The following is a 143,230-nucleotide window of genomic DNA, read 5'->3' on the forward strand; positions in this document are numbered from 1 at the left end:
CAACCCATTTCCTTTTTCTCAAAATGATCTTTCACTTAAAAAGAATCATCTCCCACAGAACACCTCCCCCTAAAAAGAAAAAATGCTAGAAAAAAACAAACCTAGAACTTTAGGTAAAGGCCCATACATCTACAAATCATGTTCTATAAACAAACACCTACATTGCTACTTGATGTAATGGATGGGTAAATTTTGTCTCAGCTATGGTATGGGTTGATATCTACATATATATATAATAATATATGCAGCTTCAAATGGTTTTACTCAGTACTCACAATCCAACCATCTATTTGATCAGAAAAAGAAAATCATCAGTTGGAGGTTCCTCATTGAACATTACCAATTCTCATCAAACTAAACAGTAAACAGAGTCGGTGGAGGCAACTTAATTTCAATATTATTATATAATCATTTCGAAGGCCAAGCTGTTGAGCAAAATTATGTACAGTAAATAACAAAAAGTGGAATCTTTTTAGCATTTCAGAAAGGAAAAAAAAAGAAGGGAAATCAGAAGACTAGAGATGGCATTTTAAAGCCATGGAATCTACAGCTAAGTGGGTGTAGGGGAGAGGTCATAACACTTCATAGCCAACCTCATAGAATCCAACCAATGCAGAATTTCAGCATTTGGGTCGTCTTCAACCACAACATCTGACACTGTAATCTGCACCATTCCCCTATAGCTGCTCAATTTCCCTCGAACCCTAACAACAATCCCAACCCTAATTTGAGCTGCGAAATGGGTCGCCATATCTCCCAGAATACGAACATCTTGGTGATGGCGTGAAGCAAAATAAGACGATGTGAGATGATTTAGCCACAGGATACAACCAACACAGGCAGTACCATCGTCAACGGAGAATTTAAGAAACCTGTTAGGTTTCAGGTCACGGAAGACCACAACGCCAACAATCTCTGTACAGGAAACGGCATAGCCTTTGCGAGAGAAAGAAACTGAATCAGAAGAGGAAGTTTGGTTGAGGGAATTTAAGTCGAAAGCAAGAAGCTTGACATGGGTTTGGTAGAGGGAGAAGGAGAAACGTCGCCGTTGGTTCATCGGAAACCAAATGTGCAGTTTCTCCGATTGTGGTTGATTTAAATTTGTAGCCCATTGGGCTTTTTTATTGAAGGATCAAGAGAGCCCAATTGAAGTTCATAGATAGGCCCATTAAGAAGATTGAGAAAGGGCTACACCCTACAAAGGGAAAAGAAGAGACATCTGACAAACGAAGCCAATATCTTTAGGAGGGGCCACCTCTTACTTTACTCTATTCCTAAGTCCTAACACCATCATCACTATCTTTCAATTTTTCAACTTTCTATCTATTTCTCTTTCATAGCTTAACAATTTTCTCATCATTTTGCTTTCAATTTGAGGTTACCCAGATTTTTCTTTGTAATTTTCTATCATCTATGATTCTTGATCTCTTACCTAGATTAGCTTGGTTATCTCCTTTATGGCAACTATATATTCTGTTCTTTTAACTATTACTGTCTAACTTGTTTTTCCCTTTGTAAACAATCTATACATTCATGAAAAGTATATACACAGATTTCAACATATGGCTATTAGTTGACCTATAATATAAATTCGGTATGTTTAACTATAATTTAGAAATAATTCAGTCCCAACTTAGTTCCATAGTCTGCTAATGGAAAACTAAGCCTATGGTATTTTGTGGAACGGTTTAAAACTTGATTAGAATGAATGTTTGTCTCTGCAAAGTGACTTCTGATTTATTGGATGACGAGACGATGTGATTGGCTAAATGTTATGTGATTTATAAATACTTACAATATGATTATGTTATTATATGTTTGTCTTCTTTTGTGTTATACTATTTTTTAATATTGTATTTTTATTCGATAGAAATATCTATAAAAGAAATTATAAATATTGTTAAAAGAAAATGTATCTTTGAAAAACATTTTTTTTAAAACAAAATTTTATGCATAAATAAGCAAACTAATTAGAGACTCTATTTTTATAAAATACAAAACCTAACTAAATTATTACAAATTGAAAAATGTAAGAACTGAATTGGTACTAATTTGAGAGTACAAATGCAACATTATTACAAAACAAAGTTCAGCAACATGTCGTTGAAATTTATTGTTTATAAATAATCATGGTAGCTTTTTAAATAATAATAATAAAAAGAATAGTAAGAAATAATTGAACATCATTTTAAATATTAATCAATATTTTAAAAAAGTAAAAAGAAAAAAAAGAAATAGAGGCAGAGGAGAAAACAAGAAGAAAGACAAAAAAGAAGCATTTTGTATAGTTCCAAATGCCAATATTTGGGGAAGAAAAGTGTGAGTATCATTTTAATTTTTGTTTTGTGCATAGGACAGATGTACTCAAACAAAGTTCCCCCCAAGACATGGGAGCAATGCCTAGTGGATCACCAACCCAATAACAATTATACATTCATAAATAAATAGCTATTCAAATCTCATTCTCCTTCCTATATATTTTAGTGTTTCTTTCCTCAATTTTAGTCTCCATTCTCTACTACTAGTTTACTCAACAACAAGTTTCTTTATTTTTTATTAGTATTTTTATTATAAATTTTAAAAATATATTCACATAAAAATTATTATCACTATTTTATTCAATTTCAATTAAAAAAAATAACGTTGAAGAAACTAAATTTAAGAGTGCAAATGAGAGGTTGAGGAGAATTGTTAAGAGTGAGTGTGGATGCGAGAATACGAGACGTGTAAGAGTAAGAAAGAAAACAAGAGCGTGAGGAAGTGAGGAAGGAAGAGCCCTTAATTGTGAAATCATCATTTTATTGAATAAATTGATGCATACACATACAAGTGCAGGGGAGGGAGGAGGAGCGTGAACGTGATCACAAGATAGAGAGGAAGAAGTCTAACATGTGAGAGTACTATTGTTGTACGAAAGACTTCAATTTTACTTTCAATAAAATCATGAGAGAGTACTCTTGACAATTAACACGCTCTAATTAAGTGCATTGATCTGACATTAATAGCATAGAGTTATCCTTCGTTACTAAAAAAAAAAATTAGAGCAAATGATATTAACTATCTAAAAATAGGTCATTTATACAAATGAAATTAAGAAAATCAATGTAGGTATTGATATATCTCATAAATAATTTCATTTTGTACATTCATCGAGCAACTTCATTTTTCAATCATTTTCCATCTTCCTCTCATTTTCACATTTATCGAATAATTTTACTTTTCTCTTATTCTCTACCGTGACTCAATCTTACAACAATATAGTCTAAACACAAACTTTCTAACTCTATTGAGTGTACAAAATGAGCCAAAGATATTAAAAAGCATAGTTTCTTTTATTACACACGTGGAGATGCAACAAATGAATTTAGAAACCAATATAGTATGAAAGAAAGCATAATCCTACCATGGAGGGTGGTCATTGGACCATATCCTAAAAAAAAATGAAATCTTTGAGTGTGCTAAACAAAGTTATGAGTAACATAATTAGTACTCTTGCGATTGACAAAAAAAAAAAAAAAAAGAGGAAGCATTTAATAGATACAAAGGTACAAATCGAGGTCACAAATGGAATTAAGAAAAACAAATGAAAAGAAGTAATTTATGCCATATATTAAATTAGACAAAGTTATCACTAAATTGGCAATGCAATTAAAATTGAAGAGACTATAGAGAAAATGTTGATGAATGAATTGGATGGACGTGAGCTATTTATGTTAGACATTAATGCCTTGACTAAGCAATAATAAATGCTTGGTAGCATATATGGTGCTAAGATGGAACACATGAGTAGCACTCTATAGATTAAAGTGAGCAAGCTAGTTTCGTATAATAAATTCAATTCATAATTATATTATATGGTCAAAAAGTTTATAATTTTATATAGATCAAATTGAGCCACGTGCTTGAGTATTGATGGTCAACAATCTTATGGCACACGAAATTACATGTCTTCATCTCCACAAATTCTTTCCTTTTTCAAAATCTTAATTAATAATCTATATACCTCAATTGAATTTCCAATTCTTTTCTTCTTCTTACCCTTTATTTATTCCTCACTTGTGATGACTTTCCAATGCAATGTTTCCATTCTCATCTTTTTCTTTTTCCTTTTTATGGAAAATGGGTGAAAAGTTGCCTTCAAATTTTTTTATCCTTCCCAATTAGTTTTTTTTCTTTTCTTCTACTAATTTGCTCAAATAGTTCTCGAATTTTAACCGAAACCACTTGCAACATTCTAATATAACTTTAACTTCTTTTCGTCCTGCATCCAAACTATTGATTTTTTTTTTTTGCAATCTCGATAAAATGGAGACTAGGATATCATATATCTTTCTAAAGCTAGCTCACTAAATTAATGAAGGTCCAATAGCCAAATTCATGAACCAATTAATCCCAAGTTCATAAAGTTCACTTGAGAACTCTATAAATAGAGAAGTTCTCTTCAACTATGAGATTTCATAAAATTTTACTTCAGAGAATTCTCCCAACAATAAGAAGATTTTGTAGCTCTCTTGAAAATTGACCACTCTTTGAAGATTTCTTGGAGATACAAATATTCTTTTTAGACTTCAACTTCAAGAACACCGCACATTCTACTTCCTCAAGTCAATCATACACACTCAGTCGAGAGAGAATCAAAGGATCAAGTTATAGAGATTGAACCACATTGCATCAAATCAAAACACGTTTTCTCTAAAAACCTTGTGCAAACTGTGGATGTTGGATTATAAATAAAATATTATTAATTAGTTTATGTTTTATTTTTTTAGCTTTTGTATGATTGTAATTTGAAAAATGATGGTAAATGACAAATTAAATTACTGAAAAATATTTTAACATTTATCAATGATAGACAAGTGTAATGAACACTAGAAAAACGTATCGACACTTATGATCATAGCTAGATAGATTATGGTGAATTTTATAAATATTTTGATTAATTTAAACAACCTTTATACTCTTTTCACTTTGATAGAATTTATTTTAAATTTAGATTTTTGAAAAATCATAAAAAGACTCTGTTTCTAAAATGTGTTCTTTCGTTTACAAAAATCTAAAAAGAGTTTTCATGAAAACAAAATCTACATTTTCCATCGGCAATATTCACTACCGAAATTAACTACGAAATAATTCTTAAAATTTTGTTCATAGACGGACATTTGTACATGCGTATGAGTTTGTGATTGAGCATAAGGATGCATGATATTGCCATTTTTATCATAGAAAAATCAACAAAATATCATCAATAATGTGGTCATAATATTACCCATAAGACACTTTTATCTTATTTACAAATATGAAATACTTATTTGTTAATTTAAATATTTGACAAATAAGTTTTATCCATTTATAACTCCAAATTAATAATTAATTTAAAGATATAAATTAAAAATAAGAAAATGAAAAAAAGAGGGTAGAAAATGAATGAATAAAATAGAAAAGGAAAAGTTGGAACAATATAATTAAGAGTAATAGGCATTTGAAGATGATAAAAATGGAGTGAGTGAGTGAATGGTGGTGTGTTGTGTGTTTATAATGAATAATGAGAATAATGGAAAGCAACCATGTTTGGGTCAAATGATTATGTTGTCTCTTCTCAAATAACTTATACACTCACTTATTCTCTCTCTCTCTCTCACACACACACACACATATATTTTCTATAGTTCTTGGAATTTCCAAAACCCTTTCTTTTCAATATTTTATTACACTATAAAACAAACAAACCTAAGCATGCCTACACACATATATATTTCTAAAGCAAAGTATGATATCAAAGCCCTCTTTATATTGTTTAAAATAGATAATAATAATAATAATATAAAACCTCTATGCTTCTCATCATTTTCACTTTTTTGTTTTCTTTTCTTAGAAGAGTAAGGCAAAAGTAATCACAACATGGAGGTCATATACGTCTTAGCCAAAAGACAGAGTGAAGTTACCAAAATTATGGTACGCCCACTAACAATAACATCTCCACCTCATCTATTCCTCAATGGCTGCCAATCTTATTATTGTGTTTTTCAATTTTTATTGTTTTCTCTTACTTTCTCTATTATTTTTCTACTAAATATGGATTTCATATTCTCAACATACTACATGAATTCTAATTAATTACCTATGGTGTGTTTGGTTTCTGGTTGGAAACTACTTGATATGAAATCCCTATTGTTTTGAAATTAGAAATCCTTTGGGATGAGAACTCCTTTTCCAACCACTATATAACTCTCAAATCGATTCGATTTCACTTGTTATCTTGTGGAAGCCCACTTGTTAGAAAACGAACTCTTTGGCTATCCTTGTGAAAATAGAGGAAGGAGTAGGGTTTTCTTATTAACCGAAAGTTAACTAAGACATACACACAAATCAAGTTTATATAGGTATAGGAAGCAAATAAACAATAAGAAAAAGACTAATCTGACCTAATAAATAAATAAATCATATATGTTAACAATTCTTCCAAGTTTTCAACGAACTCACATTTTTTTCTTTTCTCTCATCAATGTTTGCACATTTTTCTTGTTCATATATTTCTATATAATTTTTTTCTTGTCTCAATCTAATACCTTTTGTCTTCCAATTCACACGCAACAAATTTTTCTTACTTTGGAAGCAATAATACAAAAGTAGAATAAAATATTACTTTGGGCTTTAATCGACTTCAAATGTATGCCCAAAGTATGTCGGTATCAAGTTCACTACCACACCCTAATTTTTCTACCCTACTACTATTAACTACTTCTCCATGGGTCCTAGACCCAAAAGCTCTAATTTTAGGTAGAGTTTGTGGCATCTAAATGTTGCGTCCCCATAAAAATCCTTACAGCGTCAAAGATGGTTATACACAGTGCCACAACGTCCAACTGTAGCACCACGATGCTACGAACTTTATGGTCGCATAAACATGCATAATTTGCATGCCTCAGCGTCGCATCCCTATATAAAGAGTGGCGGAGCGTAAAAAATAGTTGTGCACGGTACTATAATTAACATCCAACCGTAGCACCATGACACTACAAACTTTATATGGCTGTGTGTCAATGTGCACACCTTAACCCTTCAATTCATTATAAACTCCCATTTCTTTGTAATTTCTTCATAACTACTCCACTCCCACATTCAATCCCAAATAGTTAAAAGGTACTTCAATGTGTAACTTTTCTCTTCAAATTCATCAATAGAATTTCTCTCTTTCATTGTTTGAAAATGTCTTTTGTGTTCAACTTTCCTCTTGATAAGACACCAAGATCAATGAACTAAAAGGTATCATCTTGGAAATGAGTTTTTAGTTTATTTCTGTTGAAAATCTTATGTTTTAATTGCAATATTTTCTATCTTTAATTGAACTCTAATATTGTTTTTACCTGAGTTCTTATTTGAATGACTTGATCAATAATAATACTAGAGCATGAAACTTTCTTTAATTTCTAAATGCAACAAACATAATTTTGAAACAAGATTGATTGATCATTCTTGAATTGATTTTAAACATGTCTTTCATTTTAATTTTTGCTTAAACAACCCAATTTGAACTCAATTAATTAATCATTTTAAGATAGAGGCTCCTTTCCTTTTGAATGTCGCAGCATTAAAATTTGAGATCTTAATGCAAACTTAAAAAATAATGCATATGAAATTAAAATTGCTAAGATAAAAATGCATTTAGTAAGTTTAGTATGATTTTTGATGCAATTCTTCTTCATTAATTGAGGTTATTATTTTTTCAAAGATAGAAAGATTGGTTACAATACCCATTTTCACTTTTATTATTATTGATTGAGAGAAATAATTATCATTTGTGCCCAAATTTTATAAAAACAAAAAAGAATTACTATACTTTCTTTACTTCCCATTAATTCCCATAAAATCCCCCTTTTACAATTAGAATTCTGGCTTCTTTGATTAAGGCTTGATACCTAAACAAAATTTTATTGGTTTTGACCCCTAACTTTTCGTATGCATTTTTGCTTATCTTCTTATGCTTTCGTACTTTGTATATCTTCTTATACTTTTGTACATTGGGAGACTCTCATTTTCTTGTAGTGGTTTCTTGATTTGAGCTTACAAATTATATATCTTTGTTGTTTATAATTTGAGTAATCTTTAACCATTTTCCTTTCTAATTACGTAGGTTTTGTCCTATCCAACAATAACTTAGTTTTAATCCTAAGTACATTATGAACTTATGTTCACGAGAGATTGTCCTTTGATATGTATGAGTGAGAATGACTAAATTTTTGACCCAATAAGCCTACAATTTTGGTGACAAAATTGAGTGGCAGCTGAAAACATAATTACACAAGATATAATTCAAGTATTCATGACTCAATGATAAATAGATGAGTGTTTCCTTAAATGATGTTTCCGAAATTTGAATAAAGGGTCCTACCCTCTCTTTGGGATGAGAGAGGTTTCTGCTTACTAGTTAGATCATAAACAAGTTGGTCATTGGAGGAACACCAGTATTTAAAAACTAAGAAGTAACCTAGGGTAAAACGGTAATTCAATCTAGCTGGTGTTAGTATACTCGTGAAGAGGTAACTTGTTGTTATTGGTCTATATTTGTGAACACAAAAACATATACTGTGAGTCTTGAATGGAGTGAATACACAACTAACGAATATTGATTCATGTAGTTAATGAGTTTAACTAATTAATCATATAATTACGTAGCTATTGATTTGTAGGTTCATTAGGTCACTTTTCTAACTTGTAAAGATAATAAGATTATCATATCTTCGATGGAATTTGAATGGTTCAAATTCACTTAAGGAAATAACATAATATTTGATGCTACATTAATTTTGATATTTGTTTAAAATTGGTTTACGAATGAATAAAATATGAATTTAGTGTAAATTAAATTCAATTAAAATTGATGCATATATATAACTCAAGGTTGAAACTATAGGTTACGAAAAAAAATATTTATTTAAATATGAACCAAATATGGATTAAATTAAATATAAAATATTTAATTTAGTAAGTAATTAATACGATAATTAATTAATTATTTAATTTAATACATTTTAATTAATAAATTGAATTAAAGCTATAGTTGGTGTAAGGGATGTTAACATGATTTAAGTAAAATATTAATTAAATATAATTTAATCAACTTACATTAATTTACTTTGAAATTAAATTAAACCAAAAAATATTTTTAAAAATAATAAAAAAAATTGGTAAACTATTTAACATTAGTAAAAAAAATCACTAAAAAATAAAATTTATTACACTTAGTTTTGATGAAATGTTTATTTTTAACCCTTTTTCATAATTTTTTTTAAATGTGAAGGAGATAATCATATAACACATTATCTCCCTCCATAAATGTGAAACTCTCCCACGTGCGATCGCCCACTTCTTCTTGTTCCATAACTGGGAGAAGATAGGAAGGTGAATGTGAAGGTAATTGGTGAATTACACAATACAAAAATTCTCTCACAACTTTTTTCTCTAAAAAAAATTATTCCAATCCTAATTTGTTTCCTACCCACCAAAAACCTCAAATTACTTAGAGTCATAGGTTGGTTTCTAATTGTAATTTGGAAGAAAAATACACCACACAATCTTGCTTCACAAGGAGAATAATTTTTGTCAGAGACTACAACGTGACTAAGTGTATATTCTTCTCTTGAAATTAATTTGAACAACATGCTTAATCTATTTAAATATGAGAATTGAATTCTATAAATGTATTTTCCATATTTGGTGAATTATAATATTTACAAGTTAAAACTAAAACATATATATTTTTAATAATAGCCGACATTCGTAAATTCAAATTTTCAATCTAATTCAATTTAAAATTAAAACTAGTCCAATACAACTATAAAATTATTGGATTATTTAAAAGCAGATGTGAAATATTATAATATATTTTAGTTTTTAACAAAAAAAGAAAAATATTAAAATGATACCACACACATGCCATTCCATTCCATGCTATTAAAGATGATTTATTTATTAGATTAGATTGAGAGAAGATTTGGTGATATAAATACCTCCATATGCCCTCTCTCCATTTCCCTATATACTATTAATGCTCAAATCATTATTCTACATTTTTTTCTATTTCTTCTTTAAGATTTGTATCTTTTTAAAGATTTTTATTTGAAGGAACTTTTAAGAATGAATTAATAAAAAAGAAGAATGAAAAAAACAAAACAAAACAAAACAAAGAGAGTTACATTTTGAGTATACAAATGTTTATTTTTCAAATGAAAAGAAATAAATAAATAAAAGATGTTGAATTTGACAAAAATGTATAAATACTAATATGGCAAATTACAAATATTGGCTTTGGTTAGTCATGAGTTTAATTTCCTTTACTCCTAATTAAATTCAATTAATGGATATAAAATCTTAGAACAAAATAAGGCAACTTTATTGTTTTTCATTTTAAAATATATTTTTCTAGCTAAAATTATGGAGACTAAAATCATGAAAATTATTTTTTTAAAAAAAAGAAGTCAAACTCTTAAAAGTAGATCAAAACCAACGAAAGTTTTCTATTTAATTTTTTATTTTTTTAGCCAATCGATTAAAAGGCCAAGAAATCGGCAAAATCTTAATTATGTACTCTCTCTCTCTTTGTATCACATTTGGAAAATAAATTTAATACATTTTTAGTAAAATAATTGGAATTAGAACGTTTGAACCATAAACCTTGTAATTATTAGTAAAATACATTTTTTTTTTTGCTTTTTTTCATTTTGATGTTTGATTTTTTTTTGTAAGATTATCCATTTTGTCTCTTAAAAATAATAATATGAAATGAATAAATGAAAATAATCATTTTTAAAGTAGAAATGTCAAGATGAATCAATTTTTTTTAAATGAAAAAAAAAAGAAAATTAAAAGTACAAGAATTAAAAACTAAAATTAAGGAGTTTTTTAAAAAATATAACAAAGTGTGAAAATATTTACACAATTTTAAAATTAAAAAAATCTCACCGTAAAATACCAAAATTAGGTCATAAGAGGCAATGAATCTTATTTTGATACTGTGCATGTCCTGAGATGCTCATGGATGAAAGAATTCTTCATTTACTTATTAGATTTCGAGCCTTAAGTTATTAAGATAACTCGAAATGAAAGAATTTTGTGTTTATTTTATTCGATCTCGAGCATACAGGGCCTTGAGATGTCTTAGAGGAAAGAATTCTTCCTTTAGTTATTGGATTTGGGTCTTAGTGACACCAAGATGGTCTGGGATGAAAGAATTTTATGTTTATTTTATTCGATCTTAGGCATAAATTGCCCCAAGATGCCTTAAGATGAAATATTTATACCTTTAGTTATTCGATTTTGAGTCTTAATTATACCGAGATGACCTATGATTAAGAAGATACAAATGGCAATCACAAATAAAGAATTTATGAAAAAAATGATCATAGTCATGAACTTTTCTGATTGTGTTGGTAAATATTTAGGATTTTGTTGATTTACTTAAACTATTCTAAAAGTAAATAAAAAAATGAAGAAGAAAAAAAAAAGTAAAGAAACATAAAAGAAAACAAATTTGAAGTATGGAAGAGAGTAATTATTGTACCTCTAAAGTCTAACGTATTAAACCATTACACCCCACAATCAAATGTCAAACTATTCCCAAAATCTTACCTTTTCTTTTTTCTTCTCTCTTCAACAAATAAAAATTGAGTAAATCTGAAGGAATTCATTTACATTTTTAAATATGACAAAAGAAGAAAAAAAAAATCAATTCTTTGCTTTCTTTAAAGTAATAAAAGCAGACATGTTGCTTCTCTTCCCTTTCTATCTCATGTAATCTCTCTCTCTCTCTCTCCTTTTTTTCCTTAACGGTGGTATTTTTCTTTCATTTTTGAACACCAACAGTTTGTAAAAGCTGAAAATATGAGCACTAGACTGCCTAAAAAGCAAGAAAAGAAAAACCCAGAAGAGAGAGAGAAGAACATAAAAGAGCCTTGAAGACAGGCACTGAGTTAACCAGTAAACATGGTGGAATTGGAGCTAAAGCAAAAGCAACAGTAACTATTCCAGAATAAACAACAAACCCCTCTTTTTTTTTCTTTTTTTTTTTTTTATTAAAGAAGAAAAAGAATCTCTTTGGTAAGTTCTTTGATTTGATTCCTTCATGTTTTTTTTTGTAGTACCGTTATAATGTATACTCTCTTGAATTTTCATTCCTTGTTTCTTGTTTTGTGTGAAAATTTTGGTGTTAATCATTCAGGTTTGCACAAACCACTGAGTTGAAGAAGATTATTGAACATAACTCTCATCATGTTCAGTAGGTAGTGCTTATCATTCTCTTTTTTCTTTCATCTTCAAGATTTCTCCTAAATTGAGTATGGAAAAATCTAACTTCTGGGGGTTTCATTTCTTTTTTAAAGAACTTTGCTTCAGATAACAAGAAAGCCAGAGAGAATGGCTTGATGGTTCACATTTTCAAGATTTTGGGTCAAATATTCTATCTGGGTTGAATCCAACCATGGAAACCCCCTCAGCTTCAGATTCAAAACGCTCTTATTCATGGTGGTGGGACAGCCACATTAGCCCAAAGACTTCTAAATGGCTTCAAGAAAGTCTTTCAGGTACTTTTTTCTTGTTCCTGGTAGTGCAATTTTCTGTACTTTTTTTTTTGGTCCTATGGCCGTTGTTTTTGGCCGTTTTTGCTCTATTTATGAGTACTCATTTCAACTGCTCTATGTTCTTGACAGATATGGATGAAAAAATCAAGCAGATGATCAAAGTTATTGAAGAAGATGCAGATTCCTTTGCAAAGAGGGCTGAGATGTATTACAAGAAGCGTCCAGAGCTTATGAAACTGGTGGAAGAGTTTTATCGGGCGTACCGTGCGTTGGCTGAAAGATACGATCATGCAACCGTGGTGATTCACCAGGCTCATCGAACGATGGCAGAAGCTTTTCCTAATCATATATCCATTGGTAATCCCGATGATGGTTCTGTTGGTTCTGCTTCTGATGTCAATTTTCGTACACCTGATAAATTGTCCCATGTTTGCACCTCGTTCGATTTTGACGCCATGGAACGAGATGCTTTCGACTCACCTGCATTTCATGCTGGCACTGGGGATAAAAACCAAACTTCCAGCAAAGGCTCCAATTTGATGGCAAGGGAGAAATGGTTGAAGCATCTTAATGAGTTGTTTAATTCAGGAGCAACTAAGAAACTTTCAAATTCTGAAGATCGGACGTTGAGAAAAGGTCTCAATTTTCATGATCTCGATCTGAAAGAAAAGAAAATAGAAAGTAACGGGAGCCATGATCTTAAGCATCAAGTATATGTTGAGTCTGAAAGGGTGGACAAAGCTGAGACTGAAATTATATCCTTAAAGAATTCCCTTAGTAAATTAGAAGCTGAAAAGGAAGTAGGTTTGGTTCAATATAACAACAGTTTACAGAGGTTGTCTAAATTAGAGTCCGAAGTCTCCCGAACGCAAGAAGATTCGAGGGGTTTAAACGAAAGAGCTGGTAAGGCAGAGACTGAGGTTCTGATATTGAAAGAGTCTCTTGCAAAGCTAGAGACTGAAAGAGAAACAAGTCTTTTAAGATACCAGCAATGTTTAGATAAGTTATCTACTTTACAAGACAGCATCTTGTGTGTTCAAAAGAACGTTGAAAATACGGAGAGAGCAAGTAAAGCTGAAACTGAAGTTGAAAGACTAAAATGGGAAATTTCAAGAGTTGAATCTCAAAGAGAAGCTGCTCTTGTCCAGTACAGAGAATCTTCTGATATAATTGTAAACTTAGAGGAAAGAGTAGTTCATGCAGAAGAGGATGCTAGAAGGTACAAGGTGCAATCGGATGAAGCTCAGATTGAAGTTCTTACTATTAGGGAAGCGCTCGCACAATTAGTGGAAGAAACAAAAGCTGCTGGTCTCAAACATCATTTATGTACAGAGAAGATTGCTGGTTTGGAACATCAAATCTCTAATGCACAAGATGAGCTAGAAAGGCTACAAGATGAAAAGGATAATGGGTTTGCAAAGTTGAAGGGTGCTGAAGAAAGGTGCCTTCATTTGCAAAGGTCAAATCAAATTCTCCAATCTGAGATGGAGTCTATGGTGCAGAAGATCGGCTCACAAAGTGTAGAATTAATTGAGAAGCAGAAGGAGTTAGGAAGGCTTTGGACTTCCATACAGGATGAGCGTATGCGATATGTAGAGAACAAAACTGCTTTCAGAGCATTGCAAGAACAGCATTCAAAATCTCAGGAAGAAATCAGATCAATGGCTGAAGATAGACAAATTCAGATAAAGACTTTGAAGGAGATGGAAACTCGAAATCAAGTGCTAGAGGATGAAGTTCAGAAGATTGAGGAGGAGAGAAGGAGCTTGAAGGATCTTAACTTGTCTTCAGAGGTGTCGATAAATTGTTTGCGGGATGAGATGTCAAACATGACCACAAATTTGGAAAAACTTGAAGCAAACCTTGAGTTTCAACTCAACCAAAAGAACGCTCTTGAGAAAGAGATTTTATGTCTAAAAGAAGAGCTTAGCGATCTGAAACGGAAGAATTTGATTATGTTGGAGCAGATCCAGTTTGGTGGCTTTGCTCCCGAGAACTTTGGATCGTCTGTTAAAGAACTACGTGATGAGAATTCAAAGATGATAGAGACAATTGAAGTGGAGAAGAGAGAAAAATCAGCTCTCTTGGAGAAATTGAAAGACATGGAAGAACACAGTGAGAAAAATACTCTTCTAGAGAATGCTATCTCAAATTTACACATCGAATTAGAAAGCGAACAGACGAAAGTAAAGGTATTGGAAGAATGCTGTCAACTTCTCTCAGAAGAGAAATCCACTCTTGTAACCGAGAAGGCCTTCTTGTCTTCTCAATTGCAAATGGCTACTGAAAACTTAGAGGGACAGTCAGAGAAGAACACCCTTCTAGAGAGTTCACTTTCTGATGCAAATTTGGAAAGAAAACAACTTGCTGAAAATGTGGAAAAGCTTCACTGTTTGAACAATGATCTTGAAGAGAAAGTAAGATTGTTGGAAGGCAATCTGGAAGATGTGCAATTGAAAAACTTGCATCTCAGGAAGTCATTAGAGAGGTCAGAGCAAGAGCTTTTGGAAGCAGAACAGATTCTGATCATGATGCAGAATGAGAAGTCAGAGTTGCATAAGCGGGTGAAAGAGCTTAGCATTGTGTGCGAAGAGGCTAAAGCGATTGTTGAAGAGAAAGAGAGTGTAATTGTGAAGCTTTCTGGTGATAGCAAACATCTAGTCAGAGAGATAGCATCCCAGCGGGAGCGAAACTGTACTTTGGAAGAGGAACTTGGAAAAGTTCAAGAAGATATTAAGCAGCATAAACACAGGGAGAAAAGTTTGAGGTGTGAGCTAGTGAAGAAGAGAATGGAAGTTGAGATATGTGAGACTCAGGCCGATGAACTGTTTGGTGAGCTCCAAATCTCTAATGTTCATGAAATAGTATTCAAGGAAAAGCTTCTTGAGCTTGATGAAGCGTATGTGAACCTCGAAACTAGAAGTAATTACAGAGATGTGAAGACTGATACGACGAGAGAGAGAATTAATAACATAACCGATCTAAATGGAGAACTAGGAGTCCATTTGGCCAAATATACATCAGCAGTCACATCTTTGAACGATTCCGTATCCTATCTGGAGAATCATACTCTTCTGGGCAGAAAAACACATAAATATGAGAAACAAGAGGTAAAGGTAATCTTATAAGCTTATAAATTTTGGATTTCTATACCCCCTCATTTTGTTGGGAGAATTTGCTAATTGCTTGAGAAAACCTGGAGTTTCTTACAAATATGAAAAGTACGTGTACTTTCTTTTCAGTTTAACCTTAAAAGTAATATTTAACTAGTAGTTTGGATTTAAAGTTCGTGCTTTTTAATTTCAACAATTAGTCAACTGTAATAAGATATCGTTGCAACTTTATTCTATTCTATCATGTCACTTGCTGTGATCTCATATGCTTTCATGCACTGTATTGTTTTATTTCTTGGTGTGCAACTTATACTCTCTGTTTTCAGGATACTCATTCAGTAAATCATCAGTATTCTGAAGGCTATCAGCAAAGATATCACGATCTGATTTCAACACTGCACAATGGAACATTTGAATTGAAGGATTTGCATAGAAGGATTCAGGCTGTGGAAATGGCTGTAATAGAAAAAGTGAAACTTGAAACTCTAGATAACTTGAACTCCGCTGGGAAACAAGAGATGGTGACAAGAAGAATCGAGGAAGCAGCTTGTGGAAATAGTTTGGTCAGAGAAAATGACCAAACAAGGCCTACAACTCCAAGAAGAGAGATTGAACTTGGAAATGAATTGCAGAGATCAATGACAAAAGTCTTTGAAGTTAGTGGTGAAGTATTGACGAAGGACATCATTCTTGATCAAATGGCCAAATGCTCTAATGGGGTTGACAAGAGAGAAGAGAATCTAGATGCTTACAATCAAATGCTGGAACTATGGGAGGCAACTGATGAGGATGGGAGCATTGATCTCATGGTTTGCAAATCTCAGAACATGGCCACTTCCTCAACTAACTATAACAGATTTGAAGTAGTAAAGGAACAGAATAAACGTCGCTCTACCGACTCATTGTTTGAGAAAGAGGTGGGAGTGGACATATTAGAGACCTCAAGTAGATTGTCAGTGCCTCTCCACAGACGAAAAGAGAGGAAGCTTCTTGAAAGGCTTGATTCTGATATGCAGAAATTGACGAACCTTCAAATAACCGTCCAAGATTTAACACGGATTGTGCTTACAAAGCAGAGTAGAAGGAATAATACAGGAGAATATGACACCATGAAAGAGCAACTTGAAGAAGTCGAGGCCGCTGTTATGAAGCTGTTTAATGCCAATTGCAAATTGATGAAGAATGTACAAGATGGCACCCTGTCTTCTGATGGAGCGTCCACCATTGTATCTGATGAAGGTGGAAACGTCCGCAAAAGAATAATATCAGCACAAGCAAGAAGAGGGTCCAAAAAAATTGGGCAGCTGCAACTCGAAGTGCAGAGGTTACAGTTTCTTCTACTTAAACAAGATGAAGAAAAAGAAACGAAGACAAAGACAAAGACGATTGAACGACCTAAAATTCGACTGCAGGATTATCTTTATGGTAGCATTAGAAGCAAGAATAAGAACAAGAAAGCTGCATTCTGTGGATGCATGCATGCCACAATGTCTCCAAGTCCAACAATAGGTGAATGGAGCTATTCAACTTCATTGGTAGGTAATCAGCATAGATTACGTAACTGAAACTGGTAATTTCAAACTGAGTTTCATATTCACATATTTACTTCTCTTTTCATACACTAGATCTACTTCTTTTTTCTTTTTCTGTAGCTTTCAGAATATCCTGTACATTTCAACTACCATCTAAATTAGAGGAAGCTATTCTAACATAGGATTTGCTTCCAGTTCATCACTTCCATCTAGAATGTCATTACATTTGATATTCTATATATTTTTGTTATTGCTATCAATAAGATGATTAGTTAACGTTTCCAATTATAATGAAAGGGAACAATACTGGCATCAGAATATCTATCAAACTTATTTCTATACATAATATCAGAGGAATTGTAACATATTCAAGTAAATGCAGTTTCTATGAAGTCTTAATTTTCTTAACTCTCACCTATGCCTCTAGTCCTATAAAGTCAAAACTGAAATGAAAAAACTAGTTGAAAGAATTGGGAATTACTGTCAAAGTCGTAGACATCTATAAACACTAGGCCAGCTCTAAAGACAAGACCTTTTGATAAAGCAGGTCCATTTTGAACCAAAGACAAGTGACATTCATCCCAAGGCATCCAAATTTTGATGTCATGGAATATTGTGTATTTTTTGTTACCTGATTTTGATGCAAAAAGGACTAGTTTTGAACAAGAATCTACCTATACTCCCTTTATCTTATCCTATTCCTACTTTTCTCAGGAGGGTTTTGTAAGACCACAAACATAAAAACAGGTAATCGTTATGAAAAAGAAAATAGAGAGTGAGAAAGCATAAGGGGTAAAAATCGTCATAGACATTTAGTGGCTCACAATAGTGTGTTTGCAACGTAGGTAGATAGAAAATTTATTATTAGAGAGAAATATCAAATGATACATAATACATATCGGAGAGGTGCCAATAGAATAAAAAAGTTTGACAGAGATTTAACTAATACAAAATTTAGATTTAGATTTCAAGGATGTTGCTTCCAATCATCCAGGGTGCTTAGATAAAAACATTCCAACAAATGTTTTTAAACAAATATTAAGGGAAGAAAAAAGTAACAGACATTAAACTAATACAAAATTTGGTCAAGGGCTAATTCCTCTTTTTCTTCTTGAAAATTTTATTTTATTGGGTCCTGCTTCATAATTATCTTCTTTTAAGTTTTCTTTTTCAAGTCCCTTCTTTAATTTCTCCTTTTCGATGTCACTTTTGAAAGTTTTTTTTTTCTTTTTTTTCTAAAAATACCTTTCTAGTTTTCTAGTTTTCAAATTTGAAGGAGTGCTCAAAACTTTTTCAAGTTGTAGATTACCATTTACCAAAAAGTAAATTTTGATAAACAACATACTGTTTCAAAAACAGAACTCTACTGCCCTATTTTTATTTTTGGTGTTATAGTTGTTGATAATTAAGATTTAAGCCCATATCAGTCTAAAGTCACTTGTGTTTTCAAAAACCAACTAAAGAACATTGTTTTCTTTTATGAAATTTGCCTAAATCTAAAAATCCAAAGTATCACTGAACAAAGTAAAAAAACATACAAAATACAAAATGGGCCAACAATAACAAAAAAAAATCATCACTAAACGCTCTTAAATGTGGAATTGGAGTAAATGATAGATAGATTTTATGAACTAACATGTGGAATTAGATAAAGTTCCAACCCCAACCTTAACTTTACTGCAGTTCAGTTTCTGCTGTAATTGATTACACTATTCTGGACCATTTTTTCTTGCCTCAATTATTTGTCTTCTTGCAGTTAACTCTACATCTGATTCTCATTTATCTCAAAGAACTATTAACTTTCTTAAAGCATTACAATCATTTTTGTCCTTCAAAAATCAATTAACCTTCCCATTATCCAATTAATCTTCCTACTGAGAACCACAAAAAAAGACTTTGTTTTTTGGCCGGTTCGCAAGGTCATCCTTAGCGCGATGCCAATGGGAACATGTTTAAAAAAAAAAAAAAAAAAGTTTTGTATGTTGTTTATGTATATATAGTCTTCAGCAAAGAGGATTTGTAATGGAAGATTATTTGTTTTAATGATTTTCATGGTTTCAACATACAAATCTTCTTATCTTTTGTATTTATATATCCGTTGTAATAGTAAAAAAAGAAAGAAGAAAAAAAGAAGAAAAAGCTGGTGTTTTTACCACGCCTTGTGACATCTATTTGTGGTGTTTCATTCAGAGATTGGAATCTGAGAATGTGTCTTTTAATTCCGATAATATGGACAGTGTTTCAGAATTACTTTTGGCTTCTTTTGTATACACTGTTCTTCTCTTTCTCATTTCATTGAGACGTCATCAACCATTCCCTCAAACTAAAACCCGTTTTTGCTTCAATATAACTCCTCTTGTATACTATTCTTCTTTTGTCTTTTAGTTCTTGTAAAGGGAAACTAAGAGAAGAGAAGACAGTACAATTCCCTTCTTCCCACCCCCAATAGTAAAACCATGGCCTTGCGATTCAAAATTTTCATCAAATATTACTATTGTTTTTGTTACAACTTCTTTTCATAAACACAAAACCAACCATATAGTTCTGTGGGCTGAACAGTTCAAAAACTATAATCTCTAAATGGAATTTTACACATCATATCATAAATAATTGTAACATTCTAACCTATGATATGACTAAGCAAATTCTGCCATTTCAGAGCTTCTGTTTTCTTTTCTCTCTCTTTCAAAATGAACATTTTGACATGGGTTGAAGGGAAAATGTTCAAAAAATCAAAGACAGTGTTCATCCATTCCAAGTTCTGTCAAGTAAAATACCACCCAAGAATAATAATTAAATCCCACTTAAAGAATCTATAAGAAGACAAAAAGAATGTTTAATTGATCAAAGTCTTGATGGGAATTATGACACAAGAGAAGTCATAAAGAAAATTCTTTTTGGGGATTTTCACAACTCAATTATGGACTGTCATTTTATTTTATTTTTACATGGGCCTATAGTCTGTCATAGCCACAGCCATTGCCTATAACAAAATGTGTAATAACATAAAAGAGCAACAAAACAATAGAATAGTAAGACATGTCTAAACGACCATAGAGAAAATGAGGCAAAAGGAATAAAGGTGTTCCCTTTTTGTTCAAAAGCACACAACTAAGAAACAAAACCACTTTCAGTAAAGAGAGAGAATTAAAACCAAGGGGTAATTATTGCATAATTGTATTAAATTTTCATCATATGGTAGGAAAAATCCACAATATAAATATTAGACATTTAACTTGCTTAAAAAGCCATAAAAGTTATGTTACTAGTTCACATCTACTTCTTGAAATCTTGTTCTCCTAACATTGATGTTTTAAAGATATTTTCATAGAAAAATATGTTAGTGATAAATTTTTATTTACATTGGTTTGTTACCTATAAACTTTTATTAGAATTTGTAGTGTGTTTCATGTGATACTATATGTGCTAAAGGTTTGAATATGATTGGAAAAGATAAGTTTGATCCATGAAGGGCAGAAAATAATGAAAAGTGATGTGGGGGTGAAAAACAGAGAGGAGAAGGGGTGATCGATCTGATGATGAAGATGGTACAAAGAGGCACGCGGATTATAGCATAGGTCACTCTCTCCATTCTCAATCCTCAATAGCTTTGTCATTCAAAGGCTGCTGTGTGGGATCACCCCCATTTTTGTCTCAACCTTATAACATTTTTGCCTTTTGACATTGCCAACACCTATCACAATGTACCCATAAAACTATGCAATCCACACACATCTCTGCTGCTGCTCTCAAATTAAATTATTCACCCAACCCATTCCATCTCCACCTTCTTTCTTGAATATGTTATCTAGCTTTTTAAGTCATCAAACATCAAGTTTATCATATGTTATATTTACGGTTTTACACCCTACTAAATAGATTGTGATGAGTTAGGATCTTTAATTTATTTGTAGGTGTGGGCCAAATATGTGGCAGAGGTTGATGGGATGTTGTTTGAGTTGAAGTTGAATTCAAAGTTTGAAAATGGGTTTGTGGGTTAGGGCTTCTCCTATATGCACACAGGGATTTGTTCATTTCAAACATTGGAAGAGAAAAGGATAAGAAAATAAATGATTGATTTTGGGATCTCGGGACATTTCCAAAAAGAAAACAATGGAATTTCACTCATTTTAATGAAAATCCACTTTCATTCGTCAACTTTACCATTATATCAACATTATTCCTTTCTTTTCTTTATTTCAAAACAATTCATACTCATTCGTACACATGAATGAAGTTACCAAACTCTCCATCTACGTCTATGTTTGATTTTTGCCGTTACCTATTTTAAGTTTAAACCACATTTGTTTAAGGTTTCGAATGATTATTCACTCGAAAAAACTATGAGTGCAAGACCAAAATTATAATGCAAGTCGGAAAGAATACGGTAACGTTTTATAATCGTTCTTTTTTCTTTTGAAAAAGAAGAAAAGTGTATTGGTTAGTTGTAGGCTGGCAACCCATTTCCCATGTTGCAACCCTAGCATATAGATATAGGTTATATATTGTATACACTTTCAATCATTCCATCTTGTGACCTATATATTAAAGTCATTCCCTCTCCTTTGAAATTTATTTTACAACATCCTAAAAAGTGATCATTTTACAGCTCATCATATCACATTTAGTGAAAAACAAAAAAAGAAAAGTGGTTGCTAGTTAAATGACATAAATCTTACATAAATTGAGTAAAAAAATCATTAACTAATAATTAATTATCTTTTAAAAAAATTAGTACTTTTATTAAATAAAAGCACATTCACATATTAATTTGAACTATATGAAGATACGTATTTTGGGGTAATAACTTTTGTTTTGTTTTATATAATGGGGTGATTGAGTTCTACCTTTTTCTAATACAATGATGCTTTAGTTTGGTTAAAGTAGATTACTTTCTCACTAAACTCCCAAATCCCTCGTCTGGGTTCATCTCAATAAATACTACTTTGCTTAAACTCATCACCTTTTTCTTCTCTTTCATTCCACTTGGAAAATAATATGCTTTCCTTTTTATTTCTCTTCTTCATTTTTATCTTTTCTCTATCCTTTATCACACTGTGTTGCAAAAAATAGAACCAATTACATATTCAATCATTTTTACATTAACTTTGCTGGCTGAAAAAGAAAAAGAATTTCAAGTACTTAACAAAGACAAACACAGTACAATATTATATATCATTATTCCAAATCATGTATATATGTTTTTTTCTGTTTAAAACTTGAGTTTGATATTTGGATGGTCATCATCTTATTAATGGTTTGGACTTGGTTACTCTCTAATATTCAAATATTCAAATTCTTCTTGAGTATATTTCTTTGGTGGAAAGTTTGTTTGTTATAGACATCCTAAATGAGCCATAAACAATTAAATATGTTTAATCATTCAAGGTATCGTACAACCGATTCAAGCCGTTTCAATACTATTAATAATATCTCTCATTTGTTCATGAGAAAAACAAAGTCGTTCATGTCATTGCAACTTTAGAGTCATTCTTTGACAATTTAGAAAGATTCTTTTACGAGATATCATTCTCTCTATTACTTTTAGTGGTGAAATTAGGTTAAATTTGACCACTCAACATGTTATAGAAATGAATTGAAAAAAAGAAGAGGGAAAAGAAATGTAGCCATTTTTCCAAAGGATTCTCATTGCATTGCTAGTTGGAATTTCTTGTCCAAACCTCCTTACCCACTTTTTCTAACGAACAAGTGATGGGACTATCCATCTCTCTCTCTCTCTACTTTTTTTTTAAAAAAATTATTGTTACCAATTTCATCATTATACATTATTAATATAAATACACACAAAACAATGCAAAAGACTTAAAATGATGTATGTGTTATCCTAAATCTTCAATTCAGTATCATTTTCTTAACAATAATGGTAATTATAGGTGGGGTAAAATCATCCCATAATGTCATTTTCCATCATTATAATAATAACTATAGATGTGAATAAAAATGGAAATGAAACCATAGAAGGAAGGAATATATGATTAAAGGTGAGATATATACGACGTTAGTGTACATATAATATATATATATAAAAACTAATATAGAGGGAGCCACTTGACTTTTTGACTTGTCCAAAGCTCATTTTGAGAAAGACTCTTAGGGATGTGTGCATTTGGCCATTAGCTTCTCTTTCTCTTTTTCTCTTTCTAAAGGAAGAAGGCTATGAAAATACCAACTAACTAAAGCTCTTTTTCATTATCCCTCAATTATTTCTTCCATATCTCACCCCTTCCTTCTCTAATAAATATGAAATTATTTTTTAAAAACTAATCACATACTTATCATTAAACTCTTACAAACACTACCATTCGATGATGATCATTTTAACTTTCTTCTAATTTATAAAAAAAAAGAAAGATTTGATTTATATTTTAGTATCACTTTTGAGTAGTACAAACGTTCTAAAACCATGGAATACAATCTATCGAAAAAAAATTAAGATCTAAAGTAGGGTTGTGGTCCCGATCTTGGTTGTAGATCTCATCATACTTTTTTGAGTTAATTTACATTAAGATTCTAATAAATTTGGAAGCTGAAACATAGTTTTAATTAAACTTTTGAAATAAAACCCAATACTTTTTCAATGTCATAAACAGAGTAAAGCTTAGCTTTAATTTACTTATATCATCAAGAGAGTGAAAGACTTTATCTTTATTTATATTTTCCTTCTCATTCTATCTATCCTTTTGTTTTTCCTTTAAAGGCCACATGCAAAATTTGACTAACCTATACCCCACATTGTATTCCCAATTTGACCATTTTCTTCATACTTTTAACAAACATTAAAACCCCAAAAAAACAGACCATAAAACCCAAACCCACCACAGATCAGACCCTCACATACTCTGTTTTTCTTCGTTCATATTCTCCAACTATTTTACACTTCAATGGATGATTCTTACTCATTTAAACCTTCTAGAACTCACTTACCAGAAAGCCCAAGAGCTCCAATGGAGTTCCTGTCTCGTTCATGGAGTGCCTCTGCTCTTGAAGTCTCTAAAGCCTTAGCCGCTCCTTCTCCTTCAATTCCTTTGCCTCCAAAATCTGCTAGCAGCTCTTCCTGTACTACGTCCTCTATACCCGAAGATGTCACTGGAGAATTCGAAGAGTTTCCTCTTCCTCACTCCAATGGAAATCACTTCTCTTTCTCTTCTTCCGCTACTTCTCAGCTTGTGCTTGATCGCATTATGTCACAGTCTGTTAGAGAGGTCAGAAAATTATATCATAATCAAAACAAATGGCTGAATTTCTATCTGAATTTGGATTTGTTTTTTGGGTTACTTTCTTTTCTGAAATTTTGGTTTTGTGTTGCTCTATGTTTTTTATTTTTTATTTACAGGAAGTCTCGCCGTTGACGTCCGGGAGGCTTTCGCATAGCAGTGGGCCGTTGAACGGTGGGTCTTTGACGGAAACGGACAGTCCGCCGGTGTCACCGTCCGATGAATTTGACGACGTAGTTAAGGTAAAAAAGAAAATTCTGTAGAATTTGGAATGTAGGAGACAATCATTCTGTTTTTCTCTGTTTTTAGCAGCCTTTTGTTTGGCACTCTGCTTTGTAGTGTGTTCTAAGGCAACTCGCCTGTTCTCTCTTCCTTTTTTGCAGCTTTTCTTTTTTCTTTTTTCTTTTCTCATTTTTATTTCAAAATTTTCAGATAATACTTTAAAATAATATTTTTACGTAAATTTCGTAATTTTTTTTATTATTTATTTATGTCTTATACTTTAAAATTTTATTTTAATTCCTAATTTGTTAAACAAACAAAATAAAGTTTAAATTGAGATTACAAATTAAACTTCAACAACACTCAAATTTCAAGTTTTTATAGTCAAAATTTGAACTAAAAGACGAGTAGTTTATCTTATTCCATCATCATTTATCCTAATACACTATAGTTTGTAAATATAATATTTTTGAAATATGCTTGTTGGAAGTCCGTAAAGATTAGTATATAACAAGTTATAAAATTATAAAGCTACGTTGGAGATGGGAAATTAAAAGTAGTTATTGCTGAGGCTCTTATGCAGAAGCAAGCAGTAAAAGAAAAGAAAAGAAAGATAAGAGTAACTCAGGCGATTCTACTTTTACCGCATCCGTCTCTTTCTATCTTCATATGCATCGGCAGCCGGCAATTTTCTGCCTCACTTGCTTTGTTTTGCTTTGCTTTGTTTGCTGTGCCCTCTCTTTATTCTATCAATTATTACGTAACCATTGCTTTTCTTTTTTATTCTAATTTTTTCTTTTCTGTAATATCAAATATAAATGCAGACCTTCACAATAAACACACCATATCCTATTAAATAAATAAAGAAAGAAAATTTGCTACATGATGTTAGTAACTAGTGCAACTCCAGATACAAACTACCCATCAATATACGAAAACTGAAAATATAAAAATGTCCAGATTACTGGACATGGTTATTTCACCCTAGAACCGATTTCTTTAAACACTGATTGGTTAACTTCAATCCTCCTCTATTCATAGTTCTTTCGAGCCAATCACAGCATTCAACCCCTTTTCACAAATGGCCGTGCCAGTGCTGGCAATGTTGGAGGAACTACCGGGGGTGGATCAAAAACGGTGGGAAGGTGGCTGAAGGACAGAAAAGAGAAGAAAAAGGAAGAACATAGAGCCCACAATGCGCAACTACACGCTGCGGTTTCGGTTGCTGCAGTGGCTGCCGCTGTGGCGGCCATTGCAGCTTTCCAAGCTGCCTCTTCTTCGTCAAAGAAGAACGAGCACACGGCTAAGACTGATATGGCTGTGGCCTCAGCCGCCACCTTGGTGGCTGCTCAGTGTGTGGAGGCAGCTGAGGCGATGGGGGCTGAAAGAGATCACCTTGCTTCGGTTATTAGCTCTGCCGTCAATGTTAGATCTCATGATGATATCTCTACTCTTACTGCTGCAGCAGCCACGGGTAAGACCTTAATCTTCTAGATGAAAAATACTTCTAATCTCAATCTTTCACAAAAATAACAAAACTTTAATTATATAACAATTGTGAAAACTTCATAAAATAATTTTAACTAAGTGAACTTTTATATATATTTTATAAATTTATCGAATCTCTAATTTATCAGTTTATTTAGGCAAAAAAATTATACCTAGATCTGAACATAGCAACTAAATTGATACCAATTTTAAAATATAAGAATTAAATAATTGGATGGTAAAGTTCAAACTAAATTTCGCACAAACTTGAAATAAAATTTAACATAATCTTTACTTCGATGAATAATAAAGATGTGCGACTACAAAACCCCAAAACCCCAAAACAGAGGAAGTGACAATAAAAACAAAAAAATTGAAGTATCATCATTTTGTAGCTCTACGAGGAGCAGCAACACTGAAAGCAAGAGCACTAAAGGAAGTATGGAATATCTCATCAGTATTACCAGTAGAGAAAGGAATACCAACGGGTACTAATGGTAACAAAGGCCACATTCATCATTCCAACGATGGTCATAACCAAGATCCAGAGCATCATCAACCTGAGAATTTCCTCTTTGCTCACACTCAAGATTTCCTTGCAAGAGGCACCGAGCTCCTCAAGCGCACTCGAAAAGGTACCTAATTTTCTCAATGTGGAAACAAAAAATGTTGAAGTTCAAGACAGTCAATTGATGGGTTTGGAATGCAGGGGATCTTCACTGGAAAATAGTGTCTGTTTACATTCACCGCACTGGACAAGTGATGTTGAAGATGAAGAGCAGACATGTTGCAGGAACAATCACAAAGAAGAAAAAGAGTGAGTTTTTCTACTGTCTTGGAAACAACTTAGGTATTGGAGTTAGACCGTGGTGTTGATGTGTTTTTTGGCACCGCAGATGTGGTGTTGGGTGTATGCAGGAATGTACCCGCATGGCCAGGACGACACTTGTTCGAGGGAGGGGAGCAGCGGCGTTACTTTGGATTGAAGACAGAAATGCGAGGCATAGTAGAGTTTGAGTGCAGGAGCCAGAGAGAGTATGATCAGTGGACACAAGGCGTATCTAAACTTCTTTCAATGGTAGCTGATTCAAAGGGCAGATATTAGGAATGCTTTAATGTATTATCTCTCTTGTGACTTAGATAGCTCGTAGTTTAGTTCAAGGTGGTTGGTTCTAGTACTCTGACTTGTCCTAGGAAGAGTGGATACAGGAAAAGAGGGGGAAGGCAGGGGAGATCTGAATCACAATAAATACCATTAATTTGGTTAGTCTAATTCTCAAGAAGAGCCTGAGGATTGTGATATCAGATTTGTGAAGTTGAACATTTCTTGAATCCAACATGCTAGAGGTTTAAGATGCAAAAATTTTATCACAAGTAAAACGTAGCAACTAATCGAAACCCCTGTTATGGTTGAAAATACTCTAGAGAAGATGTAAATTCAAACCAACAATATCATTTGATAAAAGACAATCTTTCATGACTTTTCATTCTAATTTCATTTCAACCCCGCTTAATTAACAACCATTCTCTTCATGGTAAATGCTTTGAGAATGACTTAGAACACCATAAACAACACGAAAAAAGTACAGATCTAATTCCATTCAGATTGAGTGATACATCAACACAGGCACATAGAGAAGTAGCAAGTAAGTAGTATGTGCATTTCACACAAGGGCATAGGGAAGTAGAAAGCAAGTAAGACGTATGTGCATTTCGGAATACTATATGTTTAGCTACAACTTACAATTGGTGTGAGATTCAATCCATCAACTGGTCTCTAGCAATAGAAACCTTACAATTTGATTTTTTCTATAATGATCTATTAACCATAGAGGAAGAGAGATATGAAGCATACCATGACATTTATTAATAATAATGATCCTGTTTCACAAGGGGAAAAACCGGGGAACATCTAACTACATAGCAAACCAAAAACCCTCTTCAATTGTCAGCTGCTCGGAAGATTGACAGTAGGGAGAGGAAAAGGTTGATGATGTCTAAATACAAGGCAATGGATGCCCATATGTACTCATCGTATGAGTATCTTTTTATGAGATTGTCCGTGTCGTAGACAATGTATCCACAGAAAATGATGGACGCCAGACATCCATAAACCATAACAGAAGCCCGACCCATTGGAAAGAAGGCCTGCACCCGATGAATGAAGTTCAAATTATGTTAATAAGAAAGTAATTTCAATGTACATCCATATCATCTTTGAACTGAGGGTTATGATTATGAGCATACCTGAATCAGACCAAATATCAGGAGGACAATCAGAGCACCAAATAGAAATGGACCAAGAAAGCTGAAGTCATGGCCTCTTTTGGCAGCCCAAAATGTGTACAGAGTGAGACTCACCACAACCACAGCAGTTAGAGCTGCAGCCTCGAGAATGACTTTCCCTGTTCATGATCCGTTCAAAGCTCAGATACAAGGAACTATTTGGCATTTGCAAACCAAGTACAAAACATCATATTCCAAAAGGCGATACTTAATTTTTCAAAAAAAACAAGAACTCAACTGAAAACTTACACCAACATTAAATTTACAGCCATATGTTGAGAATGAAAAGACAAAGCACCTCACTCTTCATAAGATAAGATAAGATAGATTAGGTAGTCCTCTCAATGGTAATTAATATTGAAATGGAATCTGTATAATATAACATAGTAGGAAGGTCCATCGACTCCCATTCTGTCCAAATATAAAACTAAGATCCAAACTAAGAATGGTGAACCCAAAGGAGGTACCATTCTGGGGAGCATGACAAGCAACTCACACTTTTCCTAAGATAGATAGATACCCCTATCATTGAGGACTGGCTTAAGATGGAATCTATGTTATCTAATACCAATTCCTTACTCCTATAGGCGGAATGCAAAAGGTACAAAAAAAAACTTGTAATTCGAACTGCTTTAATTAGTATACTACACTCGAGGGGAAATGACATTTTTACCATATATACAGCATAACTTGTGAAGCTATTCAAGAATAAGCAACTTACAAAGCGTCACTCAACCAAAAAGGCAAAAACTTACACTCTAATCTCAACTCACCTAAAGGCAGAAGCTACTAAGAAATATTAACTGAAAAAAAAAAAGGGGTTAAATTGAAGAATACTCTAACTCACCGCTTGTATACGCGCAAGTCAACCCAATCGCGAACGCAAAAGATATGGTAAAAATACCCAAAAGAAGAAGATTGACGGGATGCCTCTGATAGTAACAAGAGAGTGGTATCATCGCTGTGGAGAATTCCAAACAAAAACCCAAAACAGAAATGAGTAAAACCCTTTAAAAAGAAAATAATAATAATAATCAATTTCAGTAGTAAAGGAAAAACCCTAACTTATAAAAGGTGTAAGAATGAGAAGGATGTATAAAGCCAAGCCCGCCCCAGTTGAGCTAAAGAAAGTAGAAATTGGTCGGACGTAAACAACAGTAGCGGCAACGGCAACGGTGGCGAGCAGTTGTATGGTAATAATAGAGTAAATCTTCCGAATGAAAGCCCATCGGAGCTGTGGACTCTCCAACATCGTGGGATACAGAGGTGTTGCTCCGCCCTCGACATCATACTTCCGCTGATGATTCCACATTTCTGAAACGCCAAATACAAGAAAAACAGAGAAAGAAAGATTTGAATCAAAAAGCAAAGTTTGTTAGAGGATAAATGGACTCCCAAAATCGAGTTCCGGTTGGATTACTGGAGAGGGTATAAAATGGAAGAATTCTGGTAACAAACCGAGAGTTCTCGAGAAATCGTGTATAAACCAGAAAGTACTTTTGGTTTAATTTAGTTATCCTTTATTTATTCAATTTTAGTTTTTTTTTTAAAAAAAGAAGTTTTCTTAAGATGGAAGAAATGAAAAATAATGTTTATAACAATACAACTTAGTTACTTAGATATGGATGTAATAGTTTTAAATTTGTTTCTAACTTGAATTTTGGAAGGTTTTTGTCCATTTTTTAAAATTTAATTTTGACCATTTTTGTTGAATTTTTCTATCAATTTATACACAGGCTTGAGTTGTGTGTGGATGTGTGCTTACACTTCTGGAAACATGTTCTTTACGTGTTAGCTCTAGGGTTCATGACTTTAAACCGTTGTGATATGTTGCTTGTGGTTAAAGGTGCATGTATCATTTGATACGTGATTGTTTGACGATGATATGATGAATGGTTTTGCTATGGTGTTTTGATGAAACGTTCTTTTCTCAAACTTTGTATTTATTACTTTTAAGCATTTAGAAAGGTTATTTGACTGTCAACGATGTTTGTGTTTACAAACTTCTTTATTATGCTTAACTATTTTATAAAGTTTGTCACTCGCAATTTCTCTTGTCTCCTTTTGGTAGCGAACGAGTTCAACAGACATAACAACTTTTGTCTATCTATTGTAATTTCTAACATTTACATAGTTTGACTTTATTGTATATATCTTAATAGTGGAGATTCTTTGGGATATGTTGCGTATTCATATGTTAGCTATGTAATTGTTGTATCCGTTTTGGATGACGTATAAGTTTCGTTATCCAATAAGGTTGTTATATAAATAAATATGTGTGTATAGTTCTTGCAAATCTTGTTAATTGTCAAATAAGTTGTTTGACGATGGGTGCTATTACGAGTGGTGGCATTCACTGTCTTCACGTCCTCTCTTAGGTCGTATAGGATTACCTTTAGAAGGGGGTGTGATATAAACCTTCCAACTTTATGAATATAGATTGAAGTTTAGATTCAGTAGTATTTTGGTCATTGCCACATATTTTTCATTAACAAGTGCAAATTGTTTCCACATGTATTTTTGTAATTTACGAAAATAAAAGTATTTTACAATTCCTTTTTTTTTTTTTTCATTTTTGTTCCTTTTATTTCATTTCTCTTCTTTCTCCTCTTATTTTCAATAAAAGGAATATATAATATTAAATTTACTTCATCAGATTAACGGCAAAAGATTTCAACATGAGGGATTGTGTGTTATCCAACTTTTGGGGACCTATTATATTGAATTGGGCCAGCGGCCCATAGCCTCAGTTAGAAGGCTCGTAGGCTCAGCCCAACTCCTTCCCATTGAACATGCATAGCATACACACGAGGTGATGCTATGGAGTCACCTAAAGGTGCTAATCCCTAGGCGATCCTTGTGTACGGTTAAACGCTAGAGCCGTAATGGTATGATGTAATTTTTAGACTCAATCAAATTGATCACCTTTCACTTGTTGATCAGTTTTGCGCTTTTTGTTTACAGATTTGGATGTGGATCTCATGTGTTAGTAAGAATGCACGACACATGTAAACAACACCAAATGTAATGAAATAAAATCCACTTTTTAAATTACTATTAATTTAATTACCACTAGATTTAAGCAAACATGACATATGTCGAGTCCTAGGTTGTGCAAATAATGGTCGGGTTGACCCAACCCCGACCTGGTTATGCATATAATATATATATAAAATCCTGACATGTGTCATTTACTCATTTAGTCTCATCTCAGTTTCAAATCTAAAGCATAGTGTTGACTAGGTAAGCGATCATTTAGACCATATCTACACAATCGACGTATAGTTCTTTTTAAACGATGAAAAAATTGCTTTAAATCTAAAAGATCATGTTGACCATGCTAAACGATCGTGTTGACTTGGTAAGTGTTCGTTTAGATTGTATCTACACGATCATGTAGTTCTTTTTAAATGATGAAAAAAGAGCTTCAAATCTAAGCAAATCATATTGACCATGCTAAATAAGTGTGTTTACTAGGTAAACGATTGTTTAGAATGATGCCAAAGTAAAAATTTGAAAAAGAATAATAGAAAATTTATGTACACCCGAATGATAGAAAATTTATGTCACGTTTACAAGAATATATCATCCAAAAAGAAAAACAAGTAATTAGAAGAGAAAAATGAGTAAAGATAAGAAAGAGGAATGCAAGGTGAAGAGTTTCTCACACGTTTACAACATTAATCTCAAATAATAAATAAAAAAGAGGGGTAGTTTAGGAAGAAGAGTGTAAGGTTGAGAATTATTTGTATCACATTGACGACATTATCTTTGTAGATGAGAATTCCAACTCAAACTATGTATCTTTAGAAAACAAACAAAATTCATGTAGAAGGAAGATGCCAAAATGTCAATTGCGTTAAGAGGACTCCCAATGTTATTATGTTATTACGTTGAGATGCTAAGGATGTAGTTCAATATGATATTAATTAATATCATCAACTTTTGTTGTATTCATCACTAAATTAGTTTTCTACTTTTCTCATTAACGTTTAATTTGAGTCAATTTTCAGTTCACTTCCTAAGTTCCCACATTTTAAATTAAAATTTTATGATTTTTTAAAAATTGGTTAATTAGAAAATTATGATAAGGATGAATAGATTGAAAATATTTATATAATATAACAAAATTTTAGATACTTATAGACTTCTTGATAGACACAAATAACCTATCCACGTCTACCATTGATAGAATATGAAATTATATAATATTTTGTAAATATTTTAGTTTATTTTACTATATTTAAAAATGTGTCTAGTTACTAAACATGAACGTTAAAAGAAAAAACTAACCATTTAAAAAAAAATTGAAATTAAATATGTAAACCTTACAACTTAGGAATTAGATTAAAATAAAATTGAAATGGTGGAAGTTAAAATTTGAATATTTTTTTAAAAACTAAATTGAAACTAAAAATTATATTTTGTTTTTAAAAATTAAAAATTTCATGTTTGATTATATTATTAACTAAATTCTAAAAAAGTAAAAAAAAAAAGAATATTTTAAAAACTATTTTTTAGTTTTTAGAATTTGACTTAAGCATTTTAAAATATGGGTAGAATGTTAATAAAAAAACAGTAGAGATAAAATTAGTGTCTACCTATACTATACTAAATAGAAACAAAGTTAACTATTTATTCATATCTCGATTAAAGTGATTCTATTTCTTGTCAGACAAAATAACAATAATAATAATTGAAAAGGATAACCCCTATGCGGTAAAAACCCATGTTTCACTTTTCTCCATCTTTTTATGTTCATTGTTACTACCAATATTTGAGTCCGTCTCAATTAGAAACAAGTTTTGTTTCGTATAATTAGTTTACGTAATTTTGGATTTTATTTATTGTCTATTACAGAATTTGTTATATTTTGTAAATATGATCTTAATAATTTAAATCATATATAGTTTTTTTCTTAAATTTTCATAATAGTAAGAATGAAATCAAATTTTATAGTGGATCCCAATTGATTAGATCATTTCTCTCGTAATCTCGTATAATCAAACTCAAACACAATCTACCCAACAAAAATAAAGATGAAGAGCATTAGCTTTTCAATAATTACATTTTTTTTCTAATACTTATATAGTAAGGTGTGGTAGTACAACTTATGATACATATGTGTGTATAGTTTTCAAATATAACAAACTAAAATAAGTTTATTTTTTAAAATGATTCTCTTTTTTAGAAAATAAAATAAGTTTATTTTCATAAAAATAAAAAAAAATGGAATCCATAGTGGGGGCAAGTAGTAGCAGATATTTTGGCTATATAAATCAATCTCCCTCTCAGAATTAGAAGCATTGAAGAAGGTTAAATTTCAAAGGTTATTAATAATTAGTATATAGAGAGAGCATGAATGGCGGCAGCAGCAGTGGTGAAAGAAGAAGGTAAATCAGTATCATGTGCAGTGGATCCAAGTGAAGTTTTTGAAAAAGGAAAATATGAAGTAAGATCAATGACCAAGAAATCAGGCATGTTTATCTTCACACCCACAACTCCAGGTTCCCATCCACTCATATTGTTCTTCCATGGCTTCACCTGTTCTGGATCCTTCTAATCTGATTTTCTCACCCTTGTAGCTTCCCATGGCTACGTCATTGCTGCCCCACAGGTAAAACCAAACCCCTTACCAACCTATTTGTATTTAGTTATCTCTAAACACTCCTACGCACACTGCCACTATCCTTAATTGTTGTGCTGATAATGAAGTATTTATTTCAACTCTCAATTTTCATGAAACAAAATTTTAGATTTAATGATCTCTACCATACTATTTTATTACTTTTTCAAACAATAATACGTTCTTTCCAAAACATACAGGGCAAAGATATATATTTCCAACAATTATGAATGTACCAATCAAACTTATCAAACTTGACTTATTACTGTATTAGCATGTATTACCCCCAAACCAAAAATACAATTACAAATATAATAAAATTTAGTTTCTAACATACAACAGTTCAATCTTGTGGATTTTTCTATAATTGCAAGATAATATTTTTTTAAAATGTTAACTTAATTTAGTCCTAAAATAGCTATTTATTGTAATTATCAATTTTTCTTACTAGTTTTAGATTCAAAGGTTTGAAGATTGAATAGGTTGTTTTCTCATTCATGGTTTCTTTATTGTAGTTCTCGACGTTTGATGAATAGAGACGTTCGGTCCCAAATTTTTAAAATACGTTCATTTTTCATAAATTTTTTAACTTATTTTAAATTTTAAACCGTTTTACAATTATTTAAACATTTCATGATCATTTTAAACCTACTCTTAAAAATTTAAAAGACAAGAAGAATGTATATATTAAAAGTTTATGAACCAAACTAGCCATGAAGAGATTGTAAATAAAAATAGATATTTTAAAAATTGATATGTCAAGTTAAAAAGGTATATAATAAGTATGATTGAAAATTTTGATTTAAATTTCAGTTGTATGTGATGCCAACTACAAGTGAAATGCAAGAAGTAAAGTCAGCAACAGAAGTAATAAAATGGTTAGCATCAGGACTTAACCCATTACTCCCAACCAACGTGGAAGGAGACATTTCAAAGCTAAGTCTAGTAGGCCACAGCCGAGGTGGAAAGACCGCCTTCTCCTTAGCCTTAGGCATCTGTCGCCCTTCCCTCCCCTTCTCTGCCGTAATCGGCATCGACCCAGTCGCCGGAACCAAATGCTTCCAACCCCAACCCCACATCCTACCACCTCTCTCTGAACCCTTCAAAATTTCTGCACCCATCACAGTCATTGGGACCGGGCTGGGTCCCAAGTCGGCGAGTCCGATCACATGCCCCTGCGCCCCTGATGGCTTCAACCATGTTGCGTTTTTCTCAAAAAATGTAGGCCTACTTGCGCCCATTTTGTGGCTGTGGACTATGGTCATATGGACATGTTGAACGACAATCCGTCCGGGATTACTGGGTTATTGACGAATATTGCTTGTAAGAATGGTAAGGGCTCAAGGAAACTTATGAGGGAGTGCTGTAGTGGGCTTGTGGTTGCTTCTTTGAAGGCTTATCTTGACAATGACGAATCGTTTCTTAATGCTATTTATGTTGATCCTTCTATTGCTCCGGTTGATCTAAACCCTCAGAAAGTTATGTACAAAACATCCTCCCCATAAAATTCACCTTTCGGCCAACACTTGATATGTACTAAACTTTAATTAGTTTCAAAATTAAATCACAAAATTGAGTTGTTTGGGCCTCAAACGCTTGGTCATAGTGAGCTCCTCATTTCACTTCCTCGGCCCATTTTGTAAACAGTTTGTGTGGCCGAAGCCCAATATTTGTGTAAGGGGAAAGCCCAAAACAATTCAAATAGGTAGAATTTTCGTTTGACTTTCATATGCTCGTCAGTCGTCTTCTTCAATTTTTCTTAACTCATTTGAAAAGATTTGAGTGATCATTTTTCTCACTACTTTTGTAGAAGAATAATTTTGTTTAAGTGACTATGGGTTGATCTTAATTAGAATGAAAGTGAAAATAGCTATATATCAGTAACAAATAAAATATTCTAAATTGATTCCTAGTAGAAAATAAAGTTTAATTTTCTTTTTGAAAAAAAAACAGTTTAAATAAATACAATTATTACTTTAAATTTGTATTTATTTAGTGTATCAATTGATTTTTTTTTCCAGCAGCTACTGCTGCATCAAAAGTATCTTCTGCCAAAAGTCTTATCTAATATAACAATTTGCATATTATTTATGTACCTCCATTCTCTTCATTACTATCACCTCATATCAAATACAAAACCAAACCGTGTTTATAAATCATTATGATCTAACTCTAAAACAGTAGATTAACGAATGAAGTAAATAAATACTGAATTCACACAGTGTAGTAAATAAAATTTCTTCCATAAATTATCTTTATTTAATGGTTGTGTAATAGTACGGCTAACAATATCGTCAATAACATGAATGTCAGATTGAGGTCTCCATAAGTAGAAATTAAGTTTTTTTATTGTGTCAACTCACACACAAACTACATTCACACCAAGTGGTATATGTCGCTGCCCCTACCTCAATAAATAAACTCACTCACGAGTCTTTTGAGACTGATTTGAGTAAATTTGCATCGATTTGTAAGGAACCTTGCATTGTCTAACATTTAACACCTCCTGATTGTTGAAATCTAAGTGTTTACATGTCATGACACTTGGAATTCCACTCCACCTCTTGTTCAAAACGTCTTGGAACTCTCTTACCCGTAAGATCTATCTCACGTGGCCCTCGCACGCTTTCTTCTTGTCTTGGCCGCATGGTGCAACTCATCGAGCACACTCATCCTTGGCCGCTTGCCTCACTTACACGCCTAGCATGACTCTTCTCCCCTAGCCAAGCTTGTCAACCCTTGGCGGCATACTTGACTGCATAGCCTTGCCTTAGACGTTAGCCACCTAGCACAACTTTCCTTGCCTAAGGTGTGTCTTTGTTGCCCAACATTTTGTCCTTGGAGGTTTTTTTGACACGGTTGGTCATCCAACCATACTCGACACTTAACACTTGTGGTCACTTAATTACTTCATGTTCTTGGAGGTTCTTTTGAAAACTTTGGTTGTCTAGCCTTGTCTCAAAACGCCTAGTTAACAACTTGGCCTCTTCCCCCCTTGCTAACCTCTTTTTAACTCCAAACTTAGTCAATTTTTCTTCCTCAAGACCACCTTGGCTACAATAACATACAAACCAATAACACTTGGGTAACAAACAACTTTTAATAAGAATTTATTTCCATCTTTTCTACTAAACTCAAAACAAACTTCAACTTTCAAACTCCTCCACTATAGCTCTTGAAAGACCTAGGAATGCTTAAATCAAGGGGGTTGGATCATGTTGCATTAGAGGTCTCAAGTAAAGAGACCTATATATCTAAAATAAGCCCCAAAAAGAGGGGCATGTTCGCCTCAACTTCAAAAGCTAAGGCAGCCAATTGGTCCAATTGTCTTGTCCTCTCTTCTAAGGTGTATGGCCGAGTTGGTCAAAGTGAGTCTATTTGGTCAAACGATCAATTGCTTTGATCGATTTATCCAAAACACTTGTATGTCTCTTAGGTTTGTTTGTTATCCGTTTAAAATTCCTTGAGATAAAGTAACTTTTTATATTTCTCCTTCAAATTCTTAGATTTTTTTTTCCACGTCCAAAATTACTCATAACATGTCAAACCTATTATAATCTACACTGGACAAAATTTGGAATCTCTATCCAATAGAATATAAAGCCATGCATAATGAGGCAAAATGGCCAAAGCTCATTACTTGTGCAAATTAAAGAGGATATTCAATAAATTTAAACAGGAAAATTTCCACCAAAAAAAATTCAAACTTTCTCAAAATCAAATATTTACATCTCATAGATCACATCACAAACAAACCAAGTAAAGTTAGAGCCAAGATTTGCTAATAAAAGGAACGCAAATCTTCATTCCTCAACACAACCTCGCTAGATTAAGAAGGAAAAATTAGAAAAAGGATAGCCAAAAGAAGAAGCTGTTACAATTATACAATATCTATTCTACAGAAATCTGAGGTCAAATTTTGGACACAGCGACTTCATTTTTAATTTGTAAAAGGAAACTCATCCAAATTAAAGAGTTTGGTTCAAATGTTGAGCACCAAAAATATGTACAAAAGAAGCACCAACACCAATCCCAAACTGGGTTTTGGAATAACAGAGAAAAAAAATGGAGGTTCCCAATCTTGGTTAATTTGAGCTTGTAGGCTAAGTGTGTGCAGATTGCGTCGACATTTTCGGGTGATTATGTTCTCCTTCGTATGTTACAATAAGCATCGACGGGTCTTCTAAGCACCGCTCGACATGCTTTCTTGCCGGACAACCTCTTATGCTGCTGCATTTGTAGTAACCCCTGCACAGATTTAACAAAGCTCCTCAAAGATGAAGAGTTTTTTGAGATAGAAATTGGTCCGAAGAGACGAAAATGGAAAAGATTCCTATACAAGAAGCGGCAGCAGCAGAATAATATACACTAATTCACTTTGCATTCTGTAGTTTCAAATATAAAATTCAGTTCTCACATCACATATGTATAATGCATAAGAACAATGGATAAGAATCGCATAAAAGTTTGTATCTTTTAGCAGCAAACAAGTTCATCAGCAATCTTAACAAAACAGGCATACATTTGAATGATCGCCAAAGTTTTCGTGTTTCCGAGTTGTTAAAAAACCACAAAACAAATTGGAGCTTTTTCTTTTTCTTTTTATTGTTAACTAAGCAAGTTAAACTGTTATATCTTATACGAACATCTTCATCTGATGACATAGTAAGCAGGTACCTCTTTAAGAATGGCTAAGCGGTCGAAAATTTTGAAAGTACGAACAATTTTTTCATGGAATATGCAGAAAGTAGACAATATCATGATAAACGTTTTGAGATTTAATTATACCTTGGATGAGGAGAACCCTTAATTGGCTTTTGCCCATATTTTCTCCATGAATAATCATCGGAAGGAATATCTGCAAGTTTGTTACTTATGGCAGGTACTTTTATTGATCTCTTCACTCTATGTTTCCTAAACGAAAATTAAAAAAATAAAAAAAATATCAAAATGATTAGTAAAGCAAAAGGCAATAGAAAATTTAAAGAATTTTGTAATGAAAAAAAAGAAGAAGAGATATATCAATCCAACCTCTTCTTTGAGCAATGGCATTTACTAGTGCTTCCACATTTCAAGCTCCCTTCTTCTCCTCTAGCAGAAAACTTCCTCTTGCTATTGCCTGACGTTGTCGTGGTCGTGGTTGACGGTCCAATCAAATGAAACGAGCTTCTGTCGCCAATGACGCTGCCATCCATACTCAATGAAGAAATGAAAGATCTAGCTGATGACATTGTCATTGTACAGTTAGATGTATCAAAATTCAGATTCATCCCATTGTTATTCCTAAGAAACATCATTTCAGCTTGGTGTTTCATTTGTTTCTGATGAGCTAGAAGGCTCTGTTGCTGTTGTTGTTGTTGTTGTTGTTGTTGAGGATGATGATGATGGGGGAAGCTAAAGCTTAAAGAAGGAGATTGTTTGGGGATATGAAGGGAATTCTTATCATTTTGACTCAATTCTAAATCTGGGTTTCCCAAAAGAATTGAAACTTTGCTATTAAAACCAGGGGGGGAATTGAAAAGATTTTTGTTTGGAGGATGTAGAGTGTAATTAGGGGAATCCAATAGGGAATTTTGAGGTAAAGGGAGAGGGATTTTGTTGAAATTTCTAAATCTTGGATGACTAAAATCAGAGTTCAAAAGAGAAATCACTTTCTTGAACTTGAAAACAGCTTCTTTAGTTTCAAGCATTAAATTTTTGAAATGGTGTTGATGATGATGAGGAGAAGGAGGAGGTTGAAGTAAAAGATTCAAAACTCCATGGCAGCTCTCAATGGCTGATTTGTTAGCTTCTTCAACCTCTTCCATATTTGAAAAGAAAAAAAAAAAGAAAAAAAAAAGAAGAAGTCTTAAGAAGAAAATGAATGAAGAAAAAAAGAACTAAAAAGAGAGAAAATGAAAAGGAAGAAACAAAAGAGTTAGAATCATGAGAAGGGTTGAAATTGGAAGAATTGTAAGAAACAAAAAGGAAAAAAACAAGAAAAACAGAGCGTGTAAGTTTCTGAAAACCCTAAACTAAAACTTCCATGAGTTTGGTGTAAGTGTGAAAAATAAGACTTTTCTTTTTGTTGTTGTTGTTGTTGTGCTTTTGCTTTTTCTTTTGTCTGGCTTGAGAAGAGAACCCAACTCCCTGAAGAAGGCAGAGCCAAAAACTACGATGTTTCTTTTTCTCTTTTTCCCACCTTCCTTGTTTAAATACTTTCGAATTTCTTTATCAGATTCCAAGTTTAGAGATAGAGAGAGTGGGAAAAGAAAGAGCGTTGATTTTGTTTTTGGGAATATGACTTTACTTACTCTCAAAATTAAGTAACAAACACCTTCTTACCACTCTTGTTTAGGCTAATGTTTGGTCTTAGTTGCTGGAATTTTAAATCATGGAAATGAGAAATAGATCATGCCAAAATATTTCTAATTTGTGTCATTTTGTCTAAATTAAAATTCAATAAAAGAAGAAGTTGTATTTTTCTCATTAGTTAATAATAATAATAATTAGAGTTGCATTTTTGGAGTTCCCAGAGAGACATACACTAAACATGCACACACTACACACCACTACTCATTATTATTCCACTTCTTCTCTTCTTATTATCTTCTCTCTCTCTCTCTCTCTCTCTCTCTCTCTCTAAATATATATATAAATCTTAGAACTATATATAGAGTTTGCTGTTTGTTTCTTTTACTACTATTATTGAGAAAACTATTAGTGAAAGAAATTATAAAGTATTAGTGAAAGATTCAAATCTTGATACATTATTACCAACTTTACTATTGTTCATTATTATTATATATATTCATTCCTTATAAAACTTCTTTTTTTTTTTCTGTGAAAATCAAACTTTCAAAACTATTAGAAATAGTAGAATATTAAAGTTCTCTTCCAACCCTTTTTAGCTATTGCTAAAAGTTGATTAAAGGAAACAATATTATTATTATTGACCTTTATTTTTACAAGGACAGAGAGATATGAGACAAATATAATTGAGATTAATTGAGTAAGTATTACAAATTTGGTCCATTCTAAAGTAAATTAGTAGATAAAAAATATCAAATATTTATATTCTGAATATCAATAATTTGATATTCAACATGAAAATCACAGAAGTTCCTATGTTAGATTTACTTGTCAATTTAAAAATATTATTTAGGTTAGATTAAAGTCTAAAAAGATGAGAATATCAAGAAAAGAAAAGGGTGTAATGGTATATAGAAAGAGGGAAGACAGATAGAAGAAGGAAGAAGGTGATGCAATGGAACTTCTTTCTTTCTTTTTTTGTTCCTTAAAATATGAATATACTTGATGTGGTCTAACTGCATGCAACCATACCCTCTCTCTCCATTAACTGATATAAAATCTTTAAATATTCTGAGAGATTGAAGAACATCTCGAGAGTAGTTTAAATTGTTCCAGGATGTGTGACTAAATGAAATCAAAGATAATATAGGTCAATTTTATTGCATGTGGATATGATTTAAAATAGAAATACTAAATAACAACGATCAAATTGAGGTTAACGATGCCACAATCTTTCGTGCTCTATAGTAGAAGTGATGCGACTGCATCACATTAGGATAGTGAATTCTTAGATTGATTTTAACTTAGATAAAAAAAAAAAAAGTGATTCTTAGTCAATCACCAAACAAAAATCATTTTATCACTTAATTCTTCCAAAATCAACTCGAAATAATTTTGTAGGAAAAATGATTTTGACAAGAGAAAAAAACGTTCGACCATCTCAAAATCACCACCAAACACACCCTAAAACTTTAGACCCCTAGAATCAAGACTAAGGTACATATTTTAATTTGGTTCCTAATACTTACTTATAGTCACTTATAAAGTTTCCAACTAGCCAAAACGTTATTGGATTCAAACTTTGAATTTCCCTTTTTAAAATAAAATTTTCTATAAAAACAAACAAGGAAGTAAATGAATATATATTGACATCTCCATACCAACAATATATCTTCCAAATTAGAATAACCTTTGGGAAAAGAAACAAACATGAAGAAGGTATAGTTTAATTGAAACACTTTCATGCCTACCTGATGAAGAAGGTTAGTTACAATTCCAGTTCCTCTTTAGAAAAGAATTTGGTGAATATCAACTTTTGCATCCACAGTTTAATGATAGAAAGATGACTAATGAATGATTAATAATCCAATCCTATCTACCCAACATTTGCCTACTACTTCTATTTGAATGAAGGAAGGAAAAGATAGATTAGGCTAATAATTAAGAATAATTTATAGTGTTTTAATATATAAAGATATATTTTGATAGTGTAAGATAGGATGATAATGAATAAATGAGACATTTTGAAGAGAATAATAATAATAATAATGTAGACATTTTTATAGTTTGTGTAGAAAGTTTGATGGCTTTAAGACCTTATTTTATTTTAGTGGAGAGGCCAATTTTAAAATAATTATATGATACCATAATAAGTGGATGTTAGTGGGATTATCATTATTGCAAATTAATTGGTATCATAGGAATCATTTCCTTTCCACATGTATTATTGTGTTAAAAAAAAAAGAAAGAAAAACTCCATTTTGGTCATTATTGGAAACAAAAATATTGTTCGTAGGAATGATTTCTTTTCCACATGTAGTGTGTAAAAAAGATGATACTTATATACCATGATTGTTGAATTAAATCACCATACAAGAGAACACCTTCAAAATCAAGTAATTAATGATAGATGGGAAAGTAAATGCTTTAAATTATTATATAATATAACAATATACTATAAATGTATATCCATAGTGGACATAGGTTACATTTAATTTCATGTCGTAACATACATCCTATTAAATAACATATTGTTACCTATACCATCACATGCCTTATAAACAATGTTATATATGCTGATGCTTTTGTAATACACCACAGTTGAGTTCAACTTTTATATAATCTTTACCTTCTCTCTTCTCTACTTTTTTCTTTTCTTTTGTTTCATTGTGCTTGTTCTTGTTTATTTACTTTTTCATAATACTCGTTAGAACGTGTCTCTATCACTTAGAAGATTTCGTAGAAATTGGTTTCAATTCATGCTAAAGACCTGCTAGAATTTTGTTTAAATACAGTGAGTATTTATCATATATATGTGTTATGTTGGTCATGAATTCATCATTGATTTTTTCGTCACCATAATTCATCTTTCTTGAATTTAAATATAAAGTTCAAAGAATTGATGAGTACTCCGGTTGGAATTGATTGTTGAAATATATTTAATATTAATTAGATTTTACAAATTAATCTAATGAAATTGTAAAACTCATATAAAGTTTTATGTTAGCATTCAAACAAAAATATTGAGTAGTGGTATTTATGAGTTTTTAAAGGGAATTTCTTTACAACCATTGCTTTGTATCTAAGTGAGTCACACCATTGGTTATCTCTTAGTTTCTCAGTCTTGAATTTGTTAAAGACATATGCTTGTTAGCTTCCAAACTTTAGTATTTTGAAAATTTAGACATTTTAATCAAAACTAATTCACATCTTGTACATGTGTATTAGTTTTAGTCACAATCCTTGTTGTTGATAATTATCCTTACATGAGTTTAAGATAAAATGAAATTGTTAGAGGAATAAAATTTAAGTTTTGAGAAACTCAAATAACCTTATTTTATATAATTCAAAAAAAAATTTCCCATTAAATTTTTCGTTAAATTGTCAAATATGTTACACAGGGTGCATACAAATATGTAATTTAGATTCAAATCTATTACAGAGATATCACAAATCATACATATTTGTTCTTAAATATAATTTTTATATTCAAAAGATAATGATTGATATGTTTTTCGAATTAATTTATATTTTCATATTTTTTAATATAATTGTTTCACATGAATAATTAGATTAGGATATTAACTGAATCCGATTGTATTGTTGACAAATATTGTGGTAATATTTATTTTTTTATGCGTTAAAATTATATTCTTTAAACATTATCATAAGTGGTTTGTTCTTATAAGATTAATTATCAAACTCTCACACGGGCTAAAATTGAAATAGAACTACTTTACCTACTTTTAGAATAGATTCATGGTTTATTGATTCTTGTTTTTGCATCTAGCTAATGGCTATAGATATACTTATTGTTTTGTTGCGATAATACTAGCGACTTTCCATCCCAAACATTTTCTAGTTGATCAGATAAATAATGAACATCCTATAGCTTGTGTCCAAATAGCAAAACTTATAAATTTGTACAACTTATGACCAAAAGCCAAATATATTTCAACCATAAAACGTGTAATAAATGTTGAAATTGTTCCATAACACAATTAAAATCTATGTCAAAATTAATTTCATACCAATTAATAAATACTTTGAACTTCCTTTAAGTAATGTATTTGCTACACAATTTGTTATTCTCTATTCTCATTAGTGAGACAATTTCTTTCAACATTAGAGGGAGAAATTAAGAAAAAGCGACTAATTTGAACTATAAGTTCAAAAAATGATTATAAGATGTTGCAAATCACATGCGGGATGTATTCACATGATATTTACAATTGTTAAGCAATGACCAAGTTGTATATAATGGTTGAAAAGATACCATATAAGATTGATATCTCAGTGCAACAAGTTGTTACTACCACACGGCTGAAATGTGATAGAGAAATGGGTTCCAAAGATAAAGATCCTCATAGAAGTAGTCAGCTACTAACTCAATTAAGAATATGAAAGTAAATAAAAAAAATAAAGAGATCTCGATAAATTATATGTCATGACAATAGATGAAACCATACTTAAATAAGTTGACAACTTCTTTGCATATAATGTTGTATATGAAAAAGAGTATTCTATACTCAATTATATTAAAAAAAAATATCGCAACATAAAAAAGATTAACTTACGTGGAAAGAAACAATCCAAAGAAATAAAATCATTTTCAAACTAGTTCTCACAATTTAAAAATGTCAAACATGTGAAACTTTACAAGTGAGTATTCGAAAAAAATACAAATGGAACGAGGTCATCATATACAAAGAAAGATAAGTTCCACAACGACTCTCACAAAGAAATGATTGAATCTCTTAATAATTACATCCTTGAAAGATTAAAAAGGTACCAAAATCATATAAAGTTTAATATATATTACCAATAAGAAAATAATCGAGTTGAACCTAAACGTGCATCCTCGCATGTCAAGCGCTAGCTAGAAATGTTTCCCACAGTGACGAAAGAGTAGGAAAATACTTGAGAAACTTAAAAGTTTAATATAGGGAAGATGTGGATTTTGAATATGATTGGGAAGACATTGAGATAAGAATAGTAAAATAAGAATTGGCAGACCAAAATGAAAAAGATTAAAAAAAGAAAAGAATAAGAAAATAGTGAATTAAGAAATGAAAAGAGTTTGGGAATAAAGGGGGAAGTGAATCATATGAATTTGAAAAGAGAATTTGTAAGATAATGGGTTTCACACGGTCTTAAAAAGAGAGAATATGAAAAAAGTTCAATCAAATTTATACACTTTTCATTCCCCTCCTTCACTCTTTCAACCTTATCTCTACTTCACAATTTTTAGCTTCCCATTAATTCATTCATAATGCAAAACACTTCTCTCTAAACTTTGACTATTTTATTCATTTATATTTCAAGAATAAAAAGGGAAACATAACTTTAACCAAACATAATTCCCATATTGTTAATGGGAATCTTCTACCTCACCCATTATACAACATCCTTAGGAAAAAGGGTTCGTTTTTCCTTTTTCCTTTTTGGTGTTCAATAAGAATGAAAATGATGGTCCTGAAGATACCATAACCAAAACCAACATCGGTCACCTAAGACCTAAAAATGGCCCCAATATTCCTTTGTATTTTATTTGACTCGACTACATCATTCTTACTTGTCTTGAATGCTTTTAAGAATGAAAAATACTATCTCCACAAACCAACATGGCTCATTTCAACATGTTCTGTTCTCAATACATCTCACAAAAATTTCAAAATGTCACCCAATATAAGGTTGCTCCAAGCTAAGCTGATTGAGTCAATCACATAATGAAAGTTACACCTTGCTGGTATAAATAGTAATTTCTTTTAAGCATTTTTTATTCATACTTTTATATCTTTTAGGATCCATTTGATTCGAATGTAATCTTATTTAATTAACGTCCCTCCTAAACTTGAGATGTTATAAAACAAAACTTTAAAATATTAAGATAAAAATAAACATTTTGAAAGTAAAAAGATAACTAAACCTAAATGTACAAAGACCAATAAGTATTTAAAGCTAGGGGAAAAAAAAGGATCTCTAATTTTGCATCATAACAATACTAAAGCCACATTGCAAGTTACTCCCATATAATCTTGAATGCTTCATTATCATGATGCATCTGTTTTCATAAGAAAATTTGTGGCATCTTTAACATTAGGAAGGAAAGTGAGCAATAACTTTTTTAGCAACGCCCAGATGCAATCAGTAATAATATAACCCTTAATTTTCCCCTCCTAAAAGCTTAATATTGACCCTACTGGCATTGGATCCTACCCCACCAGCAAAGATATACAAACTTCCCTTTTACAAAGAGGGGAAAAAGAGAGAACAAGCAATGCTTGAGTTTCTTTACAAGATAATGAGAAACATGAATTTAAATACTTTCCTTTCCCTCCTTTTAATAAAGGGGTCTAACAAAAGGGAAAAAGTGATGGTTTGGGATTTTAGTATGATCCTAGATCCCTATTAGAGAGGCTTGGAAAGATGGAGGGTTTCTTGATAGCCTTTGAATCTACCTTCCTCCCTCCTCTCTCTCTCTCTCTCTCTCTCTCATCTTCCAATATCATTGGATCAGGTTTAATCCAACAAGTCAAACAACTTTGGTTTAAATTTATTGAAAAACTACTTAAAAACTTATTGGTTTTGTATCTACTTGCATAGGTAAAAAAAACTCTTACATTTATTCTAGTCACACATACCAAACATTGGCCATCATAAATTTAGTTGGGTTTAAATTAGGAGACATAAAACTCAAATAACAATGTTCTGTGAATAGTAATTGACATGCACTTTTCTTGAGGTTGGAGATCCAAATCTCCACACCCCACTTGTTGTAAGTTAGTTCATCTCCATAGACAATAAATCCAACTTAACCTGATAATTGAGCTTTGTGAAAGAAACGCTATTCACCTTTGAAGAGCAGTTTTGAGTGAAAAGTAAAAAGAAAATTCTTATGCAGCATGCTGAGAACTTGATACCAGAATTTGGGTTTTGATAATTAGACCAAGAGGAGCATCAAAATGCAGCCTTGGAAAGTGGGGAAGTGACCTGAAATATCAACAATAACATGTTCACAATCATCTGATTGAAGGGAATCTTTAAACGGCAGCTCACACTCAGTAGCCAAATAACCCTACATAAATTCAAAACATGGGAAGGGGACTTTATCTCCCCTAAAGAACAAAGTGTGGTGGTGTTTTTGCTTTGCCAGTGAGGCCAAGAAGATTGCATTTGACAGTGATTGGCACAGCTTTCTTCAATCTTGACACAATCACATGCTGAAAAAGAAAAAGATGTGTACTCTTGGGGAACAGGTTCCTAGATTTGAACCAAAGGTGAAAGCAATAAAGTGAAGGGTGTGGTATTTCTGTCTGGATCAAGTCTACAGAGATCAGTTTGTGTTTTAAGAATTTTGAATTTGGGTTCTCTAGAATTTTTATCCTTTTTCTCATCATCATAAAAATCCACACCAGCTGCCCTGCGCTTCAACCAACAACATACTACAATGGTATGGAATGACCTTTCATCCTATAAGTGGAAGGTTTAATCCACATCTCCACAATTGTTCTCTATTTTATTTTATTGGACAAACAAGGAGGGGAGAATTGAACCTCCGACTATGAGGTCGATAGTATAAGTTTCATGCCAATTGAGCTACTCACATTTTGGCAAATTGAAGAATATTTAACATCTTAATAGACAATTGCAACGGTTAAAAAACATGAATTAAAACCTTGTGCCAATTTGAGTATGGCTCAATGGGTAAAAGAAGAAAACTACTACAGAACTTTCTAGATTACATTGGTCTATTAGCCATTGGATAGACAAATACAATTTGTTTCCAATCAAAAGAGTGTGGGGCACTGCACAAGGTAAACCCTAGTATTCAAGAAATGAGATTACTTATGAATTTAATGTGAGAATAGTAGCAGTAAGTGAGAAGAAATTTCCAAGTATCTTAAAATAGATTTTACTAAGTTAAAAATAATTTAAAATTGTTGTCATACTGAGGCTTGACTAAAGGTCAAAAAGTTACTTTGAAAATTTTGACACCTCTCAAAGCATCTTAACTGTCATAGAGGTCATTTAGCTACTCCCCCCTTCCCCCCCCCCCCCCCCCCCCCCCCAAAAAAAAAAATATATATATATATATATATATATAACAACAACAACAATAATTTCTTGAAAAGCAAAAAATAATTCACCTAAACCAATGTCACATACACTCTTAACTATAACAAGCCATGTTCCTCCATCATACGAAAAGACTTGAGTTTTGATGGGCGAAATTCCATTAAATGAAACAAATCACATAAATACATCCTAAAAGTAACTAACGGTGTCTTCTATGCAGATTTGAAGAGAGCAAAAATAGTAATGGTGGGAGCATTGAGAAAGAAACATCCTCATATGCATGCATTCAAGTGGTTGCCTAGTGGTTCAATGTGCAAAATCTGAAACCAAGAGGCACAAGAAAGCAAAGATCGCCAACTTCAAACAATCTACCAAATAAAATACTGGGCCACAGTTGGTTTTTTAGTAGAAGTTAGATTATCAAATAGAATATAATTGCCTTATACTCAACAATAATGAATACACTAACTACAAAATTGTGAATTATATTGAAGTAGATAATGAAAGATATGAACAACCAAAAGGGTCTAGATATTTGAAATAGAGAAGAGAATCCTTTCCTTGTTTACCACCAAAACCTTGAAATCTTTTATTAATGTTAATTTATATCACAGAACCACCATTCCATATTTATGTATTCTTTAATGGATTAACCTGTGCATCAATATACAATTTTTAAATTACTATTATTATTATTCATTTAGAGGCTATCCAGACTAGTTTACCCATATTAGGACTAATCTAAAAAAACAACCACCTAACTTTGAAAGATTTGGTTGTAAGGTAACTTGTAGAATATTAATATCCAAAGTAGGTGGTGTCACAGATGACCACCATGAAGTCTCAACCATTCTTTCAAAGTGTTTTTAACTTTTTCAGCTTGTGTCAATAACCATTAGGTTAACCCATAATGCTTACGTTATTAAATTACTTTGAACTAAAATAAATTATTGGCACAAGAAGTTAACAGAGCATAGGAGCAAATCAGTATACTGAGGTGGAACTTGTGAAAAGGATTATCAATATATAAAAAAAAACTATGTATTACAGTTGAATTGCACACCAAAATTTTTTTAAGAAAAATGGGACGGCATATGGTAAATTTACCCCAGGACTTTAAATAATCTATTCTGAAAAAAGCAAGACTAGAAGATTAACTAAATAATTAGTAAATAAAGATTATAATTCATCAATGGGTTTAGAGAAGTACGAGAAACCTATCCGTGCAGTAGTCAATGTGAAGTCATTGCTTCCTCCCCCTTCCTTTCTTGGTTGGCTGTGCATCAACCTGGTCCTTGCCTGTCACTTCTGATATATCCACTGCACATAAGAGATAAGTCCAAGCAGGCTTAGATTTACGAATGGCTGGGTAAACAAAAATTATATAGATTAAGAATGGAAATTATTAGTCCAGGCACTGCACATAATTAATGGAACTGAGTTCACATTAGATTTACTGAATGACTGGGTAAACAAAAATTATATAGATTAAGAATGATGTTCCATGGATGATGGATACTAGGATTGGATATATCGATCACAGGTTGTGTGAGAACTCCAGGCAGGCCATGAACCATTTTGGCCTATAACAAAGTTAGCAAGCAGCGGCCTATATTCTTTCATGGGCTCAAACAGCATTCAGAAGGGAAGCAAACTCATCCTTCAAGTACTGAAATTATCATGGAACTAGTTTACAAGTTGCTGCAAGCTGCAATTTAGGGATATGGAACTTTCATGCATTTAGAGAATACATAGTTTTCCATTCCATTCATTTGTATGGACAACAAGAATTCAAATTGTAACAAAATTTTAGTACAAAATCATGACGCCAGCAAGTAGTTAATTATTATTCAACAGAGTATTCAGATATTTCATTAATCAAAATAAACTCGAAGCAAAATACCATCAGGGCCCCGGGCCATCAGAGTGAAGAATATGTTGTTGAGCTTTTCCATCTTCTTAGCATCCTGTGCCTGGTCAGTCTTGAACTTAAGACACTGGAAAACAGGGAGAAAACAAAAGGAAGAAAAAAACAAGAGAAAATTAGTATACCTAACACATCTAGAAAGATAGCCACTACTATGTCGATAATGATATTGTTATGATTTGGCATATGCCCTTAAGTCAGTTTTGGTTAAATTCCAGATTGTTTGTTTCAATATGTGCAGATATACAGAAAATTCTCCATACAAGCAAGCATAAACATATGAATATCACCCATCAGATTCCCAGTTGATATCTTGTATCTATGCATTTTGCACTAATTAGTTTTTTCTTTTCCACATGACAAAGAAACATTCGCACATCCTAATCTTCCTATGAAAGATATAAGACCCCAAAGGAGTCTTTGGAATAGTGGCTAGTTCTAAGACCTGATTTCTAAATTGCTAATTGTTAACCATGAGAAGTAAAGATCAATTGCTGATCTCTTCATGAAAGGATTGGTAAAGGCATTTCTTCCTCAATTTCGAAAGGAAACCCTCAGGAGAAAACGGATCAGAGGCAGAATCTGATCTTTTTCTCTGTAATACAAGCAAGAAAGGGTGATGGATCAGAGGAAGAGGAAGATCCAATATTTGTTCTCGAAGTCTTCATTTTCGTGTTGAAGCAAACTCTCCAAAAGACCTCCCTGAGAACACCAACGGAACACTATCTCACCCCACTGACCAGCACCAGCTAGTGCACAATGAAGACTAACTAAACTACAGTTGGTGCTACTTTAAAATTGTCTCTTCTACTTCAACCATCTCAAAGACAATGTCCTTTCTTTTTGGTGATTATATCATGCCTTAGAAAGAGGCACGTCAAAATCCATTTCTAACCATGGTCACATGAAAAGTTGTGGCATCAGGCATCGTTTAATGGCATATGTCGAACTCAACTATGGTCTACTTGAAACTTTACAGGTTAATTTAGTGGATAAGCAGATCACAAGTCTACTTAGATACACGTGCATTAAAGACTCAGCACGCTTCTTCATACATTGGCGTTTAACATTTATAAGGCCAAGAATTTGCCAGATGAAAAACAGAACCAAGCATACAGTTAAAAATCAATAATCAATATTCCCATCCTGATCACTAACCAGAAAAAACACATGATATTAATCAAAATCCCAACACAAAATTCTTTACCTCACGGTTATCGGTGACTTTAAGAACCAGTTTCCCATCGCAGTGTCGATACTTTATGTTATACCTCGTCTAAATCCCCATTGGAATTGGAAAAGAAAACAGCGATCGCAGTTAGAATGAATTGAAAAAACAACGAACGATGCGATAAACGGAACATATGAGTAGACTGTAAGTTCGTAATCGTGGACAGTGTTTTCAAATTAGGCAGATAGATGGATTAGAACGTCTTTCACAATTCATTATGCAATTGAGGGATGATAATACAACAATGCGATCTAATTTCTGAGAATTCAAACGGGAAACAATGTCTAGGGAATGGAATTTGGAAGAAAAAACTTACGGAGGTGGGATCGGAACGGAACAATTGGACAGAACGCTCGACGAATTCATCCCACGAAGCTATGTAAACCATGGCTCTGCGTCAGAAGCGGAAGAGAGGGAGAGCTTGGGAACTTTAGCGAGCTTGACAAAGCTTAGGAAGCGCGATGCGAAGGAAGCACAAATAAGGAGTTTTCTTTATGTTTTTGGTTTTTGGTTTTTGGTTTTTTGGTTTCTAGTTTTTTAATAAAACGGCCTTCTATTTTACAATTTTAGAATCTTTCTTTAAAAATTGTTGAGAAATTTTTTAAATAAATAAATAGTATTAATTTTTAAAAGAAAAATAGTCAAAAGTAGAAAGAAAAAAAAAAAATTGTCCACCCTTCATAAAAGAAATCAAATATAGTGGATTTCATCATTAATTTTTTTCTAGGAGTGTAAATAATTTTTTTTTTCAATTTTTTGTGGTTTTTAGTTTCTAGAGAAAATGGGGGTTTAATTCTTAAGCTTGTAGTAGTTGTTTTGGTCAACACGTGTAAATAAGTTAACTTAATTTAGGAAGCTAAGCTTAAGAATTACTAAGAGTTGAAAAGTGAAAAAGATGGGAAAAAAAATTTCTAAGCATTATGGAAAAGCTCTTAAGTGGATTATCCACTTTTTGTTAGATGATATATGCTGAGAGGTTAGCTATGCCACCAATTTAGGATTTTGTTGGGAGGAGCCATGCATTCAAGGCATGAGCTATGAAGTCAAGTGAACCTAAAGGAAATGTAGGCAGCCATGTTTGATCGTCTATGCGTTCAGATTGGAGTAAGGGCAAGATGGCTAACTTCTAGCAATGGTTGAGTGGTTGCTTAAGGGCCATGTGGCCGAGAGACTTAGCGAACACATTTGAACTTTAAATCATGTGTTGGGCATGTCTGAAAGCTATAGAGCAAAGTTAGGTTTAGCAAGAAGTCATGCTTTCAGTTAAGAATCTTTTAACTTTAGTGGAAGACATGTGACAATTTAAGGTCAAGCATGGAGTTAGTGTCCTAAAAAATAGGTGTACGTGGTAGTTAAAGAGAAAGTTGCATGAGTTGCATGTAATTACTCTTTAAATAGAGAGGTTAATACTTTATTATTTCTTCTTGGTAATTTCAAGATAATACAAGATACATACAAAATTACTTACTCTCTAAAAATTTCTCCAAATAAACCACAATTCACTACTTATAGGTTCCCACCAGCCGGTTCTAAGGCTGAAGAATAGCTGAAAATGCACTAGAGTGGTCCACGTCTTGTTCGTGATCTACATCATGGAGTTTGGAGCATAATGTTGAGCTACAAAGGATGAAACTCTAAAATTATTCTTACTTTTTAATGAAAAAAAAACATTGCACACAAAGTTCATATCATTACGAAGGTATCCTCAACATCATACAACACTACCATACTTTGAGCTCTTGAGTTTTTTAATTTTGTGTAGGATTGTGGGTGCACTATAGCACTCCCTCTCCAAATTCTTCCAAGACTTGTTTTATAACTCAACTACTAAAATTTCACCTAATCAACCATAAATTATCATACTTCATAAGCAAATGAAGTGCTTTCTACAACAACACACTTAAAAGTACTCCAAGTATCCAATACAAGGGAATAGAATGTAGTAAAAGTTGTAAGTAAACAAACTTTCTCATGGTTAGTTGCGTGAAAACAGGCTAAAGACAACAAAAGTAAATGAATGACTCAAACATGCACATACCATTTGGTCAAAGAATATCATTTTTCTTACGATTGTAACTATGCCTCAAATTTAAACAAGATGAACAAGATTCACATCATCTTCTATGAAGTATCTTCAAGAACCTAAGCCATGAACCTATATGTCCATCGTTAATGTGAACTTAAATGAATACAATCCTAAAGTGTTTGCCCTATGTCTAGGGTCAAATGCAAAGACTTGTTATATCTAAGTTCTTTTCTTAAATTATTTTTGATGAAACCAAGTGTCACCCAACCCTTTCAATATTGGATTCAACTTTTGTATATACTAATATATGCTATCAATCTAGACTAATAATAGAAATAAACTCAATAAAAGCAAGTAATCATGCTATGGGAAAGAACAAGGTTACTTTTTATTCATGAAAATCTACTATTATAGTTGGATATTTGCATACTTTACTTCCAAAAGGGAGAGTTTAGCTCATAAGAAAATAAAGAAAAACAATAGCAAAAAAGGAGAACATATTTAAAAAATGGCTAGAGAATGAACTTTTGTTGGTAGCAAGAACTCAAGAAGATTGCCAGAATAAAAGAATAAAAAATGTTCGAAAAAGAAACTTGCAATAAACAAAATTAAGAAATTCCTTATCGTGGTAGATGTATCTTTACTCATTAACATCAATTACTCGTGTACTACTATAATACATAACATATTCTCTTTGTTTACACTATAAATTTTTCTTCGTAAATTTTCGTATACACTATATTAATATAGGTAGATTTCACTATGTTTACAAGAATACATTGACATGATACACAATAAACGAAGGTAGTATGAAAAATTTCTCCATTTCATTGTAGCGTTTGTGTCAAGGTTTAGATCATAGAATTTGAGTACCACAGTTCCTTGAAGATTGTTTTCCTAAAACTATATTATTTTGACCTTTGTAATGCAATTTTATAGAAAAAATGAATATGCATTTTTGTCATGAATTTAGAATTTAATTTTGAAGTGGAAGAAAAAGAAAAAGGGAATCATGGAATTAGAATAGGGAAGTAGGTCCTCTTGTGAGTCATGGTCATGTTCTATGGCCATGGCTGCATCGTTTTGTAGAGCATAAAACCCAACTCCTCTTCTTTTACTATCACCATCAAGTTATCAACCCAACCCTGGCTACCTCCATTTTCTCTCTCCAAAACCCATTTCATTTCTCTCTCCAAAAACCCATCTTCTTCATTTCTTTCCTTCCCGACGCTTAATCGGTTTTTGGGTTTTTCACAGCTTCTCCAATGTCCTCTAATCAGCCATCCCCATATGGCTTCACTGAAACTTCCATTCTATCACGCGCCAGAGCCGCCTCCGATTCCCTTTACGCCACTTTACGGCCATGGCGGGAGCTTCTTCAGCCGTTATCGTCCTTTACTCGCCCTTCATCCGTTGGGGAAGCGATTATTCGGTGTAAGCGTAATCTCAAGTACTTTCGTGTTAATTACACCTTCATCGTTTTGCTCATTCTCTTTCTCAGCCTCCTCTGGCACCCTGTTTCGTTGATTGTGTTCTTGATCGTGTTCGTTGCATGGTTCTTCCTTTATTTTTTCCGGGATGAGCCATTGGAGGTGTTTCATCGTGTTGTTGATGATCGCGTTGTGTTGGTTCTGCTTGGAATTGTCACGATTTTCGCTTTGGTGTTGACGGATGTTTCGTTGAACGTATTGATTTCGATTTTGATTGGGGTTTTTCTTGTGTTGATACATGCCGGCTCTAGGGTTACTGATGATTTGTATATTGACGAGCAAGAAGTCGCTGATGGAGGATTGCTTTCGGTTGTCGGCAGTCCGACTCGAACAGAGTACAGCCGAATCTAGATAAATCACTGATTCATTTGGCTAGGTTATGAATTATGAATGATCGTCTCGCCTAAGTTGATCCAAGTTCTTTGTGCTACAATTTGAAATTCGAATGAGCTCTTAGAGAACAAGCTTGTCTCTCTAGCGTTCACTTGAAGATCCCCGGTTTGATGCCACTGATTGTTTCAGCGATGATTTTTTCAATTCAATTTCAGGGTTCTGCTTTTGTAATGTTTGTTCAAAATGTTTGAACTTGTAGTTCTAGTTGGTGGTAGCGATATACAGAGTTTTGCTAGGTTAAATCCTGGAATTTATCCCAACATTACTCCTATTTGGGTGTGATTATGAAGGGGGTTGCAATGTTTTGGGTTTTGTTTGTTCTTTACTTCTGGAAAGAAGAAATGGCAAATTGTGGATCCCAATTTTGTTCTTAAACGTTCTGTTAAGATATTCTATATCTGCCATTTCAAGCTGTTTTCATCTTCATCGTTTTGGCAAATTTCTGGGTGTACTTGTAGAGTCATGTAAACTATAATTGTATATATTGATTCTTATTATTTTCTTTAAATTATATGTTGTGGGGTTTTTAGTACAACATTTGTAGTGTTGAGGATCAAACTTCCAACTCTAAAGTGGAAGGTAGTTCCATTTACAGTTAAGCTATGCTCAACTTTGCTCTAAATTGTATGCCGTGGGTTTTTAGTACGACTGTGGTGATGGAGGATCGAACTCTAACCTCTAAAGTGAATGGTCATTTCTTCCAATTATAGTTGAGCAAAGCTTGCTTTGGTAATATGTCATGGTCTTTGATGACTCAATTTGATTGTGAAGAGTAGGGACTAGATAGCCTTGGCTGAGCGTTTTCAAATTTCTGGAGATATGATGGTGAGATTTTATCTGCGTACTATAGGATGGTATGCTCTGAATGCTCTGATTCGACACTTTTTTTTAATAAATGATATTCAGCTTTGTCACATTGTAGATCTGTTTGTGATTTTGGATGTGGATTAGAAGGGGAAGTATGTGATGGCCCAGCGTAGCTGTATCATCTAGCATTGACCTTTTTTTCTCCTTTCCTATTAGAACTTCTGTTTCACTTTTGAAATGGATCCACTTTATGCATCTTTATGATTCCCATGTGACAAAAGTTAAAAATGATGGTTTGTTTAGTTGTATAATGCCTATGATTTTATCAGGGATCTCAAGGGAAGGTGCTTGAATTATATCGGTGGTTTTCACATGGCAATTGTCTTAGTTATGATTCTTGTTTCTAATGCTGCATAGGCAACTTGCAAGAAAGCAGGTGAACTGTGAAGGCTTTGTGGGACAAGAATGAAGGTTTCTCATTGCATTTTCCCGTTTTTGCTGCATCTTACGAAAGAACTGGTTTTGTTTGATGATTAGAGCCGTTTTTCGATGAAGCATTGGTTACTTTCTGATGGGGGATGCTATGATAGATAAAGTAGTTCATTAGATGTGATTTCAGGTAGCAAATATTCAAATTAGATGTGATTTTAGGTTGTTTACTAGAGTTTGATGTCTTGTTGCTGTTTTATTTTATTTGTCTTTCTTATATTAGAGTTGAAACCAACAGCCGCTAGTCTATATGATGAAACATTTCACTTCAATTCAGATAATTTGTTATGGTGTTTTTGACTTGCCAATCTTTGAAATTGTATTTGTCCATTTTTAGCTGTGTTCAGGTTTGAGTGATTATAAAGTTTTGTTTGTCTTTTACCTTCTCTGATCTATTCCCCGAGCCCATCTTCAACTTCGGCTGTGAAGCATTAATACTTAGCTGCTAGTTGGACTGCATCTGCTGCCATTTTCTTGCAGCCTAGGTGCATGGTTCCTCGTGGCAAGCTGCAGTTTTTCTTGTTTCTTTTTTCGTGATGAGGGACAATGTTTAATTTAAAAAATTAAATCATTTTAGAAAACATATAATAGTGTTTGACATCATTCAAAAAAGTTTTATCAAAAGAGTTCAAATGTGGATGCATTTTACATTTAGTTTACGTCCTAAGTTGGGTCGCAAACAAATGGTTGGGACTCAGCTTGAGCCGTGGCATCCTGTTGTTTAATGCTTTTGCAATTTCTATTATTCTACCATCAGTTTCTGATATTTACAGATGGTAGAATAATCAGATATTTTCTTCTTTCATTTTTTCAATAATTGTTTGATGAGACAAGGCAAGGGGAAAAGAGTTTAAAGGTAGCATGTGATTCCATTTCTTCCCCTTTATTTCTTGTCGTTTATGAAAAAACATTCTATAAGAACTGATACAGAAATGGGAAGAGTTTCCTTTTTCTTTGAAGAATAAATAGAAAAACTGCTCCATATTCTTCTATTTGTTTCATACTTTATCTATCTTTTTTTTTTAACTTAACCTTTATCTTTTGGGATACTCTTGGTTTTTTTGTGGAAAATTGGCCTATCAATTGGAATAATATTTTATGCACCATGGTAACATTGTCAAATTGGTAACTGTATCATACTAACTAATTAGGGTATGGGGAGTAGGTTTGATTTTCTCAATTTTGGACAAAATGAAACCAAATCAAATCATTGGTTGAGAACCAAATCAATGTCCAACAAAGGACAAAAGTTAATGATTTAAATTTTAATCCATTTGGTTCCATTTTCCTTTGGTTTTGTACTTAACTTCTAACATAGTTAACACTTTCATATATATATATATGTATGTTTGTAAAGTTTAGATAGAAAACAGATCCGGCTAAACCCTAAAGTTGGCTCAGTTAGAATTTAGTTTGTGATTTAATAAGAATAATACATAAGATAAGGCAAAGAGGGGGTTGTGATGAAAAAGGCAATTTCATGGAAGTGAAGTGTTAATGCCTCATCTTATGATATTGAGTTTGTACAAAAAATGGAAATAAATATGGAGCCTTGAACAGGTACACGTGTCCAAAGTTGTTAGGCTCTACAAAATATTTTCAATGTCTTCATTTTTATACCTCAATTTCGTTTTATATTCTCAATTCCATCTAACTTGATTTCATATATCCATAAATTTAAGAGATATAAGAATTAAATCAATGTCTTGGAATCTATAATAATAATAATAAATGTGAGAGAGAAATGAAACTTTATTAGAATAATGAGGATAATTTGGTATTGAACAAGTACATACTCTAACAAAGTAAAAGCAGCTGCTGAGGGAGTTCCTAAAAACAAAACACACATTTTAAAAATATTTCATTACACCCACACACCACATACATAATTTTTAAATGAAAGGAAAATGTTGATGCCTTTATTTAATGATGTGGGTGTATAAAGAATTTCAATTGTGTGTATTATGGTAACTCCCATAATAGCTGTTAGCTTACTCTAAATTCTTCTATTCTTATCTCCAATCTTACTAAATCTTAAATCTAACCACCTTTTGAGCAACTGGGGTTGATGCTGTCATTTAAACTGACCTGACTACCCGCTCGACCGTGTTTCACCGGCTTCGCAACTATCTCTTCTTACTCAAAATCACAATGAGGATACCAAAGAGATGATGGGCAGAGCGCGAACCGTGTGAAGATGCAGATTAATGTATAGGGAACGAAATTGAAGATCAAGAAACTATGGTCTTTCTAGCATAGTAAAGAACCATGATGAAGTCCTCTGCTGATGAGCCGATTGATGCTGGGATCTTTTCAGAGGTCGATGCTGTTTGTAGCCACAAATCAACTAAACTATGCAAATCCAGTGTGGGAACTACTGGATGTCCCATACACTTGACTTCAACCTGCAAATATAAATCCTCAAGCATAAGCCATAAAATGACATGTCTAGTCCAAGTATGAATACGAAAGGCTCTTAGATTAGAGTTTCAATTAAACTAAAGAATGTGAGTTTTTGTTTTCACCTCTGATTCACTTGGGAGATCCAGCTTTCTCATAAGGTACTTCTGGACAAATGATACTGGCAAGTTTCTATCCCTGTGAAAAAAAAATTAAAAGTATAACAATATGAATGAACTCCTAGTCAAGAATGGTATTTTTACAAACCCAAACGTGCAGAGTAACCATCAAAGAACTTAATGCGGATTTAAGTCTTAACAATGGTAATTTTACAAACTCAAACGCACAGAGCATCAAGCAAAGAAATTGGCATGGTTTAAGTATCAACAATGGTGATTTTACGAATCCAAACATGCAGAGTGACGAGCGAAGAAATTAGCAGGGTTTTATGTATCAACAATGGCACTTGTACAAACAGTTTAAGTATCAATATTCCCACGATCATTGGTATCAAGAGACTTTACACAATGTGTGCAAGGAAAAGTGTCAATTGAGACTCCTTGGTCTAAGATAGAAGAATAATAACCATTTACAAAATTCATGGAGAAACTATTAGTTAGGCTGAAAAAAATAGACATGAAAGGTGCTCATGTACACCTCAGTAATATATATGATAAAATTACTTGACATCTAAAATAAGGATAAGTAGGGGGCATCTATATTGAACGAGTCTAAAACTGAGCTTACTTTATTCTCAAATACTTAGCAGGAATTTGCGGCAATGATACATCTCCTTCCCTGAAACCAAAGATCAGTGTAAGTAGAGGCATAAAGACTTGCTTAAAAAAATTGTGTAGTCTAATATAGAGCATTTTGTAGATAACAAAGAATTGTCTCACTGATCAGAAGCTATGAGTGAAAGCCAAATCGGACCAGCTTTTATTTCATGCCGAGCACTAGAGGCATCTAACACAACCTGAGGTGTAAGGCTGGAGTCCCCATAGAAAGATTCCCTTTTCTGGCGGACCCTGCGCAGTTTCTTAGGTTTTTCAGTTTCTGGAGATACAGGATCCGCTCTAGTTTTTCCATTCTCCCGTTTTTGCTTGCGTTTGCCTTCCCTATTTCTAGATTTGCTGGCTTGAGCTTCACTTCCATTGGCTTCTGCAGCCTCGACTTTAGTTTCAAATCCTTGTGAATTAGATTTGGAACATTTACTCCTATTTGCAACTTCAACCAAACAATTTAAAGGTTTCCAAATATCCAAGTTCCGTTCCACCGAGTTAACACCATTCTCGGTTTCTTTACTTCGTAAAGGTATGGTAGACTTGGTAGGACTGGAATCCTGCACTAAGTCCAACATTAGCCAAAATGTTAGTAATAAAAAAACATTGAGTTGGAACAGATGAGAAGCGGGGACAAAAAAGAATTAAGTTAGTTCTCTTTACCGTCCTTTTATTCTGATTGAATTTGTCCGATGTTTCAAAAGAACTTGAGCTCTCTGATCGATCGTCCACGGAATCATCCTCTTTCTTCACACGCTTCTCAGAAGAGACTCTTGGTGTTCGTAAGATAGAAGCAATCCTTGCAGCAGCAGCTGCTGTTCTTCTTCCAGTTGTGGTGGCATGGCTTGAAACTCTGGGACTATTGACCACCAATGACGAAAGTGATCTTTCCTTTCTTCTAACTGGTGGTAGTACAACAGGAGCAACTTCCGGCGTCTTGACTTTTCTCCTTTTACTAGGGAATATCTTGGCCCTCAAATCTTCTAGATTGTGGTCTGGCCTGGTGATTAGATTCTCAAGATAAATGCTCAACAAGGGCTGAATTCTTACTAAATACTCTATATCAGGCATACATGAAAAATGTAAAAATAATGAATTAAGTCATATCGACATAGTAGCAAAAAGAATGTGTATAAACTAAGAACGGAGAGTACCAATATTTGTATAGGCAATGGTAATTTGTAGCTTTTATTCTAATTCAGTCAAAATGATAAGGGGCAAATTTTAAACTAATAATGAGCACAAAAATGTGTTATGGCTGTGCTAAAATGCTCATTTGATTAATTAAAAATCATGCATTGATGTACCAATCGGTAAAACCCACCATGTTATCAAATGGATATGATGTTTAGAACCAAGGAACCATATATTTTCTCCAAATAATCCAATGGTGACAAAAGCACAAAAACAACCAAAAAATTCTTATTGCCATATGTAAAAATATAGGCAATTAGAACTTTATGTGCATATTGAATAACCAGAAAACAGCTACAAAACATCACACTCAAAGATCAGCATTCCCATTTGTGAGCAACTACTATCACAAACAAAGATCAAAAGGAAGTCATTGAAAGACAGTGGTATTGTGTATTATAAATTTTACCTTAATTTCTCCAATGGGGCACACCCAAGGTCAATATTACATACTGGACAGTTCTCTATTTCTTCATCAGAAATCTTGTCGGATATGCACTTTCTGCAAACTGGAAAATTTAACACTGAGTTATTAATATAAACTACTTCCACAGTGGTCAAATGGTTAATTAAGTCAATACTATTCATTTGACTAATCACTAACAGGAAAAAAGAAATTAAAACTATTAGCAAGCTAAAGTGCTTAAAAAGGGTAAATAAATAGGATGTTTAACAGTTCAAGAAAAAAGTTCAGCCCTTTCCCTAAAAATTTGTAATTACTTCCATACAATATACACTAACAGAAAAAAAAAGGTTATTAATTTAGTGACTTCTGCTTTATAGATTAAATGACATTCACACAGACATGGAGAAGGTTAGGGAGACATGGAAAATTCACAGTAAGTAGTTTCATAAGGAAGTCAACTCTTAAACTTAACTCAAATTCGTTAAACCAAGCCATATGCGACTTCACACAACAAATGTGGAGATGTTCTTGATATTTATGCAAGTACACAAAAGTCTTTTGCTGAAAAAGTTGCTTAGCTCAATCACTTGAAAAGCACAAGCCTTTCACAATTCACAATTCACAAACTGTACTATTATACTCTCAAACAAATCAATAGGATCAGTTGACATACATAAATCAAATCAAATGCACAGCAAGTATGAGTTCAAATGTGTGTGAATTTCCAGATGAACTCAAAAGTCATGAAGAATATGTACTAGAAAAATGAAACAGTACAAACCCAAATGAAGAACTTTCTCTCATGAAAAGCATTTTTTTTTCAATAATTAACAAAAGGGTCAACAGAAATTAATCCAAACACACATAAAAAGAAAGGTTTTCAATATCAAAGATAGAAAACTACCATAAATGGGGTTCAAAGTACAAACTAACTAACCTGGATGAAAAAGAGTCAAAATAAAGACAGAAAACAAAGAAGAAGACAATAAAATTGAAGAAGAAAAATGAAAAGAATCTAAAAGAAAAGAAATTAAGAGCGACCCCCAAAACGAAAAAACAAAAAAGAAGTAACTTACAAGTATGAAGACATTCAGAAATAGTTGTAGCTTCTTTCAAAAGCTTATTACAAAGTGGGCAAGTTATGCATGCTGCAATGGCTTCCCTCTTGACTTTAACAACTCGATTCGCCATACCCCGAAGAAAAAAAGGAATCACAAAAACCTCAAGCACGTACCCTCAACTCTGCATGCCTTGTTGAACATTTGTTCATAAGAGAAATTTACGTTCATTATTTGAAAGAGCCATTCGGGAATAGAGTCAGGAAGAAAAGAATCAAAGGAGAAAGGGGAATCAAAAGATGAGGAGAAGGAAAGTGGAGCATTAGGGAGATTGGGAAAAATGGTGAGTGTGATTGAGTGGAAGGGCAAGATTTGGAAATGGGTATGATAAATTAGAAGGAATTAGAGATGGGTTTTGATGGAATTGAAGAGATTGAAGAAGAATGATATGAAATCGATGAAATGAAAAGAGAAAAAATAAGAGACTTTGTGTGTGTGTTGTTTGTTTGGTTCTTGGCTTGTCTTCGTAGAAAAGAAGGAGAGCATGAAGGAAGGAAAAGAAAATGGATTTAATTCTGTTTTTCACGTTTAAATTCGAAAATAAATAAATAAGGGAAAGAAAAGGAAAAGGGAAAATTATTATTATTTGTTGTTATTATTATTGTTATTATCATACAGAGAAATAGAAAGAAAGATAAAAAAGAGAGAGTCAACTAAAGCAGATGGCCGATGGGGATTCCAGATAACATGCACCACCCTTCCTGCGCACTCTATTAAAATGCGCTCTCAAACAAAATGGTATAAAAAATGTTCCTGTCATGCCATTCATTCATACAAAAATTCATCACACTTTCAAATAAAAAAGTGTCAACTCAACCCTAGCTCAGTGATATAGAAATTAGTAGGGCTCGAACCATAAACTTTTGTTGTAACAAGTAATGTCTTAACCACTGAGCTATGTTCGAATTGACTAGTTATGTACGTGATTAATCTCATCAAATCCTATAGAAGCTACCAAATTTATCTTTATATACTTGATTACATAAAAGTAAAATCAATATACATTCAACTTTACTATTCAATTATATCATACATAACTTACTATTTGCTACTGTAAATATTATTTTAAAACTCTCACCATTTTCTATAGCATTTAATATTTGCTATATTTTTTTATTCTTTCTTACAACACTCAAATTAAAATAGTTTACACACCAAATGCATATTATTATAATCTAAATTAAAATAATATACACCAAAAACACAAACTATTATAATCTATGAAGCATATACAATGTTACAAATGCAAGATACTGATACGATATGATATGGTGATACGCCAATAAAAAAAATTAAGATATTGATACTTTTGTAGGTACTTTTTTTTTTCTTTAAAAAATTTAGGATGTAGGTAAATGTGATATAAAGATACTAAATGTAATTCTCTAAATGGTACAAAACACAATACAAACGTTGAAGTATAATAATAATAAAACATCAAAATTATGGAAGCACAGTCACCGATAGAATCCAATAGAAAAGAGACACAAACTTATTAGAAAAGAAGAAGAATATTAGATGAAAAGTATGACGATAAACGAAAAACTTCCTCGTTAAATTGTTGAAGATATCATAATGAGTTACATTTTACGAAACATTGTGAGGTCTCAAACTAAAATGACGACTATTAGATAATTGAGATTTGATATTCTATTTATTTTTGCCATTTTTAATTTTGGACGAGGGAATGCACATTTTAAATAGATTGTTTAGTTTTGAGTTGGAAAATATTAGATGAATTGATTATATTTTTTCTTTAAAAAAATGTCAAACATTAAAATAAAAATAGATACGTTGAATCATGTGTTGGATGTATGTTCGATACGTGTCAAATATGTAAGTATAAAAACAGATACACCAAATCGAGTATCAGATACGTATCCTAAGAGATATATGAAAGTATTAGCATCTGATACAAATTTTTTGGGTTAATGATTTATTTTTATATATGAATAGTGAATTCAAATCTACTCTTTCAAAAAACCAAAGTAAATGGTACGTTTGAGTTGAAGATGTTTGGTGTTATTCCTGAAAGCTACCAATCCTAAAATCAAATACCACCTAATCACCTATGATTTGTCTTGATTAGTCCTACTACTACAAGTTAATCAAGAATAGTTAATTTACATTATTAGTGTTGTATATCTAGACATTTATCATAATTTATATTGTGAAAAAACATTACAAAAATAGTAGCTACTAAAATGATTGTACAAAAAAAGCAAAAATGATCCATTATTACCCTTAATCAATTCACAAATGTTATGATTTTAATTAATATTTGAGCGAATCATTTATTTATGTAATAAATGAGTTTAAACAAAAATAATAATAATTGGTATGCATTCACTCTTTCATAATCACAATCAAAATAAAATAAGGAATCCATTGGATATCAAGTTCAATTTTTAAACTTTTAGCTTCTATAAATTTTAACTAAAAAATTTAGAAAATTAAACTAAACCAAAAAAAAAAAAAAAAAAAAAAAATACAGTAAAATTTTGTAATATTATTAACTTTTTTTACTATTTGAAAGGGTAAGGCTTTAACCGTCACAAAATTAAACATTTTTAAATTGAAAAAAAAATAAAATAACACAAACACATGAACTAATGATAAATGTGTACTTTTTATCTTTTAATTAAAAAAAGGTAGAGCTATTTATTAAATTATAATATTATAAATAGAAATTATAAAAAGAAAAAAAAAATTGCAACATTGGGTGATCCCATCCGTACATACAACAAAATATGATGATTGCTATTATTTTTCTTTCTTTCTTTCTTTCTTTCTAAAAAACTCTATTTTAAACTTCTTTTTATCCATAAGAGAGTTGTGGTGGATGGGCCCCCTCTCTTCCATCATATTCAATTCTATCTTCCAATCTCTTTTTCTTACTTTCTTTCTTATTTGTTTTTATATTTTTCTTCCACATCTTTTATTTTATTTTCATTTATCGTATTTATGTATGATATAATTATAATAAAATTTCATACATCAATCAATTATAATAGCCTTATAGTCTGCAACTTAATTAGTTTAGTTTTGAGTGTGTTTACAAGTCTTCCAAGGGGTTAGAGATACTTTGGCAATTGCTTCCTTCTTAGAGTTGCAAAAAAAGTAACACTGCCAATCAAATATTTAAATACTTCAATTTAAATTTTGCGTTTCATCAACACAAGTTACCAGAGATTACTAACAATTTTATCTAATATTACTAATCCACAGCTTAAAACTTAAAATTTATTTAAACTAAAGTGAAACATAATTACAACTTTCTTGTAATTATATTTTTTTTCATGTTATTAGAAAAAAAAATTTTATAAAAAAAATAGAAAGAAAAAACTCTATTTACCCTCTCTAGAAAAAACCACTAAGAGACAATTTTTGTTGGAATTTATATTACAAAAAGTACTCTAGCTTGGAATTTAAAATTATATTCTATTCAATAAAGTTATTATGAGAATTTTGTAGTGAAACTGTATACTATAATCTTGAATCCAATAAACTAAGAACTTGATGTTATCTTGAATATATTTGAATTTTATGTAGAGACATAAATATGAATCAAATTCAAATATATAACCTGAATTGTCTATAGTATATGAATAAGATTGGACGTGTCTTATTGTGGAGACACTATGGATGCATGCGACCTACTTTGTAATTAGTACAAACAATATGATCTTCAATCATTAATGTGGAGATATGAAAATGAGGACATCCTATGTAAAGAGTTTACATAAGATTGAAATCATACAATAGTCTCTTTTACATGCACCGTTTACTGTATAAAACTAACTACTTCGTTTATTGATGACTTAGGTAACTTAATTCATAATTTTGAGTTACTATGAACTCACGTTCACACGAGATTATCCTTAGACCAATATTAGGCCTCATTTCAAGGCTAAGACTAGATGGATAGCTGAGGACATAAGGTGCAAGACAAAATTCACTTCTCTACCCATTATAGGGTTAGATAGGATGGTTCCTGAAGCACTGAATCTAGGTCTTGAATAAGGAGCCCCACCCACGTTAGCCTTTCACAAATTAGAGGTGAAATGACGAAAATACCCTCATTTAATTTCCTCCTTCCTCTTTTCTTTTTCCTTTTCTTCAACCTAAAAACAGAGAACAACGTTAAAAAAAAAAAAACGTAAACCTCCCGCATTTGAACTCTCCCGCCTCTGCAGTTACTTCAACTTTTGGTGCCTCAAGTGAACGTTTCTTCTCTTCCGTCCATTTCTTTTCCACTTCCATCCATTTCTTCTCCACGACTCTCCACTATTTTCCGATTTCAACTTTTTCACCGAACGTCTCCATTTCTTCTGCACAGATCTCTGTTTTAGTTTCGACTTCAACTCCGGTGAACGCTTCTCCACTTCCATCCATTTCGATTTCAACTTTGTTTTCACCGGACCTCTCCATTTCTTTTCCACTACTCTACGTTGGCAGTGCCGTATCCATCCTCTTTGAAGTCAAGTGAGTAATAAAATCTGAATTTTTTTTTAAGTTTGTCTGTTAAGATATGTTTATCTATTATTACAGTATTCATCTTGTTTGTTTAAGTTGTCTGTTGAGATCTGAGTTTTTTGTTGGGCACATTTTAGATATATCATTAAATTTGTAGAGAAGAAATGCATATGTCGTATGCACACAAACATAGAGAACCGTGGGAGCCATTCTGTTTTTAGGAAGAAAAACCATTTCCTTTGCAATGTACTGTAATAATAGATAATTGGGTTAAGAATGTATTATATATGTGCATGCTACAAATATATGTATATATACATATCTTGGAGTTTAGAACATGAATTCCAGCATATTTGGTATCCCATCTAAACTCTGCAAAGCTACCAGTACAACAATGTTGAAAGACATTATCATAAGCTGCATTGTTGTTCTCTACTTTGTTAATGTTTTTAGTGATGTAGTTCTAATATAATACAATCTTTGTTGCCTTGTATAACCAAGAAGCTCCCCATATTAATTCGTCCTATGTCAAACCAATGTATTTAAGATTCCTATGTTAGAGAAAATTTGAAGACAAATGATTCAATTAGTTTTGTTCCTAAACTTACATGTAGGCTTTCCTCCTACTATTAATCATTTTAGTAAAGGTGTTACAATATATGTTTAACAGTGCAAGCAATTTGGTTTAGTAATCTAATTTGGTTTATTGGCCTTTACTTGACCAAAGTTTGAGTAGAAGTCCCAAGATGAGAGTGTTACCCTTCCTAAACCATTTAGAATGCATGTTTAACTAGTTTACTGGGCTTTAAGGGTTTAGGGTTAACAATTTTATTAGACTTAGCAAGTAATAGCCTTGAATTTTTTTATCTCGCACCTACCAAAATTTGAGTAGAAGTCTGAAGATGAGAGTGTTACCTTTCCTAAACCGTTTGGAATGCATGTTTAGCTAGTTTACTAGGCTTTAAGGGTTTAGGGTTAGCAATTTTATTAGACTTAGCAAGTTTGCCTTGAATTTTTCTATCTTGCACCTACCAAAATTTGAGTAGAAGTCTCAAGATGAAAGTGTTACCCTTCCTAAACCGTTTAGAATGCATGTTTAGCTAGTTTACTGGGTGTTAAGGGTTTAGGGTTAGCAATTTTACTAGACTTAGCAAGTAATAGCCTTGAGTTTTTTTATCTCGCACCTATCATGCACCTATCTCGTACCTACCAAAATTTGAGTAGAAGTCTCAAGATGAGAGTGCATCCATGTTTAGTAAGTCTCTTATGCAATTATATTTAATTTGTTTTTTTTTTTTTATGCAGGTTTCAGTATGACTTCGACATCAACTGACGGTCCCATGTACAAGATTAACCCTGCTCATCATTTTCAGTCTATAGTAAGCAGTTTATCTCATTTAGAAAACAGTACGCGTAAAATAAAGGCTAAATTGAAACCAGATCAATTAACTTTATTTAGAAATACAAAGTTTGGCAACTTTTTGGATCTTAATATAGTCTTTAATGGGCCGCTCATCCACTACTTATTGTTAAGGGAGGTGGAAGATGAAATGGTTGATCATATCAGTTTCATGATAGAGAAAGTTGTGTGCAGTTTTGATAGGAGAGAGTTTAATATGATGACGGGTCTATGGAGTTCTCCAACAGAGCCTATTGAATTGGTTGGGAATAGTAGGTTGTTGAAGAAGTTCTTCGAACAAAAAAAGTGTATTTATATAAGTAACTTAGAGGACACATTTGTGGAATACGAGGGGGATGACGATGACGATGACATAGTTAAATTAGCTCTAGTGTACTTTATAGAGCTATCATTGTTAAGAAAAGATAGGCGGAGGAAAGTGGACCGAACTTTATTTAGGATTGCAAATGATTGGACCACATTTAACAATTACAATTGGGGAGGTTTGGTTTTTGGACGCACAATTTCTGCCTTAAAACGAGCTTTGGATATGCAACATGCCAAAAAAGGGAAAGAATAAATCAACTAAGACAAAATATACTGTCATGGGATTTCCGCAGGCGTTACAGGTATGTTACTTTACTTCCTATGCACATATTTATATATACATATATCTTGGGACAATTGCTACACTTGTTTTGTCAAACATGGAATAGGTTTGGGCATATGAGTCTATATCAACTATCACTGAATGTGGTGTACATAAAATAAACAACGATGCAATACCACAGATGCTGAGGTGGGTGTGCGAACTATCGCCAAAGTCTCATGTCCTATAGAGCCAGGTGTTTGACTCGACAATGGTAAGTATCAACAAACAGTAACTAACTTACCAAATGCATGACTTTGTTCCTTTTTGTTTTGGCTAACTACATTTTCTTTTCCACTTTGTAGTTCATAATTAATGCGGTAATTGAGATGATGCCTGAAGAGGAGGAGCATCTAAGAATGTCTTCAGAGGAACTTGTTGAGAAACCTCATCCATCTAACACCGTTTCTGAGAAGAATGGTGATTCAAAACAACCAAGAGAAGCTAGTAATGATGACAATGACTGCAAAAGAGTAAAAAGAGTAAGAAAAAGAAGTGGAAGTCTAAGATGAAAGAAGCTGTTTGAAAACTCAAATATCGAGTAGTGGTTCTCGAGAATGAACGTGAAAGCCTAAAATCAATGTTGTCGACTATGTTGAAACACCTTGAAGTTCAAAGAAAGGTTAGGAAGTAAAGTTTGTTTAACATTTTCAAAGTTATCCTTACCAATACATTTTGACATTTCCAAATGGTGAAGAAGGAGACTGTACGGGATTTAAAGGTCATGATGCCCAGACCGAAGATGTTGACACACCTGGTACACCTTCTTGGTTGAGGATGCTAAAGGAGGATGACACAAGTGATGGGGTGAAACACGTTGAATTTCAAAAAAAGGTTAGGAATCAAAGTTGTGTAATGGGGTGAAAATCATCCTTACTAATGCTTTATTTTGACATAGCTAATGTTGATGATTAGCTTATATCATTATCCTTACTAATGCATTTTGATCTTCCATAGGGTGTCGAAGCAGACCGCAAGGAGGATGACACAATGGATGAGTTGGATAAGAAGGTTCATATTGGTTTGGAGGAGCCAATAGACGTCGTTGACGATTTCAACGAGGAAATTGGAGAAAAAAGTCTTACCTATTTTGATTCAGATGTCATGAAAATAGAACCCTTATCCACTAAACGACCACACGTTCGACCCGCACGTAGCAAGCGTGCAAGTGTTTACTTATCAACTCCCTTCACAGCTTTAGTTATACGGTCTACAAAATCAACCACCACCACCTCTCAGTCTCAACCATCCGTCTATGATCCTATGCACAAAATACCTGCCCATTTAGATCGACTCAGAGCTTGGATTACAGACAAGCGTACGAAAGATGAGGTGCGTGAAACTTTTCACGGAAAAAAATCGAAGAAATTTTTCAGAGACTTGTTCATGTGTCGTCAGTGGTTGGCGGATGAGGTAATGACTTTTCTTATTATTTCTTCTTTACAGTTTTAGAGTACTTAGTAAAACCATGTTTGTTAACTAAAAATAGTAGCTTTAGGAAGCTGGTTTGATCCCATAACCGAATTAAATGTTTTCTTTTGTTTCTATTAGCATTTGGATGCACTCTTTCTTCTCATTCGCTTCAACATTAAGACAACCATGATACCTTCTGCTCAAAACTTCACAACTATAGACACACTCTTCATGGTTTGTATTCGCAACCATACTTTATGTAATGAATTTGTTTTTGATATTTGTCTTATTGTCTTATTGTATTTCGGTCTGACATAAATACATATACATGCATGTATTTTTTTTTCTTTCCAGCGACTATTAGTTGCAAAGTGGCCTGAATACCAAGAATGTATTAAAGAGAATCGACCATTTCACTGGAAGGAGGAGTATTGGTTGGTTGACTATGTTGTCAGATCAAAACAAGACTTTCAAGATCCTTGGGTGAATGTTGATTACATTTACTCTCCATTCAATATCCATGGCAATCATTGGATTCTATTACGCTTGGACTTGGTAAGTTGTCAAGTTAAGGTATGGGATTCGCTTCTGTCGCTTACGAGTGCCGAAGATATGAGAAGCATATTAATGTCAATTCGAGAGATGGTGCCAAATTTGCTAGATACTACTGGATTCTTTGTTAGGAGAGGCAGATCATCAACACACAAGGAACCTTGGCCACTTGTCATTGTTGACTCCATTCCACTGTAACGCAACAATAGTGATTGTGGTGTATTTACCATTAAGTATTTCGAATATGAAGCTTCTGGTTTAGATGTAGCTACATTATGTCAAGAAAACATGTCATATTTTAGAAAACAATTGACATTTCAATTATGGACCAACAATCCCATGTATTGACTTTTAGTTCCAATTTTTGAAGGAATTGTATATGTTCCGAACTATGTACATAAATATATTTATATAATGGAATGAATACCATTGTTGTTTTATTGTATGAAATTTTTATTTCAGTCTCTTGGGAAAATTGTCAAGTATGCAGTATTTTGAGATGTGGTTATCTTGCATTTTGATAATATAAAGACTATATAGGTGATTGGTTTTTTGTAGGGGCTACTGCTATAGACCAACATCATTTAGGTTCGAATGTGTTTGGAGCTTTGATTGCTGCTCGGATCTTGGTTTATCCATTACTAGTAATCCTTGTTTTTGTAGGGGCTACTGTTATGGACCAACATCATTTGCATGAATTCATGGAAATGGATGTCAAGGTTTATACTTTTGGCTTTACTTCAATTACTTTAAGATATTCTATTCAGGATGTGGACAAATTGAACATATATGTGTTTTGTTAGGTCTCTCTATTGATTAGAGTAAAATAGTTTTTGTTGTCAAGTAAGAAAAAGTATAATGTACATATGAAAGCTTAGGAACTAAAGTGGAATTAATATAATCATTCCAGTCTCTTTAGTAACAATTTTATTTTAAAATTTATACTGGTTTGCATTCAGTTTTTCAACTATCATCTTCTATTTTGTTAAAGAAACACTTGAGAGTCATGTATAGGTGATTATCTTTTATTAACTTATCATGTATAGGTGTTGAATATTCGTCTACTTAGGATGTTGTAATCCTTTAATTCTGCAGATTAAAACCTTAGAGTAAAAGTATTGTTGAAGATAATGAATGCAAATTTGTTCTATTGTGTATTGCTGAAGATTTTTCAATTCTGCAAATTAAATACTATTATACAAGATTGCTTTATATTTTTCTTGATAAATAAGGTTAAGTGTGATTTTGTTTAAATACGTTTTGTTTGTATATTTTTACAATGGAAAGTATTTCATTGATGTAATGTTTACCAAACAGATGGAACTAAGATTTTGATAGATTATATAGAATTGATGAAATATCAATTTAGAAGCAGATGCATAATTATAAGAAAGAAACAATAGAACTCTCCCTCTCTGTTTATCTTCTCTTTGTTTTGCTTGTTAGATTTATTTGCTTTCTTTTTCCTACTGTGTTAAAGAAACACTTTGAGAGGTTGTATATCTGTTAATCATTTGGGTTCCATCCATTGGTTTTTTGTAGGGGCTACTGCCATTTCAAAGATTTTTCACTAGTTTTTCCACCTTAAGTTTTCTTCTCAAGTTCAGACGCTACAATATTTATCCACTGAAAACCCATGCTTACCATACTAAACCAATGGATCAATAACTCATGGAAAAGAATCAGATGGGATGGGACCTAGTTCCCCCCAAAAGCTCGAGTCTCACCCTTTGAGCTCCTTAGCTGCATAATGGAAAGAAAAACAGTTTAGAAAGAAGAGAAGGATTTAAGGAACACTTAGAAGAACCTCGAACCTCAGTTCAAATGATCGATTTTGAACTAACAAATCAAAATGGAAAGAAGAAGGGCAAATTAATCCTGCATTTTTCTTTTCTATAGTATACTTATATATTTCAAGTTCATACAACATTCAGGTTCTATAGAAAATACAACATTTGGGTTCATACATTTTTCAGTTTCCTCAGGTTCCAGCCCTCGTCACTCAAGGTCAACACGAAAACCTTCTGCAGCAGATCCGCTAATGTCCAACAACAGCAAGGTCAACAGTTTGCACCACAAGCCAGTCAGACTCAAGTGTCAACAGTTTGGTTACTCTATGTTCCCACTAGTCATTAGTTATTAGTCATTACTCAAAACCAGAGTTGAAAGGACATGCAATTCCAATAAGATAAAACCAAATACCATATAAAATGGTTGTTACACGCAAAGTAATACAAACATTGTGAACAAAAATACAGTAAGTAAATATTCTATAAAATGTTCACAATAGGATAAATAAAAAAAGAAGGAAAGTCTTGAAGTTGCAGAAGAAAAGTCTTCAACTTAGAATTGTCAGTGAGATGACTTTAGTGATCTTGCAAACAACACATGACACAATTTTATAAGCATCTTCCACCTGCATTAAAACAACGAACCTTTTTTACATCGTGATCATGCAAACAACTCAAGCACAAACCAAGCAAGTATAAAACTAATACTACGTACCAAGACGGGTACTAATCTTGTATGCTCGACTTCTCAATGTATGAAATTGGATTGGTACACGTTAATCTATTGTGGCCTGTTTCTTTACATCGACCACATTTATGCAATTTTGGTGCTTCACCGACACTTGGAATCCTATTTTTCTTCGGTCGACCAACTCTTTTCACTATTTTCGGAGGTAAGACAGTCATATGTACATATTCTTCACTTGTCTTCCATTCCGACTGATTCCCAATTGGGTAAACGACCTCCGAATATGCTGCCAACAAACATTAATTATTGTAATAGTTAGCACATAAGCTATAAACATTTATATTGCGATCCCGTGCTACAACAATGGCATGTGCGCATGGTAGTTGCTCAGTTTGAAACTCCTTACAAGTGCACTCTTGAGTATGAAGATTTATGACCTCCTCTTTATCTAAATCTTTAACATGGAATTGGTAACAATCAATTGGGTTGACCTTCATTGTCAAAGCTCGTTCTTGTTTCTTTTGTAGAACTAACTCTGCCCATTTAGTCAATGTAGACGTCACTTTAATGCCTTCTTCTCGACGCTCCCAAAACCAACGTTGTAGCAAAGCTCGAACATGTTCAAGGAATGAAGCAATAGGCAAATCTCTAGGTTCTTTCAGTATAGAATTCATGGACTCTGCTATATTTGTTGTCATCATATTATATCGTCTTCCTGGACAGTGAAAACGAGACCAACGTGTTATTCCAACATCGTTTAAATATTTTCCTGAATCATTAGGAAATGCAAGAATACTTCTCCACGCTTCTGAGAACGTTGATTCACGATATGTTCTAGATGCATTGTAAAACAAAGTAGCTATAGTGTCATTTTTATATTTATCATTCAAATTTTGAGTCAAATGTTGGACACAAAGTCCATGGAATGCGGAGGAAAAAACCGATGCAATACACTTAGAAAAACATGTTTTCCGATCTGTCACGAAACCTATATTAGGCACCTATCCTATTGCACCTTTCAATTTTTCTAAGAACCACTGTATTGAAACATCTTTTCTCTGTCCACCACTCCAAAGGCAAGATGATAAATTTGATTGTTACCATCCAAGCAAACAGCAACTATCAACTGACCCCGATATTTGTTCTTAAGGAATGTTCCATCCATGACTATAACCGGTCTAATGCAGTTTAAGAATCCTCGAACACATGGACCAACAGCCATAAAAAGATATTTGAAGAAACGATCATCTTCAAGTTCCATGTGAAATATTGTACCTACATTTGCAAGTTTGAGAGCTTCACCATATCTAAGCAATAGATTATATGACTCTTCAGGACACCCTCGCACTCGTTCATACGCATTTTCTCTAGCGCGCCATGCTTTTTCATAACTCATATTTATGCCATAGTCTTGCCTCATGTCTTCTATGATATCACGTGGTTTGTATAGACGACCGACTCCCTTGAACTTTGACTTTATTAATTCTCCAACAACCCAAGATTTTGCTTGCCTATGGTCACGATTCAAAACGTCAAGAGAACACGAATGAACTTTGACATACTTTTTAATCTTAAATATATTTGAATCCTTCAATCTCATCGCTCGCAGTCTCCAACCACACTTGTTGTCAATGCATCTAACAAAGAGAACCTCTTTTGTAGACTTTTTTACTACAAACTGAAGAAAAAAATTTCATTGCCAAGACACTAATCTCATTGACAAATCTTTTTTGGAAAAAAATATTTGTCCTACATCAAACTCCTCACTTGTAGAGCTTTCTTCGGATCAATCACTCTTGTTTGTCTTCAACTTTTGGCTAGAAGAGCTGTAACGAACTTTAGATTTTCCTTTGCAATCTTTTGTAGGAGCATCTCTATGTTGTGGGATGTCAAATGATTCACTATTCATCTCTACTGGCTCCCATGTAAAAGTCTCATCTTTCGAATCATATGACTCATATGATTCCCATATAGCCGAAGTGGTCCCTATCACGTTATCACACAAGCCAACTTCAACTTCACGAACATGAACTTCATTCTCATTTAATGTATCCATTACAATTGGAGGATGAGGGTTTAAGTTATGAGCTTGGTTGCTGCCAGATACTGAATTGTAATCTTTGCTTAACACTTTTTTGCTTTGATTACTTTTAGGCTCAAATGAGACGTATAAAGGGACCTTTAATGGATTTTCACTAAGAAGATAAAACTTCAAATCACGGTCATTGCTTAACTCAAATGTAGGAGCTTCGTGTTCCACTTTTATCTCATATATGCATCTTATCATTACGTCGAACTTTGAAGGGTCAACTTCTGCAAGTCATATAATTCTGCCTGTAAATCTTTATGTGTTATTTCTTTACTGACAACGATGCCTTTTAACATGCCTCCTTTGTATTTTCTTCGCCTCTCATCCCATGTATCACCGTAACACACTAACATGGGAACATGTGACATCCTTAAACCACCTTATACTTTTCAATTGCTGCAAAAACTGATTTGAAGTTAGAATTTGACATATCACATAAACAAAGTTTATTAAAAAACAGTAGCTAAATACTAAATAAAACGTGCATAGTCACACCCTACATGTTTACGATATTGACAGCTACGAAATGTTTACGATATTGCGAGATACAAAAAACAATAGTTAAAAGTCACCTTAAATCAATTCATTTCAGATTAAACATTTCAATTTAAGAACCTGCAAGATGTCTGCGAGATGTTTGCGAGATGTCTACCAGATGTTTGCGAGATAAAATAATAATAATGATAAATTGCTAACATCATTTGAAACATCTCTAAAAACAACCTTAAATCAACTTGAAACAATAAAAAATAATATTTGATTTATACATTTAAGATGCAAAAATATATATACATATAACACAACACAATTCAGATTCGGATTTTAAAAAAATTTAAACAAACTACAATGCGTGAGATGTTCGCCGGAGTAGAGGATGAACGACACCGGAGTAAAGCGAAAAGTTGACAAACTTTTGAGAGAGAAGAAGAATTGCAAATGAGTTTTTCTTTTTTCTTTTTTCTTTACGTAATCTATGAGAAGGAGAAATGCAACAAATAAGTTTTTCTTTTTTCTTTTTCCTTTACGTAATTTATGAGAAGAAGAACTGCAACAGATGAATTTTTCTTTTTTTTTTTCGTTTACGTAATCTATGAGGAGAAGAAGGCAATTCAAAATTCTTTTTTTTTTCCTTCACGTGATGAGGATATTTTCGTCATTTCACCTCTAATTTGTCCTAAATGTCAACTTTTTTTTACAATCAATCCGAAAGTCTTTATCTCCCCATTTTTGGCCTATTTTTGTCAATTCCGTGAATACTTTATACAATCACAATCAATGCTCTACGAATGACACTTCAATATCACAATCAATGGTGTATAGTAATACCTTTGCTGTTGGCTGTTGGTGGAATCGGACTGAAGGTTGTTGCCGTGCTGAAGACCTCTCGATTATTATGAATATTTCCTCAAATGTTTCTTCTTTGGCAAAGTCGATGAGGTCTGCATCTTTTGATAAAATCCCAAAGGCGCATAATCTGGTTTTGCACTCGCTAGCTAGGTTTGTGGTGTCTTCTTCTTTGGATGATTTTGTTGAGCTATTGTAATTCTTCATATGCTTTGGAAGATCTAAATATCGGTTTTCGAGTGTTCTGGTTTAGTGTGTTCATGTTATTTCTCTTTTACACTTAAAGTATATGATTATTTACAATAATTACATAATCATCTAGAATGAAGTGTCATTGGAATGATGTATTTCTTTAATTTCGTAACTATTTTGGCGTTAATTCTTTTTTTTCTTTTTTTATGTTTACAGACTTTTTATCATTTGGCAGTACAGTTCTAATGTATTTAATACAATTCGGCCGTTTTAAATTTCCTTTTAGGTAGATGACAAACGTTTGAGTGAGTTTTTCTTTTCGATTGCATTCCTTTGTACGATAAGTGCATGTCTTAGATTGGACCTTGCAATACACACATGCCATTTAACATCCAACTTGTGCTAAAAATTACTTTGAATCTTTCACAACACAATAAACCATTGAGATTTGGAATTAACGACCATCAACAAAACTTGAGCCTTCAAATTTATAAAAGTTCTCAACCATACACATTCATAGAAATTGAAACAGTCATATTAGTTTAAAGGTTCTTATTGTTTGGGGTCCGATTTTTCTTCCATTTGACATTGATCTTAAGGGTGAAAGGATTACTCAGATTACGTTTTCATGTAATAAAATGTGACACTGATTCTTTTCTCCATTAACTTATTTAAGATTGTGGTCTATTCCTTTCTTCAAATAATTGTACATGATAAAATACAATGAGGAAAAAACAAATAAACTGTCAAAAAAAGAAAAAAAGAAAAACAATGCCTAGAAAATCACTTGACTCGAGCATAAGTTACCGTTGCCTTCCTAGTAACCTATCACAGTGGTAAAACTTCTTTCATATCCTCCCCCAACAGACATCAATGATCATTTTGAATTTGAGTTCATAGTTTCTTGAAACAATTTTATGAGCATAACGTTCAAGAACCAACGAGACCTTTGTATCGGGCATATGAGCTTAGTGACACATAAATGGTTGCACAAACTATTCCTGTCACGATGACCACCTAAATTCATGGAAAATAAGAGATAAACAAGGCATCAAACTGTATAAAAAAAAAATTAGAGTTTTTGAAATGAGTTTCCATTCAATTTTTCCAAAAAATACTTACCCATTTGAATACATGTTCATGATCTTCCTTCCAGGTGTATGGTATATTCATTCCAAATATTGCAGTCACTAAAGAATAAATAGACAAACAAACAGTCCCAGAGCTCAAAAAGAGTTCTAGCTGCCACATAGAACATTACATTTCTGAGAACGAAAAAAAAACCATGGTATAGTTCTTGGATGTGATTTTGTTGTGGCCAGAAATCAATCAAGTGAACTGGCACTTTTAATAAATAGATGCAAAGTTTTAAGCATAAGCAACAAAACAAAAGCTCTTAAATACATTTTTGGTCTCTAGGTTTTGAGTCAAGTTTTTATTTGGTTCCATAGTTTCAGTATGTTACAATTTTAGTTCTTGACATCTGAGTATTGTCACAATTTGGTCCCTAGAGTTCGAGATTTATATTTTTAATCTCATTTTTCTCATTAAATACCCATTTGTGACTTTTGAATTAATGTTTGTAAATTAATTTAATATAATTATATAATAATTGAGTTACACAATTTTTTTATCACTATTAAAATTAATTTCAAAATTTCACTTCATAATTATTTTTAAATTAACTAGGGTGAGAGTTTGAGAAAATTGGGCTTAAAAGAGAAAATCTTGAAACTTAGGGACCAAATCAAAACAAAACTCATTGAAGTCACTAAGGACTAAATCAAAACAAAACTCATTGAAATCACTGAGGACTGGAAGTGCAACCTTATGACACAAAAGAAATTTTACCAAAAGAAAAAAGGGTTTCATTTCAGTTTTAGAAAGAGCACCTGAATGAGTTGATTCCTGTGATTGTCAAGCTGCAACAGATGAGAAAAGCATTTGATACAGAAACAAAAGTACATAGTAGTGCATAGCTTAGAAGATGGAGTAAAAGTTACAAAAAACAATTTTAATGGCATGAGAGAACTTTAAACAGTCAACCATGTTGTATGATTTACCTGAATATTGATGTAATCCTCTGTGTCATCAATATACTCCCGCAACTGGTGATGGAAGATGATGATTTCAAAATATATGATAAAAGAAATCCCACAGAATCAGAAAGTTTCATATACGAAATATCAGATAAGAACAGAAAGCACTTATAACAGACACTTCTGAAGTTTAGTTCATACCGTGATTAGTTTGTTTAATGTACCTTCAATTTGCATAAAGTAAGCCTGCAGAATATTAAGAATAAAGCTCAACCAGATCTTGATTTACTTGCCTCTATACAAAAAGACTATCATGTTCTTGAAGACATAGATTGTACCTCGAGTAGCATTTCAAGTTCCTCAACATCATTCTCTCCTCGTATAGTAATCGCACTCACTCTACTTGTTCTAGAGATCTTTGAATAGTCCTTAGGAGAAGCAAGAAACCAGATTGGAGTCCCTGAGCCACTTTCAGGGGTGCCAGCTACTTTACGTGACAAGTAAAGTTCTGCCATGTCGTCATCATCATCCAGAAGTTGTTCAAGTTCATCCCTAACCTGAAATGAGAATGGTATAATATCCTGTTCTTTTGACAAGCAAATAGGTGAGGGATCAACACACCCAAGCCAAAAAATTGAACCTCCCAAGAAACTTTTGGGTGAATGTGCAGTTTTCGAGGGAATTAGTTGGCTCATATTTATGTCAAGAATGGTCGTATATCATACCGCTTTCCAGCTCATTTTGTCTCTACCATACTAGAATTAAAAGTAGCAACGGGAACATAAAATGTGGCAGTCCAATATTCTCAGCAAGAAGAAAAGTGAATTGCAAGAATGGTGTTTACTGAAAGTTCTATAGGTTGCTGAAAGAGTAAAATTGAATCAATACAGCCTATTAGATAGCAGGGGATTGTAGACCAACAGTGCAATTTGTTGGCTTTTCGATATAAGGAATTAAAGAAGTTTGAATTTCCAAAGGTGAAGCAAAGTATATTTTCCTAATGCTATTGAGAGAAATGGAAGACATATTACCATAAAAATACAACACAATTTATAGCTTAAGAAAAAGCTATCTAATTAGCTCCACCTAACACACTAAAAAATATTCCACCAACATTCCCTTACGTAGTGTTAGAGTTATAATAACCTACCAACATTAACGGCACAGTAACCTACCAACATCATCGTTAACATATATTATTCCACCATAATATTTGAGAAAAGAGTGACAAATGTGGACATCTTGGTCCTAAAGCATTTTCTCAACACTCCTTGCTTTAGAGCAAACAACACCAAGTCTCATTTTCACGTTGTCACAAATTTATCATGCATTGGAGTTGCTCTATAAGCGTACTACCGTCGTCGGCTAGCCTTTGTGGAGTTCTGAGAGGTGTAACGTAGGGCATTTTGTCAAACCTCAAATTGGGTGTTTCTTGAACTGTTTTACTTCTTGGTGAATTTGTCACCTCTGGGTTCATTAAGGGAATGGGTCTTGCATGGCTTAGAATTGAAAGATTCTTTGTTAGAGTTGGGTTTTTGTATTGGTTTTTCCTTCTTGTTAGGTGGTGGTTCAAATGGGTAAACTTCAGGATTAAAATGTTGGATTTATCAATTTTATCCTCCTTCCCTACAATTGAAGGGCTCAATTGCTCATTCTTCATATTTTTTTTACATAATGAGCTTCTTTAATCTCACACCCACAAGTCATTAAACACACTTTGCATGTTACCATCTTCTTGTTCTTTGAAACCTCTAACTTATTCCCCGTAGAACTCGCTTTCAATTGCATTCCATATTCCATCATTTCAGTTTTTTGGAGATTTGATCCCATCATGAAACTTGAGCATGTTTGTATTGACCTTTTAAGTGTTTATAAACACTTTTTTTGTACTTAGAAACGCTTATTTAAACACTTAAAACTTGAGCATGTTGTTGGTCCTAAAGCACTTTCTCAACACAATTGAAGATCCAGAACATGGAACAGTAGATAATAAAAAGAAAGGTTTAATAAAAACAAAAACTTATCATATTTTATGAATTATCATCCGGAAAATTTAGGAAGGCAATATTGTATTTTTGTTGTCTTATGTCTTCTTTCGAGTATTTTATTCCTGTGGATTTAGAGCATTGGTCTCTCTTTTTATCAGTGAAAAAAAATCGTTCACAAGCAATGCAACTTAGGGCTAATTAGCCATTAGTTCATATCTCCTTAAGTTGCAATTTTTTGTTATGAAAGGGCATAATAGTTGAAGGCCAAAGAGCAGGGAAAGCAACGTAGGGCTCAGCCTCGTTCTATAGATGATGCAGAAAATTAACTACCTTTTGCACCCGATTTGTCAACCTTGTCATTGCACTCTTCAGTTTGCGCACTCGGTCCAAGTTACGACTGCTAATCTGCATACAAATGCCAAATTTATTGATTCAGAAGAAGAAAGGGAGACCAGTGGCCAAACAGGTAATACATTAAAATGGTTTCCGATGGGAATACAACCAAATTAAAGTCCCACACCAGTTAGATAAGGGAATGATCATGAGTATATAAGTGAGAACAATTATTTCCATTGATGTGAAGTCTTTTGGAGTGAAACCAAAAAGAAAATCTAGGAGGGTATATGTCCAAAGTGGACAATATCATTCCATTATAGCGATATTTAGAGGAGACGTCGTCCTAACATTCGTTCGCAAGCCAATTATTCAACCATAGGCCATAAGCATATGTGAAACGTTTTAAAAGTCAGCTTTTTTAAGAACATAATGATATATGCATTATGCAGTACTATTTTGAAAGTTCGCATTGAATTTTGATTAATTGAATGGCATGTCCCTCTTCCGATGTCCCATCCATAATTATAAAACTAAAATAGAATCTCCAAATGAAAGACAACAAATCATATAATACTATTATATACTTTACCATATCTTCTTTCTAGTAAAGAAATCAACCTTCATTCAGTCTTTGATAATCACAATTCAAGTCATTACTAGAGAAAAATAGGACGGTAAGAACGATTATACATAAAAGCCCCTCCAAGATAATTATCTTGATGAAAAAGTTGTGTTTCTTTTGAAGGAAATCAATCTAACTGAAACATGAAAATATATTAAATCTGGATATTTGTTCATCAAATCCACCAATAAACTGAATGCTTCCAGTTAATCATCAAGGCTAGAGAACTTGAGATGAATCAGGAATTTAGAAAAAAAAAACAAAGAAACAAAGAAAATCAAGAAAAAAACTCCATTGCTTTTTTTAAACTAATAAAAGAAAGAAGGCTGTATAATGTGTATTATAGATCGCCTAATCTTACCCCTGTTTCATTGATATAACTAAAGTTTAAGCAGTAAAAAAATTTGGATATCCACTGAAGGAGCAGAATTAAACAAGCTTCACCTTGGAGGTCAGCTCATCTAAAGCAGGATAAGTATCAGTCTCTAATTCTCTTGTGCGTGCATCAAGAAAACTACAAATTGCTTCGAGTGCGACCTCTAAAGCACGAAATTCAAATGGAAATTCTGCATTGAATGACGAAAACTTAAAAGTCAAAAAAGGAATATCAAACTACTATATTGAAGAGCACAAAATTTTCAAGCAACAATACTTATCTTTCCAAACATGGCATCACAGAGCACAAAAAAACAACCCATAAGACAAAATTTCACCAATATATACCGTTTTCAGCCAACTCATTTTGGGTGGTAGATGGCTCTTCTTCTTCCCCTTGCCCTTGGTATAGGGAATTTGTCGAAGGCAGCCGTCTCTGCAGTTCTTCGACAATTGGAACTACATTTTCATCCATTGGATCTCTAAGCAACACCTATACTCAAAAAAGAAAAAAAAATAATAATGATATCTTCCACAAAATATAAAGAAAAATAGAAAGAAAGAAAAAAATTGAACAGTGTGGAAATTGGACCTAGAAGAAGAGTTTGAATTCTTAATATCTTATTCTAGCTAGTTCTGTCTTACATTTTGGTTTGTCAAACGTATAACTTTTTGTCAATGTGATACATCCTTTGAACGGTCTAGACACATAAATACTTCCATTAACATATATAGTCAACTTGAACCCCTTTAAGCAGTGTTAAAAACCCCAAAGAAAGGATTTGAATTTTTGTTTTTCTTTTAAAGAAAATACCCATCATTAGGTAAACAGAGTAAAACAAAAATTGGCCTAAAATATACCAAACAAAGCAACAAATTAAAGAGAATCTTAATTATTGTAAGATTAACAAAGCATTACCTCGTCTGCCGTGATAATAGATTTGATATGCTGGACCAAATCCCAAAGCAACACCCAAAAAACAAAATCAGTAAAATAATAAAACAAACAAATTCAAGATTAGATCAACATAATTTAATCAAAAGAACCAAATCTCCAGTAACTTCACTTCACCTCCAAATTGAGAACAATTACTCTTTCTCTACCCAAGATAGTGGAAGGATAGGACAGCAAAGGATCAAGAAGCCGAAGATCTCTGGCATTAATCTGAACTCTTTCCATAATGACATACTTATCCACATCCAAAATCGTACTCCTTCCTTCACGGTCCAACGAAACCCAGCTTCTGGAAACCGCAGTAGTCTTCTTCTTCGTCGTAGTCTGCTTCTTCTTCTTCTTCACCGAACTAACCTGAGATTCCACAGGGATTACAAACCCATCACCACCCATCTCTGAAGCTACGAGTTCAATCCCAACCCACAAACATTATTGCTCTTCTTCTTCAACCAATGGTTACACAACAGAAATGGAAGAAGAAACTGGAAACCTGTGGTGGTTTTGGGGATTGATTTGATTCAATTTAAATTAGGAATCTGGTGGGTTCAGTTATGAAAAAGAAATGAAAATTTTGTATTGGGGGAAATGGGATTTTGTTGGTTTGCATGGGGTTCAGTGGAGAGTGGAGAGTGGGGGCAAGATGTTTTTGAACCGGAAGTTACTATTATGGTCTTTTGATTCGGTGATCGACATTACGCGAGACTCATGGGTGAGGAGAGGAAAGGAAAGGGAAGGGGTCTTATCTTTCTTACTCCTTTAAACATCTTCCGACGTGTCGTTTCCAATTATATATCTTTCTAATCTCATCATTTTCATGCTAATTAAATACTAATCTGTTCAATTTATAAAAAAAAATATTGTCTAGTAACTTAATATTCTATCTCTTTTTTAAACACTAGTTTTTTTTTTTAATATATAAAAGTTGAATAGTAGAAGATTTTAAAAAATAACCAAATGTTGAAATTATTTATCAAATATAGCAAAATTCATCTAACTCATGTTGTGTTTCTAGTCTTCTTGTTTTTTTTAATTTCTTTGTTATTTTCCTACTTACTTCTATGGTAGAATTGAGAATTTTTTCCAACAAAGTGTTGATGATGTAATCTTTGGAGATTTGGACAAACACAACGTGTATGTAAGCAAGTTTATAGAGAAATAAATCAAGATGCCTTAAACCTTAGCTTGAGGATGACAAGATTGAAATATGGTTAGAGAACGAGACAAGAAAAGGGGCAGTGGACACAACTGTAGCCCAACATTAAAAAAGGGAAAGAAGTGAACCAACCTTTTGTTTCAAAACGGACTTGTTCGTTTCAAATTTTAAATATTAAGAATAAAATGATATCTAAATTGATTCATATACCTCTAATAACTCTACTTGTTTTTGTTTACTTAATCAAACTTGTAATTATTGGTTAATATTTTGGTTTTAAATAGTATGAAGATTTCAAATTGCGGTAAGAGTAGGTGTTGAATGAAAGGTCATAAGTTATAAAACAATTAAACAAGCTTCCAAATTAGGAGAATATGTATTCAATTCCAAAAAATAAGTGAATCTAATAGGTAATTGCACAAGTCATACACAATATTAAACACAAGAAACCAAATCTAGAGATCAACCAAAATGTATCTTTAGTGCCATATCATCCATTTATGTTTGGGTGCACTTGATGGAAAGAACTTCAAATGTTAGATAATTAGAATGTGGCACTTATCAATTAGACATGCTCTCCAATAATTGTCAAACAACTGATCACTGCAGTGATGAACTTATGATTCTGATAGCTCTCAAACAGTTCACTAATCTGTATCAAGTCTTAGACTTTTCAAAATAAGCTAAAAGTTGAACTTTACCCTACCAAAGAATCAGCATATAATCCTTCTCTATCGTTAGAAGTGTAGTTCAATATTCAACTATTATGTTACTGTTTAGGTTGGCTAATTTTATTAAAGACAAAGTTTGTGCATATCATGTTGAACAACACGTGGAAGACATTAGTAATAGCATTGGGAGGGTTAGGCAGCATCTTCAATAAAAAGTATTCTTTCTATTTATGGAAGATTATTTTGTAGATTTGATGAATTTCATTCTCCAATCGTCTATGCCCCTCTTTTTTCTCGGGCAAAGAATATTTACTCTCTCGTAATTTAATATCTCCATGCCTAGCCATATTTATATTATGTTCTCATTCATTTGTAGGGTTTGCCACCTTACAAGGAAAGTGTGTGCATACATTGAATGTTTTGAACTTGGGATTTGTCCAAGTCTCAACCTTCATGTGTTGTTATTAAGTATATCTTTGTGTTCTTTATTAAGGTTGTTTTTCGAGTAGACATTATTATAGTTTAGAGATTGTTGATCTCTTTGTAGATAGTATTTAGGGAGGGTCTAATTAAATGTATTGAATAATGTGAGGGGGTCTCACCCTTAGGAGAAGCCAAAGCATAATGTAACAATAAGGGGATTCATACAAAGCTTAGCATATCGTGGAAGTGGGGGATCCTAAGTTGAAAAATATTGAAAAGCAAGCTAATATGTGAGTCATTGTAGAGTGTGTGTGGCAGATAAGTGTTTTTGTTGTAATTGTTAAACTTTTCATACAGTGAAATTTCATTTCATCAAGCACACTGTCCACTAGACGTAAGTGATTTTGTACTGAATTGGGTTAGCAATTTCTATGTTATTATTTTTATGTTTACTTCTGTAAAGTCTTTCTTATTGAATATGTTGTCAGTGACATTGTGCTTGACATTATGCCCCCGTACATCTACCCATTTTCTCATATTACATAACAAACTTTTAAAATTCTAGCTAGAGATGTTTTTAGCTCAATCCTCCCATATGTGAAAAGTCAAACTATTAAAATAGTTATTGGTATATTGGGAAGATGTATGTGGTAGGATGACTTTCAATTATAATCTTCCCAAATATATTTTCTTAGGATGTGTATATATACATAGGCCAGGAGTATTCAGCCATAGAAAAAAACTGTTTAACTTTGATTTAAGACTTTGACTACTATATATGTTATTGAGGAAAATGATGCATACTGATTTAAAATTAATGAGTGGACAATAATTGAATTGATTATGGACATTCTCTCAATGGTCCCATTAACATGATATTAATAATCATATGATTTCATATATATGGGCAACTGCATATGTTATGCTTATGCTTCAAACAATGGTGCTCATAAGTCTACATCTCCCCTAGCTAATTGGTATTTTTTTCTTTAGCACCACTCAAATCTTATCTTCATAAATTTAGTTTAATTATAAAGTAATCTCATATTTATCCATAAAAATAATTTTAAATTTTCGACCAACAAGTAGCGTAAATGATAAAAATATTAAAAATATTTACAAAATATACTAAAATTTCAAATCATTTACAATAGATACGAAATTTTGGTATACTTTTATTTAAAATATTTTGATTTATTTTGGTACACTCCAATATATATATACTTCTCAACTTTTTATTTGTTTTTTTGTTAGAATTAAATATCATTATAAGTTTGTTCTAGTTTATTGTACTTCAATTATAGTCGTTTCAATCGACATAAAGTTAGCTCTCTAAAGTTTATTTTAATTGAAATTGATGATATATCAATACTAATAAACTATTAGTTTGTAGATTAAAATTGAATAAATAATTTCAAACTAATGGTAAACTTATGTAAAATAGTATTTTAACATTTTTTTTCTCTTATTGTTCTTTTATGTAAATGATTATATATATATAATGAAAATTACAATACCGTAAATTATTCTAGATGGTAAAACGATCAACTAAAATTGTAAGAGACATATAAAAGAAATTGTGAAATTCTCTTATATAGACGTACTCACACATTAAACAAATACAACTCAATCAAAATCAAATTTGTACCGTATAAAGTCAAAAGTTTTGGTTCCACCCGAAAACAAAACTCCATGTATAAACCAAAATAAATGGAATAATTATAACTTTATATATATATATAGATGCAAATTAATAGTCTCACATTAACTACTTCCAAATTTTACAATAATTCATTCCAAACTCCATTATATATGTTATCTTTTGAAAAATATAGAAAGACGAATAACCAATGTGCCCACAAAGCCAGAATCATCTTAATTTACGAGAAGCATAATGCATGCATGCATTTGCCTTGCAAATATATCAACAATAGTGTGTGAATAGTTAGGTCTTATTATTGTTGTTCTTGCAGTACTTCTCTACAGCTCTTGGTGCTGAAACCCCACAACCAAAAAGAAAAAAGAAAAAAAACCCAATTATGTTAATAAAATATAGATTATAATGGCTTGTTTGGTGTGAAAAACAAAAATATTATCATTATTATGGCTTTCATAGTTGAATTTAGATTTATCCAATAATAATTTTAAATGTTGTGATGTAAAGTTCAATATATATATGTGAAAAAATAAAACTTGGAGAGATCTAAATTAAGAAATCATACCAATGCCAATGGCTTCCTTTCCTTTCATTATGCGTACACGATTGCAAGATTCAACAAACATCCTACATATTATAATATGAAACCACAATGAAACAAAAAACCCATATACAAGTAACTTTATTGTTTCATAATGTTAGGTTTTGAATTAAATTTAACATAAGCACTTTGTTTTATTTCTTATATTTTTCATAACCAACCTAACCAAAATTTGCCACAAACAGCCATTTTCCAAATCCAACTTGGTCAAATTTTATAAATTAAGGTCATACTTAAAAAGTGAAAAGGTATATATAATAAAATCATGTAACGTCGTTGAGTTTTTATTAATATCAAGAATAGACTTGTATGGTCTATTGTTGATATAGATCAAAATACTTTTTCATATTTATAATTTTATATCAATCCACAAATCTACGAACATTTTCGTAATAAAAAAAATAGATGACTTACTGCCAAGGAACATCACCAAGAAGCATCCAATCACCATCTATGTCTTGATAGGTTGGAACATAATCAGAACAATCTACATTTACTTTCAATTCATTCATCAATTCTTTCATCCCACCTGCTTCTGATCCACACTTACCTTCGAAATAATCAATTAATTACATCAACTATTTAAACATTATATTGCATATTACATACAAATTCATCGATCCTCTCATTCATTAATTACGTACCAATGGTGAAGGCACCAAAGAATTTGGCCAAGGCATGAGAAAGTTGATTGTAGCTGTTGTACATGGTCAAGTCAACCTTACGAAGATAAGGTGCACCATCAAGGCTAACCTTCACAAACCTAATCTTCTTCTTCATCACATTCTTCTTTTGGTCTTCATCATATTCTTCCTCTTTACTTCCCTTTTGAAGCCCCAATCTTTTCTTTCTACAGCAACTTATTGGTGGCCAACCCACCACTTCTTCCCTGCAAAACAACACACTCACAAATATATTGGCTTACCCCTTTTTAATTTATTAGTTTCATCGTCTATAACTAAGAGCTTCTCGTATCAACGTAATCAACTTAGATTGGTGATACTTTTATCTCGTAGTTAATTATTAATTTTATTTCAATATTTGTGGACCTTCATTATACGAATTTTAATTTCAATTTTATAACTGAGAGAGTTTATTAAAGTATTGATATAGTTAAATTGAATTTATTTAATAACAATTTTTGTAAAAAAAAAAACTTAGTAAAACTATATCTACTTAACCACTTGAGTTGATTCAAGCATAGCTCAAGTGGAGATATAATGACCAGAGGCAGACATACATTAGTAGGAGATCTTTTGTACCAAATCGAAATTCAAATTGTTCGATTGGCTACTTGCAAACTCAAATGCACAGTCTCTGATCCAACCTTTTAAAATTCAGATTGAGTTTATGGTTGTTATTATTTTTTCTCATTAATTTAAAATACTTCAATTTATTTAATTACAACACAACATATACGACTAATTAACACTAAAATCTCCATAAATACCAAATATTTTCCAATATCTCTTTCCGACTTTAACATCATAAAAATTTTAAAGGAAAAAACATCTAAATTTCAACTAGAGCTTAAAACTCTCTATATATAACAAAACCAACTCATCCCAACTCAATTTTTATGTTTAGATTGAGTATAGTAATTCAGGTTATTTATAGATTGTTCCATCGTTCAAACACTTCTAAATATGACATCCTCCGCTTCAAACAAAAAGTAGAACTTTAATATATTGTAATACATTTTTTCCTTATTTGTATGAGTCATCCGATCACCCTAACCCTTCAAAGTATATATACAGGTAATATATAAAATTCTGATTGACAACAATTAGTATAATCAAAACAATAATTAACATTCCCTCTTTAGATGCAAGGTCGTTGAAATACTCATACTCAACAGAGAAAAAGAAAGAAAGTAAATTAAGGAATAACAAAAAGAAAAAAAAGGGAATTAGATAGATAGAGAAGAGTGTATATAGAAAAGAGATGATGAAGAAGAACATACTTAGGTGATGAAGTTAGATTAAGCTTCAAATCAGGCATTACTGTTAGTATTGTTTGCTGATCATCATCTGCTTCTTCATTGAAACCTCTCTTCCTTATAATAATAACATTATTGTTATTATCATTATCATTATTTCCAGGTAACCCTAACCTTAGCTCTGTCTCCTCAAACGACATATCTTTTATTCCCTTTCTCTCCAAAGCTACTTTGAGAATTTGCTAACCTCCTTTTTTGGTTTCTAGCTTTTGTTTCAGATAATAATAATAATATTGTTCTGAGAGGGAAATTAAAGGACCTTATTTTTGGGATACCAAAATCACTTCATTTTCACTTTAATTTCCACTCTATTAATTACGGTCCCTACTCATGCAAATAATAATAATATTCTCTTTCTTTTTCTTCTTCTTCTTCTGTTCTGAGCTTTGTCATTTTGGTCTATGTAATTTACACTTTCTTTTAATCTTTACTATCAATAATAACTAGTCATTTACAATGTTTAAATAATAATAATAATGCATGTTAAGAAAATGCGAATGAAAAAGAAAAATCTATCGATATATAAAGTAATTAACTTTAAGATATATATTGAAAGTAGTGTTTTAATCTCTTTTTTTAAATTTTTATTTTGTTTTTGTAGTTCAACCTTGTTTGATATTGAGATTCAAAGAACACAATCATCGCTCTTAAGATAATTAAGCACACATAATATGATCTTTGACTAATTGTAATTATGGTGTCAACAATGTTGTTATTCTCTTATTATTAGTTATATGAGTATATATTGATCGATTATTTTAAAATTATTTTTTTAGATGAAAAAACAATTAAGTAATGGAAGATTGAAGTTTAGACGTTTAAGTGATTATTACAAATGTATGTAAATTGAGTTATATACATGCTTGCATATAAGTTGGGGTCAAGGCTAATCATTAAAGTAATTAAGTATGGTCTAAACCTTTTTCTTTTAAAAGTATTTTAGAATATAGATAATAAAAAATTAAGATTGGCAACGTGAAGTTAAGTGGTTATAAAACTAACTCTACTTAATTTGGGAAAGATTTATATGAAATCTCTTTCACTCTATATTCATATGTTATCATATCCTAATATGTGATGGTGTATTTAGAAAATTTATCAAATAATTATTTGACTATAATTCTTTGTCTACATATACATTTGTATATCCACATATATTTACCACTTCTGGACCACATCATCTATATATATAATTTGTCATAATCATAACAAAAACTCCATATTTATATCAAAACCCTCCAATTTGACCTCAAACACAAACAACAAAAATTAACCCTTTTTTTTTTGTCATAAATTCATGTAGTTCAATAGCTTAAATGCATGAACTTGATGTGTAGAATAAATATTTTAAATAGAGAAAACTTTGGGTGGTATGTAATGAATATTAAGCCCACAAAAATTAATGACATAAGTAAGAATAACACAATAATTGATGTGAAGGACAGGTAATTGCATTGATGGGGTTTGACAGGAAGAATGTGTGGTTATAGAAAATTTTCAAATTTAAGAATCGGTATGGCCCTTGATAATAACCCATAGATAAATCCAAACAAATTATTCTTTCAAAATCTCATGCACAGATAGAAGCACTTTTCAATACTTTAATGTCATATGTTTTACCCCTTTTTTCTCATTTATTGGACCATTGGGAAAAAATAAATAGGTATACCCCAACAATAACAATATCAAACTCTTCTTTGTGTACAAAATCTACCGTTAATTCTTAATTTGTACATACATATATAGATATGACCAAAGTTCTATATGGAATAGATTATTATAAGGCCAATAGAATCAACAGTACATAAATGAGGGACATGCAATAATATCTCTCAATTGGTTTCAGGCTTTTCTAGTGATTTTAAAAGTAAAATTATGCAAACAAACTTTTGTCAAAAATAGATCATGTTTCATATTATTGTAGAGATACGTAGAGAGTTGTTATCTTTAACAAGTGATATCAAAGTGATGATCATGTTCTTTAACTTAGACGTGTCGGTAGAACTCTCAAGTATTAAATAAAGAAGGGATGGTCAGGGCTTCAAAAATATATGTAGTCATGATTGAGTTCTATTGAATTCAAAGTTGACATTGGTTAAGAGTTAGCCTGGTTGAGTTGCTTATTTTTAGGCTATAGATGTTCATGTTGTTACTGTATTTGGTAGGATGATTATATTGTTGAGGATGAGATCAAAATTGCATATAATTTATAAGATATAAAGAAAAGATCATTATTATATATATAAATGAGAAATAATGTATATGTTTATTAGGTGTAATATCTTTTTAACCATTATAAAATCAAAGATATGAAGGCTTATGCCTAAGGTAGATTAGAGGTGTACATAAATTCAGCGAAAATTGGGTTCGATCCATGGTTGGTACATCAATGTACGACAGTAATCTATCTTTTCTTTTAAAAAAAAGTTGTTAGTTGGTTCATAGAAAAATAATGTATGCAATCGACTAACTGATTATTAGTTATTTTTTACATTTTTTTAGTTTTATTATTTAAATTACTTTTTTTTAAAAAAAAAGTTAAGAGGCTTAAGAAAGTGATTAGTTGAAGTTATTTTTGGAGAGTTAAGTTGAGTTAGTAATTAATATAAAATAGAGTAATTAGAGAGTTTGACATGAACATCTAGGTGAGAAATAATACAAGTTAACACAAATGATGAAGCAAGAAATGTGAATTGACACGAATAACAAGACAATAAACCTCTTCCACTATCGTTGGTTCTCTCATATTAACCACCGAGCTCAACTCAATTAAACATATTGGTTGTCAAATGCCACTTGAAAGAATAATTGTTTCTAACACTCTCATAGCTTGCATAGATAGAATATTTGAAGCTTTCACATATGGGAGGAGATAAACAACACTGTAGACACAACCGTTGAAGCAAACTAACAAGCCCTTCTTCTTCTAGCTAGCTTGTAGTTGCACTGCTCTACCCCCTCAACACTACCCCACCTCTCAGTGACGATCTCCCTTAACTCTTTGAAGATACATTGGACATCTCTACTTCTCTCCCAAATACTACTGCTACCTCATGTTACCACTTTTCCTCTGCCCTCCTAACAAAACTGATCAACCTTCAATCGGCCCGACTCCTACACATATCAAAATGAAAAGTTGGTTTCAGACACTAGTTTTCTCTCAAAATCCATATATACACACCTCCAAATATCCTACCATTTTGAAGATATGTGGAGGATTATTGACAATATATCGAACATGCCAACAAAAATCTATCTAATATTATATACATTCATGCTTTTGCATGTATTGCAAGCTATATATGTATCTTCTCATGGAAAACAATCAATATATTATTATTAATGTTCTCTTACAAGTTTTAGTTGGTTGTGTTTCTTCCATTTACTAGCGGAGTTTTAAATTCTTGCAAATTCTTTCATATTATCTTGGGTTAAGTAGAAAGTTAAGTTGTTCAACAAAGGGTTGCTATACTCACACAAATAAACAACATAAAAATGCATGTACGAAGTATATTCCTAAATATCTCGCACACAACACCCACCTGAAAATTTAATCATATAGCCGCACAAATTTAGGAAAATGTTCGTGATCTGATCGATGAAGGCGATGGACTCTTGGTGATAGTACGTAATTCCTCAAAATAGGAGTGAGGAGAAGAAAGAAAAAGAGAAAAAATAAAACGATAATACATTTTAAGTATAATCTGTACCATAAAATTCAACAAAGCTATCATATAGTTTAAACGTTTGAATTCTATTATTTCAAACATTATTATACATATAGAATTCAAACATTATTATATGTATAGAATAAGTATAATTATACAATTTATTTCGAACGTATTCACATTCTTTCTAAATATTTCAAAATCTATCAAAGAGTAAAAATTCTACTGTAGTGACACAATCTAAATTAATTTCTCCTCCATCTCAAATTTTCAAATTTCCACGTGACAGTTCTAAATTTTTTATGAAAGATCAAGCGGTAAATAACACAACATTTGGAAGAAAATAAATTTTGTTTTCGGAAAACAAATAGAAAAATGCAAAAGTTCTTTTATACATATATATAGATAGATTAACTTTGAAGTATTCAAATTGTTAGTCAACTATTGATGAAGATGCTCAAGAATATTGTTAAATTGGATGGAGTGAAAAAGTGTTTTTTTAATATTTGAACTACAAAATAGTCGTAAACTTGGAAACTGCACCCAAAATATATATTCTCCTTCATCTTATATTTAGTTGTAGGGAACTTTGATAGAAGAATAAGAAAAACAAAAATTTGAAAGAGAAGGGATATATGTCTTTGAGTATTGTGAATTGATAATATGAAAAAAATTACCAAACTACCAACTACCAACTACTATCCATTACTCTCCATAAGGAAAAAGTCTTCTGTGCCAGGTCACCGTTTGACCAGATTAAGATTGCCAGCTCACACAAATCAAAATCTGCCAGCTCAACTTTTGACAAAGTTATTTATATCTTCCGAATGAAGGACAGTCCATGTAACATTTAATAGATCAATAATCCTCCAAAAATTAGAGAAATCGATTGTTTTTTTTTTTTATTTTAATCTAAAAACAACATAATAAGCTTCAAAATCCCCTCCAAATTCTTCCAACTTTTATCTACATACGGATTCACAAAAGAACTACAAAATTTACACGCTTTCTCTAATTTTTTATTTATTTAGAAGTACAGTATTGATTGATCTATGCAATCCTCATTAATTTATTCATCCTTTGAATCCCAAGTGTATCTATATATAGAGATGAGGTATGTTTAAACCAGATCCCTAAGCAATAGCATTCCTCTTTACTTGAATCTAGTGAAGTAATGAAGGGGAAACAAAAAACAAAAAACAAAAAACAAAAAGAACTCCTAGACTGAATTCATTCCACCTTGATGAAGATCCATGCTTAATCTAAGTTGAAGCTTAAAAGATCAGGAAGTTAGGCTTCATTAACAGTGATTGTGCAATAAGGCTTTGAAATATTATTCTCTCAATCATCATCCAGTCATTACCAATCGAACACTACAAAATATGCTTATGATAATATAAACTGACAATCTTAATCTTTTAAAAGAACTAAAGAAATCTTTTAAGTAAAACTTAAAGATGGGTGTTAGGCACTAGCAGGCTTCAGTAACAGAGCCTAGTTGATCTCTTGGTTTACAAATGAAAGGGGAACAGCCTAAGTTATACCTTCAAAATTTATCAGGGGAGTGCAGATGTTAAGGATTTGGTGAAGTTTTCAAGTGCCTTCAATCCTTCTTCAGGAGACTGGGCTTCTCCCAACAGCTTAACCATGGCACTACCAACTATGATACCATCAGCCCCCCAGCTGGACACCTATGGACAAACAGCATGACATATTATCCAAAGGAAATGCATGACAAATAAACAGTTACAGTATATGATGGCATTTTTTTACCTGTTTCACATGCTCGGGTTTCGATATACCAAATCCTACTGCCACTGGTTTTTCTGTTACCTGTGAAACAAAGTACAAAGTGAGACTTATGTTATTGCTTAATTTCAAACGCTAACAGCTTTCAAAGTGCACAAGTTCACTGAGTACAATTTTGTAGCTATTACAACTATGTCGTAGATAGTTATTAAGAGGCACACCTCTTTAATTTCCTCAAGGAGAGTTTGAACTTTATTGCTCACTGATGCACGGGCGCCAGTAACTCCAACAGAGCTCACCTATAATTGAATGACAACAAATTTCAGTCTGGCACATGGGGCGTCGCAATTTTGATCTAATCTCAATGGAATAATACATGAAGTAGCATAGAGAATAGCTGTACTTTACTAACTTCACCAAATTCCTTGCTCTTTCAAGGCAACCTATCATTCTGTTCGTGCACAGAAACAAAGCGATAAAAACAATATTCTCCTACAAAACAGAAGACAATCTCTCTTCTCCCAATGTGATTCTGTTGTTATTCTCTCATTTAACTCCACCAAAATGGAGAAAGATCAACCTTTTCTGATTCTGTAGGATTAGGTTTTTTTTGTGGCAAGAGTCAAAGAACAAAGCTCCATAGACTACCATTAAAAGGAAGATCCAAGTAAGTTGTGTGCAATTTTTCAATGCTACAACCTACTACAAAAGTAAAACTTTGAACTTCCAGATCATAACAGGTTACCCTCAAGGTCCATTCCTACTCAAGTTATCGTTCAAAAACTGAAGAATTTTAAAGATTGAACTTACATTCAGGAGCAGATGTGATATACAATGAGGCTGCTTAACAATTAAAGCATTTATTTTAACTTCTTTGTCTTTGTTGGTTGTCCTTTGTAGCAAATTTCCTTTATGTCTGGTCTGGCCTTTTTTTAAGTTAGAAGTTTGGTTTTTCATCAAAAAGTGATAGAAAAAATTTTCCACTAATCCAAAATCAAGGCCTTCAGTAAGAGTCTACCGAGATGGTTAAATATTGGGGTAAATGGAAAAGGGGCAATAGGTCCTTCAGTCTAATTCTTCCAAAAGCCTTAACCTTCCCTTTCGGTTTTCCATGGATGATTGTTGGATTTCCTTCATATCTTTTGTAATATTGGTTGTGTATCACACATATATTTATTATTTATATCATGATACTTTTTCCTCCATTGGTTTGTTGGTCTTCTAAAGACTTTGTATTTGTATTTGTTTTGTTTTAGAAGTGAGAGAAAATACAATAATCTTATTCTTCTCCCCAAAATCCATGATAAATGATAATAATACAATGACACCATGAAGACAAACAACGACCCAACATATGTGTCAAGAACGGAGGCTTGGAACAAGCTAGCATCTAAAAAGTCTAATCAACCTCATCATAAGCCATTTCATGGTCCAAATATAAGATTATACCTTTGCTTCTGAAGTTCAATAGCAATAGTGTGATTCAGTGATTTGTCCTTTCTCAATGAAAGGTTAATATCCAATAATCAAGTTTTAAGGAAATATTTGAAGTCATTCAGCTAGAACATCAGTAATGAACTTATATCGATACATTGAGAGTGAGGAATCTATACTAAACTTTTATATTTATCACTATGGAGAAAGTTTCATCAATAATCACGTAGTTAAAATACCATTCCGAAAAGAAACTTGGAACACTCTAGATCTGCATGCAGTCGTGATAGAAGTACGTGGAAGATAATTTCAAGAAAAAATGTTGATGACACATGAACGCATTTTCCCCCTAATATTAATTCTCATAGTCATGGATTTTAATTAATTTTGGATATTGAATACCCTCCACCACCACCGCTCCCCCCCCCCCCAAAAAAAAAAAAAAGGATGATGATGAACAAAGAAAGAAAGATAAAAACAGAAAAATGTCTTACAAGATATACAAATCCCTCTGAAGCTTCAACGATGGCTTTCATCCTATCTCTTGGCGTGGTTGGTGTAGTCAAGAGCACCTTTAGCAATGTAAAGTATTGTTAGATATTATATTAAATTTGCTTTTACCCATCAGCTTAAACTTTTGGGTCAATTAGTGATTTAATATGGTATCAGAGCAGATTGCTTCAAGATGTCCTGAGTTCAACCCTTACAATGTCATTTCCTCCCCATTTAATATTGATTCCCACTTGTTGGTTCTTTCTTGATATTTCAAGCCCACAAGTGAAGGAAAGTGTTAGATATTGTATTAAATGTGTCTTTGCCCATTAGCTTAAGGTTTTGGGTCAATCTGTGATCTAAGAAGTATGCATAAGAACAAGCAAATATCTGGAAGAAATACACCCTGCCTCTTCTTCAGAGCAGAAATACAAAGACAGCTCAATGAATCGCTACTTATTTCCCTCAAGAATTTAATTCTAGAGATAATGAAACGAATGCAGGAGAGTACAGTTCAACAATAAAATAATTTCCAGCTTGGCAACCGTTTTCTGTCTTAACAATCGTGATTAAGAAAACTAGATATTCTACAGGTTCAACCAATTAAAATTACAATTAATAATGTAATAATCTCCAGCACTGCAAATTATGCCCCCAATTTATGTGTGGAATCAATGAAGCATTTATCAAGACCCTTATACTGTTCCATTTGCTAGCCCATTCATAGGCCGTTTACCACTATGTCAATTGTTCAATATCTTTATGTTAAAATCATAAATAAATATCAGAACCTTGAAACTAGTAATTAATTGAGATAATACTGCAATATGAGAAAAGGAATTCACCAGCTCAATACTGTGCTTTACAGCTTCCTTTCTCAAAATTTCAGTCTCCTCAAGGGGAACATCCGGAACAACAAGCCCTGCAAGAAAGTGAAACGTAACTAAACATAAGGCTAAGATCGGTGCCTATGCCTTCCCATGGAACCTTGTAAACCAAGAAAAGTAACATTAAGGTTATCATATAAAACACGTAATAATATAATGAAACACATGCAATTCTCGAGATAGCATTAGACACAATCCCCAGTTTAGATAAAGTTCAAATAGTGCATACTGATTTAACGTCAAGCGTAATGCCATAAGTAAATGCATTTCACACAATCATTTCAATTGTAACATTATTCACTTTTAAATGGTCATCAACTCGTCACGAAGTTGATTTTAAGTTAGATTATTATTTTTTAGTACGTACTTCAACTTTGTACCATTCACTAGGATTTAAAAAATTGACAATTTATGATGTTCTCAGTAAACCAACCAGTATTTCTATGAAAGTTAGAGCAAAGGCCAACACTAACATAATTCAATATAAAAGATAGAGTGAATTAACTACTTACCTCGTACACCAGCATCTTTGATTGTCAACATGAAGTTTCCAATGCCACGCTTAAGAATTGGGTTATAATATGAAAAAAGGGCAATTGGGCAAGACAGTTCAGGAATAACCTAAGTAGCCAGAGATGAAACAAAAATGTGTCAACTTTCAATTCCATTAATGAGAAACTAAAGGGCAGTGAAGCAAATACAGATAGGACCCAAAGTGGTAGAGGAAAAGATATTGATATTTTTTTGGGAACCAAAGTTGTTCCTTTCTATATATAATGTACAATATGGTGCATGGTACAATGATATTACCTCCTTCAGCATAGAAATGATTGCACTAAAGTTTGTACCCCTAGCCAAGGACCGAGTAGCTGCAGCCTACAAAAAAAAGATTCATAAGACAACTGAATAAGCAACAATACATTAAAAATGAAGGAATGGAGAGAGAACGAGAGAATGAGATGTAACCTGTATAACGGGACCATCTGCCAAGGGATCCGAATACGGAACACCAAGTTCGATTATATCTGATCCAGAAGTGGAAAGCACCTTGAGTGCTTCAGCCGTGGTGGAAAGATCAGGATCACCAGCAGTGATGTAGGGAATAAATGCAACCTGTAAAACATGTATGTATGTAAAACAACGCTGACCAATGAAAAAATCCCATCCCACTGTTTGAAATAGACCATTAACTTATCATAACAAACTCTTACTTATGGTGGTAATTACTTAAAACAGGAATCCAATTAGAAGATTTAACCAATTAAAGACTTGCATTTATAAGAATTGAATTGAAATGAGGACTCTCCACAGCATCAAAAAGTGAACTCCAAAATGCAACCAACCCAGAAATGAAATGTCAAAAATAAAGTTGGAGATAGTAAATGGTAAGAAATTTTCACCTTGCCTTGTTCCTTCAATTTGCTGAATGTTTCAGACAGTCCTACAGCAGATGAAGCTGTAAGGGAAGCCATTGGAACAACCCGCTTGGATTGAAAGACTGAAATCTTACAAGGATGAGGGGGAAAGATAAGGGTAGTGGGTATCTTGTTGAATTGAAATAACCTCGAAGAATTCAAAACAATGTCCATTTGGGGAGGTAAATACGGTCGAGATTTCGCTGAGTTTCAAATTTGAAGCAAAACCGGTGAGGGTTTGATGGAATTTTGGATTGACAAATGGGTTTTGTGTCCGATTAAAGATGAATATAGTTAAGAAGGAAAAAAAGGATTTGGAATTCAAATACGGAAAGAAATTGAAATCTTACCTTATATTGAACCTGAGCAGTTAAGTTTCGAATTTCAAAGAGTGCGGTTATCAAAACATGAAGGAAAGCTGAATTGGACGGCCACTGTTCTGCTGATTTGACTCCAGGGTTTAAATGAAGAGAAGAGAACAACACCAGAAATTTTGGCGGCTGAATACTTCTTTTGGTATGCTGAATTTTGTTACTTTCCTTTATTTTTCTTTTCGTTTTTAGAGGTTATTAGCAATGCAGGGATTATAACAGTAATACTCCTGACTCTACCTTTGGGTCGAACATTAGGGTTAATAATAAGCTTTTGCTTAATCTACCTTGGGTGGGCTAAAACGTCTCTCAACTATGATTTGTCTATCTCAAGTCTCACGACTGTTAGCACTCTGAGAATAGCCACAAAACGTCTTAAAAAAGCTTAATTCACAACTCATTCTTTCCTAACAAGTTTTTGTTTTGTAGAATTTTGGTACATACCTTAGGTGTCCGAACTAAGGTGATCACGAGATCTAAGTGTTTCTTCTCCAGGAGTTCATCTGAATGCATTCTTCAATCGAAGCGTTGAAGTTCAAATTTTGTCCACACGTTCTGTTCTAGACGTCTAACGCGTTGTTCGTCATACGTACCAAGTTCCAACAATAAAATAATTTCAGACCAGTATATAAGAGACCTCTCGAAATGGCAAATAATAGATGTTACCTCTAACAAAAATATCCAAACAATGACCTAAGAAAAAAAAGGTTAAGATGTTTTATTTTATTGAAAACATTGAATTCATTTTTATCAAACTTGAACATTCTCGTGGAAATTTATCACTGATAATTCCAACTCATTTTTTTTTTTTTGTCTACTAAGTGCTTTCAATTAAGTACCGATAGACTATTCTTATTTCTTTTTCATTCTAAAGCTACACGTCTTTATTTAAAGTAAAGGATTATGGATTCAAATACTTTTAATTTTATCTCTAAAACCATCTTTTATTATTAAGCTACATGAAACATAAAATGAGCAAAGAAAAATCTTTATAAATGGCCAATAACACCTCTTTAAAAGGGACAATTTTTGACCAAAAGTGGTTTAGAATAAACACCTTTTGGAATTTGTATTCTTTACCAACAAATTTTTCTTAAAGAAAAACCCATGGTTTACTTTTGTCAAACTTGATGATTCCATTAGTGAAATTTACTAGTGATTATCTCAACTCACTTTTTTTCTTTTTTCACACCATGCATCCAATTAACAATTATGGATTGGTAGTTTTTTTTTTCTTTATCATTTATTAGATATCATTGTTCATTAGATATCGTATGTAAATAAGATATATAATTAATTCAATTATGTTAAGATTTTAATAAAACAATTTTCTCCAATTATTTTTCTTCTAGTGATTTTAGTTAAAAAAAAAACTTCCAATATACTCTCTTCGTTTGATCTCTCACTTTCCAATCTCTTTCTTCGTTTGATCTCTCTTTCTGTCCATTCTTTCCTATTCCGTTAATCTCTTTCAAGTTTTTCATTGAGTGTACATTATTTCATATTATTAATTTTGTTTATGAAATTGTGAATTATATAGAGTATGTCGGTGAAATTTTTCAGTGGAGTTTTTCGATTATGAAAATTTACAGTAAATGAAGTATATGTCACATACTTTCATTTAGTTTTGCATTTCTTTTTCATATATTGAAAATTGATTTGATAAATTCTTATAGTGTCAGAAATTGATTTAGTTTAAATAGAAAGTATATACCTGTATATATTTTAAATAATAATGTACAAAATATAATTATATGTAACACCCAAAAGTTAAGGTCATTTCAAATTTAATTATCTTAGTTGAAGTTAATTTATATTGAAATTAATTGGGTCTTATCTTACATATTTGTGGAAGATTATTTAATTTGTGGAAATTAGGATTAATGAAATATTTTTGGAAGAATATTTAATTAATTTATGAATTTAGTAAAACTCAATTCATAAGATTTAAGAATATGGGCATCTTTAAAAGATAATAAAATAAAAGTTTTAGATACGGATAGAATTTGCTATAGGTTGTAAATATTTTGTAAAATGTACCATATTCCCAAAATTGCTCAATTTTAATTAATTAAGCTAGAGGAAATAAGGAGAATTATATTATTGAGGACAGTATAATTACTTAGAAAGGTATTATTAAGATATAATATTTAAATTTTGAAAATAATAGTAATTATATTAAGATTAATATAATTATTAAGTTATTAAATTTTTTTTTGAAAAAAAAAAGAGAAAGAAGAAAAAAATGATTGATGGGAAGATTTAAGGAGGAGGGATAAGGATTTATTGGTGGTTTTATTGAAAAAGGAGAAGGAAAATAAAAAAATAAAAAAAATATATTTTAAATAGGACTTGGTTTGTGCGAAAAGAAATTCAAATTTCATCCTCTTCTCGGCAAAAGAAACCCTAGACGTCGCCCACCATTCTCAACCACCATCTTATTCGATTTACAAGAAGTGATCGTGGTTCGTCATAATAAAAATTCATCATTATTCTTATGATATTTTCTTTTTATTTTAAATAGGATTCACGTTAGTATTTTATTTATTATTTTTTCTTTTTACATACTTTATTTAAAATTTATAAATGAATATTTGGAGTGTTTTCTTTAAAATTTAGGATTTTCTTTTATTTTAAATAAAAAAAAAAGTATTTGTTTGTTTTAGTGCTAATGATATTACAAGAAATCAGAGCATTCTCAACGTTGAAATAGGTGTCGGTGAAGGATACGTTGGGAATGTCCCACCATTCCCGACATCGCAAGGTACGCGTCGACGAAGATGCTCATTTCCAACATTGCAAGGCAAGCGTCGACGAAGATGTCCATTTTCGTTGCCTACATTTTGACGTCGAGAATGGTCCACTAACCCCCGACGTCAATGTTCATTTATAAATTTTTTTGCCGACATCTTCGCTAATTGCGCTAATGTTAATAAGATGTTCATCCTCAATTATCAAGATTTATAATAAGATTTTTTTGCCGACATTTATAATAAGATGTTCATTTATGTTAGCAATATCTCGAATTGCTTTTCAACCTTAATTCTCTACAAGATGCGCTAATTTTTCCATATCCTCACAACTCCCGCATTTCAACACGTTCAATCACATCAACGTGAAGGAATCTGGCCATAATGTTCTCCTTCATCCTAATTCATATCCAATCTTTCCATCGACATCTTTATCTCCTTGAAATAACCATCTCACTCTTACTCCCTTGGCGTAACGCCTAAAGTCTGTGCACAATCTCTCAAATAATGTTTTGGCACGAACCGACTCTTTATAGCCATTCTCCTCTTGACTCTCATGTCGTCTCCTCCTCTTAAAACACACCTTATCCCTATGTTTGTGTGTACCCCTTAAAATGTATTATAAAGATAGTTATATTCTTCTCTCCATAGAGATCTTTACCACAAAATATATATTTTGCATCATGTTCCCATTGGAAAAGGCCTTTAAGATCAAACGTACCATGAAATTTTGAAATTTTAACTTTAATATTTCCAAAACCTTGATCGTCATGGTGGTTTTCTCTTCTTCCTCGTGGTATCCTATTGTTAAAACCTCCCCTTCCTCTCGGATCATGTCGCTCCCCTCTCCTAGCACTACAAGAAATTCATTATTCAGTGACACAAGTAATTTTTGTCACTAAAGGTTGATTTTTAGCGACACAAAAAAGAAATGTCACAAAAGATTATTAATAGTAACACATTTTTAATCAACGTAACTTAAAGTATTAGTAACATGTTACTAAAAATCAAATAGTTTTAGCAACAAACTTAAATGTTGCTAAAACTTAACCAATTTTCCCTCTTTAATTTCCCTCCAAATTTTCAATTTTATTTTTATTTTCCCTTTCTTCATTGTCTTCTCCATGAAAGAACCCAAAAAACCCCAACCCATCCTCATTCTTCTCCATCTCAACGAACTTTCTTCTCAGCAATGATGACCTATTGCATTGGAGACCCACGGCGAAAAAGGCCCATTGCGATGGAAACACACAGCAAGGAGACCCACGATGAGAAGACCCACGGCAACGTTGAAGCTTAATGTTTCGAAGACAGCAACCTACACTCGTTTTAAAGGTTTCGAAGTCAGGTTAGTGTTTAATATCCTTTCACTTTTGTAAAATGTGATTGTGAAATTTAGGGATTTCACTAGAGATTTCAATAGTTTGTTAAATCATCTTGTTACTTAGATTGTCTTAGATTCTAGATTAGCACGTTTTCTAGGTTCAGTGAAATGTTTTCTTAGCTGTGAATTTGTAGATTTGAAATTGTACTCATTTTCTTAGGTGTGAATTTTCTTTGAATTGATTTTACTAGGTAAGCAACAATTCAATCGTGGTTTCTTCAATTCATTTCTAATTAGATGCTAATTTCATTCGATGTTTTTTCTTATATTCCAAAACAGATGAAGAATCTGCAATTTTGTTCCTGTTGTTTCTAATCTTTCATTTCTTAGCAGCAAAGCTTGTGTTTGATATACAGTGTACTGAAGTGTTTGATGTAGACATGCCCCCCTCTTCCTTCTCATTTGTGTGAGTTTTCAATCTAAATGTGCCCCCACTACAATAATAACGGTCTTCCCCAACATAATGTGTCGTCAAAAACCCTAAATTGCATCAGAAGGCTACCGCAATGTCATGAACGACATCGGCATTCACGTCGTGAATGTATGTATGTATGCATGTATGTATGTATGGATGCATGCATGTATGTATGTATGTATTAAAATAATTTTATTATCATTATTTAGGCATTAGTAAAACTCAATGTAATAAAATTTGTAATAAACTGATTAAAACGAAAATATTATTTATTATGAAATGAAATAATACATTAAATGTGTTCAATACAAAAATTAATTACATAATTCAAAACATTACATAAAAATTAAAAAATTAAAACTTCAAATGCAATCGACTTCAAGACGGCAGTAGGTGGTGCAGTGACGAGAGACGACAACGGCAACGGTGAAATTTGGCAACCTCGAACTTTCTCCCTTTCTCTCTAAAAAATTTGGATTATGAATGAATTATGAGAGAAATTGTCGAATGAATTCGGTTAAACAGGCAAGAATTTCCGCGACGTCTTCAAAAACGTCGCGGGAAGCAGGTATCTACGACGTACGAGGTAGGTGACGTCGCGGTTTAGGTTCACTTACCACGACGTTGGAGGACATACATCGCGGAAGGTCGAGCAACGAAATTAATACGTTCGACTATCCGCGACGTGTATCATCGTTGCGTCGCGAAAACTCGAATCGTTTCATTGTTTTTACACTTTTCGCGACGTGGCACCCTTCGACGTTGCGATAAGTCTAACCCTAATTTCGTACAAGGACACGACGTCTTGCAGAGGCGCGTCGCGAAAAGATTATCATACGAAATTAGGGTTAGACTTACCGCGACGTCGGAGGGTGCCACGTCGCTGCTCGACATCTTTGAATTAATTATCTAAACATTTTCTGACGTGTACCTACCACACGTGGGCGGAAAGGTGACCATTGTCACTTCAATACGTACACTTAAATTTAATTTTTGACTTTTCGCGATGTCTTGTTTCTCCGCGTTGCGGAAAGTGCTTTACCGTGACGTACCATTGTGTGTGTCATGAAAAGTGAACGCATAAAATTTAATATTTTTAATTTTCGCAACGTCTTGTTTCTCCGCGTCGCGGAAAGTACGTTACTGCAACGTACCATTGTGTGTGTCGCGAAAAGTGATCGCCTTAAATTTAATTTTAGAATTTTCGCTATGTAACATTCTGTGCATCAGCGAAAGATGATCAACGACGACACATCTTTCGCCAACGTTTTTGGCGTCGCAATTGTTCCGATTTCTTGTAGTGGCCCTCCCTCTCTCATTTTTTTTCATTGTTTTAGAATGTTTGAATTTTATTCATTTGAGTAGTATCATATTTAAAGTGTCTAATGTCACGCCCCAAAAATGACCCAACAAATTTTTCGCAAATCAAGGCTCCTTAGCATTGCCCAAGGAGAGCCAACCAAGTCCCAAGCAGTCCAAAGACCCAAGGAAGAGGAACAAGTTCACGCCAAGCCTATGACACGCCAATGTGCAGGAGACTGGCGCGCACAAGGGCGGAAGGCAGACAGGCGGACGCGCACGGCAGATGGGCGCGCGCGACACGGACGCGCGCGCTACGCCAGCGCGCGCGGGAAGCGGACACAGAGCGCACGGAGCGCGCGGAGAAGCATCTGGGAACCTCTCGAAGTTTCCAAAAGAATCGCAAGCGGCCGAGAAGGCTTGCGAACACGCTCGCCAGACTGCCCCAAATGGCCCAAGACGCCTCCAGAAGCTTCCGGAGAGTGTCATGAGCGCTCGGGAATTTTTCAGATTGTTTTTGCCGACCTTGTAAGGCGGTTTAGGGCTTGTAAGTCGGTTGTATACTTCTATAAATACCCCAAAGGGGTCCATTTGTACAGACAACACAGAATCCTTGGGAATTCATGAACAAAGCTCTCTTAAGCATTTCATCAAACACCTTGTCTACAACTCTTTGCCTACTTCTTACCTACGAATTTCCTTCTTCCTTAGTTTGTTCCAACAAGTCCAATTGCTCTTAGGCTTACATTGGTGCAACCCCAACACCTTTTTGCCGCACGTTGGTTTAGTGATCAAAATAACTACGTGACATTAAGTTTCCTTTTTTGCTTACATGTTTTACTTAGTTATTTTGTTATGCTACACATTTCAAATTTGACGCACAAATGGTCTTTTATACAAGATTGTGTTAGGAAAGATCATTTCATGATTCAAAAACTTGTAGGAATTTTTTGTTATAACTATTTGTTAGACTTGTAGGAATTTCAAGACATGGAACTTCTTGATGTAATTTTATGGTTATAGCTTTAGAACTAACTTTGGACATCCATTTATTTGATGTAACTTAGGTTGACATTGCTTAAACTATTTATGAAATTCTTGAAATTTCTTGGCATATATTTCTTGCGATAAAATTGGTGTTATTGCATGTTGGCTAGTGATAGCTCTTAAAATTATTATATTTGACATTTTATAACAGATTTAAATAATAAATTGAATATTGTTTTTTTATATAATAAAATACTTTTATTGACGTTTAAAATAACGTCGTAAAAGCATTGATTTTTTAAAAACAAAATGTAAGAATTTTTACTAGCGCACTTCAATACGTCGCAAAAGATATTTGTAACAATCCAAATTCATCTTTAGCAACAACATTATTTTGTCATTAAAACATCACCTTTAGTGGCGAGCATAATCCGCGAAAATTTTAGTAATGTAAATAGTGACATAACAAATGTTACTAAAAGGCTTTTAGTAACGCAAAAATGTCATTAAAAGTATATCTTTTACAACATGTAAGGGTGCGTCGCTAAAACCTTTAGCTACGCGGATACAATGACAGTTCTAGCGATGAATGGCTTTTCGTCGCTAATACCTTTACCGACGTGTTTTGGGTTTTAGTGACGTTTTTCGTGTGTCACTAAGAATGATATTTCTTGTAGTGAGGCCCATCTTTGATAGGGTCAAAGTTCGATTTATTTTGCTATGAGTCTCTTATTCCTCCTCAAGATCCCCTACAACTCATCTTCTTACTTCAAGTCTTTCCCTAGCTTGGAACAGTTCTATTCTTTCTAACCTCACATTGATTAAAGTCTCCAAGTGTCGCATGGCTTTCTCGTCAAGTTCTTGTATCAGTCCTGTGAATGCACTTCCATTGCTACAAAACAAAAACAAGTGAAAGTAATGTGAACCTGAAAAATCACTTTCTCACGTGTTTCTGTCGGCAGGTGATGTTTCACTCATCTCTAGAAAAAGCTCTAAAAAAGGAGAATGAACCAGAGTTTTTGCAATCAAAGATTCAACAACAAAACAAGCAGGAATATAATGACGGTAACGTGTCAAACTCAAGCAAAAAAATAGTTACATTCAATAAAACGAAAGAAAACTAGAAATCAAAATCCTAATTTTCAAGATTCAACAAACTAGATAAGAAACAACAAAAATCATAAAATTTAAATTCAAAGAATTATGCAAGATGAACAAAAAGAAAGAAAAGAAAAGAAAAGAAAAGAAAAAGATAAACAAGCAGACAAAACAATGATAAAAAGAATAAGAAAATTAAGAATAAAAGCTAGCTACACTAATTAAGCAAGCAAAAGCAGTTTTATAACAATTCACTAATTGACGTATCTGCTTGACGTGCTTGCTTGTGCTTCCAATTTTTTTCTTCTCAAATTCACGTTTCTTCAACAAACACTTTGTCTTTTTTCCTAAGTTTCACGATTCCTTCATGCCTAAAGTTATCTTTCTTTGATTCACGATTTTCAACTTCAAGTAAATTTAGGGAATTCAACTTCACTTTTTTTCCAATCCACTCAAGAAAACAATTAAACATAAACTCAACCTAAATCTAAAGCCTAGACTCTGATATCAATTATATGAAAACCCAAAGTTTTAAAAATTAGAAACCCAATATCAAATTTTAAGACCCCAGTCAAATTGACAATGATCTAAGAAAATGAATTAGACTTGGATTACTCTTTGATCGAAAACTAAGAGATCAGGAGAACTAGTTTCTCACTCCACGTTTGAACACTCTACAATCAAAATGATCCTTGGCATGCAACCAGAATCAAGAATGGCAAAAGGATAGTGATAAGGCTTTGTCATTTACCGTAGAATTTTTATTGATTAAAATCCCTAAATCTCAAGAAACATAAAAACTAATGTGTTGTGTTTGTTTCCCTACTTTAAACCAAATCTACTGCACTGGAAGGAACATAAATAATTCATTCTACCCCTCACTCAAATGATCTAAAATCAAAATAAACATGTATGGTCCAATAATAAAGAAACAAAAAACAAAAAGTATGATTTTGCAGGTCAACTGGTTTCATAAATTACAAAGCTCAACTAGTTTCATTCTCTAGTGTCAACTAATTGCGATTAATTCTCTAGCATCAACTAATTGCGATTATAAAGCTTCTGACCAACTGTTGACTCGAACCTCCTTAATAGATTTCACTTTTTATTGAATTCTATTCAATGTTAAAACGTCTAATTCACGTACCATCGCACTGTTACTCAAATTTCATAGCAGTCACCTGGGAAGCCATCAAAGAGCCTAGAGACATACCAAGGGTTAGCTCGACAGGTTAATTGGAAGAGGATGGAGGCTCACGTACGGAAGCTTGTGGTTGAATGTTACATTTTTCAGCAAGCTATAGGTATTTAACTTGAACTCCAGCCAACTTACTTCAAGCTCTTTCCATTTTGGATTCGTATTTGGGAAGATAGTAGCATGGATTCTATTGAAAGATTGCTAATATCAAATGGATTGACACAATTTCGGTTGTTGTCGAGTTATCCAAGCATGCTCATTTCACTCCACTCAAAGATCCTTTTGTAGCTAAATCCATAGCAAAAATTTCTGTATGAGAAACCATGCAATTACCTGTTGCACCCACGATATTATTTCAAACCGTGGATCATTCATTAGCATGTTTTGGGAAGAGCTAATGAGAATATGGAGAACTTAATAGTGTCGACATACTGATGATCGGAACCGAAGTTGTGAATCGAGGGGTTGAAACATATCTTCTTTGCTTTAATTTGCTACGGGCACCCCAAAACAATGATCTAAATGGTTGGCGTGGGCTAAATTTAGAGATGGTGCCCACTTGGTACATGACATTGATTTACTTTTGAAGGAACGCGATGATGTGCTCAAGCAACGCATGGTTAGGTCAGCTAATTCTAAGCGTCGTGACGTTCACTTTGATGTGTCTTGGATTAGTTTCCAATTCTCAAATTACAACCGAATCGACAATATCCTTTGCCACGTTTTGCTAATCTGAAGCTGACTCCTCCCTTTGTTGGCCCTTTTCAAGCAGTGGATTGCATCGACCATGTCACATACAAGTTAGCTTTGCCAAAAACTTTCTAACATCCATCCTGTTTTTCATGTTTTTGTGTTGCATAGAGTTGTTGACGATAATTTTATTATTCCACTCCCAACCAAACTTGCTTCTTAGATGTCCGTGCCCATCGCGCCTATGTGGTAGTCATTGGGTTTGCACAAATCATCAACATCCGTCGATGAATTCGAAGTCTTAATTCAATGGGAAAATTGTGCTCCACACTTGGGAGCAAACTGATGTGATTCAAGAAGTCTTAATTCAATGGGAAAATTGTGCTCCACACTTGGGAGCAAACTGATGTGATTCAAGAAATCTTTCCTAACTTCTACCTCGAGGACAGGGTGACTCTTTGGAGAGCAGGTAATGATAAGCCCCCAATAACGAAGGTCTATACTGTAAGGCACTAGAAGTTGGTGAAATTATATGATAAGTAAGTCATAGGAATATTGTTAGTTAGGCCCTTTATGGGTTTGTTATAGTAGTTTGATACGAGGGGAAGGGCATCTTTTAGCTAATATTTTGTACTCAGGTTCTCTTCAGAGAATTGGGAGAGTTCTCAAAGTTCTTTCCCCCTTGCTGTTGATAAATAAAACTATAAGTTCAGGCCTATCAGGCAAGCATTTCATTTACACAGTGTTGATCTTCTTGACCAATTTGTGTAGGCTTGTGTTGTACATAGCAATGTCCCAAGATCCATCAAGCAAACAAGATCGCTGGCTAAGACAAACCTCTCAAGTCCTACCAACAAGGTGAAATATATATAACGCCTACACACAACATTTATTGCAGAAGAACTTGAACTTGATTTGATACGTACCTTTGCTATCTACTAAATTACTAAAATTACAACTATAACACAATACAACAAACTTTATACACACTTCACAAAGCCCTTTGGTATCTATATATCGTTCTTCAATGTTCAAATAACACGTTAGGCATTAGCAAAATAAATTAATCTCATACTCGTCAATGGCCTTAGAATCACCCAAAAATATTGTTGAAAGTCTCACAGTAAGGTCTTACTGTGCTTATAAGATACATGGACTACGTGTATCTCATATTCATGACTTTAAGATAAATTCTCATGTCAATCTGATAAAAGTCCATGAAGCCCAACCAAAACATGTAATTGATGAACAAAAATTGAAATCTAATCCAAAAATAGTAAACCTGAAGAGACAAGGAACATAGTGAGAATCTAGCAACAAAGAAAGTAAATTGATCTCAAATATTTATAAGACGACGACTACTTCTCTTATTGTCAACTAGTGTTTAGAGATAAAGTTCATGTGAATCTAATAAATACACTATAATAACAAAATGGTCTTTCACTTGTACATACAAGTGATCTCTCCTTTTTTCGTCTAATATGAAACTTTAATGGCACTAACAAAAGTATCATTTTCAAGTGTCAAAGGCATCGAGAACCTAAAAATTGGAAGTTCTCTCCAAATATATTTTTTCAATTGTGGCCATCAGACCTACAAATTCAATGCAAGTATGCAAAAGAATGGAGTTGGGTTTCATTGGGGCCACTACTGCCTGTACCATGGGGGAACTTAGAATGTGAATAGCACAATTTTTTTTACTTCCATAGCCAAAAGAAACCAATACCTTTTAGCCTTTGCCTTTGCTCCCTAAAAGGAGAAGAATCCCTATGTCTAAAAAGAATATGCAGCCTGCCTTGCCCTACTTCCAATAAAGCTCTCTCTAACATTTCAATCACATGCATAATATTAACAAGTTGATTAGACCAACGTGAAAGAGCAAGGGAGAGATGATCAAGTTGGGTCTTTTTATGTAAGTTCATCTGCTTTTCTATCTCTACATACAAAATGGTATGTCGACATTTAACACTCTACTTGTGATTTTAAATATTAGTCAGTACAAACAATCTACTCAGCCAAACAGATTATAAATGGTAATGTATTTTATACCGAAAAAGAAGCAAGAAACTAATAGCTAATAGAAAAGAAGAAACCATGGAACTGAAATATGTAAAGACATTTTTTAAAGAGTAGAGTAGAAGGGATAACGTACTACCTTTATAATGTTAGCAAGTAATCTACACACTGACAAAAAAGTCTCACTTGATTTTGACCATGGTTTTTTTTAATCTTTACTTTACTTTCTTTATTTTCTTTTTCTGCCCCTTCTTCCTTTCAAGTCATTCCTGTAATAGGAGTCAAAAGTAACATGAGTACAAACTTATATAATTATTATTTTAAGGTTAAGTTATAAATTTAGTTTACAAAGTTTGAGGTCCCTAAAGTTCAGGGTGACTTCTAAACTTTTTTTTTCTTTTTTGTCCCAACTAAGAACGTTTAACCCAATATTATTCTGAACTTCTGAGTATTGTGGATTTTTAATTTAAAAAAGCAGAAATTAAATTTATAATCTCAAAAGCATTTGCCAAACAAATATTAAAGTTTACGAACTGAATTTATAATAAAACCTTTACCATTCAATTTTGAATAAAAGAAAGGTTTGAGAATATCACTTTACTAAAAGAAAAAGTACTTGGGTAGATTTTGGATGCACCCATCTTAAGAAATCAAAATATTTCGTTAAAAAAGGTAAAAAAAATAAAAATAAAAACAATTAAAATATTTTGAAAAAAACGTAAAAACAATAATATATATTGACATGCAGACAGGTACGACTTTGAATGCAAATTCTTTCTAGGTTTTAGAGATTTTTCTAATGAACTCTTACCCCTAGTTTTGAGTAAATTTTCTATTCTGGTTTTGAATTTCAAAAGATTACAACTTACCCTTAAAATTTTTAAAGATTTGCATTATTTGAACACTAGATTTCAAAATTATTAATTCACTCCTTTTAATAGTTTCTCTCTCAATCCTAATACCACTCCTCTAATGTAAATCCAAATAAAAATTAACTTTTGGAGTAAAAATGTAAAATTTTTAAATAACTTTTATATCTGTTGGTTGTTGGTTCAATTCCTATCCTGGCCACTGTTGTACTATTAAAAAAACGAGAGACCAAACCATTAAGCTGCTAAAATAAGTCAGGTCTAATTGGAGAAAATAAATTTTCTAATAAAGAAAAAACATAGGAGTATAATCTGGTGGGAATTTCAAGATAGAACGTGAGGCGATTTCGATTGCACAAAATAGCACAAACGACAATTTTTAAACACAAGCCGGAAATAGAGAGATTCTCAACTAAAAGCAAAGCAGGAACTCTAAACAAGATTATCGATGTTCTAATTTCTAATTGGATTCTACTTTTTGGGATGGTGGTACTCTTTAATCCAACTAAGATAAATATTTGTTTAATACCTTTCAACACTTAACCCCAGTAATGGATTTTATTTTAGAAACATAATCTATTGAAACTTGATGAAAAAGAAAGAAACTTTTAATTACATCAGTGGGGAGCCAGAAAAGACCAAACCACTCAAAGCAGGTAGAGAAGATTAAAAAGTAGTGAATAATAATAAATAAGATGTATACATAATGTGGGGGAGGCTTTGAGGAGAAAACATTGTGTTGCTAAAAACAACAAAAGAAAATGGTGGATCAGGATAGAAGTAAATTTAAGTAAAGAGATTTATTATGGTATTAGTTGTGGACATCATTGTCAGGACAGGGCCTAATAAATGCAAAACCACCCATTTCCTAGTACTTTTTATTTTTGCCTTTTTAGGCTATGCTACCTAAGTTCTGCAAATGAAAAAGTCCTATTTCTTATAGCCCCCACCACACCCATCTTGTTTGCTTCCAGAAATAAGGTGTGTAAGATTCTTAAACCATTTAGAGAGAGAAGTATGGAGTTAAAAGGTCCACGCAATGTCCAACAACCTCAGATTGATCATTATACAGCTCCCCTGAGGATAAAAACCATATCTTTAAGTCTTCACTCTTAACCATACCCCCAAAATCATGAACTTCAAAAACTGCAGAAAGCTAGCTAAATTGAACCAAATTGGTTTGTCGACATTAAAGGGCTAATAAGCCTAATAATTAAGTACATAGCAAGAATATAAATATACCATAGATAATGGACGAAATAGCGAAATCTCATTCGGGTAAAGAGAGTGGTTGAGGTATAAAATTAAAGTTTTTCTAGTAGCATCACCCACAAAGTCATTGGGATAAAAAAAAAAGTAGTCACAACTCACATCCCACAACTCCTACTTCCCCTTAATATATTAGCCATTAATGGGCTGCAAGAGCCTAATCTAAATTTTGCTTTCACTAGAATTAGTTAATATTATAGGATCCTGGAAATTGCTGACATTTCTCATACATCCAGGTCAGGTAAATAGAGTTCAAAATGAACACGATTGGGTAAATTAAATATCACACATTAATGAACTACTAATAAAATATTGTAGACATTAGAGAGGTTCAGGAGAAGTGAGGGGTATGGTCTCATAAAACAGGACCTGGAATCATTCATTATATCACTATCTTCCCGTAGCAGAAGGATGGATAAAGAATATGGATGGATAAAAGAATATGGATGGATATGTCAGAGAGGCCATTTTAGCTTTATCGTAAAAAGGTAAGAAGAAGAATTATTAACTCACCTCACGTTGCTCAAGGCCAACAAATACTTTGGTGTAATCTTCTTCTTCAATCATAAAATCAGTTTCTGCCATCCTCAAAGAATAAAACAAGCATTTCAGTGGTGGAATAACCAAAATTAAGAAAGAAAAAAAAAAACTTTATTCCCTGAAAAAAATCATTGATTAAAAACTGCAGTGAGTTGCTTCCCTTACCTTCGTTGCTTACCACTACACCTTCAATCAAAGATCTAAACAGAAACCTAATGACCTGCAAAGATTTTCTTAGAGGGAAGAGGGAAGGCTTTTACAAAATTGATAGTTGTCAACTATTTGTCTTTCAAATATTATTGATAAAGAGTAATATCCAAACCCAAACCCTTACACAAAAACCAGAAGGGGATTTGAAGGTTTTATAACACCATGATATAGGTTGTGTATAACTATTTGTTTTTACTAGTCAAAAACCTAAAAAAGAGAAAAAGAAACAAAACCAAAAATTCCATGGCTAGCTAGTCTTCAATAACCGATGCCAAACCAGTAACAATCTTGAGATTTCTAGCCCCAACCGACGAGCTTTTAGGCTTAAGCTCTGGAGGCTTCCATTCTTTTACAACTGAAACAGACTCAACCTCTCCCAACCCATTACGATCCACCGATTTCTCAGCACAGATTTCAATAGTATCCTTTGACTCAGGATCTGGGCATGAAATGGACAAGGATGAGGCACGAATATGGGGAGAGAGCCACTTTGCTTTTACATACTCCGCTTTTCTCCATGGAGGAACAGGCATCCCCTTCTTTTTTAAGCTCTGTTTTGCAGCCTCTGATACGATCGATACGATCCTCTGAAGGCGATAAGGGTTGCCGACAAAAATATAAGGAAGAAGTTGAAGGATCGATTTGTAGCTTTTGGTTGATCGTGCAATTTCAAACTCTGATCGTAAGTCGATGTCTATCAATAAACGTTCTCCTTCGATAATCACGTCAATGTATTCATAATCCCCTGTTGCATCACAAAAACCGATTATATTCAAATCAACTATAATTGGAAAAAATCAGTTGAAATTCAAATTTTTAAGAGAACAATAGACGGTCCGGTTCAAATACCCTAGATTTTCTCCAGAATAACTAATTCGTATAATTTTGGGCAAACCCTCTTCTCCCGAAAAAGAAGAAACCGCTCAAATTCAAATTCAATACTCAAAATTTTTCGATAATCAACGAGAATAGTTAAGAAACATACCGGCCGGATATGTGGGGGATTTTTCCCAGTGAGATTTGCAGATGGAAGCGTCGTAGCCAAGAGCCAACAACCCATCAGTAACAATCTCTCTTGCTAAGTTGTCTTTACGCTTGCAGACCTTGTTCTTCTCTACGATCCTTGCCGTATCCGCTAATAAATTCCTCTCATGAACACTTGTACAAGGAAGCAAGCTCTGCTCGAATATGAAAACGTTATCAGAAATGATAGAAAACAAGAAACATATACCATTTAGGAAAATATAATGAAATGGAAACTAATCATTTACCCAGAAAAAAAAAAAAAAAGTGAATAAGATGATCCGTTATACCTTCAGAAGTTCCCATGCTTCACCGCCGGATGAAAAATTGGAATCGCCAAAAGAACCATGTGAATCCACATCCTCTTCGGAGCTATCCGTATTGTTTCCACTGAAGCAGTTGCAGCGACTGCGGCCGCACCTAGACGCGCTGAATTGTTTCTCATTGTTATCCTCTATGAAATTCTGAACCATATTCGCCAAGCATAAAGAACTAGGCTCTAACTCAGAAGAGACACCATCGGAGCCGTCCTTGTTAGCGTTCAATTCTTCAAAGTTGGCCTTCTCTGCCGAATTTCTCAGTACGTTCGGGAACTGTCTCTCAAACAATCGCTTCAATTTCGACTTCACAACCGGCTTCACCAGCTCAAACCTAGCTGCTGCTTCGATAGTGTCAAAATCGATTGGCTGGATCTTCATCTGAAATGGCATATTCAGAGAAGCTCACTCGAACGAATTTCGGCACCTCCTCAGACAATCAGATACCAACAACTACAATCTTCATCATTTTCTAAAATTGAAGCCCGTATTCTTCAATTCCTTCGGTTAATTCAAGATTAGGAAACGAACAAGTGTGTTCACAAAAACAACCAAAACAGGGATATGCTTATAATACAGAAAATGTGAATTCCATAACCCACAGTTCGATTACAATTATCATCGATATCTCTGAAACTTATCTAAAAAATTAAATGTACTCAGATAAATTCGAGATAGCTAAAAACCGAGAAACCTAATCCTTAATTATTATAATGTAGTTTTCCCCTTAATTTTCTAGACAGAATATGGAATAACTTCGAAACTCAGCCAAGTAAAGTCGCTTTCGTTTAAGGAAACCAGATACGGTCAGAGTGCTCAGACCGTACCTGGAACGCAACCGATCATAAGAAACTCCATAACTACGAGAGAGAAACAAGGTTTCCGGCGAGTTAGGGCGGTCGCCGGAGGAGAAGGAAAACGTTAAAACGAACTCGGGGTTTTGAGTACGCGCTCGGCTTTTCTTCAGTCGACGATGGAAGAGAAATGAGAAGTCTTGGAAGACATTTAAAAAGAGAAACGAGAGGTGTGGCTGACTGGGATTGATATCCACGTAGGAGTTCCGACGTGGCATAAGAACGATATAATCATCTGGAAGGACCACGTGTCGAGAAATGGACAAAACTGGTGCGTGGCCTTCTCGATTTGCTTCCACGTTATGTATAGATGACGTCAAGAGAGTGTTATTTGGAAACTACCCTTACATGAAGTAGGAAATGACGAGTTTGCCACAGACCCTCATACGCGGAGGCGTTCACAACCGCCACATGATCGTGTGGCGTGAGCGAAGGGCAGCTAAAGGAAACCAACCAACCCACTCCCGTGAAATTCTCGTGTTAATGTGAAATCACGAGGTTGCCCTCCTTCCTTAAGACAGTCCACGCAGAACGTTAGGGATTATTTTTGTCATTTCCCTACAGTGTTAAAGGTTTTGGTGTCCAAAAAAAACTTTTTTTAAAAAAATAACAATAACCAATCACAAAATAACAATAAATGAGAGATATTTACAAAATATACTAAATTTTTTTGAATGATTAGTAATACTTTTAGGTTACATTTTTCAACTCACTTCATATTACTTCGTTCTTATATTATTATTTTTTTATTTTGAAAAATGTCGTGCAAATATTGTTGAAATAACTAAGATTATCATTTGATTTTTAATTGGTTTTTTACGTTTGAGTAGCATGTGATAGTTGTGGTAGAAATAACTAAGATTAGTATTTGATTATGGAGATTGCTATTTGGTGTTTTGGATTTGAGTTTTAAGTGATAGTTGTTGTAGAAATAATTGAGATTATGATGAGTGTCACTCGATTGTCATTCGGGATTGAAAATATTGTTTTTACTTTTTAAATAAAATTCTTTGAGAGCCTTCTAATTTTCATATGATTGTTTACCATTTCATCTAATAACTTGTGTTTTGTTTTCTTATTGCAAACAAATAATAACAACTAACGAGGCCAACTGATAGCTATCAGATTACATTTTGGTTTCCATTTGATACATTATAATATTTGTCGATTAGTTAATATTTTCAAAGATAACCTTGTGATTGTTGTATGATTACGCGTATTCCTCTTACATAGTATGTATAGCTTCTAAAATAGATAATTGAGTGTCCAGTTGGTGTTATGAACACTCAGGAAAGACTAACTTCTTGTTATTGTTACATATATATACATAGCCATAAAAATATATCGATAGTTAAAACAGTGAGAAAAGTTCCGTTGTTAGTTTTTAATGGAATACACAATTAACTAATATTGATTAATGCGGTCAATGAGTTTAACCAATGAATTAATCTCATATCGTTGTAGCTTCATTAGATTTCCTTCTTAACGAGGTTCTTATATCATAGATATAATTTGAATGGTTTAAATTCGTTTAGGAAAATAATATAGGCTTGATTTTTCAAGGATTGAATTTGTGGCCAATTAGAAACCTAACCAAATAAATTTTGAAATTAATGGAACGACCAAGGAGAAAAAGAGAAAAGACACTTTAATTTCCACAAAATCAATTTGAAGTTCATATAGTTAGGAAATTTCAAAACTATGTTAAAAAGAATTCAGCTTTGACTTGGTAATTATATTTATGTGTATTTTTGTCATATTCGCAATAATATTGATGAATGCTAATATGTTAATCTCATGCAAGTTCTCTAAATTTTCATATGTTTCCATATTTTCCAATCCAATTCTTGGAGTTTCCCTTCGTTGTTTAGAGAATTTAGTAAACTTCCAATAAATCCATGCTTGAGAAAATTATTTCTCAACATGCTACTGCTACTTCACTTATTTCATTTGTTTAAATATCCTAGATTTAGGGTTTGAAACATTATACAAATTTATTGATATAATAATAGATATAAAATTGGATTTTATATTTAATGGATCCTAACTTTCAATTCATCAAAACATAGAAATTAAATTCCATAAACCATATACAAATGCAATTCAATGAACCATATCCTATAGAGCACATGGACTCTTACAACGTCTCTCAATTTTGAAAATTTTGAAGGTTGTATCTATTTAATTTAAAATGTGTGTAATCCATAATTTTTAAATTTTGTAAATTTTGAAAAATGAATAGACATATAAATTATTATTGTTGAATTTTTTATTTTTTTTTGCTTAATATACACTTGACTTGACTTTGTGCCTCCAATTGAAATTATTTAATTGTAATCTTATCTTATTCATGTTCATAAATATTTTTATTTTCAAGAAAAAAATACTTTCTTAGTTTTATAAGTTTTTGGTATAGTTTTTATTTGAACTTTAAATTTCACAATTTTAAACTTTTAGTTCTTGACTTTTTTTTTTATTTGGTTTCAATTTAGTTCTTATCTTTCAAAATATTTTATTATTGAATTTGAGTTAGGTTGAATTTGGTCTCTAAATCTCAATATTTTACATTTTTTACTAAATATTCACTTTCATTTTTTAAATTAATATTCACTACTTGATTAAAAATAATGATGAAGTTAAATTTTAGATTTAATTTGAATATTGATAAAAACAGTAGAACTTAAATTAATGATTAGAATTATTTTAAATCAATTAACAAACAATGCCACGGTTTGTGTTTAATAAAACAAAAATGTAAATCTAAAAAATAAATATTAAATTGAAATCAAATTTAAATTTCATAATTAAAATTCTGAACGAATTTAAACTTATCAAACTAAACTGCACCTATAATAAACTTATCAAAAAAGTTTAGGTTCGTAATATAATAAACTTAACATAAATACAGTCATATTTAGATGTAGATTTTTTTTGTCCAATTTGAAACTAATAACAAATTCATTTTATTTTCATTTGAATATTTTTCCAAACCAAATTTTCACATACTTGATTATATATGATGATATCATTTATGTTTATCATCAATGTTTTGCCTAAGATTTCTAACTTATTCGAACATTCTTTAGGTTTCCAACAATTATAATTATATACCGACTTTCTGAATAGCAGCAGAGCCACATTGGGGACAAGGGAGATGTAACAATAGTAATTAAAAGATATATATATCTAAAGTTGAAGTAGTGTGACCAAATGCTCCATGTAGATCGTTGGCCAAGGGGGCACCATTTCCCACTCGTGTTCAAATCCACACCCAGCTTTCAAAATTTAGAAAAGTCTCCCTTCTCCATCTCATTTTTCAATAACATTCTACTAAGTAGGTAAAACTTACTCTTTTTTCTTCTATGTAATTTTCATATTCTTATTAAGTATCACACCCTTAACAAGTAAGTTTCTAACTCTTCTTAGACTTTTTAGTTCTTAATATATTAAGATATTTCGATATCTTTATTGTAAATATTTATGTAAAGTCAAATCTAATTCAATACGGACAGATAGAGACGAAAAAAGTTGACATTCTTAAAAAAAAAAACAAAAAACAAAAAAATAGAAGAATTGACTGAAAATCTTAGTCTAATAACTAAAATTTCGAATTACAATTGTGATATTCAATTTACTATTGATTGATTACAAAACATGAAAACTCATATAGAGAATAATTGTAGTATGTGTATCGAGAGAATTTAACGACATATCATTTTACACTTATTTATAACTTTTTTTTTTTATATATGTATAGTGCCCTTACGTATATAAAATTTACGGCTTCGGCACTGTTTCTTAATAATATTTTCATAGAAACTAAGTAGACAGAAACTTTTGAACATGTGGGTTGGGGTTGGGGTTGGTGTTGGTGTAAAGGATTAGGTAATGGTGATGAAGGTTGGAAAGAAAGTAGGGTTGAGTTAGGGTTAGGGTTTGGGGATGGGGATGGGGATGGGGATGGAGATGGAGATGGAGAAGTGATAGTGAAGCGGTTTCAGAGTGTCGTATGCAAAACTGGAAAAGAAGGTGTAGTTGAGTTGTTGTTAAATACACTACACATCAACACATCAACACATTAACACATCAACACATCAACACATCAACACATAAATGACAGACTCATCATATCATGTCATCTCAAAAACCCTCCTTTCATCTACCAACGCCATCTGTCCTTTCCTTTCATTTTCATCCACCATTATTGTTATTATTATTATTTCTTCTCACTTCTCACCTCTCACCACTACTCCATCTGTTTTTATCAACTTCACAATCCTCATCTCCCTTTCTTCTTCCTTAATTAAATATTGTTTCTATTTTACCCCTTTACTTCTTTTTTTCTGTTTTTTCTCTGTACGGACTATTGAAATCTTGAAAAATAAACCAACAAATAAATAAAAACTTTTTTTAAAAAAAACAAATTAAATAGTTCAGAAAAACTTGTAATTTTTTAACATAAAACCAACCTATCCATTGTTTTCCTCTTCTTGGTTGGCATGAAGAAGGTCTTCTACTTTTCTAGTAGATTTTATTCCAACACATATAAAACATGGATAAATGTAGATTTGTTGATACCTTCTTACACTTAAACGGCTGTTGACACTGCAACAAATGAGTTGAGGGATAAAAATAATAATCTTGTTTTTAATGATTATTTATTTTATTTTTAATTAATAAAATTATTTTTCAAAATAATTTGTTTGAGGCACTTAGACATGAAGTGATGAAAGTTTGAATGCATTGAGATGCGAGTTGTTGAGATCTTGTTGCGACATTGAGATCTTATAATGTGTTGAGCGTTCTGATCCCTTATTGTATCATCAATTGTTGAAACGTTATGCTTTGACTTAATTGTTGAGACTTTTAGATCTCAGATGTTAATGACTTTCTGATTGTTAAGGCGTTATGAAACTCACCACTATATATAATTCTCCTCCTTGTCTCGTTTTTAATAATCTGAAATCATATTTTCTTACGCAAAACTCTCTCATAAAAATTTCTTTTCTCTCATTTTAGTTTCCGAACAAAGTCATTCAAGAGTGTTGGTTTTCTAATTGGTTGTAGTGCAACTCTGATCGAGTATTTTAGGTTGTTTTATTTTGAAGAGAAGTGGCAGATAAAAAACTGTTTGCACTCCTAGTAGAGCCACAAAATATCTTGAAGAGAGTGTGATCCATGACTAAGTCTTCATCTAACAAATTTTTGTTATGCAGTTAGCCATTCAGTCTAGCCGATCACAGTCTAAACGTTCTATCTAGGCGACCTCCAACCAAGCATCCTTTCAATTTAGGTGGGACCTTATCTAAGCATGCAACTACAAATTAACTAGGAGACCAAGTTCCAGGCGATTTCCATTTTAGACGTCTAAGATTCAGAAGTCTAACAGTTGCTTCTGTCACTTGCACCGGTGGGTTTGGCTCTCTTAATTGAGACACTCAAACCCCTATCCAGACTTAAATACCTCTTTGGTTGGATTGTCTCAGATAACCTAACACTCTTTTAAGTTGGTGTCACCTTCATCACGATCTTAAGACCCTCGATGGAGCGTATGTACAAAGTCTTTCACAACTAGTTCAATGTATTCACAAATATCACTTAATTAGCTCAATAGTATCTTTTACTATCCTCGATCTCAAACCTGTCATCGATAATACTGAAATAATGATCCACTCCCGTTATGTGGGCTCTACTTTCAAGAGCTCAATTTGTGGTTAAAATCGAAAAAATTAATATTTACAGTCTTTCAAGTTTCTTTCCCAAAAAAGATACCAACAATTGAACGAGATACCAACATTTTTTCTCTAACAAATTTAACCCTACATCGAAATACAGAAAATGGGTAAACATGATTTAATAAATGCATGTAAAAAAAATTTGCTATTATTCCTATAAACAGAAAAACAAATTCATAGTATCCTCAAGTTGGAAATCCTCCTATATACATATTGAGTAAGGTTCTAAATAACACTTGCATACTTTATTAATTCAATTAATGAAGTGCCATTATTATATATATAGGGAACTAATGAACTCAAAGAGGACACGTGGAGAGCAATTAGATAAACAAAATAAGTCTTTAACTAATTTCCTTAATAAAGATTTGTTATTTTCTCAGAACAATAAAGAGAGATTAACTTAATTTAAGAATTAAAGACAAGTTAGAAATCATATATATAAGAAAATAAATTAGTAGGCTTTGTAGGGCATAAAAAAAATAGAATAAGCAAAGTATTTTTTTTTTTTTTCTTTTGCTTCTTTAACATAGATTTTATTTATTTTGGTTTTGCAATAATATGTATTTAGTTTGGTTAGTCAAATATAGAACCAAAACCGAATATAAGAAAGTTAGTGAGGTTAGGATCATTTCCTATATCTTTATTTTAAGCCAAATATCAAATCACACGTGTCACTCTCTCCTTTTTCTTTTAAAACCAAACTATTAAAAAAGGGTTTGGCCCATTTATTTCTTAGAGTAAAGAATTTGATTTAAGCAAATGCCTAATCTTTCTTCCATAAATAACATTTGAAGTATTTCATACTCCATCCTTTTTCTTATTTCTTGACAAAATCTTAAAAAAAATAAAGTAAAATATGAAGATTCCCTCTTTTGTTTCTTTCTAAAATGGATTCAACCCAATAGGAATCCATATTATTCAAGAAGGAAATAATAGAGATTTGATCGCAAGATAATTGTTTTTTTTTGTTTTTTTTTTTTTTATAAATGATTTAAAGTAAATTAAAAAGTGTTTCACAAGCTTTTTTTTCATAACTAAATACACTTTAAAGCTTTCCATGTTGAATAGATTTGTATTTTTTTGTGGAATTTTGAAATTTCATGATGACATAGTTGTTGAGCAAATCATTTAATAACTTAATTTGTTATTTAATATTTTTTATCATTTCAAATATTACATCATGTATTTTTTTTCTTTTTTTTATAACTACCTGCTACGGTTATGTTTAGTTCTTATTTAAAGTTGAATTTATTAAATTTGATGTGTTTGCTAATATTATTTCTTACCAAATTAATTTGTGATTTGGGAAAATGTGTAAAAGTACGAAAATGTGATTGAGCACTATTCTTCGTTGTTCATAGCATATCGTGACGTTATCCCTATTTCAACAACTATAAATTTTGGCCATTTTTGCTTCCAAAACACAACCCTTCACACTATAACAATACTTGGAATGCTATTGTATTCATCGTTAGAAGCCTATTTTGAGGAAAATCTCCTCAATTCTCATCATAACTAATTCTATCTTAACTACAAAATCGTTACAAACATAAATAAAAAATTTCATGCATAAGAATGAGACTGGTAGCACTTTTACAAAAAAACAAAATACAAGGAAATTACTATCGAGTGTCACCGAAGGGAACAAGTACAAGCAAACTTAATTAACCAAATTATTTAAAAAAAATTAGAAAGAAACTAAAACAACAAAGTATTTCCATGAGTAACTACACGACAACAAGTTTGATCAATAATCAAATGTTGATCACTCACTTAGATGGCCTTACCACTTCTGTCATAGTTTCCAAGAGTTACAAACTAGGATCAACCTTTAGAAAGAGATTGAAATGATCTAAGTGAAGCTTGAGCACAAAAAAAAATAACAAAACAACCTTAACCAAGTTTTAAAGGCCAAATAGAAGAAGAAAAGAACTTTCAAGTGGACATCCAATATGGAATTAATTCATGGAGTTCACAAAGAACTAACAAAACCGAACTACTAGGAGCTTAAGAATTTAATGTATCATAAGCATGCAAGTTAGTGTTGAAATAAGTATGAAAAACAAAAATGATAGAAGGAAACATAGCTTTAAGTCCTTCAAGCCCTAGCAAAAGGAAAAAAAGGGAAAAACGAAGAGATGTATAATGAAAAAAACAAGAGAGGTAGAGGCTAAATGGAAGAAAAAACAGGTGTGTATTATTGTTTATATGTTCAAAGCGGACAATATTAGACTATTTGTGGAGATGGGATGAAGTTTCTCTCGTGTTTTTATTTTCATTTAGTATCAAAGTTGTAGTATAACAAACCCAGTTGTGTCGGTGAATTCTTCAACATTTCGAACAAAAAAACAAGACTATTTCATCCTAGTTGTGTTGGGTGATCTAAATCTAGATGGATGGAGATTCTTGGTTGCTTCATATTATGTAATGTTATTATAACTTTTTTAACTTTGTAAGAGCGAATTGAACAATATACTAATCCTAAAAAAGTAGATTTTAATTTTAATTCGAATAATATGATTGATGATACAATTAGTAAAGTTTTAGGTCCTTACGTGGTCACATAAGAGGATTAGTATCCGGGGTAACTAGGTCAATGTTATCCATATCGACTAAAAAAGACAAGACTATTATTATATCTCTCTCGAAGACAATTGCAATCGGTCGACTTTAGTTCGAAGTAGTTGAGTTGAAGAAAAGTGGTATCTTCTTTACCAAAGGAGAAGGGAATATGTTATTTATTAACTTTTTTTTGTTAGTCATTCAAAGTTATTATTTCAAACTCTAATAGTTAATATGCTCTCACTTTATTTATATACAAAATTGACACTAACAAAATTCCATTAATGTCACTAATGCAACAACACCACATCGACACACGTTTCAAATCTAATTGCCAATTCTTCACCTATAAATTTATCTTCCATACACTATATTTAATATTTCTATTCTCATATTGTATTCTAAGTTATTGTGACTTTGACATTTTGCTTCTCCTATATTGGGAAAGAGTGTTACAATCAATTTTCCCCAGAAGTCTATGCTTCTACGTTGGTTTAGCTCTAGAACGATCATTGCTAAAGGTAGACGTTCTTCTAATTAAGATCCAAAAACATTGGCTCCTCATATCTTGCTTAATCCAAATGTCGTGCGTGTATGAGTTGATACAGTAAAGAAGTTTGATTCGTTTTTATAGAGACCTACTTCATACCTGATCGACGGATAAAGTAGCAAATTCTTTTTTTCAACTTGGTTGAAGTTTCTAATATGAATAATATTTATATGGTTTATTGGTTGATGTATTATTAAATTTAATGATCATGTTGTTTTTGTTTTTTTTATTAGGTGATTAAAATGGGCACACAGGCAAGAGTTGCATATGATGGAAGTACTTTTGTATTGGGTGATTTTAAAACTATGAAAACTAGCTTAACTTTTTCTTATTAGAAATTAACTTTTGATCATATAGGTGAAAAGAGCTATAAATATATGAACAAGAAATAAAATATAAAATTCTATTGAATGAAATTTTATACCACTTTCCATAACGTTGAAAAGTACACTATGACACGTTTTTATTAATAAAATAACCTACGGTAGCGTTAGAGAAATAAGATGTTATCATTAAGTTAAAATAGTGTTTTTAATGCTATAAAAATATTACAATATAGTTTTTAATGGTGTATGTTTATTTTTTGCTGTTGTTAACGATATAATATGGTAATTACAATTTCTTTTTTCAACGTATTGAAAATGTGCACTATAAAATGTTTGAAAACAATTACTATACGTTATAAATAACGTTGTGAAAGAGAAACCATAACGTGTCATGTCAATAATATGAAATGTTTCCATAACAATTTAATTTTAAAACTAAAAATGGACTTTTTTACAACATTTGTTATAAAGGAAAAAATGGCTAAAGGGTAGAACTTTCAATAATATTAGTTGTAATAGCTTCTACGAAAAGTATCAAAGGGCTACGAGAACGATTTTTGCCTCCTATCGTATGTGATATTTCTTGTAGTGTGCTTGAGGTGTAGCAAGAAAGTAGAGCTTTATCAAATCAAGTTGATTTCAGATGGAGAGTATATTTCTTAGGTTTTAGGTCAAGTCAGGTGATCATTATAAACACTTTTGTTTTGTTTTTTTTCACTTGAAATACTTATTTACTAAAAAAGGTTGATCCAACCACATTCTAAGGGTGTGTCAAGTTGGTTGATACGGAGTACATTTCACAATGTAATTCATAATTGTGCTCTAATTGACTTTGCTTATTAGGCCTTATAAGAGCAAGCTCTCGTAGGAAGTTGGGAGTCGATGTATGAGAGAAGACTTGAGATGGTACTTTGGTTTAAGGGAGGATTGTTAGGTGCAAACAGAATTCCAAATTGGTTAGAGGAAGAAATGATCATGTAAGTATGAACAATTATGTCAATTAGTACGTAATCTTTTTTTTGTGGTACCAAAAGCAAAACTACTAAAGGTTTATGTCCAAAGTGAACAATATCATACTATTGGCGAATATAAGTGAAAGTTTTTCTTCTTTTTTTTAATATTTGTAAGTGTCCAAACCAGCTTACTTACATCTCAACTAATCTCACGAGACAACCTGTTTGACTCTACAACATTTTGATGCCAAGGTAACTCGTAGAAAATTTCTTAAATTCAACCATTAAAAGTATAAAACTATAACGAAATGGAATGTAAAGCACAAGAATTGTATATAGGGATAGATATTTTAATCTAATTTTTCAAATTACCTTTTTTCACCATGTCTACTTTTTACTTCTCTATTGGTTTTGTAATTTTTCTTCTTTTGAAAAAAAAGAAAAAAAGGCTTCAATTCCATATTTTCCGTCGAAGGTTAGCTTTTTCCCCACTTTAGGTGTTGTTTTTTGACATTGGATTAAAGCAAAGATAATAGCATTTTTGCTTTTCAATTTGAAGGTCCCATTTTAATTAGTGATTCCCATTTCCACTTTCCTCTTTCATAAAACAAATCAAACTACAAATATATATGATTTAGTTATTGTATTTTCGGGTTTCAATTAGTTGTTAATGAAAATTTTAATAATGTTTAAATTTACTACTTTTGTAATTTAGAAGATATAGTGACATAGATCTTATTAACATATTTTTTTTTTCTTTTTGCTATTTTTGCAAGGTCCGTTTGTAAAATTGTATTTAATTATAATGATTACAAATTTTAGTAATTAAACCATTTTTGTTCAAATGCACTCAAAATAATTTTAATCCAATTTTGTTAAAAATGACTTATTTTAAAAGTAAATATTTGAAGATGTATTTTTAAATACGTCCTAATTTTAAAATTATGTTGGCTTTACACAAATGAATACAAATTGGAATAGCTCATAATTGTGTGAATATAAAAATCAAATAGAGCAATATGTGGAAATGATAAAAGTGATACAATGAGTACATTTTTTCCTCAAATTTGGAGATGTAAATAATTATGATGTTTCAAGAAAAAAGTAAGATTAGATTAATTTGTTATCCCACATGTTTGTACAATTATGATCAAAATTTTACCTTTTAAATTAATAATAGAACTAATAATGGGATCTCTATTAATTAACTTTCATGATAAAAGAATAAAGATATATTGGCTAGACTTGTTCATTTAAATAATCAAGTCCCTCAATTTTAAGCATTTATGCTCAATTATATCAAATGAAAACAAATCTATGATTACACTCAAATTCTCCTTTACTGCCCAACATTGTCAATTGGATTATTACATGATGACACCTCAAATATATTCATCAAAGCTTGGTCCCAACCTATACAATCATAAATTAATTTTATGATATAGACAAACAGTTTTAAACATATTTTGTCCATAAACATTCTAACTTCATCTATTTTTGTCTCTAAATTTTTAAAAACGTTTGTTTTGATCTCTCTAAATTTTTTTAAATGGTATATTTTGATTCTTGGTGTTAGAATTCTGTTAACTCTCAAACGAAATGATGATGTGACTTTTACATGTGAATGACTAGTTAGACAGTCAAATAAGATGATAACTTTTAAAAATTTAGGGTTTTAGCTTTTAATTAGAGGACAAATGATAAATTGAATTTTTATTGAAGAATTCAAAAGTCATTTTGTCTTCGAGGTTTTGAATGTTGCAACATTTGAAGTATTGACATTTTACTTAAATAAATTGTGCTTGTATTTACTTTTTTAATTATTGTTTTACATTGTCGTGGATGTTAACATAATATGCTCGATCCTTTTTTTTTTTTTGTTCAATGTTCTTCTAATTTGCTTCAAGGTTTCGATTTGGAAAATGAATAGTAAAGGGTGTGAGAGTTAGGGAGGGAATGTGAGAGATTTAAGTTTTGAAGAAAAAAAATATTTTAGACGTTACATTATCATTTCATTAAAGAATTAACATAATTCTAATGACAATGACCAAAGTATAGTAAGTTTTTTTTTAAAAAAAAATATGAGACAAACAAACGTTTACAAAAGTTTATGGACCAAAATTAGAAACTAGATATAAAGTTTAGGCAACAAAATATGATTTAATTTTAACAAAAATATATAGAATTTCTCAAGATAAATTTAATCTATACCAATAAACCTCATTGTTTTACCAAATTAATTAAAATCTTAAACTAATAATTGTAATAATGTAAACACCGAAGAAGTTCTCGTCGTCTATTATTACATTCTATTTGGATAAATATCACATGAAATTTACAATTACATCACTTTAACATGTAACTTTTGTACGTGAATCAATAGTTTAGATTTAGGTAGGGTTTCGTTTGAGAAAGTCCATCCATACATCACCTTTAATCATTCATCTTGTAAAATCAATATTTGATGAAATAATCTACACACGAGAGGAAATCGATGTATGGATGATTTTCAACCTAATTGTACTAATTGGTTTAAATTGATTAACTTATTAATAACTTTCAAAAGATTAATTGACACAAACTATAAGTTTTGTACAATAGCTGTAAAAACAAATTTAGAAGATGAAGTAAATAGTTTATCTTTATTTACATTGACTAAATAATAAAAATAATTTTCATGATTGAAAAAATGGATTTCAGCAAAATAGTCGTTAAAATAAGGGCTAGATAACAATAATATCTTGAACATTTTATTTTTTACAAAAATAGACCTATTGAACTTTATTTTTCCACGAGAATAAGGGTTATATTATTAAGTTAGGAGCATTTGCAAAAATAGAAAAAAAAATTATGATAATAAGAATCATGTTATTACATTTTCTAAATTGTAAAAATTGTAAATTTAAAAGTAGATAGCTCACTTATAGTCATTTGATATATTTAATTATCTGTCATTTTTGCAATATGCCCAAAAAAAAATACTATGTGCTATTTTTAAAAATAAAGAATTGTCATCTGATGCAATTTCTCTATTATTATCGATGTATGAACATTTCTTTTTTTTACAAGAAGAAAAACTATAGAACTTTGTCTTTCCACCGATGTCGATGACTATTTATAGTTAAAGTCTTGACTTCTACAGGCTTTCCATGCATAATTCACATTCATTAACGCACCATTGTAAAAAAAACAATTTGTTGAAACAATCTCCACTTCCCCCTTCTTCCTCCTCCCTCTATTGTCTACTTTTGATGCATGTTCATTGTCTGTTCATCAGTAGAAATCGGCCACGAGTCGTTCATCCACATTCATTAATCATTTTTCATCTTGGTCAACTTTTGCATGCCACCAACCGTCGGTCATCGACGTAAACTGCTAATTGGTTCTTTCTCTTATTGGTTGTTCGCTCTCTCTGTTAAAGTGGCCACACCAAGGTTCAGCCACCTATATTCAAATTCATGGTAACCATGGTGGAAGAAGAAGAGATGAAAATAGAGATTAGGTCATGTGCAAGTAGACTGGGAACATTTTTTATCCCTAAATATATGTGTTATAAACCTCGAAATAAAAAGCCTCTAATTTTGTCAATATACCTTGGAACACACACATATATAAAAGGGAGTAAATTGGTTGGGTTAGGTTGATGGACATTCTCAACCCAATCCATATTTTCGGGTTGGTAAGGTTGGCAACCCGAATAACTCAAATTGTATTATCAACCTAACCCAACCATTAAAATTTGGATTGAGTTGGCTTGTCAGGTTATTTTATTTTTGTTTTAAACAATATGAATTTCAAATTTGAACAAAGTGTAGATCATGATAAACGATCTTGGATCTTAGTTGCATTGAGATGCCTTTGGGTGAAAGAATTATGTCCTTAATTCATTCGATGTTGAGTAATCAATGCCCCAGATGAAAGAATTCTTTTTTTAGTTATTGGATCTCAGGCCTTAGTGGCACCAAGATGAAAGAATTTTGCCTATATTTTATTTGATATTGGACATACATTGCCTCATGATGCCTCGAGATGAAAAACTTCTGCCTTTAGTTATTCGATCTCGAGCCTTAATTGCAACGAGATGACCCGGGATGAAAGAATTCTTCTTTTAGTTATTAGATCTCGGGGCTTAATGGACTATTAGCTCAATTGGTTAGAGCATTTTGCTAATAATGCGAAGGTCACAGGTTCGAGACTTGCATGTCTAGTCACTTCTCCCTTCCCACAGACATCGACAACTGAATCTAACGAGAGAAAATGGTTTGCCTTGTTTTCTTTCTTTTGGACAGAAACGCCCCTGACTCCCTTCACAATATATATGTTTTCTTTATTTGATGCATGTGAAATATATATTATTGTAGTATTTACCTTTGTTTATTTGAAAATTATGAAATGTATACTAATACTATGATATATAAACGAAATAGTATGATATCTTGGGACTTATGTGTATGTTGTGGACTAAAGATACCTAATAAAGAAAGTTGATTAAACAAAATATACTTTTGATTTTGTATATTGTAACATACGGTCATAATTTTGTATATATTCCAAGGTATATTATCAATATTTCAAGATATATTGATATACATATCACGAACATCAGGGGGATATTTTAAACAATAACTTTCTTTAGTTATTGGATCCCGAGTCTTAGTGGCATCAAGATGAAAGAATTTTTCCTATATTTATTCAATATTGAGCATACATTGCCCCGTGATGCCGCAGAATGAAAGAATTTTGTCTTTAATTAATTCAATCTCGAGTATGCAATGCACGAGATGCCCAAGGATGAAATAATTATTCCTTTAGTTATTGCATCTCGGGACTTAATGACATATTAGCTCTATTAGTGCAAAAGGCCTATTAGCTCAGTTGGTTAGAGCGTCGTGCTAATAACGCGAAGGTCGCAGGTTCGAGACCTGCATGGGCCAATTTTGTTATTTTATATGGTTTTTTTTTAACTCAACAACATGTCTATTCACTTCTCCCTTCCCACGGACATTGACAATTGAACCTAACGAGAGAAAATGGTTTGACTTGTTTTCTTTCCTTTGGGTGGAAACGTCCCTGACTCCCTTCACAATATATATGTTTTTTTTATTTGAAGGCCTATTAGCTCAGTTGGTTAGAGCGTCGTGCTAATAACGCGAAGGTCGCAAGTTTGAGACCTGCATGGGCCAATTTTGTTATTTTATATGGTTTTTTTTTTAACTCAACATGTCTATTCACTTCTCCCTTCCCACGGACATCGACAATTGAACCTAACGAGAGAAAATGGTTTGACTTGTTTTCTTTCCTTTGGGTGGAAACGTCCCTGACTCCCTTCACAATATATATGTTTTTTTTATTTGATGCATGCGAACTATATATTACTGTGGTATATACCTTTGTTTATTTGAAAATTATGAAATGTATATTAATACTATAATATATAAATGAAATCGTATGATACATTGGGACTTACGTATATATTGTGGGATAAGGATAACTAATAAATAAAACTAATTAAACAAAATGTACTCTTGATTTTGTATATTATAACATCCATATAAATAAAAGTGTAAATAGGTTGGGTCAGGTTGGAGATATTCTCAACCCAACCTATACTTTTGGGTTGGTTAGGTTGGAAACTCGAATTGTATTACCAACCCTTACAACCTACAATATGGGTTGGATGAGTTGTCGGGCTATATTGTTTTGTTTTAAGCAATAACTTTTAATTTTAAGCAAACATGTAGATCGTGATAACGATCTCAGTCCTTAGTTGCACTGAAGATGCCTCGGGATAAAAGAATTATGTCTTTAATTCATTCAATCTCGAGTATACAATATCCAGAGATGAAAAAATTATTCCTTTAATTATTGGATCTCGGGCCTTAGTGGCACCGAGAGGGTCTGGGATGAAAGAATTATGCCTATATTTTATTTGATCTTGGACATACATTGCATGTGATGCTCCAGAATGAAAGAATTTTATCTTTAATTCATTCAATCTCGGGTAGACAATGAACCGAGATGCCCCGGAATGAAATAATTATTCGTTTAGTTATTGGATTTCTGGCCTTAACGGCCTATTAGCTCAATTCATTATAAAAGGCATATTAGCTCAGTTGGTTAGAGCGTCATGCTAATAGTGCAAAGCTCGTAGGTTTGATACCTACATGGGCCAAAAACAATTTTATTGTAGAGATTTTTTTTTAACTCAACCACATGTCATTCATTCTAGTCATTTCTCCCTTCCCACTGACACCGACCTTGATTGATTTTGTAACATCTGAGCTTAATTTTGTATATATTGAAGTGTATATATCACATAATATATTAAAAATCAAACATGAATAACAAACAGACTTAAACACCATGAAATGTAAAATAACATAATGTTTTCTCTCTCTCCAATTTAAAATGAAAAATTATATTAAATATATTTTCTCTCTCCACTATAAATACATCTTCCTTCTCTATCATTAAGTGCATAAATGTGAAAGAATATTAAGAAAATAAGGATAAATTTTTTTTCATGAAGATCGACAAAAATGACAAAACAAGTTATAATAATTAAGTCTATAACACATATTTCTTTTATTCGTGAAAATGATAAAAATAAAGTCCAACCTACACATAAAGATGTAAAATTTTACAAATGCCCTTATTACTAATATACATTTTATACACGTCTGATACACCTAATATTTCTTGAAACACCCGATACATTTGATAGATACACTTAATGCACCTGATACTTTTTGATACATTTGATACTTTTTTATACATACCTGAAACATTTTGATACACATAATACTCCTCGTCACACTTGATTCTTCTTGATACCCCTTGGGCCTTGATACACTTAAAGTTTTCATTTATAAGTTTGATACACCACTGATAAACTTGTTATGCTTCATTGGTACACTCAACAAAATTGATACGTTTGATGTACATGATATGTTTGATACACTCGATGCACTATAGATACACTTACCATTCTTCACTTATACATTTGACTCATTAAATACACTTTGATATGCTTGAAGTCATACTTATCTTGATATACTATTGATATACACTTGTAAATTTGATTCATATATTTGATAATGATTCATTTTACTGATATGCTTTAACAATATATTGTTGATATACTTGATAATGATACATTGAGTTGTATCATTCATATACTTAATAATACTATAATGAACTTCATAAAATTTGAAAAAATAAAAATAACGTAGTAAGTATATCAAACAACTAATACATATAATATAAGTATATCACAACATTGATATACAAAACTAAGAAAAAGTAAAACCAAAACAAAATCATTTGAAATCAGATTCAACTCAAAATACACGTCGAAAAAAGTAAAAAGAAAAATCACAAATGAAGTTAAATTACTCTTATCAACAACCAATATATTTCATATCACAATTATTGTACTATTGACACTTTAAAAATCAAGATTAATTAGAGCCTTAAAAATAATGAGTATGACATTAAAAAGAGGAAGAGAAATAAGTTGTTGAATGATAGTTTAGGAATAATAACAAATTTAAGATGGATAGTATTTTTATAAGTAAAAATTTTACCATACTTACAAAATTCTAAAACAATGTACTATATTTAATATCTGCAATTTTCCAATATTTTAAATAGTTTTTCAATTTTTTATACCCTTGAAAAAACTCCTATTTTTAAGAAGTTTTTTATTTAAATAATAAAATATAACAAACTACGTGGAATTTATAGAAAACACAATTAAAAGTTAAAAAAAAGTTATTATACCTATTATAAATAATATTAATATAAGTAGATGCAAGTTAGTGTGTGCTTAGTGACCATAGCCTCATATAACCCATTAGTGTGCTTAGTGTTCACCACATGTCAAGCAAACATGATCTTTTAAGGACTATGTAATCCACCTCGTGCTTGTCAAATTGTCTATAAATAGAGGGCTTTGGTGTGAATTTGTAAAAATAGAGTTGAATCCGATGAGTTTCAAAGCTAATGGGTGATAGTAAAGAAATTGGAGAGTTTTTTAATATTTTTAATTTCTTATTTATTTATATATATTATTATTTAAATATTATATTTTCTGATTTTTTGTATTTGGCCTTTTTAGACAATTTTTATGTTTTCTAATTTCCACAAAGCTATATATTTATATTGGTTAGGATGTATAGATACACCTAGAAAACAAATGTAATCATTAATTATTTGTTATGAAAAAAAAAAAAGAGGTGGGGACCCACAACCAAAAGTGCACTTCATAGTTGATAGTGAGCCTAAAGAGACTTATGGTTATGGCTTTATCTTTTGGGTTGGGAAAACCCATTGGCCATTAGCCCCACCACCACACATAACTTCAATTGATAGATAGTACCTAATAAGGATTGATTTGAGATTCTTTTCCTAAATGCCCCTATACCATCTTTTATTATTATCAATTTTACCCTTTACCTTTACCCTATTTCCATATTTACTCCTTGTCTCCTCACGATATGTAAAATGAAACCCATAGTAATTACCATACAAAAATGTTAAAAGATTCAAAACATTACCTTAGTCCATGTTTGGTTGTGGTTTTAAAATCATCAAATGCTTTAACTATGTCAAATTAATTTAAGATCAAATTTTTGTAGTTTTAGGTTTAATAATCTTTCTATAATCAGATTTTGTTTTTAAACAACACACTCAAGTAATCCTTAATTCCTTAATTCTAACCCAACTCTCTCAACTTTTAAGTTTGGGTTTGTTTTATTCCCATCATCTCAATTACAACTACACATTACTAAAATAATTATTTAAATGGGATACTTACATCCTTGTGGTTACAAATATAAAATACAAATCTAAACTATCGTGTTTCAAATTTAGACAATCATTAACCAAATCTAAACAATCGTCAACCAAATCTAAACGATTGTTTTTAAAATATAAACGAGTACCAAAAAATCTTGGCAACCAAAATCTAAACGATTAATGAAAAAAAATTGTCTAGATTTAGATTTGATCGTTTAGATTCGACTTTCCAAATCAGTCAAATCTAAACGTTTGTGTAGAAAAAATAGTCAAATATAAACGATTGTTTCTCAAATTCCCCCAATGATGTTTATGAAATAAATCTTATGGATTGATTTGATTTTATTATTAATATTTTTTTTTTTTTTTGAAAATGTATTGTAATAAATGTTGGGGTGGGGATTTGAACCTGAGACCTCTTGTCCATAGGAAGATACAGGTGTCAGTTGAACATATAAAATATTTTTTGTTCAACTCAAACCCAATTGAAAAACCTTTCGGTTTTATTAAGTTCAACGTGAAATTGCCTAATTGATCAATTTAAATTAAAACCAACGAAGGATTTTTCCAATAAGTTTGATATATTTTTTCTCTCACCCCTAAAAGAGTCGATCACTTATAAATTTTACTATATTTGTCATTCATTAAAAAATGTTGATATATAGACTTAAGTATTAACTCTACCTATTAAGTTATGATATATGTGTTGTCAAATACGTACTGTTTATCGTACCTTAAGTGTTGTAGTTTTCTCACAACACAACAATACAATTCTCTCAATTTCTTTTCAATCGTGATAAAAGTCAAAATAAATTTTAGTAAATAAGACAATTCGAAACTCTAAAAAAGAAAATCGCAAGAAAAAGATTTTGATTGAGTGGTTTGCTTTAAAAATTAAATATCTAATTCTTTACAAACAAAGCAGTGAGGGGTTTAGTATTAGAGAGAAGATTGTCTCCATTGATTATGAAATTAAACTTTCATCATTATGTATTTCAAACTTAAAAAAGGCATCACTCTAAAAAGAAAAGGTTAACCAAACTTGCAAGTCACAAAAGCATTTCAATTTTATTGACTATTTTAAATATATAAAACACATATGATATACCCAAATCAAAGATATTGATTGATTTTGACTTAATAAAGAGTATGGTATCAAATATGAAACCTACCTAATCAAAATATGAAGATAAAAAGAAGAAGCTACAGATAAGTTTTTTTCCCTATATTTTCTCAAAAGTAAAATTTGCAACAACAAAAAGAAATGGTAATAAACTCATGAATTTTATAAAAATATACAATCCATCACTCGTTTTCTTGACTTATTGTACGATTGGAGAAAAGAAACATTTTTTTTTAATTAACTTTTTCTAGATTTCCATAGAACTCTCAAGAACCTATGTTTGATTTATAATATTGTATTTACTTTTCTTCTTGTTTTCTTTTGCTTTTTTCTTCATCTTAGTCCCAAGTAATTGCTTTGTTCCCAAGTCTATTTGCTTCAAGTCCATATAGGTATGAGTGAAAAAAGAAATCTCCTTTTTATAATCTCCATTCTCTCTTTTCCTTTTCCTTTATGCTTTTGTTTTTGTTTCTACCACACCTCTTTTTTACTGCCTATGCCTAATAGTGGAAGGCAGCACTAAGCATTTGCACCCAATTATACCAACAAACATCCCCATTTTTCTTTACTCCTCACTACTCTTCATTATGAAGAAACATCTTTCAAATTCCTTTTCTTTTTTCTCTCCTTCAAATTAATAAAATTAAATATAAACAAAAGAAAAAGGAAAATCTCCACCGGTCAAATAGTTCGATGTGAAAAAAAAAAAAACTTAGATATCTAAACTTTGGAGTAGTATCAATGTAATAGCAATACAATTGACATAAATATATAGCAGCTTCATGTTACATCAGTGTTGAAAGTTCTCATTTTACACTACTACAAAAACAGACTCTCTTGGTGTATTATAGCGGTCAATAATTATTACTTTGAACGTTTTTAAACTGTTAAGGAAAAGTACATAACACTTGAAGTTTTTTAAACGTTCAAGAAAGGTCCCGACGTGAAAAAATTGTCCACCTCCACATTTGCAAAACATCAAGAAAAAAAAACAAGATACTACTTAACATTTTTAAAACGTCAAGGAAAAGTACATATCACTTGATGCTTTTTAAACATCCAGAAAGGGAACGGTCCCAACGCGTTAAATTTTTTAATAAAATTTGACCACATCCGTGTTTTCATTAAAAGAATTGACGTTTTATGTTTGAAATCACCCCTTGCTTGACTCTTTTTTTTTCTTTCTAAAAACCATAAAGTATTTAAAATTTCAAATGTGAAGAGAGTCCCTTTTTCTAATATATGTTACAATATATTTTTTTTCTTAGTCATAAATGAATTTCAAATATTATATGGGTTAGTTGCAAATATAACTCTCAAGTTCATAATTTAATATAGTACAATGTAAAAAATAGAGCAAAATTTAGATCTAACTATCATAGTTTACTAGCTATTAGAAGTCCATTAGTGTTAGATTTACAAACATTAACACTAGGATGCATAGAGACTGCTAGAAATTTCATGTAAAGAGACACGGTATAAAAAAAAAATTGTTAGCCATTTATTATGATAAAGAAAGGTAATAAACAAATATGTCTTTATTCTAGCTCAACCAATAGAAAATACGTATTATTATGGATTAAGAGGTCAAAAATTTGAATTCTCCACTTTGAACTCTTAAAACGCTATACAAATGTGTTTGATAATGAATAATTAAACCAAAATTAAGTCTACTTTAAAATACGACAATGTACCTCACATGTAAACAATAACTTCATGAACATTCACTCAAATGAAAACCTCAAAGGAAAATTTAGGCTAATACTTCATCTTGAGAGGAAGACGTTTGAAAACAAGGGAAAGCTCGAGAACCTTCGTTTACATAATTTCAAAAGGTATATTGTTTATTCATGGGCTAAATTATATGAAAAAAAAAAATCCATCAACTAACTTTGTGGTTTGTGTAAAAAATGTTCCTAAGCTTTCGAAATTTTAAAACATGCTCTTAAACTTTTGAAAAGACCGATTAAGAAATACTTTTACGGTTACCTTTGGATGAAAACCTTCAAAGTTTTGTTTTAAAAGTACCCTGGAACTGTTGAAAATTTTCATAAATATTAAATACCCTTGAACTTTTAAAAAATAACCATATTTGAATTTACATCGATATGTTAATATTTCTAACCACACTTTCACGTTTATATAGGTTTGAAAATGATATAAAGAGTGAATTGATATTTTCAGTACAACGTAGAAAGATCTAGAAATAACAAGAAATAAATATCAAAATTATATTGATATAAATATAATATAAATAATAAACATTGAAATTAATAAAATATTTATTTACTAACTTAGATTTTTTCTTAATTTTAAATTTTAATAATTTTCCATAAATACTTATCGAAATTGTAATTTATGTAAAATTAAGACTTCAATATATTCATTAACATCGATATTTTAAATCTTTGGTTAAAACATAAAATTCAATAAAATTTCAATACAAAAATTTCTCCTTAAAACATACTAAAACATTAATTAGTTACAAAAATTCTCACGTCAGAATACCTCCATGTTTTAATAATCAAATACATTTTTTATTTGTCAATTAACTGTATATTAATGACAACAATAACTATTGAGATTATATTAGTATCTATCACTCTGCGTTAATAATCAAATAAATTTAAAACTATAATTTTAACTTAAAATTTTGGTTAGTGAGAAAATTGGTGTAAAATTTGGATCAATGAGAGCATTTTTTAAAAATCTTTTTAACTCATGGGCATTTATGAAATTTGTCAAAAGTTCAAAGATATTTTTGAAACAAAACTTTAATGGTTTCCATCCAAAACTAACGGAAAATGTATTTTTGAACCTTTTTGAAAGGTTAAAGACATTTTTGAAAATTTTTAAAGTTATGAAGTATTTTTTACACAAACTACAAAGTTGTGAGACATTTTTGTAATTTAACCTTATGCATATATATCATATATAATTGTAATAGACAACACCTTTAGACTAATAATTGTAGAGAATGACCCATGACCCAATGCCTACTAAAAGCATAAGAGAAAACACATTTTCCTTGTCCCCTCGTCCTACATCCGAGAATGTAGAAGTGAGAAGATAGTGTATAACCAATTCTAGGGACGTGTAAGATAGTATATAACCAATTCTAGAGATTTATAAAGTGTGAAGGTGGTGATAGTATAACCATGTTTCATCACACGTGTGTTGTCACCATTTGTCCATTGGATTCAGGTAATCATGCTTGTGCAAGAAAAAATATATACTTTTATTTTTTTCTATCTATAAAACGTTAATTAATTTTGTGTTAAATTAAAACGTTTTAAATTTAATGTACAAATTTTTATTAAATTAAAACTTTTTAAAATAAATGTACAATAAAAAATTTCATATTTGAATCGATTTCTAAATGGTTTCTTACCGTTGAACTTCTTCTTCTTCCTTTACAAAAGCTATAGATCATATCTTAAAAAATTATCTCTTGCTATTAGCAAAAACTCTCTCACTGATTCCAATTTTTTGTTCGACGAGCGCAAGTTTGAAGGAATTTTTTTTGTTAACCTTGAAAAGCAAACGACATCCATGATTCACAACATGGTCGTGTTGAAATTGCTTTCAAGGCAGTGGTATCCATGACACAACAACTACACTATGAATCTGGCTATGAATAACAATAACTAAGTATATAGTAGCATTTTTACGTAATAATACTTATGAGTCTAATTGCTATTTTTGCAATTTCTTGTTTTTTGTTGAGAATTTGTGGAGTTGAAGAATCGAACCTCTTATTTTGAAATTGATAGTATAATCATTATATCGATTGAACTATGTTTGTTTTAGTAAAAGAGAATAAAATTGTTAGTGAACGTTGTCTATACTTTGTTAAATTTATGCTTTCCATCTCTATGAAAAGCTTTAACAATTTCCATAATAAATCTATCAATTTATTTTTAGTCTCATTCAACTTTCCCTTCTTTCTCTCATTTTTGGTCAACTTTTTTAAAAAAAAATTATTCTCCAACGACTCCCAACGACAGTGGCGACACCATAAGAATGCATCAGAGTTAGTTGTTGAATCGAATAGCGTAGCAAATTTCTTAGAGAGACAAGCTAAAGACCAACAACACTCCATTGGAATTTTGGTTGAGGACAACCATTAGTGAAAGAAGAAATTAAATTGGGTTTTGGTCAATGTTTTTGTTGCTATTCTAAATAAGTTCATTCACAATCCAAAACATTCCTTTTTACATAAAATTTTGGGTTGCTTAATTATGTATACTTTTTGTTCTTTTTAAAAAGAGTTTATTGATTGAATGAATTGGAATTTTTTAATATTTAGAACTTCTTTTCATCTTTCAAAATGGAAAACAAAATAAAATTGATTCTTTATTTGGGAACTCTTTTTGTTGAATTTAAAATTATTTCTATACCAAAACAAAACAAAGCATTAGTTTTTAGCCTAAAGGGCCGAAGCCCAACTCATCAAACCTCCACCCACACCCACAATGGTGAAGTCATTAATTCCCAATGCTTTTCTATACTTTTAGATTTGGTTCTCTATACATAACTTTCCATTTTCATTTTTAAAATACTCTTTTCTTTTTTTCTTTTTCAAAAACTTCCAAATATTATTCTGCATATTTTTATAAAAAATTTTAAAACTACGTTGAGAGTATTTTTTTTTTCAAATATAGTATGAAAATTAGGTCATGAAATAGTGTCACATATTTTATATTACTATCAACCACTCTAAATTTCACCATTTCCTTTTACATACTGTAAATGTGACAAATATGACAAGTAATTAGATATATGACTATCTACTTTTAAATTTGTTAATTTTTCAATTTAGAAAATGTAGTGACATCGGTCTTATTATCGTAATTTCTTTTGCTATTTTTGCAAATGTGACATAATTTAACACAAAGTATTGTGTATTATCACCCATGTTCTTAAAATGACTTTAAGATGTTGTGTTTGCTTATTAAATTAAGTTAGTACGACTAGAGTTAGTAAGTTTGTGTACTAAGGTGTCGAGTTGTATATAAAGTTTCTCAATAAATGTAAAATAGAAAAATGGGAGGATGAAGTTACTTAATCATGTACAAACTTCAATAGTATTTTACTAAAGAAGCTGAGTTATCAAGATAGCACGAGATATCTTTTTTGATAGAACTATCTCGACAAAAACTATACCCTTGTCATCGGGAGAAGGTCGCTTTCTTGCAGTGACATTAGGCTATAGGTTTAAAAAATCTTATAACTTTACCTTAAAATTTAAGTTTTGTTTCAATAATTTAAAACTTTCGTAGGTGTATTAATTAATTTAAAATAATTGTAAGTGAAAATTTTTGGTTGTATTAAATTTAAGAGTTGAATTGAGGAATTATGGTGTGATAAAATGATGGGTGATAAAATGAAAAACAAAGAAAGGGAAGGGGTCTAATACGATAAGTATGAAAATTTCAAAATTTTCGGAAATTGAAAATTTCCCACCTAAATTAAACCGCCAAGACGAAGGGAAAGAAAGAGAACTCATTTCAAAAAGCCAAAGCTATTCTACATTCCCTTATTCTCTTTCTTTCTTCCCATCCTCAATTTCACTCTTCTCTTCTTCTATCTTCAGGTTTTTCTTCCCTTTCCCTTTCCCTCTCTACTTTCTCATTTTCTTTTCATCTCCACTTTTCCAGCTTCTTCCCCGATCCAGATCTGTATACAATTCGTCTTTCTTCTTCTTCTTCTCACTTCTCTGTTGATTCTGTTTTAATCACCTCATTCACTCTCTTCTAGATAACATTTTTTGCAGGTTCAAAAATGGCCGGGAAAGGTGGGAAAGGGCTTTTGGCTGCCAAGACTCCTGCAGCGAACAAAGATAAGGATAAGGACAAGAAGAAGCCAATCTCTCGATCCTCCCGCGCTGGTATACAGGTATTCTTTCGAATTCTTACACTACGAATGCAAATCATTAAGAAACATTAGTGTCTTTGCCTGAGTAGCTTTGATTTGTTTTCCCCTGATTTTTTTTTTTTTTAAATTTCGAACGATATTGTTAGTCAATTATGTTAATGTATCTGCATATTGTGGTGTTCGTTTCTAGGTTTTTATTGTGAAGACAGCTATGAATTATTACACATGGGATTCTGAAATCTTATACAA

At 32.1% G+C, this 143,230-nt stretch overlaps 14 protein-coding genes, 2 non-coding genes and 1 pseudogene across 26 annotated transcripts in view; 8 read left to right on the top strand and 9 right to left on the bottom strand.

Annotated features, from left to right (window-relative positions):
* Positions 1–375: 375 nt before the first annotated feature.
* On the bottom strand, positions 376–1,251 carry LOC101222250 (CST complex subunit STN1). The gene has a single exon (XM_004145336.3). The coding sequence runs from the start codon at positions 1,055–1,057 to the stop codon at positions 551–553; it is 507 nt and encodes a 168-aa protein (XP_004145384.1). The 5' UTR covers positions 1,058–1,251; the 3' UTR covers positions 376–550.
* A 10,471-nt stretch (positions 1,252–11,722) lies between these two features.
* LOC101216210 (protein NETWORKED 1D) lies at positions 11,723–17,513 on the top strand. Of its 2 annotated transcripts, none has more exons than XM_011650875.2 (5): positions 11,723–12,093; positions 12,215–12,275; positions 12,375–12,575; positions 12,702–15,688; positions 16,012–17,513. In XM_011650875.2, exons 3-5 carry the CDS (start codon positions 12,473–12,475, stop codon positions 17,248–17,250), a joined length of 4,329 nt encoding a protein of 1,442 aa, XP_011649177.1. In that variant the 5' UTR covers positions 11,723–12,093; positions 12,215–12,275; positions 12,375–12,472; the 3' UTR covers positions 17,251–17,513. The 2 variants fall into 2 exon arrangements, with proteins under 2 accessions (XP_011649177.1, XP_011649178.1); XM_011650876.2 differs by having other exon boundaries at positions 11,724–12,093; positions 12,702–15,682.
* Positions 17,514–23,948: 6,435 nt separating this feature from the next.
* Positions 23,949–27,642, top strand: LOC101222009 (VAN3-binding protein). The gene is made up of 6 exons (XM_004145335.3): positions 23,949–24,440; positions 24,572–24,694; positions 25,716–26,148; positions 26,558–26,797; positions 26,872–26,979; positions 27,059–27,642. Exons 1-6 carry the CDS (start codon positions 24,120–24,122, stop codon positions 27,265–27,267), a joined length of 1,434 nt encoding a protein of 477 aa, XP_004145383.1. The 5' UTR covers positions 23,949–24,119; the 3' UTR covers positions 27,268–27,642.
* A 203-nt stretch (positions 27,643–27,845) lies between these two features.
* On the bottom strand, positions 27,846–29,952 carry LOC101214606 (protein LIFEGUARD 2). The gene is made up of 4 exons (XM_004154055.3): positions 29,514–29,952; positions 29,296–29,409; positions 28,410–28,567; positions 27,846–28,310 (listed from the first exon to the last, which is right to left on the bottom strand). The coding sequence occupies exons 1-4, from the start codon at positions 29,758–29,760 to the stop codon at positions 28,104–28,106; spliced, it is 726 nt and encodes a 241-aa protein (XP_004154103.1). The 5' UTR covers positions 29,761–29,952; the 3' UTR covers positions 27,846–28,103.
* Positions 29,953–33,731: 3,779 nt separating this feature from the next.
* Positions 33,732–35,872, top strand: LOC105434597 (chlorophyllase-1). The gene is made up of 3 exons (XM_011650877.2): positions 33,732–33,955; positions 34,034–34,065; positions 34,888–35,872. The coding sequence occupies exons 1-3, from the start codon at positions 33,811–33,813 to the stop codon at positions 35,350–35,352; spliced, it is 642 nt and encodes a 213-aa protein (XP_011649179.1). The 5' UTR covers positions 33,732–33,810; the 3' UTR covers positions 35,353–35,872.
* Positions 35,873–37,758: 1,886 nt separating this feature from the next.
* On the bottom strand, positions 37,759–40,243 carry WRKY9 (probable WRKY transcription factor 21). Of its 2 annotated transcripts, none has more exons than XM_011650878.2 (3): positions 39,106–40,243; positions 38,863–38,979; positions 37,759–38,322 (listed from the first exon to the last, which is right to left on the bottom strand). In XM_011650878.2, exons 1-3 carry the CDS (start codon positions 39,879–39,881, stop codon positions 38,178–38,180), a joined length of 1,038 nt encoding a protein of 345 aa, XP_011649180.1. In that variant the 5' UTR covers positions 39,882–40,243; the 3' UTR covers positions 37,759–38,177. The 2 variants fall into 2 exon arrangements, with proteins under 2 accessions (XP_011649180.1, XP_004154104.1); XM_004154056.3 differs by having other exon boundaries at positions 38,863–38,988; positions 39,106–40,239.
* A 6,782-nt stretch (positions 40,244–47,025) lies between these two features.
* On the bottom strand, positions 47,026–52,105 carry LOC101215083 (signal recognition particle 9 kDa protein). 3 transcript variants are annotated; one of them, XM_031880529.1, is made up of 5 exons: positions 51,919–52,105; positions 51,579–51,647; positions 50,348–50,441; positions 49,662–49,764; positions 47,026–47,358 (listed from the first exon to the last, which is right to left on the bottom strand). In XM_031880529.1, exons 1-4 carry the CDS (start codon positions 51,988–51,990, stop codon positions 49,688–49,690), a joined length of 312 nt encoding a protein of 103 aa, XP_031736389.1. In that variant the 5' UTR covers positions 51,991–52,105; the 3' UTR covers positions 47,026–47,358; positions 49,662–49,687. The 3 variants fall into 3 exon arrangements, with proteins under 3 accessions (XP_031736389.1, XP_004154106.1, XP_004154105.1); XM_004154058.3 differs by lacking the exon at positions 47,026–47,358 and adding an exon at positions 48,489–48,764; XM_004154057.3 differs by lacking the exon at positions 47,026–47,358 and having other exon boundaries at positions 49,438–49,764; positions 51,919–52,104.
* Positions 52,106–54,691: 2,586 nt separating this feature from the next.
* Positions 54,692–56,043, top strand: LOC101220924 (PRA1 family protein E). Its single transcript, XM_004145330.3, has one exon. It carries the CDS (start codon positions 54,894–54,896, stop codon positions 55,467–55,469), a length of 576 nt encoding a protein of 191 aa, XP_004145378.1. The 5' UTR covers positions 54,692–54,893; the 3' UTR covers positions 55,470–56,043.
* Positions 56,044–58,541: 2,498 nt separating this feature from the next.
* Positions 58,542–63,219, bottom strand: LOC101220692 (E3 ubiquitin protein ligase DRIP2). Its single transcript, XM_004145329.3, has 7 exons — positions 62,666–63,219; positions 61,593–61,692; positions 60,653–60,989; positions 60,107–60,549; positions 59,955–60,005; positions 59,333–59,405; positions 58,542–59,212 (listed from the first exon to the last, which is right to left on the bottom strand). Exons 1-7 carry the CDS (start codon positions 62,778–62,780, stop codon positions 59,039–59,041), a joined length of 1,293 nt encoding a protein of 430 aa, XP_004145377.1. The 5' UTR covers positions 62,781–63,219; the 3' UTR covers positions 58,542–59,038.
* Positions 63,220–68,496: 5,277 nt separating this feature from the next.
* Positions 68,497–73,238, top strand: LOC116402069 (annotated as a pseudogene).
* A 4,684-nt stretch (positions 73,239–77,922) lies between these two features.
* On the bottom strand, positions 77,923–84,366 carry LOC101220452 (magnesium transporter MRS2-I). Of its 3 annotated transcripts, none has more exons than XR_968689.2 (11): positions 83,732–84,366; positions 83,579–83,608; positions 83,008–83,152; positions 82,729–82,850; positions 81,657–81,731; positions 79,677–79,895; positions 79,540–79,584; positions 79,363–79,407; positions 79,192–79,221; positions 78,422–78,489; positions 77,923–78,316 (listed from the first exon to the last, which is right to left on the bottom strand). XR_968689.2 is itself a non-coding variant. In XM_004145328.3 (11 exons), the coding sequence occupies exons 1-11, from the start codon at positions 84,005–84,007 to the stop codon at positions 78,230–78,232; spliced, it is 1,194 nt and encodes a 397-aa protein (XP_004145376.1). In that variant the 5' UTR covers positions 84,008–84,366; the 3' UTR covers positions 77,923–78,229. The 3 variants fall into 3 exon arrangements, 1 of the variants encoding a protein (XP_004145376.1); XM_004145328.3 differs by having other exon boundaries at positions 78,422–78,541; XR_004214506.1 differs by having other exon boundaries at positions 78,301–78,316; positions 78,422–78,564.
* A 3,235-nt stretch (positions 84,367–87,601) lies between these two features.
* Positions 87,602–90,355, bottom strand: LOC101211184 (auxin-induced protein AUX28). The gene is made up of 5 exons (XM_004145370.3): positions 90,083–90,355; positions 88,764–89,008; positions 88,534–88,669; positions 88,084–88,145; positions 87,602–87,856 (listed from the first exon to the last, which is right to left on the bottom strand). Exons 1-5 carry the CDS (start codon positions 90,256–90,258, stop codon positions 87,807–87,809), a joined length of 669 nt encoding a protein of 222 aa, XP_004145418.1. The 5' UTR covers positions 90,259–90,355; the 3' UTR covers positions 87,602–87,806.
* Positions 90,356–95,066: 4,711 nt separating this feature from the next.
* LOC101220215 (tryptophan synthase alpha chain) lies at positions 95,067–100,329 on the bottom strand. Of its 3 annotated transcripts, none has more exons than XM_031881461.1 (10): positions 100,114–100,329; positions 99,749–99,846; positions 99,315–99,461; positions 99,159–99,224; positions 98,861–98,969; positions 98,307–98,383; positions 97,464–97,541; positions 95,757–95,834; positions 95,560–95,619; positions 95,067–95,477 (listed from the first exon to the last, which is right to left on the bottom strand). In XM_031881461.1, the coding sequence occupies exons 2-10, from the start codon at positions 99,818–99,820 to the stop codon at positions 95,343–95,345; spliced, it is 822 nt and encodes a 273-aa protein (XP_031737321.1). In that variant the 5' UTR covers positions 99,821–99,846; positions 100,114–100,329; the 3' UTR covers positions 95,067–95,342. The 3 variants fall into 3 exon arrangements, with proteins under 3 accessions (XP_031737321.1, XP_011649182.1, XP_004145375.1); XM_011650880.2 differs by having other exon boundaries at positions 99,749–99,853; positions 100,114–100,328; XM_004145327.3 differs by having other exon boundaries at positions 99,749–99,966; positions 100,114–100,328.
* Positions 100,330–114,738: 14,409 nt separating this feature from the next.
* Positions 114,739–117,182, bottom strand: LOC101219977. The gene is made up of 3 exons (XM_004145326.3): positions 116,173–117,182; positions 115,845–116,037; positions 114,739–115,604 (listed from the first exon to the last, which is right to left on the bottom strand). The coding sequence occupies exons 1-3, from the start codon at positions 116,590–116,592 to the stop codon at positions 115,111–115,113; spliced, it is 1,107 nt and encodes a 368-aa protein (XP_004145374.1). The 5' UTR covers positions 116,593–117,182; the 3' UTR covers positions 114,739–115,110.
* Positions 117,183–132,042: 14,860 nt separating this feature from the next.
* TRNAI-AAU lies at positions 132,043–132,116 on the top strand. The gene has a single exon. It is a non-coding gene; the product is annotated as a tRNA-Ile (tRNA).
* A 175-nt stretch (positions 132,117–132,291) lies between these two features.
* On the top strand, positions 132,292–132,365 carry TRNAI-AAU. The gene has a single exon. It is a non-coding gene; the product is annotated as a tRNA-Ile (tRNA).
* Positions 132,366–142,552: 10,187 nt separating this feature from the next.
* Positions 142,553–143,230, top strand: part of LOC101219580 (histone H2A variant 1) — a 2,099-nt gene continuing 1,421 nt past the window's right edge. Inside the window, exons 1-2 of one of the 3 annotated variants that reach the window (XM_004145325.3) lie at positions 142,553–142,700; positions 142,865–143,002. In XM_004145325.3, coding sequence (XP_004145373.1) covers positions 142,889–143,002 — 114 coding nt within the window. In that variant the 5' untranslated portion in view covers positions 142,553–142,700; positions 142,865–142,888. Of the gene's footprint in view, positions 142,701–142,824; positions 143,003–143,230 lie in introns of those variants that run through there. The other 2 variants (XM_004145324.3, XM_031881583.1) reach the window with 2 other exon arrangements.

The sequence above is a fragment of the Cucumis sativus genome, chromosome 2 (assembly GCF_000004075.3).
Source record: "Cucumis sativus cultivar 9930 chromosome 2, Cucumber_9930_V3, whole genome shotgun sequence".
Taxonomy (NCBI): Eukaryota; Viridiplantae; Streptophyta; class Magnoliopsida; order Cucurbitales; family Cucurbitaceae; genus Cucumis; species Cucumis sativus.

Coding starts and splice junctions, on each gene's coding strand:
- LOC101222250 (XM_004145336.3), bottom strand. CDS start 1,057: ATGAACCAACGGCGACGTTTCTCCTTCTCCCTCTACCAAACCCATGTC.
- LOC101216210 (XM_011650875.2), top strand. CDS start 12,473: ATGGAAACCCCCTCAGCTTCAGATTCAAAACGCTCTTATTCATGGTGG. Junction 12,576..12,701: donor GCTTCAAGAAAGTCTTTCAG/GTACTTTTTTCT, acceptor TGTTCTTGACAG/ATATGGATGAAAAAATCAAG. Junction 15,689..16,011: donor ATGAGAAACAAGAGGTAAAG/GTAATCTTATAA, acceptor CTCTGTTTTCAG/GATACTCATTCAGTAAATCA.
- LOC101222009 (XM_004145335.3), top strand. CDS start 24,120: ATGGATGATTCTTACTCATTTAAACCTTCTAGAACTCACTTACCAGAA. Junction 24,695..25,715: donor AATTTGACGACGTAGTTAAG/GTAAAAAAGAAA, acceptor CTCTATTCATAG/TTCTTTCGAGCCAATCACAG. Junction 26,798..26,871: donor CCTCAAGCGCACTCGAAAAG/GTACCTAATTTT, acceptor TTTGGAATGCAG/GGGATCTTCACTGGAAAATA.
- LOC101214606 (XM_004154055.3), bottom strand. CDS start 29,760: ATGTGGAATCATCAGCGGAAGTATGATGTCGAGGGCGGAGCAACACCT. Junction 29,410..29,513: donor CATTCTTACACCTTTTATAA/GTTAGGGTTTTT, acceptor AATTCTCCACAG/CGATGATACCACTCTCTTGT. Junction 28,568..29,295: donor GACTTGCGCGTATACAAGCG/GTGAGTTAGAGT, acceptor GATCATGAACAG/GGAAAGTCATTCTCGAGGCT.
- LOC105434597 (XM_011650877.2), top strand. CDS start 33,811: ATGGCGGCAGCAGCAGTGGTGAAAGAAGAAGGTAAATCAGTATCATGT. Junction 33,956..34,033: donor CTTCACACCCACAACTCCAG/GTTCCCATCCAC, acceptor TCACCCTTGTAG/CTTCCCATGGCTACGTCATT. Junction 34,066..34,887: donor ACGTCATTGCTGCCCCACAG/GTAAAACCAAAC, acceptor TTTAAATTTCAG/TTGTATGTGATGCCAACTAC.
- WRKY9 (XM_004154056.3), bottom strand. CDS start 39,881: ATGGAAGAGGTTGAAGAAGCTAACAAATCAGCCATTGAGAGCTGCCAT. Junction 38,989..39,105: donor TGCCATTGCTCAAAGAAGAG/GTTGGATTGATA, acceptor ATTTTCGTTTAG/GAAACATAGAGTGAAGAGAT. Junction 38,323..38,862: donor AAGGGTTCTCCTCATCCAAG/GTATAATTAAAT, acceptor AAATCTGTGCAG/GGGTTACTACAAATGCAGCA.
- LOC101215083 (XM_031880529.1), bottom strand. CDS start 51,990: ATGGTTTACATAGCTTCGTGGGATGAATTCGTCGAGCGTTCTGTCCAA. Junction 51,648..51,918: donor TCCGTTCCGATCCCACCTCC/GTAAGTTTTTTC, acceptor ATGGGGATTTAG/ACGAGGTATAACATAAAGTA. Junction 49,765..50,347: donor GATGGCCCGGGGCCCTGATG/GTATTTTGCTTC, acceptor TCTTATGTGCAG/TGGATATATCAGAAGTGACA.
- LOC101220924 (XM_004145330.3), top strand. CDS start 54,894: ATGTCCTCTAATCAGCCATCCCCATATGGCTTCACTGAAACTTCCATT.
- LOC101220692 (XM_004145329.3), bottom strand. CDS start 62,780: ATGGCGAATCGAGTTGTTAAAGTCAAGAGGGAAGCCATTGCAGCATGC. Junction 60,990..61,592: donor GCCCCATTGGAGAAATTAAG/GTAAAATTTATA, acceptor TCTAATCACCAG/GCCAGACCACAATCTAGAAG. Junction 59,213..59,332: donor ATCTCCCAAGTGAATCAGAG/GTGAAAACAAAA, acceptor TTATATTTGCAG/GTTGAAGTCAAGTGTATGGG.
- LOC101220452 (XM_004145328.3), bottom strand. CDS start 84,007: ATGGGTGGTGATGGGTTTGTAATCCCTGTGGAATCTCAGGTTAGTTCG. Junction 81,732..82,728: donor TAGATGAGCTGACCTCCAAG/GTGAAGCTTGTT, acceptor ATTTGTATGCAG/ATTAGCAGTCGTAACTTGGA. Junction 79,408..79,539: donor CATTAAACAAACTAATCACG/GTATGAACTAAA, acceptor TTCCATCACCAG/TTGCGGGAGTATATTGATGA.
- LOC101211184 (XM_004145370.3), bottom strand. CDS start 90,258: ATGTCGTTTGAGGAGACAGAGCTAAGGTTAGGGTTACCTGGAAATAAT. Junction 89,009..90,082: donor AATCTAACTTCATCACCTAA/GTATGTTCTTCT, acceptor GTTGTTTTGCAG/GGAAGAAGTGGTGGGTTGGC. Junction 87,857..88,083: donor AAAGGAAGCCATTGGCATTG/GTATGATTTCTT, acceptor GTGGGGTTTCAG/CACCAAGAGCTGTAGAGAAG.
- LOC101220215 (XM_004145327.3), bottom strand. CDS start 99,937: ATGGACATTGTTTTGAATTCTTCGAGGTTATTTCAATTCAACAAGATA. Junction 99,462..99,748: donor AATTGAAGGAACAAGGCAAG/GTGAAAATTTCT, acceptor CATGTTTTACAG/GTTGCATTTATTCCCTACAT. Junction 95,835..97,463: donor CAGAGGGATTTGTATATCTT/GTAAGACATTTT, acceptor ATTCAATTATAG/GTGAGCTCTGTTGGAGTTAC.
- LOC101219977 (XM_004145326.3), bottom strand. CDS start 116,592: ATGCCATTTCAGATGAAGATCCAGCCAATCGATTTTGACACTATCGAA. Junction 116,038..116,172: donor AAGCATGGGAACTTCTGAAG/GTATAACGGATC, acceptor ATATTCGAGCAG/AGCTTGCTTCCTTGTACAAG. Junction 115,605..115,844: donor ATCCCCCACATATCCGGCCG/GTATGTTTCTTA, acceptor GTGATGCAACAG/GGGATTATGAATACATTGAC.